Source organism: Tachyglossus aculeatus, chromosome Y4, assembly GCF_015852505.1.
Source record: "Tachyglossus aculeatus isolate mTacAcu1 chromosome Y4, mTacAcu1.pri, whole genome shotgun sequence".
In the NCBI taxonomy this organism is placed as follows: Eukaryota; Metazoa; Chordata; class Mammalia; order Monotremata; family Tachyglossidae; genus Tachyglossus; species Tachyglossus aculeatus.
Window position 1 is genome coordinate 2620207 of NC_052096.1, and position 118309 is coordinate 2738515.

General features: G+C 56.4%; 8 protein-coding genes across 11 annotated transcripts; 2 read left to right on the forward strand and 6 right to left on the reverse strand.

Moving 5' to 3' along the window:
• Nucleotides 1-3610: 3610 nt before the first annotated feature.
• On the reverse strand, nt 3611-35286 carry DLG4 (discs large MAGUK scaffold protein 4). Of its 4 annotated transcripts, none has more exons than XM_038768590.1 (21): nt 35200-35286; nt 21498-21563; nt 17294-17347; nt 17068-17118; nt 16751-16875; nt 16349-16518; nt 15487-15623; nt 12640-12784; nt 12234-12372; nt 11105-11261; nt 9797-9899; nt 9376-9490; nt 7965-8141; nt 7138-7174; nt 6890-6917; nt 6676-6723; nt 6478-6579; nt 5989-6161; nt 5556-5665; nt 4391-4482; nt 3611-4260 (listed from the first exon to the last, which is right to left on the reverse strand). In XM_038768590.1, the coding sequence occupies exons 1-21, from the start codon at nt 35227-35229 to the stop codon at nt 4154-4156; spliced, it is 2166 nt and encodes a 721-aa protein (XP_038624518.1). In that variant the 5' UTR covers nt 35230-35286; the 3' UTR covers nt 3611-4153. The 4 variants fall into 4 exon arrangements, with proteins under 4 accessions (XP_038624518.1, XP_038624517.1, XP_038624516.1 ...); XM_038768589.1 differs by having other exon boundaries at nt 6676-6714; nt 21399-21563; XM_038768588.1 differs by having other exon boundaries at nt 21399-21563.
• A 12339-nt stretch (nt 35287-47625) lies between these two features.
• On the forward strand, nt 47626-58493 carry ACADVL (acyl-CoA dehydrogenase very long chain). The gene is made up of 20 exons (XM_038768512.1): nt 47626-47714; nt 47830-47878; nt 48902-48970; nt 49092-49164; nt 49253-49317; nt 49392-49526; nt 50604-50748; nt 50871-51000; nt 52161-52286; nt 52548-52746; nt 54108-54212; nt 56662-56748; nt 56856-56918; nt 57156-57257; nt 57382-57479; nt 57565-57637; nt 57735-57807; nt 57902-57974; nt 58066-58141; nt 58240-58493. The coding sequence occupies exons 1-20, from the start codon at nt 47653-47655 to the stop codon at nt 58378-58380; spliced, it is 1944 nt and encodes a 647-aa protein (XP_038624440.1). The 5' UTR covers nt 47626-47652; the 3' UTR covers nt 58381-58493.
• A 663-nt stretch (nt 58494-59156) lies between these two features.
• On the reverse strand, nt 59157-70441 carry DVL2 (dishevelled segment polarity protein 2). Its single transcript, XM_038768574.1, has 15 exons — nt 70254-70441; nt 64495-64564; nt 63666-63820; nt 63435-63544; nt 63154-63289; nt 62156-62246; nt 61826-61895; nt 61557-61696; nt 61378-61454; nt 61112-61179; nt 60845-60973; nt 60558-60689; nt 60265-60444; nt 59872-60093; nt 59157-59667 (listed from the first exon to the last, which is right to left on the reverse strand). The coding sequence occupies exons 1-15, from the start codon at nt 70439-70441 to the stop codon at nt 59189-59191; spliced, it is 2247 nt and encodes a 748-aa protein (XP_038624502.1). The 3' UTR covers nt 59157-59188.
• Nucleotides 70442-73637: 3196 nt separating this feature from the next.
• PHF23 (PHD finger protein 23) lies at nt 73638-77665 on the reverse strand. Its single transcript, XM_038768771.1, has 7 exons — nt 77612-77665; nt 76698-76729; nt 76456-76548; nt 75038-75370; nt 74652-74986; nt 74430-74614; nt 73638-74173 (listed from the first exon to the last, which is right to left on the reverse strand). The coding sequence occupies exons 1-7, from the start codon at nt 77643-77645 to the stop codon at nt 73959-73961; spliced, it is 1227 nt and encodes a 408-aa protein (XP_038624699.1). The 5' UTR covers nt 77646-77665; the 3' UTR covers nt 73638-73958.
• Nucleotides 77666-79903: 2238 nt separating this feature from the next.
• Nucleotides 79904-82509, reverse strand: LOC119947133 (GABA type A receptor-associated protein). Its single transcript, XM_038768678.1, has 4 exons — nt 82303-82509; nt 80953-81031; nt 80759-80877; nt 79904-80387 (listed from the first exon to the last, which is right to left on the reverse strand). Exons 1-4 carry the CDS (start codon nt 82390-82392, stop codon nt 80322-80324), a joined length of 354 nt encoding a protein of 117 aa, XP_038624606.1. The 5' UTR covers nt 82393-82509; the 3' UTR covers nt 79904-80321.
• Nucleotides 82510-83803: 1294 nt separating this feature from the next.
• CTDNEP1 (CTD nuclear envelope phosphatase 1) lies at nt 83804-94992 on the reverse strand. Its single transcript, XM_038768730.1, is given in 9 exon segments — nt 83804-83952; nt 84374-84458; nt 84594-84705; nt 84802-84918; nt 85043-85114; nt 85243-85263; nt 85265-85362; nt 86894-86960; nt 94851-94992. Coding segments are annotated over 9 exon segments (735 nt in total). The 5' UTR covers nt 94953-94992; the 3' UTR covers nt 83804-83891.
• A 2477-nt stretch (nt 94993-97469) lies between these two features.
• ELP5 (elongator acetyltransferase complex subunit 5) lies at nt 97470-104692 on the forward strand. The gene is made up of 8 exons (XM_038768214.1): nt 97470-97556; nt 99550-99610; nt 100663-100743; nt 102518-102720; nt 103441-103610; nt 103701-103826; nt 103876-103976; nt 104577-104692. Exons 1-8 carry the CDS (start codon nt 97514-97516, stop codon nt 104677-104679), a joined length of 888 nt encoding a protein of 295 aa, XP_038624142.1. The 5' UTR covers nt 97470-97513; the 3' UTR covers nt 104680-104692.
• A 282-nt stretch (nt 104693-104974) lies between these two features.
• Nucleotides 104975-108196, reverse strand: CLDN7 (claudin 7). Its single transcript, XM_038768899.1, has 4 exons — nt 107778-108196; nt 106058-106222; nt 105451-105535; nt 104975-105310 (listed from the first exon to the last, which is right to left on the reverse strand). The coding sequence occupies exons 1-4, from the start codon at nt 107998-108000 to the stop codon at nt 105148-105150; spliced, it is 636 nt and encodes a 211-aa protein (XP_038624827.1). The 5' UTR covers nt 108001-108196; the 3' UTR covers nt 104975-105147.
• Between the last annotated feature and the right edge of the window lie 10113 nt (nt 108197-118309).

Genomic DNA, 118309 nt, shown 5'->3' on the forward strand with positions numbered 1-118309 from the left:
ATAGAATGTGTCCAGCCTGATTACTTTTTATCTATCCCAGAATTTAGAACAGTGCCTGGCACTTAGTAAGCACTTAACAAATGCCCAAAAAGAAAAAAAAAAAACCCCAAAACCCAAAACCCTTGTCTCATATGGGGCTCACAGTCTTAATCCCTGTTTTACAGATGAGGTAAACAAAGGCCCAGAGAAATGAAGTGACTTGCCCAAGGCCACACAGCAGGCAAGTGACAGACCTGGGTTTAGAACCCAGGTCCTTCTGAATACCAGGCCTGTGCTGTATCCACTAGGCCATGCAGCTTCTCTACTCCCTATTTCATTATTTCCCATTTTAGCTCAGTGCCTTGAACTCAGTAAGGGCTCAATAAAGATTTCTTTGACCCTGCTAGACTGTAAACCCACTGAGGACAGGGACTGTTATTATTACTGCTATTATTACTATTACTATTATGGTATTTGAGAAGCAGCATGGCTCAGTGGAAAGAGCACGGACTTTGGAGTCAGAGGTCATGGGTTTGAATCCTGGCTCTGCCACTTGTCAGCTGTGTGACTTTGGGCAAGTCACTTAATTTCTCTGGGCCTCAGTTACCTCATCTGTAAAATGGGGATGAAGACTGTGAGCCCCCTGTGGGATAACCTGATCACCTTGTATACCCCCAGCGCTTAGAACAGTGCCTTGCACATAGTAAGCGCTTAATAAGTGCCATTATTATTATTATTATTATTATTATTTGTTAAATGCTTACTATGTGCCAAGCACTGTTTTAAGCGCTAAGGAAGGTACAAGGTAATCAGGTTGTCCCAGGTGGGGCTCATAGTAGAAGGGGCACGGGTTTGGGAGTCGGAAGGCCCTGGGTTCTAATTCCAGCTCCGCCACTTGTCTGCTGTGTGATCTTGAACAAGTCTTTTTGCTTCTCTGTGCCTCGGTGACCTCATATGTAAAATGGGGATTAAGACTGTGAGCCCCAGGTAGGACATTGACTGTACCCAACCTGATTAGCTTCTATCTATCCCAGCGCTTAGTACAGTGCCTGGCACATAGCAAGCGCTTAACAAATACCATCAGAAAAAGCAAGCAGACTGATTGAAATATCTATTCTGGGCCCCCCATGGTGGGGCAGGGTAGGCTGGGGTCTGCTCCCCAACAGAGCCCCACCCATCTCATCAGTCCTCTAGACCTAAGCTCGCTGTGGGCAGGGAGTGTGTCTGTTATATTGTTCTCTCCCAAGCGCTTAGTACAGTCACTTCACTTCTCTGTGCCTCAGTTACCTCATCTGTAAAATGGGGATGAAGACTGTGAGCCCCACTTGGGACAACCTGATCATCTTGTAACCTCCCCAGCACTTAGAACAGTGCTTTGCACATAGTAAGCGCTTAATAAATGCCATCATTATTATTATTACAGTGCTCTGTACACAGTAAGTGCTCAATAAATACGACTATCTGCTGCTAACCTTTGACAGCTAACCTGTAGGGAAGCAGTATGGTGTAGTGGCTAGAGCCCGGGCCTGAGAGTCAGAAGGTCATGGGCTCTAATGCCAGCTCTGTAGCTTGCCTGCTGTGTGACCTTGGGCAAGTCACTTCACTTCTCAGGGTCTCAGTTCCTTCATCTGTAAAATGGGGATTGAGACTGTGAGCCCCATGTGGGACAGGGACTGTGTCCAACCTGATATGCCTGTATTCAACCTAGTGCTTAGTACAGTGCCTGGCACATAGTAAGTGCTTAACAAATGCCATTATTATTATTATATTACTATGAATAATAATAACACTGGAGGCATCCCCTTCCTTGAGGCCCCCCACCCCTGCCCTCTCTTCCCTGAACCCCCTAGATCCCTTCTGGGCCTCTGGACTGATCCCCGTTCCCCCTTTTCCTCTCCCAGCTGATTGTGTACCTGGTCAAGAGAGACTCTGTGGATCACTTGGATCAGGTAGATCCCGTTGTTGAGTCCAGTGGTGTGCACGTGCATCTGTGTGTGTGTGTGTGTGTGTGTGTGTGTGTGTGTGTGTGCGTGTGTGTTTTGGGTCTGATGTAGGGGCCGGGGCCCATGGCTCAGTCACACCCCAGCCTGGGCTGGCTTTCCTATTCCCCCTCCTGCTCCTGTTGCTTCCCAGCTCTCCCACCTTAGGGGGTGGAGCAGGGGGCTTCAGTACGACTTCTACATAGGCCTTTCATCCCCCTCAGCATGACAAATCTGCTCCTTCCCCTCCTACTTCACCTCGCTGATCTCCCACTCCAACCCAGCCCACACACCTCACTCCTCTAACACCAACCTACTCACTGTACCTCCATCTCATCTATCTCGTCGCCGACCCCCTCCCTTATATCCTCCCACTGGCCTGGATTGCTCCCTTCATCATAATGGACAGACCACCACTCTCTACTCATTGTGGACGTGAAATGTCAGTTTATTGTTGCATTGTACTTTCCCAAGGGCTTACTACAAGTGCTCTGCACACAGTAAGTGCTCAATAAATACTACTGAATGAATGAATACCATCTCTCCAAGAGGGCTTCCCCGACTAAGCTCTCATTTCCTTAATTCCCTCTCCCTTTTACTTTGTCTCTGCACTTGGATCTGTCCCTTTTAATCAGTTGATATTCAACCCACCCTCAGTCCCACAGCCTTTATATCCATAATCTGTAATTTCTTTTGATGTCTTTTTCTCCCTCTAGACCGTAAACCTGTTGTGGATAGGGACTGGGAGCCCCATGTGAGACAGGGGCTGTGGCCAACCTGATTAACTTGTGCGTAATCTCCGTGCGTAGAACAGAGTTTGACACATTGTAAGCACTTAAGAAACACCATTAATAATAACTAATTCTGATATACTGTAGTCTCCCAAGCCTAGTACTGTGCTCGATGTACTAGGACAGTGCTCTGCATACAGTAAGGGCTCAATGAACATCATTGATTGATCCTGAAGGGGAGGCTAGGGACAGGGCAGAAGGTGGGAGAAACAGTGGAGGGGCTCAATAGAGGGAGGAAAGTGTGTGTGTGGGGGGGTTACTGGGGGTTCCCTGGGCATTTGGGGGGTCTCAGGAGGAAAGGCAGGGGGAGCCTTAGGGAGGAGACAGTGGGGGGATCTTGGAGGAGGTAATGAGGAAGTCCCCTGGGAGAGAGGGAGTGGGGGGTCCTGGGGAAGGTAGGGGTGCCCTAAGTGGGGGCACTAGGGTACTGTGGTGGGGGGGGGGGGGCGGGTAGAAATGGGTACCACTGGTAGGTTCTTTCCTGAAACTGTTGGTCCTGGATCTGACACAAAACCATGAGGCTGAAGCCCAGGCTGAACCCACCCTCCTCTCCTCCGAGTCACACCCCTCCACCATTTCCTTTTCTCGAGGGGTTATCCCCGAGGCCCAAGTGTCACTGAGGCAGGAAAGGGTGGTATACAGGAGAGGAAGCAGGGTCGAGAGGAGCCCCCACCTCCCTCCCAAAATAACCACGCCACACGCACAACTTCAAGTCTCCGTCTCTTCATCTCACTCTCTCCAAAAAAAAATAAATCGCAGAAGGCGGCAGCGCTTTGAGATCTCTCCCCCCACCCGCTCCCCGCGTGTCCCCACTCCACCCCCCCACCCCCATGGCCGTCCCCCCCCGCCCCTCCCCCCCCCCCAACCCAAAACGTCCCAGAAAAAAAGCCACAGTTAAACCTTCGAGTCATGCAACTGGCAAGAAAAAACATGAGGGAGAACAAACCCGAAGAGAAATGAAACTGAGAAGGCAGTGGAGGGAGGGGGCGGGTGGGGGGTGGAAACAGAAAGAAAATGAGAGAATGGGGCAGAGGGAGAGATGGGGTCCCTCGCCCAGCCCCCCCCCACAATCCTCTGTCCAAAATTCTGGCCCTCTGACCTGGCGGAGCCCCGGTGGAGTTGGGGAGGGGGCTGCGCGGGCCCAGTCCGCGGTGGAGGGGGAGGGGGATAGGAGGAAGGTTAGGCTGGGGACCCGGGCTGGGGAGGCGGGGGGGCCAGGCGTCTCGCTCTCCGGTGCTCCCGGCTCCACTGTGCTCCTGGGACCCAGGCGTCCCGCCGAGCCGGCTGCTCCACTGCCAGGGGTCCCCTGGACCGGAGGGTGAGCCCGCTAGGCTCTCAGGTAGGGGAAGGGGAGGGGGAAATAAATAAGGGAGGGGGCAGGGGCGAGTCCAGGCTTCGGGGAAATCAGAGTCTCTCGCGGGCGGGAACCCAAATATAAGGGCCGGAGAGTTCCTCAATGATGCGCTTGACTTTGTGGTAGATTTCCTCGAAGCTCTCACCCTCCACGATGGCTGCCGGTGGTGGTGGCGGCGGCGGCGGAGGAGGAAACAGGAGGAGGAGGAGGGTGGTGAGGACCAGTTATCTGGGCCCCCCAGGTTCTCCCCCACTCCACCCCTTCATCCCACCGAGCGCCCGCCACACCTGAGAAACACTCTGTGAACTCTTGCTCCAGCTTGGTGGCTCTGTCGAAGGCTTTGCGGGCTTGTTCCTCTGTTACCCGCTTGTTAATTTCTCTGAGGCGGGGAAGGGAGAGGAGGGAGGTCAGGGAAACTGTGGCCGGCGAGGAGGGGTTTCACCACCACCTCCCCGGACCCTGCCTACATCCCCTGGAGACCAGCCAAGACTACGATTCCCAGTGGCCTCCAAGGCCTCTCTGCCTCCTCCGGCCGGGGCTCACCGCGTGGTCCCCCAGCTCCCCGAGGGGGTTGATCTTTTCAGTCAATCGGGGCTATTGATTAAGCACCGGCTGTGTGCAGAGCACCGTATTAAGCGCTCAGGAGAGGGCACTAGAATAAGCAGACACTATCCCTGCACTTGAGGAATTTATAATCTAGTGGAGGAGTCAGAAGATAAAATAAAAATAAAGGTAGGAGAAGTAACCGGGTATAAGGATCTGAATATTAAGTACTGCGGAGGTAGGGGGTAGGGTGATTACAAAATAATGATAGGGATAATAATGATGATGATGATCACAATAACAGTATTTGTTAAGTGCTCTTTCTGTGCCAAGCTCTGTACTAAGTGGTGGGGCAGGTACAAGATGATCAGGTCAGACACAGTCCCTGTCCCTCAACGAGCTCACAGTCTTCGTATGGGGAGAATGGGTACTTAATCCCCGTTTTACAGATGACGAAACTGAGGCACAGAGTAGTGAAGTGTCTTGCCCAGGGTCACAAAGCAGGCAAGTGGCTGCGCCGGGATTAGAACCCAGGTCCTCTGACTCTCAGGCCTGGGCTCTTTCCTGAGTGCTTGAAGGTGGGCACAAACTCAAGTGTATGGGTGTTAGTACTGGGGGAAATCAGGTGGGGAGATGAGAGGTTAGTCAGGGAAGACTTCCTGGAGGAGATGTGATTTTAATCGGGCTTTGAGGATAGGGAGATCTTCGGGATGCGGAGGGCGGGCGCACACCAAGAGTGGATGACGAGGTACCCCCCAAAGCCCCCAGTGAGACCCTGCCCTCTCCCGCCAGGACTACAACTCCCATCAGGCCCTGGGGCAGGCAACTCCCTATGGCGGGTGCCCGGCTGCCGCGGGGGCCGCTGGGAACTGGAGTCCCACGGGCGGCGGGCCGGGGCGGGGTACTCACAGAACATTCTCCAGGGACTTGGGCCGGATGAAGATGGCGATGGGGTGCAGGTGGGCCGCCTGCAGACGCCGCACGGCATTAGCGGAGACGTCCAGGATGCAGTGCTTCCCCTGCGTCAGGCGCCGGTGGCGGGGCCGGGGAAAGAGGCAGGGCAGGAGAGCGGGGACAGGAAAGGGCAGGACGGCCCATGGGGAGAGGAGGAGGAGGAGGAGGAGAAGGAGAAGGAGCAGGCCGGACAGGTGGAGGAGGAACAGGAAGAGGGCCGTCGATCGCAAGGAGGAGAGGGCGAGGACGGCAGCGGGGCAGAGATGGAGCCCCAGAGCCAGCCAGGGGCGAGACACAGACAGAGAAAGAGAGAGAAGGCGCGAGTTAGAGAGCGACGGCGGCGGCTGGGAGGGAGCGCCCTGGCATCCGGGTTGGGGCCGGCCCCTACCTGCTCGGCCACCTCGCGCACGGATTGGACGCTGGTCCCGTACAGGTGGCTGTTGTACTGGCCCGCCTCGATGAACTTGTGGGCCTGGATGTCCTTCTCCATCTTCTCCCGCGAGGCCACAAAGTGGTAGTCCCGCCCGTCCACCTCGTACTCCCGCTTGGGGCGCGTTGTGTCTGTTGGGGTCCCCCAAAACAAGCCCCCCCGACGCCGCTTGGGTCACGCCGCGGGGAGGGGATGCAAAAGGCCCACAACTCCCAGAAGCCCCCGGGAGCAGAAGTGGCTCTACACCTAGGAAGGCAGTGCCTGGGGGTTGATGGGAAATATAGTCCGAAGCCCTGGCCGCCCCTTCCCTGCCCTCACGCTGTCCCCATGGCAGCTGGGAGACTGACGACTCCCAGAATCCGTTGATCAAGCTGGGAGTCCAACCCTGGGGTTGAGGGGAGTTGTGGCATGGCCCTCGCCAGCCCCCACGGGCCCTCAGGGACTCACGGGGGACACAGGAGCCAAATTTGTCGGGGAACTCGGAGAGGAGGTCATCGTTGGCACGGTCCTTGGTGGGGCCCAGGATGATGATGGGGCGGGCGTAGTGCACTGGGGAGAGAAAGGGGGCCGATCAGGGATGGCTGGAGGGCAGGAGGGCTCGGGGAGGGTGGGACACGATGGAGGGGGCGGCGGGGAGGGTCTCACCTTCCATCTGCGTCACTGTTTCGTAGCTCAGCACTGAGTCTTCTCGCCCTAGGACGGGAGTGTAGTCAGGAAGGGCTCTGTGGCCACCCCACCCCAACCCTCAGAAGACCCCTGGTCCCTCCCTGTCTGTTCACCCCTTAGTACAGTGCTTTGCACACAGTAAGCGCACAATAAATAGGATTGAATGAATGAACCTCCAGGTGCACACACCCACCTTGAGATCCTGAACTTGAGCCCCAATCCTGAAAGGACAGAGAACAAGTGACATCACCCCAGGCTCCTCCCTACTCCCAGGCTCTGCCCCCCTGGATTCCCCTCTCCCATCACCTCCTTTCTCCCAGGCTCCATCCCTCACCCCCCACCCCGGGGTGCCCATTTCTCACAGGCCTGGATCCCTCAGTGCAGGAATCCCACCTCTCCCCGCTGACCTCACCCCCTGGACTCCACCCCCTCCCCACTCACCTTGGCCTTCAATCTTGACCATTCTCGTCGCTCCACCCTGCAGGGAGAGAAGGAAGGATGGGGAGGTTCAGAATCTTTTCTCAGCCCGGCCCTCCCCCATCCCGCACTCCCAAAACCTGCCCCTCCACATCTCACCCCACAGTCCCCCCCGGGTGGGAGGCTGAGCCCTGCGACTCGCAGGAGCCCCTGGGGTGCCAGCCTCTCCCTTCTTCTCTGGGACCAGCGATGACTCTCCCGTCTGCCGTACCCCAACCCCGGGATGATCCCTTCCTCCAGACCCAGGAAGCGGAGAAATTGCTAACTCCTAGATGGTTCTGTAACCTCTGTAGGAGCGAGGTGGGTCAGCCCAAGGGCTGAAAAAAGTAGTCATCCCTCTCGGTTGCTCCTCCACTCTCCCTTCTTTCTAGTCCCCGAGTACCCCCCAAGAAGAATTATGATTTCCAGAAGCCCCTGGGGAAACCCCTCCGCCTCCTGGAAAAGGATCTGGCCTAGAGGTTGCTGGGAGACTTGCTCTCCAGTTTCCTCTGGTGGTCTCAGGGCAAGCGGAATGAGAAAATCACTGACCGCCACAACCGCTTCTCCCAGTTCTGCTTCCCTCAGGGACGGGCCCTGAGAGACGCCAAGAACGACAACTGCCAGGAGTCCTTGGGGCAATTCACTTTCGGTCCAAAGGGACCGAATATCACCACCTCCCTGTGCCCTTTCCTGAAGCACCATCGGTGGGCTTGGGGCCAGGGAAGAGAAAGCCAACCTACCCACACTCGGTACCCAAGAACTACAATTCCCAGCCACCCCCGGGGGCATCCCGGGAGCCATCGTCCCCTCACCGCCGCTTGCTTGGGATGAAGCCGATGTCGTCGCTCTCGCTGTCGGGTTGGACCCGCCGCGCCTGCCACCACTCCTCGTCGCTGGCGTCGATCACGTGCAGGACGTCGCCAAAGCGGAAGCTCAGGGCCTGGCTTAGGAAGCCGCAGTCCTTGGTCTTGTCGTAGTCAAACAGAGCCCTGGGGGGTGGCGGGTGTCATGGGGGTGGGGGGAGGGTCTCAGCCCCTTCCTCTCCATCCATTTCTGGTCAGATCCACCCACTACCGGGGCTCCACTCCTCATGACCCACCCGCTCACCTCTCCCCCAACCCTTCAACTCTCACTCCCCTCAGAGACCCCGGAAACCCCCCGGCCCCCAGCCCTTGGCTCTCTGTCCCACCCCCAGCAGCTCTTGGCTGGATGGTCGGGGACTGGGGAGGCATTTATTCAATCATATTTATTGAGCGCTTACTGTGTGCAGAGCACTGTACGAAGCGCTTGGGAGAGTACCGTATAACAATAAACAGATGCATTCCCTGCTCACATTGAGAGCAGAGGAAGACCGGGGGAGTGAAAAAGAATGAGAACAGAGTGAGGCCCAAATCCAGAGAGGATGAGAGCAGAGGCAGCGTGGCTTAGTAGAGAAAGAACGGATCTGGGATCTATGGATCTATGTTGCCAATTTGTACTTCCCAAGAGCTTAGTACAGTGCTCTGCACACAGTAAGCGCTCAATAAATACGATTGATGATGATGATGATCTGCGAGTCAGAGGCAGGGCGGCCCAGTGGGAAGAGCAAGGGGCTGGGAGGGAGGGGACCTGGGTTCTAATCCTAGCTTGACCACTTGCCTGCTGTGTGGCCTTGGGCAAGTCACTTAACTTCTCTGGGCCTCAGTTTCCTCATCTGTAAAACGGGGATGAAATACCTGTTCTCCCTCCCCATTTCGCTGTGAGCCCTATGGGGGACAAGGACTGTGCCTGAGCTAATTATCTCGGACGTATCCTGGCAGCACGTAGCACAGTGCTCGGCCCATGACAGATGCTTAATAAATGCCATTATAGTTGCTATTATTACTATTATTATTACCGGGGACCCTGACCTGGGCCCTAGGGTTTTAGTGTGGTTGAGTGGGGAAGGCAGAGGCAGGGAGGGGGATGGGAGGGTGGGAGAACGTGCCCATAAGAGCAGGGGTGGGGGTTCTGCCGCGGGGAGGTGGTGCCATTCCAGGAGACTGAGGAAAAGCTGGCTGAGGGAGCTGGGGGAGAGACGGAAGGCGCTGGGGTGAAGCTGAGGGATCTGGGAGAGGCTGAAGGACTGTGGGAAAGGCTGAGGGGGTTGTGGGAGAGGCTGAAGGATTGGGGAGAGGCTGAGAGGCTGTGGGAGAGGCTGAGGGCTGTGGGAAAATAGGGGATGGGAATGTTGGGGGGACTGACCGAATGTAGAAGCCACGCTTGGGATTGCTGCGCAGCGAGGCTGTTCCCGAGCCCAGGCTGCTGTTCATCAGCTGCTCCCGCAGATCATGGATCTTGGCCTCGAAGCGACTGTACTCTGGGGAGGAGGCCGAGGGAGGGGGATGAGTCCCCTAGTGTCGTTTGCCCCCCGTCCCCGGCTCCGTCATTCCCAGCTCCCCAGACTCCCACAGCTCCCTGTCCCGCCCTGGCCCCTTCACGCCTTCTCTCTCCCTTTCTCTCTCATGGGCCAATTTCCTAGTGAGTGACCCCTTGGGCTTCTGGGCTGCTCTGACCCCCCAGATCCTCGGCTGACTTGCTTGGGCCCGCTGTCCCTCGCTTCCCTACCCTGGAATGGAGTTAAGGGCTCTTCCACAACCCCCACCTCCCCAGCGCCCCCCATTACCTTCTGGCTTGTACTGGGCGATGATGGTGACGGTTTGGCCGGCATTCTTCAGAGCGATGGCCGCCTGCTCGTGAGTGGCGTTTCGGAGGTCGACGCCATTCACCTGGGGAGGCCGGGAGTGTTGGTGGGGGTGGGGGGAGCAGGGACCAGCCAGCAGAGGACAGGGAATTCTGGGAAGCTGGTGGCTCCGGGCAATGGGACTAATGCCGCTAATTTCCTCACTGTGCCTCGTTCTCGCCTGTCCCGCCATCGACCCCCGGCCCACGTCATCCCCCGGGCCTAGAATGCCCTCCCTCTGCCCCTCCGCCAAGCTAACTCTCTTCCTCCCTTCAAGGCCCTACTGACCTCCTCCAGGAGGCCTTCCCAGACTGAGCCCCTTCCTTCCTCTCCCCCGCGTCCCCCTCTCCATCCCCCCATCTTACCTCCTTCCCTTCCCCACAGCACCTGTATATATGTATATATGTTTGTACATATTTATTACCCTATTTATTTCTTTATTTATTTTACTTGTACATATCTATTCTATTTATTTTATTTTGTTAGTATGTTTGGTTTTGTTCTCTGTCTCCCCCTTCTAGACTGTGAGCCCACTGTTGGGTAGGGACTGCCTCTATGTGTTGCCAACTTGTACTTCCCAAGCGCTTAGTACAGTGCTCTGCACACAGTAAGCGCTCAATAAATAGGATTGATTGATTGATTGATTGGGACAGTGGCAGCAGGGGGCCACTGCGCTTTATTAAGGTCACATTTCCTCAGTGAGGCCTTCCCCAATTGAGTCCTCATTTCCCGGCTCCCCCTCCCTTCTACGTCACCGTCTATGAACTTTGGGCCTCTGACATTCACCACTCCCTCAGCCCCTCAGCACTTATGCCCATACCTATAACTTCTTTATATTCATGTCTGTCTCCCTCTCTAGACTTTAAGGTAGTTGTGGGCAAAGAGTGTGTCTAATCAACTCTACTGGATTGTCTCTCCCAAGCTCAGTCCAGTGCTCTGCACCCAGAAAGCGCTTAATAAATACCATCGATTAATGGTCAGTCTCCCCCGCTGGACTATAAAGTTGTTATGGGCAGGGAACACGTTTACCAGCTCTGTCAAATCGTCCTCTCCCAAGCGCTCAGTCCATTACTCTGCATATTGTAAGTGCTCAATAAATCCCATTGATTAATATCTCTCTCCCCCTCTGCACTGTAAGCTCATTGTGGGCAGGGAATGTGTCGTCCCTCTTCACACAGAATGTGCTCAATAAATACCATTGCTGCTGCTGTGGCCCCCTGGTGCCCCCCCCCGCCGGGGTTTCCCCCTCACCGAGAGGATCTGGTCGCCCTTGCGCAGCTCTCCACTCAGGTCGGCGGGGCCCCCAGCCAGGATGAAGGAGATGAAGATGCCCTCGCCATCCTCGCCGCCCACGATGTTGAAGCCGAGGCCCGTGGAGCCCCGGTGGATCACGATGCGGCGTGGTTCCCTGCCGGGGGAGACCGAGTCACAGCCTGTGGCCGGAGCCGTCCCCGACACCTCCCTCCTTTGTCATTTAGCTGTTTCTTTTTTTTTGCAGTGTTCATTAAGAATCCACCTGAGCACTTAGTACAGTGCCTGGCACACAGGAAGTGCTTAACAAATACAACAATCATTATTATTATTATATGCCTGGCACTGTAAGCTCATTGTGGGCAAGGGTGTTTCTGTTTATTGTTATAGTGTACTATCCCAAGCACTTGGTACAGTGCTCTACACAAGTAAGCACTTAATAAATATAATCGACTGATTGAGTAAATACTAAGCGCTGGGGTAGATACAAGATAATCAGGTTGGACGCAGTCCCTGTCCCATGTGGGATTCCAAGGCTTAATCCCTGTTTTACAGATAAGGGAACGGAGGCACGGAGAAGTGAGGTGATTTGCCCAATGTCCCGTGGAAGACTAGTGGCAGAGCCGAGATTAGAACCCAGATCCTACTCCCTCCTGATCTATATTGCAGCTGATTTCTCGTCCATGTCCTGCCTCTGGCCTGGAACACCCTCTCTCCTCACATGCGACAGACGATTACTCTCCCCTCATTCAAAGCTTAATTGAAGGTCCATCTCCTCTAAGAAGCCTTCCCTGACTAAGCCCTCCGTTCCTCTTCTCCCACTCCCTTCTGCGTCCCCCCGACTGGCTCCCTTTATTCATCACTCTCTCCCAGCCCCACATCACTTATTTCCCTAACCGTCATTTATTTATTTCTACTCATGTCCGTCTCCCCCTCTAGTCTGTCAGCTCATCGTGGGCAGGGAACGTATCTGTTGTATTGTTACACTGTCCTCTCCCAAGCGCTTCATCCAGTGGTCCGCACACAGAAAGCGCTCAATAGATATGATTGACTGACTGACTCCCTAAAGGACCCGCCGTCGCCTCCCTCCTCCCTGCGGTATCCAGGCACCTCCATCCCCAGCGGGTACCTGGGGATGTCCTCTTCGCCCAGCAGCTCCTTGGAGATGGGGGAATAGTGTCGGGGCGAGGTGGGCGTCAGGGCCTGGGGGTAGTCCGGCCCTAGGTAGCTGCTGTGCCCCATCTCGTTGTCCAGATGCTGGGAGTACGCTGCAGGGGGGTGGGGGGAGACCGGGGCGGGGGAGGGGGTGCTGGTGGGTGGGGGGTGGGAGAGACCTGGACCCCAAGGCGGGGGTGTGGGGGCAGTTTGGGGGAGAATGTCCCACCTAGCAGGGGCAATGCGGGCACTAAGGCCGGGAGGACTTGGGGAGGGGGCCCCGGGCGTACTAGTGGGGTGAGATCTGCGGGCAGAGGAGACCCTGAAGGAGAAGGGGGCAGGGGAGGACTAGCGGGACAGGGTGGGGAAGGGGCTCTCACAGGTGGTGAGGTCCGGCGGGGCGTAGGCGTCACCCAGGTAGGCGTTGCTGGGCTTGGCCACCTTCAGGTAGACGACGTCATACGTGTTCTTCAGCGCAGCCACCGCATCCTCGTGCATCACGTCCTCCAGGCCCACGCTATTCACCTGCCCGATGGATGGAGGGACGGAGGGACGGTGGGCGGGGGCCGGGCTGCGACGTACCCTCGGGGACGGGGCCGTTGTCACGGCAGAGGGGCCGGCGTGGGTGGCCCACGGCACAGGAACCATGGTGGATGGAGCCGGGGTGGATGGGGTATGGCAGAGGGGTTACGGTGGCCTTCCCAGACTAAACCCCACTTTTCCTCATTTCCCTTCTGTGTCGCCCTGACTTGCACCCTCTGCTCTTCCCCCCTCCCAGCCCCACAGCACTTATGTCCATATCTGTCAGTTTATTTATTTGTATCGATGTCTGTCTTCCCCACTCTAGACTGTGAGCTTGTTGTGGGCTGGGAATGTCACTGTTTATTGTTGTATTGTACTTTCTGAAGTGCTTAGTCCAGTGCTCTGCACACAGTAAGGGCTTAATAAATACGATGGAATGAATGAATGCTTGCCACACAGTGAGTGCTTAATGGATACCACTATTATTCTTATTTTTGTGAGGTCAGAGACAAGGGAGAGGGGGACTGGAGAAACCCAGAAGACCCCAGCTCTCCCCAGTCAATCCATCAAACAATCAATGGTATTTATTGAGCGCTTACTGTGGGCAGAGTACTGAACTAATTAATAATGATGGTATTTGCTAAGCACTTATTACATGCCAAGCACTGTTCTAAGTACTTGGGAAGATATAAGGTAATCAGGTTGTCCCACATGGAGCTCACAGTCTTAATCCCCATTTTACAGATGAGGTAACTGAGGCAAAGAGAATAATAATAATAATAATAATAATGGCATTTGTTAAGCACGTACTTTGTGCCAAGCACTTTCTAAGTTCTGGGGGAGATACCAGGTAATCAGGTTGTCCCAGGTGGGGCTCGCAGCCTTAATCCCCATTTTACGGATGAGGTGACTGAGGCACAAAGAAGTTAAGTGACTTGCCCAAAGTCACACAACAGACATGTGGCGGAGTCAGGATTAGAACCCACGTCCTCTGACTCCCAAGCCCACGCTCTTTCCACTAAGCCACACTGCTTGCTTGGAAGAGGACAATAGAAGAGAGTTGGTAGATTTGTTCCCTCCCACAGTGAGCTTACAGTCTAGAGGGGGAGACAGACATTACTATAATAATAATAATGACGATGGCATTTATTAGGCACTTACTATGTGCAAAACACTGTTTTAAGCGCTGGGGAGGTTACAAGGTGATCAGGTTGTCCCATGGGGGGCTCACAGTGTTCATCCCCATTTTCCAGATAAGGTAACTGAGGCAAAGAGAAGTTAAGTGACTTGCCCAAAGTCACACAGCTGACAGTTGGTGGAGCCGGGATTTGAACCCATGACCCCTGACTCCAAAGCCCGTGCTCTTTCCATTGAGCCACACTGCTTCTCTGCATGAATGAACAGTTGATGGCTATGGACCTAAGTGCTGTGGGGTTGAGGAAGGGGGCGAATACAGGGAGTAAATCCAAGTGCAAGGGTGACGCAGAAGGGAGTGGGAGAAGAGGAAATGAGCGCTTGGTTGGGGAAAGCCTCTTGGAAAAGAAGTGCTTTTAATAAGGCTTTGAAGGTGGGGAGAGGATTGGTTTGGCAGATATGAAAAGGGAGGGCTTTCCAGGCCAGAGGGAGGGCATAGGCGAGGGGTCGGCGGCGTGATAGAGGAGATCGAGGTACAGTGAGTAGGTGGGCATTAGGGGAGCGATGTGTGAGGGCTGGGTTGAAGTAGGAGAGCAGGGAGGTGAGACAGGAGGGGAGGAGGGGATGGTAAGGAATTTCCGTTTGATGTTTCTCCCCATCTTCAAGGACCTTCTGAAATCACTCCTCCTCCAGGAGGTTTCCCCAATCCACCCCCAGTTCCCCGGCTGCCACCCCGTCAAACTGACTCCCAACACCTACAGCACCCATGTCCACATCCTGATAGATACCCTGTGCCTTTCCCCTACCTTTTAATGTCTGCCTCCCCCTCTAGGCTGTAAGCTCCTCCAGGGCGGGGACCGTGCCTGCCATCTTCATCATTGACATTTACTGAGCACTTCCTGCATGCGGAGCACTCTACTAAGTGCTTGGGAGAGGAAAATCCAACAGAGTTGGTAGACAGACAAGCGGTGTGGCCTCGTGGATAGCGCCTGGGCCTGGGAATCAGAAGGGCAGGGTTCTAATCCTGCTTCACCACTTGTCAGCTGTGTGACCTTGGGTAAGTCACATCACTTCTCTCTGCCTCAATTACCTCATCTGTAAAGTGGGAATTAAGACTGTGAGCTCCAATTGGGACAAGGATTGCATCTACCACCATTTGTTTGTATTCACCCCGGCACTTTGTGCTGTGCATGGAACATAGTAAGTGCTTAACAAATACCATGATTATTATTACTATTATTACGGGTTCCCTGCCTGCCAAAAGTTACCAATTCTGTTGAATTGGACTCTCCCAAGCGCTTAGGACAGTGTTCCACACGGACTAAGTACTCAATAAACACCACTGATGGATTGACTAATCCTTGCGGACAAGGACCATGTGTGTCACCTCCATCGTACTCTCCCAAGTGCTTCGTCTACTGCTTGGTCCACAGAAATCGTTAAATGGTGTGAACGGATGGGTTAACGTGATGCGGGATGGTAGTGAAGGTGGGACGGTAGTGAAGGTGGGACACCTCCCCGCCCCCCGCTCCTCCACCCCTATGGGCCCCCAGCCCCGCCACCACACTCACAGCCAGGATCTTGTCCCCGATCTGCAGCCGCCCGTCCTTGTGGGCGGCCCCGCCCTCAATGATCTTGGTGACGTAGATGCTGTTGTCCCCAGGGATGTGCTGGTTGCCCACGCCGCCCGCGATGCTGAACCCCAGGCCTAGGGGGGCATATAACAATGGTATTTATTAAGCGCTTACTCTGTGCCAGGCACTGTACTAAGAACTGGGGTGGGTACAAGCAAATTGGGTTGGATACAGTCCCTGTCTCACGTGGGGTTCACGGTCTCAATCCCCATTTGACGGATGAGGGAACTGAGGCCAAGAGGAGTGAAGTGAGGAGTGAAGTGACTTGTCCAAGGTCACCCAGCAGACAAGTGGCAGAGCTAGGACTAGAATCCATTAGAAGCTCTGACCCATGACCCCATGATCTTGTGACTCTATGCCTGACTCTAGCCGCTATGCCATGCTGGAAGGAAGGGCAGGGGACGGGGACAAGGGGTAGAGCAGAAGCTGCTGGGATCAGGTGGGGGGGTGGCGGGAACGGGGGAGAGGACCGGGCTGGCAGGGCAGAGGCGGAGGAGGGAGGGGTGAGGGCCTGGATCTGCAGGGGGTGGGACCAGAGGGGAGAGACAGGGCTGAGGGAGAGGTGAGGGCCGATGGAGGAGTGGGGGCGGTGGAAGGATGTGGCCAAAGGAGGGGCAGGATGGAGGAAGAGGTAGATGGGGGGAGAGGGGCCCATGCGGGGAGGCATGGCCAGAGAGAGGCAGGGCAGGTGCCAGGGGGCAGTGCTGATGGAGGGATGTGGCTGTGGGAGAGTTAGGGACAGGTGGAGGGGCATGGCCTAGGGAGAGGCTAGTGGAGCGGCAGAGCCGGGGCCGACTACCTTTAGGCCCCTTGATGAGCTTGATCTCCATGAGCTTCTCTGCCGGTGGTTTCCGGCGCATGACGTAGAGACGGACGATGGAGCCGGCTTCCTTCAGGGCCTCCACTGCCGCCGAGTGGGTCACCTCCCGCACGTCCACCTCGTTCACGAACAGGATGCTGTCGTTCACCCTGGGTTGGGGGGAGGCGCGGGGAAGGACGGCGGTGGAGCCGGAGAGTCCCAGGTCTGTCCTCTCGGCTCTCCCCCTGCCCCATACCCCCCACGCCGGGCCCAAACTCCTTCATCAAACTGCCCTTGTGGAGCCCCACCAAGTGAAGGGCAGAGCGCCAAGGGCTCGGAAGGGTGTCTGCCACCCCTGTCTGCCTTCCCCACGCCAGGCCTTGGGCCCCCGGGGTCCCTCACCTAAGCCGGCCATCCTGGGCGGCAGCCCCTCCGGGGATGATCTTGGTGATGAAGATGGAGGGGTCGTCGCCGATATGGGGGTTGTCGGTGCCCCCTGCGATGCTGAAGCCCAGGCCGGAATTCCCCTGGTGGGGGAGAGATGTCGTCGGGCACCTCATCTCTTCTAGGCCTTCCCCCCCAGACTGAGCCCCAGGACCGGAGGAAGGTGACCCCCACCAAAAAAGAGGGGTGGGGGGAGGGTACCTCCTCCAACGGGGAGGCGGGGCAGGGAACCGTGGGGAGGGGCATAGGGGTACGTACGGTGATCTCTCACTCACCCGTTCCAGGGTGATCTCTTCATACTCCATCTCTCCCTCCGTCCCGTTCACCTGCGCTCACACCACCGAAACCAGAGACCCTCAGTGAGACTCCCGGGGGGGGTGGGGCCGCCTCCTGCAGTTCCCCTCCCAAAACCCAATACCTCCTGCCAACCTCCCGTCCCCCTCGCTGTCAGCCCCTAGCAGACCCCGGGGAGGGGAACCCCCCGCCCCTTCAGTCACTCACATATCCCGGGGCTTCGAGGGTGTCCGTGTTGACAATCACGGGGGGAGAGTTGGCCTGAGGAGGAGAGAAGGAGGAGTCCGCTGGAGCCACAGAGGGAGCCAGCCCTGTCCCTCCTCAGGGTCTGCCCCTCTCCTATCCCCAAATCCCTCCCCTCCTCTCCCAACCCAGGTGTCCTGCCCCCTTTCCGACCCCTCCCCGCACCCTCCCGGCTCTCCACCCTGCTCACCCCCGAACCTCCAATCCCCTCAGGAACTCGGGTGGCCTAATTTGCCGTCAGTTTGGGACGATGGGATCTTGGGGGAAATGGAGGGGAAGCAGAATAGGCCCAATTCCCCGAGGAGGGGGGCTTCTCAGAGAGAGAGCTAATATCCTGTCTCCCCTGGCCCAGGGAGGTGGATTGAGATCGGTGGGGGCGGGGGTACGAGAAGGACAGCCCAGTGTGTGTTTGAAATCTAGGGAGGGAGAAAGCCAGACACAGAGGGGATGAGCAGATGGTGTACGGGGAGGGGGGGGGGGGAGGGGAAAGGAGGAGGGACTCTAAAGGGAGGGAGCCTTATCACCGGATGTAACGCGGTGAGTGTTACACGCCTCACACGCGCTGAGTACACACGGGGCCCTGTGTCCATCCCCCGACCCCCCTCCGCCCTCCCACCTGCTCCTCCCCCTCCCCAGACCCGAGCCCCCCCCCGCCCCCACCCCACTACCCCGGTTCCCTGCGGGGCCCCGGGCACCCCACTCCCCGATCCTCTGCCTCCTCCCTGAGTCCCCTCACGGTCCCAGGAGTCAGGGTTTCCTCCCAACCCCCGCCCCTCCATCCCGCCCCCTGGTCCATCGCCCTTGCTGCTTAGCAACGGTAACCAGGGCCACGCCAGGGGAGGCCCGGTCGCCACAGCAACCGCAGATGGGGGGGTGGGTGGGTGGAAGGAGATCCTCGTCTCCCCGGAGGCCACGCGGGGACCCCGAACGGCCCCGCCCCCTCCGTCAATCATCCCGGGAGCGCATCTCTCCCCGTCCCCCTCCCGGACTGGTGAGGCGCGGGGAGGGAACGGAGCAGCATCCGGGGCCTCTTTCCGTCCCGCTCCCCGCCCCCGGCACCTGGCCCCTCCCGTGGAAAAAAAGGATAAAGGGGGCGGAGGCCGGGGCCGTGACGTCACGCCCCGGGAATTGGGGGCGGGGCGGGGGAGCGGAGGGGCGGGGCTCGGTTGCCATGGCACCGGTTCCTTGCGTTCGGCCGGGGCCAAGCCTCCCCCCGGTTGCCGGGGAACGGAAGCCGGGTCGCCCCGGCAACGTATCGAGGGAAGCCGTTGGCGGAGGGACCGGAAGTGATCCTCCTCCTCTCCCTGGGGTCCTTCCCACTGGCCCCCCCCAACCTCCCGCCCTCTGCAGCCCCCCGCTTCCCCGCCCCCTCAATCCGCATATCCTCCATCCGCCTTCATTCCTGAAGCCCTAGTCCCGGTCCTTTACCTGTCTCCCCCACCTCCCGCCCCCCTCCACACAGTTTCCCCCCTCAGGACCCCATCTCCTGACACCACATCCTGCAACTATCTCCTGTTCCCCGGAACCCCTAACCATCTTCCGACCCCACCCTCATCTCCCTATCCCCATCTCCTATTCCCCACAGTCTCCCATCTCATCCCCAGACTTCCAACTCCGACCTTCTTTCCCCCAAACCCTGACCTACGAACCCCCTCCATTCTCTGAACCCAAACCCCACTCCCGGCCTGTCCCACAATTTCCCTCCTTGCCTCCCTAAACGCTCCCTACCTTCTCCCCCGGCCCCAGCCGGGTCCTCCCCCACCAACCCAACTCTCTGTTCTCATCATCTCTCCTCTCCAACCTTTCCCTCCTCACCAATCCCTCCCATTTCTTCTCTTCCCCAGCTCCCTGTTTCCATCAGATCTTGTTCCCCCAATCTCTGCTCTCTCCCCAGTTCCCCACACGTGTCTCCCCAAATCCACCGAGTTGCACTGGGCCACTTATCACCACATCCTCTTGCCTCCCCATCTCTCTGAGCTCCCAATTCTTCCTCCCCATTCTCCATCTTTTCCCTTATATGATTGATTGATTGATTGATTATCCTCCCAGCCCCTCTGGCCTGTGCCCCCTGCCCACCTCTCACATTCAGGCCTCTGTTCCCTCTTCTTCTTCTACTTTTTTTTAAATCGTATTTGTTAAGCGCTTACTATGTGCCAGGCACTGCACTGGGTGCTGGGGTAGATCCGAGCTCATCAGGTTGGACGCCGTCCCTGTCCCACATGGGACTGACAGTCTTATCCCCCCTTTACAGTTGAGGGAACTGAGGCCCAGAGAAGTGAAGTGTGTGGCCCAAGGTCACACAGCAGATAAGTGGCTTAGAAGCCAGGTCCTTCTGATGTGCCGGCCCAGACTCTAGCCACTGGGCCATACTGCTACTCTTTCTGTCCCCTTCCCTCCAGTCCCCCCCGCCTCCATCTATAACCTAAACATCCTCATCTCCCAGCTAACCTCCCGAGCTCTTCAGGATCCCCCCACCCCCTGACTCTGGCCTTCTGTCTCTTCCTAACCCCCACTCCCAGGTGTCCCAATCCCCTCAATTCCTAGTGCTCCCTATCTGGATCCCCAGTACCCCTATAACCTCTTCTCTTCTGGCCCCCTCCCCCGATCCTGCTCCGGGTACCAGTTTTCCCGCTCTTTTCTTCCTCCTCAGTCCCATCTCCTGGCCCTTCCAGCCTTCCTGCCTGGGTCTCCCCATCCCTGAAATTGCTTCTCCCCCCTGCACCTTGACCCCCACCTAGGCCCTATAGCCTCCAGGACCTGCCTTCTGCCCTCTCCCCGGGCCCCCCTGCACCTCTCCCCCAGCCCCCAGGCACGAGCCTCGCTTCCCCATCCCCTCCCGCCCGGCCCCTGGTACCAGCCGCCTGCTCCGCGCCCGTCGCACGTTGCTCAAGAACCTTCTGCCCATCTTCTTGGCGTACCACACGGACACCAGCATCGTCCCTGGCCTGCCCGGACCCCCGGGCACACCCCCTCCCCCCCAGCTGCGGCCTGACCCGGCCCCCAGCCTCTCCCCCCACGGCGACCCCGACCCCCCTCCCACCCGAGGGGGAGAGAGGCCTGGAGGATGGGGGCGGGGGGCGAAGATGGGGAAGGGACCGTCAGCCAGGGGAGGGGGCTGAGGGCCAAGAAAAGGGAAACGGCTGCAGGGGAGCAATGGGGTGATGGAGATGGAAGAAGAGAGGAAGGGGAGGGAAAGAGGGGGAATGATGGGGAGAAGGGGGAGCCGAGGATGGGAAAAAGATGAGAGGGTGGAAAGGCCGGGGAAGAGGAGAGGGGCGGGGAGATGGGCGGGTTTCGAGCCCCCCGCCCCCGATGCCCCCCAGGGGCTGGGATCTGGGCGGGCAGATGGGAGCTGCGGTGGCTGAGAGTCCGGGAGCCGGCAGGGCTGGGCAGGGGGGAGCGAGGAGGAGGAGGAGGAGGAGGAGGAGGAGTGCGTGGGAGGGAGGGAGAGACAGTGAGAGGGAGAGAGACAGCAGCCAGAGCCGAAGCTGCGGAGGGACGGCGGGGGCCGGATGGTTGGGGGGACACAGAGAGAGAGAGAGAGAGAAAGCATGAATGAAGGAGAGCCCGGGAGGGCGAGGGGGAGGGGAGAGACGGTCGCCCACACCCAGAGACGGAGAGACACACGGGTCGGGAGAGAAGCGGAGCGAGCCGTTGGGGCAAGGGAAACGGCAGCGGGAAAAGCCGGGGAGCAAAGTTGGCCCCGGGCCCCGGGGCTCGGGCCGGCGGCACAGGGAGCCGCGGAGGGCGGTATTGGGGGGTGGGGGGGGATCCCCCTCCCCTCCGAGACCCTCCCCCCTCCACGGGTACCCCGCCCACAAACCTTGCACCTAATCCCCCCCATCCCCGACTCCCCCGCCCCGGGGGCCCCAGGCGTCCGGCAGGGCCCGGGGGGCCGTCGGTCTCCGGGGGTGGGGTGGGGGGGCTTTGGGGGAGGGGGTCCCCGGGGGGGTGGGGGGGTGGGCGTGTGTGTCCCCCTACCGGCCCTTGGGGGCGGCGCTGCAGGCGGCCTTGGGTCCTCCGGCGGGGGGCGGGGGGCGCGGGGGGGGCGGGGCCCGGGCCCTCCTACCTTGAGGGGGGAGACGTGGGCGTGGCCCACCACCCCGTGGACGGCCTCGAGGTGAGACAAGTTCTTCTCGGAGACGTGGACCAGCTCGGGGGCGTTTACCTGGTTGGGGAGGTGGGCGGGGCTGTGCTCCAGAGGCGGCGTGTCTTCATCTTGGTAGCGGTATTTCTGGGGAGGGGGCGGGGGGAGGGGCGGGGGACAGGTCAGGGGATCGGGGGGGGCCGGGCGGGACCCAGGAGTCCGACTCCCCCCCCCCCCCCCCCCCCCAATACCTTGCATCCGCAGCGCAGGGAGAGGGAGCGGCCGGACCACTTGGCCCGGCACCGGCCAATTTTGTCAGCATGTCTGGTTTTGTTCTCTGTCTCCCCCTTTTAGACTGTGAGCCCACTGTTGGGGAGGGACTGTCTCTAGATGTTGCCAATTTGTACTTCCCAAGCGCTTAGTCCAGTGCTCTGCACATAGTAAGCGCTCAATAAATACGATTGATGATGATAACAGAGCAGAGGGGGCGGCCCCATCCCCTCCGCCCCCCGCCCGGGGGGCCGGGGGACCCAGGCGTCCGGCTGCCTGCGGAGCCGGTCCCGGGATGCTGGCCCCTTTCCCCATTATTAATTAAGTAATTAATGATGGCATTTATTAAGCGCTTACTATGTGCAAAGCACTGTTCTAAGCGCTGGGAAGGTTACAAGGTGATCAGGTTGTCCCACGGGGGGCTCACAGTCTTAATCCCCAATTTACAGATGAGGTAGCTGAGGCACAGAGAAGTTAAGCGACTTGCCCAAAGTCACACAGCTGACAATTGGCGGAGCCAGGATTTGAACCCATGACCTCTGACTCCAAAGCCCGGGCTCTTTTCCACTGAGCCACACTGCTTCTCAGTGCTTCTCACTGCTTCTCACACTGCTTCCCATCCTCCCCGCCCCCCGCCCCCCGGGATGGCTAAGCGGAGGATTTCCGCTTTTAGACCGTGAGCCCACTGTTGGGTAGGGACTGTCTCTATATGTGGCCAATTTGTACTTCCCAAGCGCTTAGTCCAGTGCTCTGCACATAGTAAGCGCTCAATAAATACGATTGATGATGATGATGATTTCCGGGAGAGGACTGGGGACAGGTTGGGGCGGGGGGGGGGGGGACGCCTAGGTCCAATCGAGGAGCCGAGGGGTGGGCAGGGGATCCGGGCCCCGGTGGGGGCCGGGATGGGGAGGGGGGTCTCCGGGATGGAGACAGTCCCCCGCTGCCCACCGGGGCTCTCCGAACCCTGCTCCAGGCCCGGGCTTCGGACCAAATGACAATAACGATGGCATCTGTTAAGCGCTTACTATGTGCCAAGCACTGTTCTGAGCGCTGGGGGGAATACAAGGTCATCAGGTTGTCCCACGTGGGGCTAACAGTCTTAATCCCCTCATCAGGTTGTCCCACGTGGGGCTAACAGTCTTAATCCCCATTATACGGATGAGGGAACTGAGGCCCAGAGAAGTTAAGCGACTTGCCCGAAGTCACACGGCAGACAAGCGGCGGAGCCGGGGTTAGAACCCATGACCTCTGACTCCTAAACCCGTACTCTTTCCACTAAGCCACACTGCTTCTCCAAATGCTCCTTAGGCCCCCCCCGACCCCTACTCCCTCCCCTGTCCAGGGGCCAGATGGCGACGGAAAATAGGATTATCTGGGTCGGGGGGAGGAAGGAAGAACGGGGGATTAGAGGGCCGGGGGGAGCGCGGGGAGGGGTCCCGCTGGCTGCTCCAGATAACAATAATAATGTTGCTATTTGTTAAGCGCTTGCTATAATAATAACGGCATTTATTAAGCGCTTACTATGTGCCAAGCACTGTTCTAAGCGCTGGGGTACATACAAGGTAACCAGGTTGTCCCACGTGGGGCTCACAGTCTTCATGCCTATTTTCCAGATGAGGTAACTGGGGCACGGAGAAGTGAAGTGACTTGCCCGAGGTCACACGGCTGACAAGTGGCCGAGCCGGGATTAGAACCCACGACCTCTGACTCCCAAGCCCGGGCTCTTTCCACTGAGCCACGCTGCTCCTCTGATGGGCAGCTCGGTCCAGAGGCCTGCGCCCCCCTGCAGGCCCCCACCCCCGACCCCCACCTTGGGGTAGGGTCGTGTACCCCGGATCTCCCCCCTTCCCCGCTCCTCTCCCCCTACTCCGAGCCCCGCTCCCTCCTACCCACCCCCACTCCCCTCCCGGGGTCTCCAGGACGTTTTCCTGTCCCCCCATCTGCTCCCCCAAAACCCAGGAACCCCCCCAGGCCACTCCCCACCGAAAGCATTCCTTCATCATAAATCCTCTCCCCCGGGGCTTCCCTCTGGGACAGGGGGGACTCAGGGGTTAAAAAAGAGAGGCGGGTCGGGGGCTGGGGGAGAGGGAATGGGGGGGACACACGAAGACGATCCCGTAGTAATTTGAGGGTGCGGAGCAGAAAGTGTTTTGGGAAGGAGGGAGGAGCCGGGGGAGGGGCTTCAATTTCACACCACCCCCTCTCCCCCACCGACAGACCTGCCGGCTGTTGATGTCGAGGGGCTGAAGTCAAGTGCGAACCCCCAAAATGGGGGCCGCCACGGGGAGGAAAAAGAGGGGGTGGGGAGCCCCCCCTCCCTTCCCCCAGGCCTTCACCCATTGGGAAGCATCCAGGCCCGGTGATGCTGAGCCCCCCTCCCCTCAGGGGGGTCCAGGATGGCGGCCTTCGCCCCCTCCCCCCTAATTGCCAGGGGTCCATGGTAGGGGGGGGCAAGGGAGAGACCCGGACCACGAACCCCACAGGCTCCTCTGACCCCCTCATCTCTCCCAGGCCTGACACCGGCTGCTGTTTCCTTAGCCTTGCAACAGACGTGGGCCACCCCCAAAAGTTGTGCGCCTGGATGGAAAAGAGGGGCAGGGGGCCAGACAGTCTCTTCTGCTCTCCCGGACTGGGGTGGAGGCCAGGCCCGGGGGCTGCACCCCGGAAATGTGGGGGTGCCAAGGAGGAAAGGTGGGGGTGAAGCCGTGAGAACATTGCCCCCCACCCCGCCTCTGTGGACTCAGGGGCTCCCCTAACCCCCAGCCCGGGGGCCGGACTCCCCAGAAAGTTTCTCGGGGAGGAGGAGGGGGTGTGCCCCGAAAGTGTTGAGGTGCGGTGGAGGAAAGGCCCAAGGGGGAGACAGGCATTCTCCAGGGGATCCCCCTCCCCTGAAGCCGTGGCCTGGAGTCCCCTAGGCCTTCCCGCTGACCCCCTCCCCCTCTCCAATTATTGGGGGCTCGGAGTAAGGAAAACGAGGGGAGAAGGAGGAGGATGCACTCGGGGGGAGGGGGCTCCCCGATGTCCTCTGGACCCCCCCCCCAGCCGCGAGGGAAGAGGGAGGGAGTCGCAGTTTGGGTGCTTTGGGTGGGGGTGGGCGGGAAAGCCGGGGAGGAGGAGGGGGGAGTCTGGGGGGGGTCTGGGGGGAGTCTGGGGGGGTCAGGGGGTTGGGGTCGGGGGGAGGCGGAGTCGTTGCACCTACCACACAGAGACACATGGAGGCGAATCTGCTCCGGGCCGCCGCCGTCATGGGGGGGAGGGGGCGGGAATGGGGGGGCCGTTATATCGGGGGGCCCCGGGGTTGGGGGGAGGGGGAGGGGCGGGGGCTGCGGCGGCGGCGACAGGAGGCTGCGGCCGAAGGGGGGGCGGGGGGGGGGGAGCCGAGGCTGCGCAGTGCGGGCGAGCGTCATGGGGGGGAGGTAGGAGGGGGGGACATGGGGAGCCCCCTATTTCCCTCGACCGTGGCCCCCCAATACTCTCCCGTGCTCCCCCAATCTCCCAACCCCCGAAAAAGACTCCAAGTGATTTCCTCAGAACCCCCCCAATCCAGTCCTACCTCTACCCCTCCTGCCCCCCAAGAAAAAACCCGAAGCCCCCCAACCACGCGAAGCCTTCCCTCCCCTCGCCCAGGCCCCCCTCGAATACCGCCCCAACCCCGCGGCCCAAATCCAGCCCGGCCCGGGAGCTCCAAACCCATCAGAACCAGGGGCCCCCCACGATTCGTCCCCCCTTCCGCCCCTCCAGAACCCCATTCCTTCACCCCTTCCCTTTACTGAGCATCTTCTCAAAGCGCAGCCTCTGGCCCCACACCGGCCCCCTCAAAACCCACCCGATCCCCCCTCCAAAAATTCAGCCCTGCCCTCCAGATCTCCCTGAAACCAATCCTTCCCTCCAGACCCCCCTGTATCCAGGCTCGCTCCCCCATCCCCGCAAACGGATCTCCAAATTCAGCCTCCAGACCCACTAAATCCTGGCTGGCATCTGCTCCCCCACCTCTCCACCCCCCTCCCCACCTCATCGTTTCAGGTACCCTTCCCCGGGCCTCGCTCTCCAACTCTCCCATGAGCTGCCCCCTCCTCAGCTCCCCCAGTTCCACACTCTAACTGCTCTAACTCCTTCAACCCTATCTGCTTCCAGGACAGCTTCTGCCCCCCTCCTCATATCTGCTCACCTCCCCAAATAGCAGTGCCTTCACCCACCCCATGGAGCCTTCCCTTCCCCTCAAAATTCAAAGCCCCCTTAAACCTGCCACCTACTCCCCCAACTCTAAACGAACAACCCATTGCCCACCGCACCCCAAAATTCCAAGTCCTCCGCTCATGTACTGCTCCCCAAGTAACAGACTGCCTAAAGAAATCTCTGGTCCCCCTTCTTCTCCCATCTTGCCCCAATCCCAACGTTAAGCGACACCCCTTAACTCTGTTCCCACACATCCACCCCTTGTGGTCCCTTCCCAACTAGTAACCATCCCCTAAACTCTAGGTTTGCCTCAGAGTTCCCCATGACTGGCCAGAGACGTGGAGCCCCCGCTTCCAATCTAGAGGTGCCCCCCAAAACTATGAGATTCCAACTCATCCACCCAGGCTGAGTCTTCTTCTTGACTTTCTCCTCCCGTCCCCCACCCCTCAGGCTCCCTGGCTCTCTGACTTTGTCATTTCCAGTTGTTCAACCCTCTTTCCCCCTACTTTTCCCAAGCTTTCAAGGCAAAGTCTCCAGGTCCCCCGACATTCCAGGATGGCCCCCCACAAAAAAACGATGGGGCCCAAGTTCCCAGTCATTCCCTGAGCTGCCTGAAGTACACTGACTGAATCAGAGACCATCCGGTTAAGCACACAACCCCAAATTCCTTGCACCACTCCATCTCTGCTCCCCACAATCAATCAATCAGTCAATCAGTGCTATTTATTGAGTGCTTACTACATACAGAGACGTTTAATAGCCAAATGCTAAGACCTGTCTTGCGTGGAGCACCCCAATCTCCCAGCCCCTTAAAGGTCATTCATTTATTCATTCAATTGTACTTACTGAACGCTTGCTGGGTGCAGAGCATTGTACTAAGCTCTTGGAAGAGTCCAGTGTAACAACATAAGACACATTCCCTGCCCACAACAAGTTTACAGCCTAGAGGTCAAAGTCCTGGAGGTTTGGTCCCAGGAAAGCAACCGGTGTCCACTAAGCCAGAGGGTGGGATGGGTTAGTGGGGGGCAGCTACTGTTTGGTTTTAAGGGGATGGCTAGGGTCGGGGAGCACTGTTGGGGCATCGCTACTGGTACTCCACGTGTGGCAGGTCTCAGCATTTGGGTACTAAGCACTTACTACAGTGCTCTGCACACAGTAGGTGCTCAATAAATAGCACTGATTGATTGGGGGGAGCAGAAAGGGGATGATGCGGGGAATTCGGGGTCATGTGCAGCCCTTGACTTGGTCAGGGTACTGCAGAATGGTAACACCTGGGAGGCTGGAGATAATGGGGAGTAAATCATGGGGACCTGTAGAATACTGGGGTCTGGAGGAATTGGGGAGTTATATTGAGGGTATGGAGGGTGCTAGGAAGTTACGATTGATAATCTGTGTGGGAGCAACATGGCTTAATGGGAAGAGCATTGGCCTGGGAAACAGAGGACCTGGGTTCTAATCCCGGCTCTGCTACTTGTCTGCTGTATGACCTTGGGCAAATCACTTAGTGGTCTGTAGTCCCTACCACTTGGTGCCTCGGTTACCTCATCTGTAAAAGGGGAATAAAGACTGTGAGCCCCATGAGGGACATGGATTGTGTCCCACCTGGTTAGCTTGGCTCTACCCCAGTGCTTAGTAGAGTGTCCGGCACATAGTAAGTGCTTAACAAATACCATTACAATAGTGGGGACCTGGAGGGTGTTAGGAAGATAATATGGGGGACCTGGAGACATTGGGGACTTAGTGCTGGAGACAGTGGGGAGCCTGGAACTCCCTCCCTCTTCACATATACCAGATCCCCACTCTCCCCTGCTTCAAAGTTTTATTAACTCTGCCACTTGTCAGGTGTGTGACCCTGGGCAAATCACTTCACTTCTCTGTGTCTCAGTTACCTCATCTGTAAAATGGGGATTGAGACTGTGAGCCCCACATGGGACAGGGACTGTGTCCAACTTGATTTGCTTATATCCAACTCAGTGCTTAGTACAGAGTTATTATTATTGTCACATCTCCTGCAAGAGGCCTTCCCCGACTAAGCACTCTTTCCCCGGCTCGCTATCCCTTCTGTGTTGCTGCCTATGCACTTGAATTTGTGAACTTTGGGTATTTGATATTCACCCCACACATACCTATAAATTGTATATTATAAATTATTTATTTATACTAACGTCTGTCTCCCCCTCTAGACTGTAAACTCATCGTGGGCAGGGAACGCATCTACCAACTTTGTTGTATGGACTTTCCCAAGCGCTTAGTGCAGTGCTCTGCACACAGTAAGCACTCAATAACCACCACTGATGATGATGATTGCGGAGTAAATATTGGGGATGTGGAGGGCACTAGGAAGTTAATACTGGAAGGTGTTGGGGAGTTCTCTAGGCTGTAAGCTCACTGTAGGCAGGGACTGTGTCTGCTATATTGTTTTGCTGTACTTTCCCAAGCGCTTAGTACAATGCTCTGCATGCAGTAAGCACTCAGTAAGTATGATTGATTGATTAATACTGGGGACCTGGAAATTATGGGGGAGTTAATACTGCAGCATGGAAGATTTAGGGGAGTAATATTGAGGACCTAGAGGACTCTGGGGAATCTAAGGATATTTGGGAGTTAATACTGCTGGCTGGAGAATATTATGGAGTAATATTGTGGCCTAGAGGACGTTGAAGGGTTAATATTGGGGGCCTAGAGAATCTAGGGGTATGTGGGGATGTTGGGGAGTTAAACCTGGAGGCAGTTGGATCCTAGGATATTAATGCCAGGGAGACGGGAGATAAAACAACAACAACAATAACGATAAGAATAATAACAGTAAAAACAATAATAGCTATTCCTCTTCTCGGAGAAGCAGCATGGCTCAGTGGAAAGAGCGCGAGCTTTGGAGTCAGAGGTCAGGGGTTCAAATCCCGGCTCTGCCAATTGTCGGCTGTGTGACTTTGGGCAAGTCACTTCTCTGGGCCTCAGTTACCTCATCTGTAAAATGGGGATTAAGACTGTGAGCCCCCCGTGGGACAACCTTATCACCTTGTAACCTCCCCAGCGCATAGAACAGTGCTTTGCACATAGTAAGCGCTTAATAAATGCCATTATTATTATTATTATTATTATTACAGGCAACAGTACGTATCGGGGATGGCTAGATAGGGCTGTATTAAGGGGTTGTTCGTACCAGAGTGATTCAGCCGTAGTAGACTTCAAATCTCCAAAGGACCTCGCCCCAACCAGCCCCCTCTCACCAACTCTCCCACGCTGGCTCTCCGCCTCACCCCTTGCACGGGTCAGCTAAGGTCCTCCCAACCCTCTGGCCCAAATCCCACAAAAGGGAAATCCCCAAACAATCTCCCAAGGCCCAACGAAACGGTCCCAGGGGCATCCCAAGCAACGCGGCAGTCCCGGGGGGCACCTGATACTACGCTCCCCGATATCCAGATGGCTCAGGAGGCACCGCTTGGGGATGTGTTGGTGGGGGGGGGGGGGGCTGTGTGCATCCCTAGAGACGCCACCAGGGGGCACTAGCACTCCCGGTACTTCCCCCACCTCCATTTTCAGTTTGTCCGTCACCTAGCAACGCAGCCTCGCGGCCTTTGGAGTTGCCAGGGCAACCGTCTCCCATGGACACGGGGGCTGCCAGGGACCAGGACGGACCCTCCATCTTGGGGAACCCAGGCGTCCTGCCCCGTAGCCGCCCCCCTGCCTCACCGCGGGGACCCCGAGGCCCAGGTCCGGCCCCTTCCCCTTTGGGCCCCGGCCATCGGGCCCCACCTAGTGGCGGCGCGAGCCCCGGAGTGCGCGTGCGCGAGCTCCCTCAGGCCCCGCCCACCTCCCCGGAGGCCCCGCCCACTGCCCCTGTTGCCCTTCGCCACCGCGCCTCAGCCAATGAACGCCTCCCGTTTCCCTGGAGGCCCCGCCCCCAGCGTGTGGCGTCGCCCAATCAGGGCCGGGGCAGGGTTAACCCTTTTACCCCCGGCGGGCCCGAAGTCTCCCTCCCCCCCCCCCGGACCACCTCACCGGCCCCGCCCCCGGGCTTCACCACGCAGCCTGAGTCGTCGCCGGTTGCCATGGCAACGGAGGGAGCGCGGGGCGAGACTGAGAGGCCCAGAGCGTGGATGGGGTGGGGGCGGTGAGGGAAACTGAGGGACCCGGCCAGAGATAACGAGACACGAGCACCCCGAAAGAGGCAGAGATGGGGAGGCGCTCAGAGAGAGGCAGGGATGAAGCGACACGAGGACCCCGAAGGAGAAAGGGGGACCAGGGCAGAGAGAGGGAGGCACTCAGAGAGAGGCAGAGACAGGGAGACACGAGGACCCCGAAAGAGAAAGGGGGACCCAGGCAGAGAGAGGGAGACATGGAGGCCCGGAAAGAAAAATGGATGGGGACCCAGGCAGAGATAGGGAGGCACTCAGAGGCAGAGATAAAGAGACACGAGGACCCCGAAAGAGAAAGGGGGACCCAGGCAGAGATGGGGAGGCACTCAGAGAGAGGTGGAGATAAAGAGACACGAGGACCCCGAAAGAGAAAGGGGGACCCAGGCAGAGATAGGGAGGCACTCTGAGGCAGAGACAGAGAGACATGGAGACCCGGAAAGAAAAATGGATGGGGACCCAGGCAGAGATAGGGAGACACTCAGAGGCAGAGATAAAGAGACACGAGGACCCCGAAAGAGAAAGGGGGACCCAGGCAGAGAGAGGGAGGCACTCAGAGAGAGGCAGAGGCAGAGAGACATGGAGACACGGAAAGAAAAATGGATGGGGACCCAGGCAGAGATAGGGAGGCACTCAGAGAGAGGCGGAGATAAAGAGACACGAGGACCCCGAAAGAGAAAGGGGGACCCAGGCAGAGATAGGGAGGCACTCTGAGGCAGAGACAGAGAGACATGGAGACCCGGAAAGAGAAATGGGGACCCTGGCAGAGATAGGGAGACACGACGAGGACCCCGAAAGAGAAATGGGGACCCAGGCAGAGCTAGGGAGGCACTCAGAGGTAGGCAGAGACAGAGAGACTTGGAGACCCGGAAAGAAAAATGGATGGGGACCCAGGCAGAGATAGGGAGGCACTCAGAGGCAGAGATAAAGAGACACGAGGACCCCGAAAGAGAAAGGGGGACCCAGGCAGAGATGGAGGCACTCAGAGAGAGGCGGAGATAAAGGGACACGAGGACCCCGAAAGAGAAAGGGGGACCCAGTCAGAGATAGGGAGGCACTCAGAGGCAGAGACAGAGAGACGTGGAGACCCGGAAAGAGAAATGGGGACCCAGGCGGAGATATGGAGACACACGGAGTGAGGCGGAGACAGAGACAGACCCAGGGAGAAACGGCTATAAGAGAAATGGAGACCCACAGAGAGAAATGGAGGCCCAGGCAGAGATACGAAGGCACACAGAGAGAGACAGGGACAGCGAGACTCGGGGACTCAGAGATGTGGTGGCACTCAGGATGAGACAGAGACATGAGGACTCAGAAAGAGAAATGGGAACCCGGCAGAGATATGGAGACACACAGAGTGAGGCAGAGGAAGAGACATGGAGACCCGGAACGAGAAATGGGGACCCAGGCAGAGATATGGAGGCACAGAGAGACATAGAGTCAGAGGCCGAGAGACAGAGACAGACCCAGAGAGAAGGAAACAGCTATAAAGAGTAGGAGACCCAAGATCACAGGGAGACAGAGATGCAAAGACATTGACACCCACGGGCAGAGACAGAGACCAGAGAGAGAGAGATCAAGAGACCCCCGAGACGCAGAAAGACCCACAGAGACATTGCGGGACTCGGATGCAAAGCCGTATAGACATGGGACGAGGACCACAGAGACAGCAAGTCCCAAATGCGAGACACAGAAGCACAAAAGCAGAGGGCATAGAGAGGAAGAGAAAAATAGAAGCGGCCTTGGAAAGAAAGAGAGAGAGATAGCACCGGGGAGAGTGGGAGGCAGTGAGAAAGGAGCTGGAGGCTGGAGTCACTCTAGGGGAGCCTAGGGCTGAGGACAGGAGGTGGCATCCCTCTCCTTCCACACTCTGTGGTCCCACAGAGGGAGAAGAGATGCCCTCTTCCCCTTTCACCTCCCCCCCCCCCCTCCACAATCCTGGCTGTCGTGCCTTGGCAGCTCCCAAGAGCTTAGTACAGTGCTCTGCACACAGTAAGCGCTCAATAAACACGATTGACTGGCTTTGCAGCTGACCCAGGGGAAATCGACTACAACGCCCAACAGCCTCCCGGGGGTCCCAGGATCTCCTGGGAACAAAAAGGTCACTGTTCCCCCCCCCCCCCACCCCCGCCCCACAGAGCTGAGCCTAGACCCTCATCTCTCCTTGCCCTCCATCTTCCAGCTGCCTCAGACCCTGTTCCCACCTCCCAATCAATCAATCAATCAATCAACGGTATTTATTGAGTGCTTACTCTGTAGGGAGGACTGCCAGACTCAAGGCCCTTCCTCCCCTCAGCCTCCCTCCTCTTTTGAGGAATCCCCTGATCCACAAGAGTCCTCTCCAGCACTTAACTTTTCCCCTACCCCTCGACCCCTGCTCAGCTCCTGGGACTCAGTCTCCCCCTTGGCTCTTTTGGCTCAGAAGCAAGGGGTCCTTAGTTGCTGCAACCTCAGCAGAGACAGGAGGGGTGTGTGGGTATGGGTGTGCACGTGTGTGTGTTCCTCTAGACTGTAAGCTCGTTGTGGGCCGGGAGTGTGTCTACCATCTTGGCTGTATTGTACTCTCCCAAGTGCTTAGTACGGTGCTCTATACCCAGTAAGCGCTTAATAAATATGATTGACTGATTGAGTGGGAAGGGGGGGTTGCCCCGACCAGCCGAGGGGAATTGGGGATTGAGTAATCACAGGCAATTTGGCAAATCAGCACACTGATCTCTAGACTGTAAGCTCCTTGTGGGCAGGGAATGTGCTTGTTTATTCTCATATTGTACTCTCCCAACCGCTTAGTATTCATTCAATCATATTTATTGAGCGCTTACTGTGTGCAGAACACTGTACTAAGCGCTTAGTACAGTGTTTTGCCCACAGTGAACACTCAATACATATGATGGAATGAATGAACATCTCTTCAGGTCCCTGTCCATCCGCCCTGCTTCTACACACACACACACACACACACACACACACACACACACACACACACACACACACGCACATGCACCCTTCTCTGCTGATGCTAGGTTGTTCTGAGCAGAACCAAGGGGGAAACTGAGTCCCGGGAGCAGGGCAGGGTATGGGCATATTCACGGGAATGGGCTTGCCATCCACAGCCTTGCCGGTAGCCTTGCCCACGGTCTCCTGCACACCTGGCGGACTCTTCCGCAGGTCTGTCTTCCCCTCTAGACCATAATCTTATTACGGGCAGGGAATGTGTCTAATTCTGTTGCATTGGATACTCCCAAGCACTTACTACAGTGCTCTGCACATAGTAAGTGCTTAATACATACCAGCGATTGATTTATTGATTGATTGGGGGCTGTGGTGGAGCTAGCGTGGTGGCTTCATGTGTGATTGGTTGCAGACGTCAATCAGTCAATGGTATTTACCGAGTGCTTACTGTGTGCAGAGGACTGTACTAAGCGCTTGGGAGTGTCCAATACAACAATATAAGATGTTTGTCTGCATCTTGGATTGCCTTCTCCACTTTCCACCCCCAGCCCTGCAGTTCGCCACCCTCCCCACCCCCAGCCCCTTCCTCTCTCTCCAAAACAGGTCACGGGACGGCCCCGAAGACTGCCGGGGGTCACCGAGGGGCCGTGGAGCCCGGACAGGGCGAACAGAGATGTGGCCCAGAGACAGGAAGAGAGAAACAGAAAGAGATGGAGACTGAGAGACACACACACACAGAGGCAGAGGCAGGGCCTGAGGGAAAGGTGGGATTCTGGGCCTCAGGAACCGATACCATCAAGTGGGAATCAGAAGCCACATCCACACACACACACACACACACACACACACACACACACACACACACACACGTCCACACCACACATGTACGTGTGTCATCTGTGACATGGAATTCGCACAGCCTTGCCTTGCTGCACCCCCTCACCCCAGCTCCCACTAAATATAACCCCTTCCCCACCTCATCCTGTGACTCACTCTGACCCCGCCTCCCTCAGCCCCCCACTTCCTGTCCCATTCCCCAGAGCCATCGCCCCCCTCCCCAGCTGCTAGTGCGGACCCCCCACCCCGCACCTTCCTCACCCAGGTGCCCTTTCCCACCCCCTTACCTGATCCCCCACCCTACTGACTGTTCCTTTTGGGGGGACCCAGAGCCCGGGCGCCCCACACCAGAGACTTGGGCCGGCCCCCTGCCCCCCAGCCTTGACCCCGACATCCCTTCGACCAACCCTCGCTGTCCCCATCTCCTCCTCCGCCACCCGCCACCTGGCCACATCCTCTTCTCCTCCCCTCCATCCTGGATCCCGAATCCTGACCCAGAGTCCTCCCTCCCCAGTCTGGGGGGACCCCCCCCCCCCACTTCAGAGCAGGCAGCCCCCTGAAATTCATTGAGCAGGGTGGGAGGGCAGGCCCGGGGTGAGGAAGAGCCGGGAGTTCCATCTTGCATCTGGAGTTCTCCCATCCATCCAACCATCCAACCATCCATCCATCCATCCATCCATCCATCCATCCATCCATCCATCCAACCATCCATCCATCCATCCCTCCCTCCGCCTGGGGCAGGGGCAGCGGGGGCGGCAGGAGGCAGGGGAACGGGGAAGGGGGGGCTCTGAAGATGGGGACCCTGTCTCAGCCAGCCACCCACCCCTTCCACCTACCCTTTCCGGCTTCCGCCAACCCCCTCCTCCCACCTTCCTCGCCCCCCACCCAGGCCAGCTGACCCTCCCCTTCCCCCCAAAGGTTTCCCCCCCCCGCATCTTCACACCCACATCCCCTCTGTCTGTCTCCCTTCCCCTTCTCCCCCAGTCTCTGGGTGAATCCCCCCCCCCCCCCCCAATAACCGTGTGCCTCCAAAATGGAACCGGGCCCTCTGGAGGCAACAGGCCTAAGCAAGAAGCAGCTGGATGCCCCCCCAAAACCGGCTCCAGAGTCACCACCTGCCACATCAGCTCTGAACCCCTCAAATCCACGTCCGCCCCCCCCCCAGGAGCAGGCCCACTCCAACCCGCACCCCCAAACCCGGTGTTGCCCCCCAAATGCCCAAGGCGCCCCTAGGACCGGGCCCTGACAGGGGGTCTCTAGGAGGGCCTGCTCCCCCGGTCCCTCCAAACCGGCTCTGGGCCTCAAAATCGGAGGCGGGGGGGCCCCCCGAAACGGTACCCGACTCCCCCAGTTCCCAATCGACCCCCCACCCCCGTGTTTGGGTCCCCCCTCCCCCCAGCTCGCCCCCCTACCTTCGTGGTCACGATACAGAGACAGTCCATCGTGCGGCGGCGGATGGGGGGGGGGCCGGCTTCATCGGGGTCTCTCCCCCCCTCCCCCCTCCGCACCCCACTTCTGGAGGGGGGGCCGGGCGGGGGGAGGGGCGAGGGATGGGTGGGGGGGGCTGGGGGAGGGGACCGTGGGGGGGGAGGGGGAGGGGTAGGTGTCTTGGGGAGGGGGTCGGGGGTCTCAGGAGGGCGGGGGGCGCCGGCGGGGCCGAGCCCCGGGGGTGGGGGGCTGGGGCATGAGATGGATGGGGGGGGGCAAGGTAGGGGAGGAGGGGGAGATGGGGAGGAGGCTGCCCCGACCAGCCGAGGGGAATTGGGGAGGGGGTCGCAGGCGGCAGAGGGAGAGGCGCCGGCCGAGAGAGCGAGAGGCAGAGACGGAGGGATGGGAAAAGAGGGGAGGGGGAGGAGGAGGGGGAGGAGGAGGAGGAGGAGGAGGAGGGAGAGAAGAGACAAGGGAGGGAGGGAGGAGAGAGAAATGGGGGGGGCTTAACTCCTTCCCTGCCGGGGGTTGGGGGGGAGCCTGGATAAGAGAGAGAGCCGGACCCCAAGCCACGGCCTCGGGCAGAGGCCAGAGGGGTCGGTCCTGAGACCCACCCCCCCCACCAGAGACAGAGACAACCAGGGAGACACCAACCCAGAAACCGACAGAGATGGAGCTGGACAGAGACAGAGATGGAGAGAGGAGTAGAGTGGCAGCGCTGGATAGTCCGCGCCCCCCCCCCCCCGAAAAAAACATCACCACCGCAGCTAAGGGGGGAGAGGAAGAAGAGCGGAGGGGGGTGTTGCTAGACATCTTGGAGGGGAAGCTCTCAGGAGGGTCGCTGAGGCCTGGGGGGAGCAGGACACCTGGGTCCCCGGGGAGAGCAGTAGGAAGTGTAGTTAAGTCTCATCCCCATCCCTGCCGGGGCTGAAGAACCAGGTCATAATCACGCAAGGAGAGGGAGGGAGGGATGGAGGGCGGGTGACGGGAGGGGACGGCAAGTCGGAGGAGGAAACTGAGGCAGGGACAGGCCCAAGAAAGGCTTTCTTTGTCCCCGTCAGACCTCGGGGGTCCTCAGCCCCAGCCCCAGTTACCAGTGTCCCTGGTAAGTGGGAGAGAGGAAGCCAGGTCTGGACACCCGCTCCCATAATAATAATAATTAATAATAACAATTCTGGTACTCATTAAGTGCTTACCGCGTGCCGAGCACTGTACTAAGCGATACAGGATCATCAGGTCCCACAGTCTCAGTTGGAGGAAGAACTGGGGTTGAATCTCCATTTTGCAGAGGGAACTGAGGCCCAGAGAAATGAGGGATTTGCCCAGTGTACGAAAAGCAGCGTGGCCTAGTGGATAGAACTCGGGCCTGGGAGTTAGAAGGACCTGGGTTCTAATTCCAACTCTGCCACTTGTCTGCTGTTTGACTTTGGGCAAGTCAAGGGCCTCAGTTGCCTCATCTGTAAAATGGAGATTGAGACAAGGAGCCCATCGTGGGACAGGGACTGTGTTCAACCCGATTTGCTCAGATCCAACCGGGGAGCTCGGAACGGCGCTTGGCACGTAGTAAACGCTTAAGAAATATCACAAATTTTATTATTATTCGGCCACACTGCTTCAACCCCAAATTCTACCTGTTTCCCAGCTGTAGGGGTAGGTGGACCATCTGAAAGTGCTGCTTCATAATACTCCTGGATGTCTGGAAATAAGTAAATGCCCACCTGTCACCCTCTCAGCTTCCCTCTCACGTCCCTCCACTTTTCACCCGCATCTTGCCTCTGGCCTGGAAAACCCTTCCTCTTCATATCTGACCGACAATTACATCTATTAATGCCTTTCTCCCCCTCTAGACTGTTAACCTGTTGTGGGCAGGGGATATGTCTGTTTATTGCTCTATTGTCCTCTCCCAAGAGCTTAGTACAGTGCTCTGCACTCAATAAGCGCTCAGTAAATATGAATGACTGACTCCCAGACAATGACTCTCCCCACCTTCAAGACCTTACTGAAGGCCCATCTCCTCCAAGAGGCCTTCCATGACTAAGCCCTCCTTTCCTCTTCTCCCACCTCCTTCTGCTTTGCACTGGCTTGCTCCCTTTATTCATCCCCGCCTCCCAGCCCCACAGGACTTATGTCCATCTCCATCATTTATGTATTTATATTCATGTCTGCCTCCCCCTCTGGACTGTAAGCTCACTGTGGGCAGGGAATGTTTCTGTTCCATTGGTATACTGTACTCTCTTAGGTGCTTAGTCCAGTGACACAGTAAGCACTCAATAAATACGATTGACTAAATGACTCCCGGGAGTCCCTGTCCCCCACCTTCCCACCTTCCCCCAACCCAAGCCTACAGCCCTCTGGGTTCTCAAGCACCTTCAATCAATCAATCTACCGTATTTATTGAGCACTTACTGTGTGCAGAGCACTGGACTAAGTGCTTGGGAAAGTATAATACAACAGAGTTTATAGGCATGTTCCCTGCCCACAAAGAGGTTACAGTCTAGAGGGAGAGGCAGATGTAGATATAAATAAATAGCAAAATAATGGATGTGGATGTGGGGCTGAGGGAATGGGGTGAATAAAGGGAGCAAATCCAAATGCAAGGGTGACACAGAAGGGAGTGGAAGAAAAAGGAAATAAGTGTTCAGTCAGGGAAGGCCTCTTGGAAGAGACGTGCTTTTAACAAGGCTTTGAAGGTAGGGAGAGTGATAGTCGGATACAAAGAGGGAGGAGAGTAATTAATTTATTTAGATGAACGTCTGTCTCCCCCTCTAGACTGTAAGCTTGTTGTGGGCAGGGAATGTGTTATATTGCATTCTCCCAAGAGCTAATACAGTGATCTGTACCCAGTAAGCACTCAATAAATACGATTGATTGATTGACCGAGGGCATTCCAGGCCAGAGGCAGGATACGGGAGAGAGACTGGTGGCAAGAGAGACGAGATGGAGGTACAGTGCCTCCGCGGCCCCCGAGAAATCCATACTACCTGGCTGAGACAGGATATCATATTCTCCCAAGTGCTTAGTGCAGTGCTCTGCACGCGATAAGAGCTCAATAAATACGGTTGAATGAATGAAAGAAATATTCACCCCACTCACCCAGCAGGGCCTGGAAGAGGTCACTGTTTAGCACGGCGAGGAGGCGGGAGGCAGAGGTCACGAACGAGGGGTCCAGAAGGGGTGAAGCCCCCAGGAGGCTCAGGGCCATCTGGGCATCTGGGGGGCAATGGGGACATGCAGATGGAGGGTCTGGACCAGATGGACTCAAAGTCGGGGGCCCCCAGGGATGGAAGGGAGGGACAGGAGAGAGGTGAAGAGGAGGAGCGTGAGTCCGGAGAGAGGAGGGGAGAGCTACAGACGGATAGAGTGAGGGGGGTGAGGGAGCCGGGTGGACACAGAGCCACAAACGGGAACAGAAACCTTCCCCCAAACCATCTTCCCCAACCCCACACCCCCTCAGCTCCCCGAAATCCTCTCCCTCAAGTCCGCTCAAACTTCCGGACATAATGGCCCCCTCCCTCGGCCCCAGCCCTCTCACTTCCCTCTGTTCGCCAGTCCTCCGCTACTGCCCATCTCTTGCTCCTCAGTTCCTTCACCCCCAAATTCCTAGAACTCAAGCCCAGGCCCCCCACCAACCCCAGACTCTCACCTCTCCTTCTCCCTGGCATAGCTGGCGTCTCTGGAGCGTTAATCTCTAATCTCTCCCTGACCAGCCGGGTCTTTAGCTGCCTTCCCAGCTTCCCCCACCTGTTCCCACCCCCACCCCATCTTTGCTGGCCGGAGCTGAAAGGGGGGTTTAATCTGGGTGACCCCAGCCCCACCCCTGTCCCTAGATTAGGTCTCAGGGCAGGGGGTAGGGAGAGACGAAAGCCGGGTGTGGGTGGGCTGGGGGGGTTTCATCATCTCTGTATCCCCCTGAGATCAGACAGAGAAAAGGCAGGCAGAGAAGTGGCAGTAAGAGGGATTAAGGTTAGAGGTCGGGAGGAACGGGGAAGGCCTGGGCATCTCAGACAGGAGGCAGAGGGCAGAATTCCCAAGAGATGTGTTGGGGGGAGGATCTTGTTTAGGGGGGCCGACAGGCAGGGTGGGCAGTGGGTTGGGTAGGGGGGATGCCGCTTGAGGATTGGCTGGATCCTGTTGCCAGACACAGGTTGGGCTAGGATGGAGAAAGTAATAACAGTAATTATGGTATTCGTTAAGTGATTACTCTGTGCCAGGCACTGTACTGAGCGCTGGGATGGATACAAGCCAGTCGGATTGGACACAGTCCCTCCCACGTGGGGCTCACAGTCTCAATCCCTATTTTCCACATGAGGGAACTGAGGCCCAGAGGAGTGCAGTGAGTTGCCCAAGGTCACACAGCAGACAGGTGGTGGAGCCGGAATTAGAACCCATGGCCAGGCCCAGGCTCTTCTCACTAGGCCTTGCTGCTTCTTGAGATTTGATGAGCCTCCTCGAGACTGTAAGCTCGTTATGGATAGGGAACACATCTACTAATTCTGCTGTATTGTACTCTCCCAACCACTTAGTACAGTGCTCTGCACATAGTACGTGCTCAGTAAATACGATTGATTGATTGATTGATTGATTGACCGTCCGACTCCCCAGGCCGGGACTCTAACCATTATGCCGGGTACCGGTAGGGAGGGAAAATGTTGGGGGCCTTGAACCAGCTACTGCAGTGGGAAGGATGCAGGTGAGACTTTGGCGGGGGTGGGGGGGGGGGGTGCTCGGGGCCTCCAGGCATTGAGTCACCAGGGGGGAAGCAGGTGGGGGAATCTCTCCACATTCATTCAGTCGTATTTATTGAGCGCTTACTGTCTGCAGACCACTGTACTAAGCACATCTTGGGAAGTGCCTATTGAACTTCCTCCCGTCCTCCTTCCTTATTTTACTTGTACATATCTATTCTATTTTATTTTGTTAGTATGTTTGGTTTTGTTCTCTGTCTCCCCCTTTTAGACTGTGAGCCCACTGTTGGGTAGGGACTGTCTCTGTATGTTGCCAACTTGTACTTCCCAAGCGCTTAGTACAGTGCTCTGCACACAGTAAGCGCTTAATAAATACGATTGATTGATTGATTGATTGCTGCAACTCTTCACTGTTTGGCCTCCTCCAACCCCAAGTGGACCAGCAAGGGCAGAGGGGCCTTCTGAGGTGGTGGGGGTGGGGAGTCTTACCAGAGGAGCCCTTTCACCGTGTCCCACCCCAGAGGCCCGAATGTCCTTCTATCAGTCTAAGCTCCCCTATCTCACCCCTGACCTCTCGCCCATGTCCTGCCTCTGGAATGCCCTCCCTCCTCATATCTGCCAGACCACCAGTTCATACCCTTATTGAAAGCCCACCTCCTCCAAGAGGTCTTCACCGACTAACCCCCCCTTTCCTCTTCTCCCACTCCCTTCTACGTCGCCCGGACTCGTTCCCTTTATTCACGCTCCCCCTCTCAGCCCCACAGCACTTATGTCCCTGTCTATCATTATTTCTATTCAGGTTCATCTTCCCATCTAGCCTGTAAGCTTGTAGTGGGCCGGGAATGTATCTATTATACCGTTATATTAGACTCTCCCAAGCGCTCAGTACAGTGCTCTGCACACAGTAAGTGCTCAATAAATATGACTGACTTACTCGCGGCCGCATGATTCCACGCTCTGCCAGAGGCGACCAGAGGGGCCACAGGGAAAGGATGAGGGGAAACGAGGAGCTTGGGGGGTGGGAGGGATGGGGGGAAGGGGGTGGGCCGAGAAAACTGCCATTTTCTCCATTCATTCAATTCAATCGTATTTATTGAGTGCTTACTGTGTGCAGAGCACTGTACTAAGAGGTTGGGAGAGGACAACAACAAACAGACGCATTCCCTGTCCACGGCGAGCTTACTCTAGTGAAGGTTGGTCGGCGATGAGAGTGTAGGCATCTGAAAGAGGGTAAAAACTCAAGCAAAAACGTCTCACTGTTGGTTTCAAAGCCCTCCATCATCTTGCCCCCTCTTACCTCCCCTCCCTTTTCTCCTTCTCCATCCCAGCCCGCACACTCCGCTCCTCTGGTGCTGCTCACCTTCTCACTGTGTTTTGTTCTCGTCTGTCCGGTCGTTGACCCCCGGCCCACTTTCTACCTCTGGCCTGGAACGCCCTCCCTCCTCAAATCCGCCAAACGATCACTCTTCCCCCCTTCAAAGCCCTTCTGAAGGGTCACCTCCTCCAAGAGGCCTTCCCCTCCCTTTTCCTCAGCTCCCCCTCCCCTCCCTGTCGCCCTGAATTGCTCTCTTCGCTCTACCCTCTCTCCCCCCCCGCAGCACTTGTGTATATATGTACAAATCTATAATTCTATTTATTTCTGTTATTACCTGTTTACTGGTTTTGATGTGTATTTATCTATAATTCTATTTATTTATATTGATGCCTGTTTATTTGTTTTGATGTCTGTCTCTCCCTTTCTACACTGTAAGTCCGGTGTGGGCAAGGATTGTCTCTATTGCTGAATTGTACATTCCAAGCACTTAGTACAGTGCTCTGCACACAGTAAGAGCTTGGTGAATATGATCGAATGAATGAGAGTAATGTCAGCATGGGCCTGAGAGACAGAGGACCTGGCTTCTAATTCCAGCTCCGTCACCTCTCTGCTGGGTGACCTTGGGCAAGTCACTTCACTTCTCTGGGCCTCAGTTCCCTTTTCTGTAAAATAATAATAATAATAATAATGGCATTTATTAAGTGCTTACTATGTGCAGAGCACATACAATGGGGGTACAATGCCTGTTCTTCCTCCGACTTGGACTGCGAGTCTCATGTGGGACCTCATGATCTTGTATCTACCCCAGAGCTTAGTACAGTGCATGGCACATAGTACGCGGTTAACAAATACCACAGTTATTATTATTCTCTGTGACTCAATTCCCTCCTCTGCAACATGGGGATTCAACATGTATTTTTCCTCCTACCTAGACTGTGGGACCTGATGAGGTTGTATCTACCCCACACTCAGTACAGTGCTTGGCACATAGTAAGCTTATGGTAGGAAGAGAGGCACTGAGGTCCAGTGGATAATAATAATCATGGCATTTGTTAAGCCCTTACTATGTGCAAAGCACTGTTCTAAGCGCTGGGGAGGATATAAGGTGCTCAGGTTGTCCCACGTGGCACAGTCTCAATCCCCATTTTACAGATGAGGTAACTGAGGCCCATAGAAGTGAAGTGACTTGCCCAAAGTCACACAGCTGACAATTGGCAGAGCCGGGATTTGAACCCCTGACCTCTGCCTCCCAAGCCCGGACTCTTTCAACTGAGCCACGCTGCTTCTCTAGAAGATAGAAGATAGAGCACAGGCCTCGAAGTCAGAATGACCTGGGCTTTAATCCCGGCTCTGCCACTTTGCTGTATGACCTTGGGCAAGCTACTTCACTTCTCTATGCCTCAGTTCCCTCATCTGTAAAATGGGGATTAAGACTGTGAGCCCCATGTGGGACAAGGACTGTATCCAATCTGATTAGCTCGTATCTACCCCAGCGCTTCTTGCAGTGCCTGGTGCATAGTAAGCACTTAAATAGAAGCAGCGTGGCTTAATAATAATAATAATGATGGCATTTATTAAGCGCTTACTATGTGCAAGGCACTGTTCTAAGCGCTGGGGAGGTTACAAGGTGATCAGGTTATCCCACGGGGCGGGGGGGGGGGGCTCACAGTCTTAACCCCTATTTTACAGATGAAGGAACTGAGGCACAGAGAAGTTAAGTGACTTGCCCAAGGTCACACAGCAGGCAATTGGCAGAGCCAGGATTTGAACCCGTGACCTCCGACTCCAAAGCCCGGGCTCTTTCCACTGAGCCACGCTGCTTCTCTTAGCAGAAAGGCCCCAGGCCTGGGAGTCTGAGGACCAGGGGTTCTAATTCTGTCTCTGCCACTTGCCCACTGTGTGACCTTGGGTAAATTACTTCACTGATCTGGGCCTCATTTACCTCATCTGTAAAATGGGGCTTCAAAAATTTTACTTAGACTATGAGCCTAAGTGGGATGGGAACTGTGTCCATGTGTATCTACCCCAGCACTTAGAATAGTGCTTGACACATAGCAGCAGTGTGGCCTAGTGGATGCGAGTCAGAAGGACCTGGGTTCTAACTCTGGCTCCGCCGCATATCTACTGTGTGACCTTGGGTGAGTCCCTTACCTTCTCTGTGCCACTGTTCCCTCATCTGCAAAATGCGGATTAAGACTGTGAGCCCCATGTGGGACAGGGACTGCGTCCAACCTGATTTGCTTGTATCCACCCCAGTGCTTAGTACAGTACCTGGCACATAAGAAGTGCTTAACAAATACTATTAACAAGAACAACGAATATCACAGTTGTTACAGTTATAGTAAGTGCTTAACCAATGCCATAATAATAATAATAATAATAATGACAGTAATATCAAAACATCAACAATGATGATAATATTAAGAACAACAATAATAATAATGATAATAGCAATAACAACGGTATATCAGCAATGACTTTCATTCATTCATTCCATCGTATTTATTGAGCACTGAGCACTTACTGTATGCAAAGCACTGTACTAAGCACTTGGGCGAGTACAGCACAACACAAACACATTTCCTGCCCACAACGAACTCACAGTCCAGAGGGGGAGACAGTCATTGGTAGGCATAAATGAATAAATAAATTACAGATATTTATACACATGTACTTTGACAATGATAATAATATCAACAACAACCAATAATACTAATAATAATGATAGTAATAACAACAGTAATAAAATTTCAACAAAAACGATGATAACATCAGTAACAAGTATTAATAATTATAGTAATAATAACAGTAACAAGATAATAACATCAATAATAACGAGCCGTCAATAAATACGATTGAATGAATGAATGAATGAACTGATAAAAATGATAATAATAATGACAACCGTAACAACTAAATTGGCTCACTATTGGCTTCAAAGCTCTCCGTCACCTTGTCCCTTCATACCTCACCTCCCTTCTCTCTTTCTCCATCCCAAACTGCATGGTCCACTCCCCTGGTACTAACCTTCTCACTGGGCCTCCATCTCATCTGTCCCGTCGTCGACCCCCAGCCCACGTCCTACCTCTTGCCTGGAACTCCCTCCCTCTTCAAATCTGCCAAACAATCACACTTCGCCCCTTCAAAGCCCTACTGCAGGGTCACGTCCTCCAAGAGGCCTTTGCAGACTAAGCCCCCTTTTCCTCAGCTCCCCCTCCCCTCCCCCTATATATCTGTAATTCTATTTATTTATACTGATGCCTGTTTACTTGTTTTGTTGTCTGTCTCTCCCCTTCTAGACTGTAAAACCAGTGTGGGCCGCTGCCTCGAATTCCTCAATGTCAGCTCTCTCCTCGACCCCCTCCAATCTGGCTTCCGTCCCCTACAATCCATCAAAACTGCCCTCTCAAAGGTCACCAGTGACCTCCTGCTTGCCAAAACCAACGACTCCTACTCTATCCTAATCCTCCTCGACCTCTCAGCTGCCTTCAACACTGTCGACCACCCCCTTCTCCTCAACACGCTATCCAACCTCGGCTTCACAGACTCTGTCCTTTCCTGGTTCTCCTCAGCTCTCCAGCCATTCATTCTCAGTCTCTTTTGCAGGCTCCTTCTCCCCCTCCCATCCCCTTACTGTAGGGATTCCTCAAGGGTCAGTTCTTGGTCCCCTTCAGTTCTCTATCTACACTCCCTCCCTCGGTGAACTCATTCACTCCCACGGCTTCAACTATCATCTCTATGCTGATGACACCCAAATCTACATCTCTGCCCCTGCTCTCTCTCCCTCCCTTCAGGCTCGTGCCTCCTCCTGCCTTCAAGACATCTCCATCTGAATGTCTGCCCGCCATCTAAAACTCAATATGTCCAAGGCTGAACTCCTTATCTTCCCTCCCAAACCCTGCTCTCTCCCTAACTTTCCCGTCACTGTTGACGGCACTACCATCCTTCCCGTCTCACAAGCCCGCAACCTTGGTGTCATCCTCGACTCTGCTCTCTAGTTCACCCCTCACATCCAATCCATCACCAAAATCTGTCGCTCTCACCTCCGCAACATCTCCAAGATCCGCCCATTCCTCTCCATCCAAACCGCTACCCTGCTCGTTCAAGCTCTCATCTTATCCCGTCTGGATTACTGTATTAGCCTCCTCTCCAACCTCCCATCCTCATGTCTCTCCCCACTTCACGCCGCTGCCCAGATTGTCTTTGTCCAGAAACACTCTGGGCATGTTACTCCTCTCCTCAAAAATCTCCAGTGGCTACCAATCAACCTACGCATCAGGCAGAAACTCCTTACCCTCGGCTTCAAGGCTGTCCATCACCTCACCCCCTCCTACCTCACCTCCCTTCTCTCCTTCTCCAGCCCAGCCCACACCCTCCGCTCCTCTGCCACTGATCTCCTCACCGGGCCTCATTCTCGCCTGTCCCGCCGTCGACCCCCGGCCCACATCCTCCCCCTGGCCTGGAATGCCCTCCCTCTGCCCATCCGCCAAGCTAGCTCTCTTCCTCCCTTCAAAGCCCTACTGAGAGCTCACCTCCTCCAGGAGGCCTTCCCACACTGAGCCCCCTCCTTCCTCTCCCCATCTTCCCCCTCCCCATCCCCCCGCCTTACCTCCTTCCCCTCTCCACAGCACCTGTATATATATATATATATGTTTGTACGTATTTATTACTCTATTAATTTTACTTGTACATATGTATTCTATTTATTTTATTTGGTTTATAAGTTTTGTTTTGTTGTGTTGTCTGTCTCCCCCTTCTAGACTGTGAGCCCACTGTTGGGTAGGGACTGTCTCTATATGTTGCCGACTTGGACTTCCCAAGAGCTTAGTACAGTGCTCTGCATGCAGTAAGCCTTCTAGACTGTGAGCCCGCTATTGGGTAGGGACCGTCTCTATATGTTGCCGACTTGGACTTCCCAAGCGCTTAGTCCAGTGTTCTGCACACAGTAAACGCTCAATAAATACGATTGAATGAATGAATGAATGAATAAGCGCTCAATATATACGATTGAATGAATGAATGACTATTTATTTTACTTGTACATATTTATTCTATTTATTTTATTCTGTTAATATGTTTTGTTTTGTTTTGTTCTCTGTCTCTGTTTCCCCCTTCTAGACTGTGAGCCCACTGTTGGGTAGGGACCGTCTTTATATCAATCAATCAATCAATCGTATTTATTGAACGCTTACTGTGTCCAGGGCACTGTACTAAGCGCTTGGGAAGTCCAAGTTGGCAACATATAGAGACGGTCCCTACCCAACAGTGGGCTCACAGACATGTTGCCAACTTGGACTTCCCAAGCGCTTCGTACAGTGCTCTGCACACAGTAAGCGCTCAATAAATACGATTGATTGATTGATTTGTTCTCTGCCTCCCCCTTCTAGACTGTGAGCCCGCAGTTGGGTAGGGGCCGTCTCTACATGTTGCCAACTTGGACTTCCCAAGCGCTTAGTCCAGCGCTCTGCATACAGTAAGTGCTCAATAAATACGATTGATTGATTGATTGATTTGTTCTCTGTCTCCCCCTTCTAGACTGTGAGCCCACTGTTGGGTAGGGACTGTCTCTATATGTTGCCAGCTTGGACTTCCCAAGCGCCTAGTACAGTGCTCTGCACACAGCAAGCGCTCAATAAATATGACTGATTGATTTGTTCTCTGTCTCCCCCTTCTAGACTGTGAGCCCGCTGTTGGGTAGGGGCCGTCTCTATACGTTGCCAACTTGGACTTCCCAAGCGCTTAGTCCAGTGCTCAGCACACAGTAAGCGCTCAATAAATACGATTGATTGATTGATTTGTTCTCCGCCTCCCCCTTCTAGACTGTGGGCCCGCTGTTGGGTAGGGGCCGTCCCTCTATGTTGCCAACTTGGACTTCCCAAGCGCTTAGTCCAGTGCTCTGAACACAGTAAGCGCTCAGTGAATACGATGGAATGAATGACTACAATTCCCAGCGTGCCCTTCGGCGGCGCGTCGCCCCCGCACTCCGGCCCGGTGCATTGTGGGGGCGGGCCGGAGGGGGCGGGGGCGTGGCCAGGCAAACGTAAGGGGGCGTGGCCGGAGGGCGTGGGGCGTGTCCGGAGGACGTAAGGGGCGTGTCCGGAGGACGTAAGGGGCGTGACACGATGGCGTAAGGGGGCGTGACCGGACGACGTGGGGGCGTGTCCGGAGGACGTAAGGGGCGTGACACGATAGCGTAAGGGGCGTGGTCCAAACGGCGTAAGGGGGCGTGTCCGGAGGACGTAAGGGGCGTGACACGATAGCGTAAGGGGCGTGGTCCAAACGGCGTAAGGGGGCGTGTCCGGAGGACGTAAGGGGCGTGACACGATAGCGTAAGGGGCGTGGTCCAAACGGCGTAAGGGGGCGTGGCCGGATGACGTGGGGGGCGTGTCCCACGTCGAGGGGTTTGGCAGTCGGCTGGTGGTCGTCGGGGCAGCGGGATGCAGGCGGTCAGGGTGACCCCGACATGGGGGAGGCAGCTGCTGAAGTTGGGGGCCCCCGGGTAGGTTTCGGGGACGAGGACAATTGTGGGGATGGGCGGGGGGCTGCCGCTGGAGGGGACCCGTGTCCCCGTGTCCCCCCCCACGGTGACCCCCCCCCCCACGTGTCTCCCGCAGCCCCCGGGGGCGTCCCGAACTCCGCCTCTTCGCCAACGCCGCCACCGAGGTGAGAGGGGGGGCGGGGGGGACGGTCATGTCACCTGCCGCGGCCACTGGGGGAAAGGGCGGGCGGGGGAGGGGACCCCGGCGGGGAACTGGGGGAAAGGTCAAGGCCGGTGTGCGGCCCGCCCCCTCCCTCCCCTCCCCGTCTCTTTCGCTTGGCTTCCTGCAGTCCGGCCCCCCGGACACCCCAGGGCTGCCCCCTCCCCAATCAATCAATCAATCAGTCGTATTTATTGAGCGCTTACTGTGTGCAGAGCACTGGACTAAGCGCTTGGGAAGCTCAAGTTGGCAACACACAATCAATCGTGTTTATTGAGCGCTTACTGTGTGCAGAGCACTTCACTAAGCGCTTGGGAAGGACAAGTTGACAACACAATCAATCAATCGTATTTATTGAGCGCTTACTGTGTGCAGGACACTGCGCTAAGCGCTTGGGAAGGACAAGTTGGCAACATAGAGAGACAGTCCCTACCCAACAGTGGGGACCCCCCCCCCCCCGGCCCACCTTCAAGGACTCCCCTTTCCCCAGCCCCCCACCCCAGGATCTCCCTTTTATAGGCCTCCCCTTCATGGGCGCGCCCCTCCCCTGCACTATCTCCCTTTTAAGGGCTTCCCCCTCCCCGGACCCCTCATTGACTACCCCCTCCCCAGGCCCCACCTCCCGGACTCCCCTCCCCCCAGTCCCCTCCTTCATGGGCCCCCCCCAGGATCTCAGTTTTATGGACTTTCCTTTTCTCCAGGCCCCACTACGTGAACTCCCCACTTCATGGACCCTCCCCTCAATCAATCAATCAATCAGTCATATTTATTGAGCGCTTACTGTGTGCAGAGCACTGTACTAAGCGCTTGGGAAGTACAAGTTGGCAACATAACTTGAGCCCTCCCCAGGACTCCCCGCTTCCCCAAGCTTCATGGACTCCCCCCTCCCGAAGCCCCCCCCACCTTTATGGTCTCCTCCCTCCCCAGGCCCCTCTTTCCCCCCTGGACTTCCCCTGGGCCTCCCCTTCACAGGCTCTCCCCTCCCCAGGCCGTCGTGGAGAAGTCCGGCTCGGTCTCTTCCACCTCCGTCAGCGACAAGCAGGCGCAGGCCAAGGTGGTAGGTGTCCCCCAACCCCCCTCCGCCTTCACCCCTCCTCCGTCCCACCGCCTCCGATCCCCCCCACTTGTCACCCGACTCTGACCCCCCCGCTCTTCCCCTCCTGATCTGCATCTCCCAGGAGTCGAAATCCTTCGCGGTGGGCATGTTCAAAGGGCAGCTGACCACAGACCAGGTCTTCCCGTACCCCTCAGGTATATTGTAAGGGGGAGAGGACGGGGAGGGCAGCCGTGTGGGTGGGGGTGGTCTTGGGGGGGTGACCCTGCATTTTGTCTCCCCCAGTTCTGAACGAGGAGCAAGTAGGCTTTCTGAAGGAGCTGGTGGGGCCGGTCTCCCGGTTCTTTGAGGTGAGTCAGGTTTGGGGTTGGCGAGGGGCCAAGACGCCAGACTCTGATCCTTCCTCATCCTCCTCCTCCTCCAGGAAGTGAATGACCCAGCCAAGAATGATTCGCTGGAGCAGGTGGAGGAGGGCACCATGCAGGGGCTGAAGGACTTGGGGGCGTTTGGCCTCCAGGTGCCCTCGGATTTGGGAGGCGTGGGCCTGTGCAACACCCAGGTGAGAGACCGCCCACTCGCCACCCTGGCCGGACGCAATAATAATAATGTTGGTATTTGCTAAGCGCTTACTATGTGCAAAGCACTGTTCTAATACCCTGTGTGAATCAATCAATCAATCAATCGTATTTATTGAGCGCTTACTATGTGCAGAGCACTGTACTAAGCGCTTGGGAAGTACAAATTGGCATCACATAGAGACAGTCCCTACCCAACAGTGGGCTCACAGTCTAAAAGGGGGAGACAGAGAACAGAACCAAACATACCAACAAAATAAAATAAGTAGGATAGAAATGTACAAGTAAAATAAATAAATAAATATTTATTTAGTGTGAAGTGTGTGAAGCGCTTTGGAGAGGGCCCTAGCGTTAGTACAGGGCCCGGGATGCAGGGGACCTGAGTTCTGTTCCCGTCTTTGCCACTCGCCTGCCGTGGGACCTTGGGGAAGTCACCTCACTTCTCCGGACCTCATTTTCCTCCTTCGTAAAATGGGGAGTCAATCCCCATTCCCTCCCCCTTAGACTGGGAGTCCTGTGTGGGACAGGGATTGATTTGCATCTCCCCCAGCGCTTACCACACAATAAGCACTTAACACTATTATTATTATTACTACCACCCCTGCTCACAAGGACCTTGCAATCTAGTGGGGGAGGTGGGGACAGTAATCCAGCAACAGGAGAGCGAGAGATGCGCTCAGATAGTGCGTGCCCCATTGCTACGTATCGATGTCGTGAGAGCAGAAGTGCTGAGGTGATGCCTAGGGAGGTCAAGATCTAGACGGGGGGAACAGTGGATGGTAGGAGGGGCGGGGTGGGGGACGAGACCCCTGGGAACTTGAAACAGAGAGTGAGGTCTGCGCCACCCCCCCCGCCCCCCAGCCATGTGCCCCACAAAGTATTAAGAGGCTCAGTCTCATCTCCAGTCTGTGACCTCCTCCCCCTTCCCCCCCCATCCTCCCAAAGGGAGAACAGAGGCCTCGGGGGTCCTGGTTGCTAGGGGGGTGAGGGTGCTTTCCCTGGCAACGGGGCGTAGCGGACCCCAAGTAAGGCCTGTCTTCCCCCGGCCCTCCTGCCCGCAGTACGCCCGGCTGGTGGAGATCGTGGGGATGCATGACCTGGGCGTGGGCATCACCCTGGGTGCCCACCAGTCCATCGGCTTCAAGGGGATCCTGCTCTTTGGCACAGACGCCCAGAAGAAGAAATACCTGCCCAAGCTCGCGTCCGGTGAGGAGCCGGGGGGCGGCGGGTAGGGGAAGGGGCCGGGGCAGAGGGCGCGGGGCGGGGGATGTTCTGTGGCCGTGCCAACCCAACCGTCCCCTGCCCCCTGCTCCCCCTCCAACCCTCAGGGGAGACTCTGGCGGCCTTCTGCCTGACGGAGCCCGCCAGCGGTTCGGACGCCGCCTCCATCCGCACTGCGGCCGTGCCCAGCGCCTGTGGCAAATTTTACACCCTCAACGGCAGCAAGATCTGGATCAGGTCCGGGGCTCCTCCCCAACACTGTTCCCCCAACACTCTCTCTCCTCTTCTCCCTCTCCTTCTTTCTCACCTCCCTCCTCCTTTCCTTCCCTTGTACTACCTTGTATTTACCCCCGCACGCAATACTGTGCTTGGCAGAGAGTAAGTGTTTAATTAATACGATTATTATTATTTTAATGGTATTTGTTAAGCACTTACTGGGTGAAATTCTAATACTCTTATTTTCCCCCCACCTCCTGCCCTGACCCTCCCCAACACTGTTCCCCCAACACACTCTCTCCTCTTCTCCCTCTCCTTCTTTCTCACCTCCCTCCTCCTTTCCTTCCCTTGTACTACCTTGTATTTACCCCAGCACGCAGTACTGTGCTTGGCAGAGAGTAAGTGTTTAATTAATACTATTATTATTATTTTAATGGTATTAGTTAAGCACTTACTGGGTGAAATTCTAACACTCTTATTTATAGTATTAAGCACTTACTATGTGAAGTACTATCATTATTATGATCACTTGTGGTATCTGTTTAGCACTTACTATGTAAGTTTAACGCTTACTATGTAAGCACTTACTATATAAATGTCTTATTATTTATATCAGTTATTAAGCACTTCCCGTGTGTCAAACACTGTTCTAAGCATTGGGGTAGGCACAAGTTAATGAGTTCAGACATCATCCCTGTCCCACGTGGGGCTCACAATCTAAAGGAGGAGAGAGAACCCGTATTTCACCCCCATTTTGCCGTTGAGAAAACCGAGGCACCGCGAAGTGAAGTGACTTGCCCAAGATCACACAGCAAGCAGTTGGCAGAGCCAGGGGGAGAACCCAGGTCCTCTGACTCTTCCTCCTAGGCCAAGCTGCTTTGTCACTTGTTGGCGTTTTACATTCCTAAGCAAATAGGACAGTGCACTGAACCCAGTGGTGCCCTATAAATCAATCAATCGTATTTATTGAGCGCTTACTGTGCACTGAGCACTGTGCTAAGCGCTTGGGAAGTACAAGTTGGCAACATATAGAGACAGTCCCTACCCAACAGCGGGCTCAGAGTCTATAAATACCATCACTATTGTGCCAACTCCCTTAACACCCCCACCGTCCAAACCTCCTAACCGCCCCCCGTCCTCCCTGCCCTAACCCCTCCTCTGCCCGCCTTCTCCCCTGGCAGTAATGGAGGCCTGGCCGAGATCTTCACCGTGTTCGCCAAGACGCCAGTGAAGGACCCCAGCAGCGGGGTGGTCAAGGACAAGATCACGGCCTTTGTGGTGGAGCGCAGCTTCGGGGGTGTCACTCAGTGAGTGGTGGCGGGAAGGGGAGGGGTCCCGAGGACCAAAGCTCTCCTGAATCTGAAGCTGGGGGAGAAAACGGGGGTGCTGGGGAGGGGCACGTGTAGGGTGGCCTGGGAAGCGGTTGGGATCCAGGGCGCGTCGGGAAGGGGTGTTCTCGCCCTCCCCGCCAAGGCCGAAGGTGTTTTAAGTGCGCGCTGGGAGACGTAGTCCGGCCCCGGGGACTAGGGGGGTCACCCATCCATAAGCCGCCTGCCCCCTCCCCGCAGCGGGCCCCCGGAGAAGAAGATGGGCATCAAGGCCTCCAACACGGCGGAGGTTTACTTCGACGGGGTGCGGGTGCCCGCCGAGAACGTGCTGGGCGAGGTGGGCGGCGGCTTCAAGGTGGCCATGCACATCCTGAACAACGGGCGGTTCGGCATGGCCGCCGCTCTGGCCGGCACCATGAAGGGCATCATCGCCAAGGCCGTGAGTCGCCCGCCCAGACCGGGGGATCCCCCATTTCCCCCGCCCAGCTTCGGCCTCTCCAGCCCAGCGCCGCACGTCCATCCCTCAGAGGGATTCCTTGAGCACCTGCTGTGTGCAGAACGCTGTGCTTAGCACCGGGGAGATCCCAACCGTTTGTAACCTCAGTCCCATGTGCCCATGTATTGTTGCATTGTACTCTGCCAGGCGCTTAGTACAGTGCTCTGCACACCGTAAGCGCTCAATAAATACGATTGATTGATAAGCAAATCGGGTTGGACACAGTCCCTGTCCTACATGGGGCTCACAGTCTAAATCAATCAATCAATCAATCAATCGTATTGAGCGCTTACTGTGTGCAGAGCACTGTTCTAAGCGCTTGGGAAGTACAAGTCGGCAACACTAGTTGAGGTAACTGAGGCTCAGAGAAGTGAACTGACTTGCCCGAGGTCACACTGCAGACAAATGGCGGAGCCAGGATTAGAACCCACCGCAGCGTGGCTCAGTGGGAAGAGCCCGGGCTTTGGAGTCAGAGGTCACGGGTTCAAATCCTGGCTCCGCCAACTGTCAGCTGTGTGACTTTGGGTAAGTCACTTAACTATTATGTGCCTCAGTTACCTCATCTGTAAAATGGGGATTAAGACTGTGAGCCCCCCCCCCGAGGGACAACCTGATTACCTTGTAACCGTCCCAGCACTTAGAACAGTGCTTTGCACATAGTAAGCGCTTAATCAATGCCATCGTTATTATTATAAACGTGATCGAATGAATCCCTGCGCTCGAGGAGCTCATGGTCGCAGGCAGTCAGCCGATCGTATTTATCGAACTCGTGGGTTGTTGTTTAGCACAGGGCTTAGCGCGTAAAGATGCAGCGTGGCCCGGTGGAAAGAGCCCGGGCTTTGGAGTCAGAGGTCACGGGTTCAAATCCCGGCTCCGCCACTTGTCAGCTGGGCAAGTCGCTTCACTTCTCTGGGCCTCAGTTACCTCATCTGTAAAATGGGTAATGACTGTGAGCCCTCCTTGGGACAACCTGATCACCTTGCATCCCCCAGTGCTTAGAACAGTGCTTTGCACATAGTAAGCGCTTAATAAATGCCATCATTATTATTATTATTATTATTACCGTGTGCAGGGCACTGTACTAAGCACTTGGGAGGGTACAGTATAATGATATGACAAGACTCTTGCCTTGGCCACAACGAACTTATAATCTCCGGCTAGAGCTGAGCTGCGGGGCTTCATTTGTACGGTCCCTCCTGACTGGCCCGGGGGTCCCCGATGGTTATTTTAGGTCTCGCCCCATTCACCCAAAAAAGGGTCCTCCACCTCCCCCCTCGTGCCCTTTCCCCCCTCACGCCCCGCAGGTGGAACACGCGGCCAATCGCACCCAGTTCGGCGACAAGATTCACAAGTACGGGCTGATTCAGGAGAAGCTGGCCCACATGGCCGTGCTGCAGTACGTGACCGAGGTGAGCCGGGCGCCCGCCACTCCCACCCCCCTCCGTCCATCAGTCGGCTGTATTTATTGGGTGCCGACTGTGTACGGAGCACTGTACTGAGTACCCGGGACAGGACAACGCAACAATATATTGGGCGCATTCCCTGCCCAAGGCGAGCTCCCAAAGCCCGGAGCCCCAGGGCCTGCTGGAACACTGTCCTAAGCCCTTGGGAGAGTACGCTACAACAGAGTCGGTAGACATGTTCCCTGTCCACCAGGAGTTTACAGTCTAGAGGGGGAGACGGACATTAAAATCAATTAAGGGTAAAGTCCAAAGTGCGTAAGTGACACCGAAGGGAGAGGGAGGGGGGAGAGAAGATGAAGGCTTAATTGGGTAGCACCTCCTGGTTGAGGATGTGATTTTAAAAAGGCTTTGGAAGTAGGAAGAGTGGTGGTTTGTGTGGATGTACTAATAAGCATATTAATAATTGTGGTATCCGTTAAACGCTTCCCCACAGCACCTGTATATATGTATATGTGTTTGTACATATTTATTACTCTATTTTACTTGTACATATCTATTTATTTTATTTTGTTAGTATGTTTGGTTTTGTTCTCTGTCTCCCCCTTTTAGACTGTGAGCCCACTGTTGGGTAGGGACTGTCTCTGTATGTTGCCAACTTGTACTTCCCAAGCGCTTAGTACAGTGCTCTGCACACAGTAAGTGCTCAATAAGTACGATTGATTGATTGATTGATTGATTGATTGATTGGAAGGCGGCCCAGGCCTGGCATTGGGAGACCAGACTGGTTGCGGGGGCCCTGACCACGGGGTCACATGGAGCACTATTAAATTATTATAATAATAATAATTTTAGTCAATCAATTGATGGTATTTTTGGAGCACTTACTATGTGCAGAGCACTGTTCTAAGTGCTTGGGAGAGGACAAAACAAAAGAATAAGCAGACACATTCCCCCGGGCCTGGAATGCCCTCCCTCCCTCTGCCCATCCGCCAAGCTCGCTCTCTCGCTCTCTTCCTCCCTTCAAGGCCCTACTGAGAGCTCACCTCCTCCAGGAGGCCTTCCCAGACTGAGCCCCTTCCTTCCTCTCCCCCTCGTCCCCCTCTCCATCCCCCTCATCTTACCTCCTTCCCTTCCCCACAGCACCTGTATATATGGATATATGTCTGTACATATTTATTACTCTATTTAACTTGTACATATCTATTCTATTTTATTTTGTTAGTATGTTTGGTTTTGTTCTCTGTCTCCCCCTTTTAGACCGTGAGCCCACTGTTGGGTAGGGACTGTCTCTATATGTTGCCAACTTGGACTTCCCAAGCGCTTAGTACAGTTCTCTGCACACAGTAAGCGCTCAATAAATACGATTGATTGATTGATTCCCTGACTATACTGAGCTTACGGTCTAGAGGAGGCGGCACACAGTAATATGAATAAAATAAGTAGTTTAGATAATTTAAAAATACATGCAGAAGGGCTGTTGGTTTGGGGTGGGGTGGATAGCCAGCGTCCAAAGGTCACAGATCCAATTGTTACTGTGTGTCAAGCACTGTACTAAACACTGGAATAGATACAAGATCATCAGGTCTTGGGGAAGCAGTGTGGGCTAGTGAATAGTGTCTGGGCCTAGGAGTCAGAGGATCTGGGTTCTAATCTCAGCTCTTTGTGACCTTGGCCAAGTCATTTCTCTTCCACTGGCTCTGTTATCTGCCAAAGGGGCAATTATGAGAAGCAGTGGTGGCTCAGTGGAAAAAGCACGGACTTTGGAGTCAGAGGCCATGGGTTCAAATGCCGGCTCCGCCAGTTGTCAGCTGTGTGACTTTGGGCAAGTCACTTCACTTCTCTGGGCCTCAGTTCCCTCATCTGTAGAATGGGGATTAAGACTGTGAGCCCCCCCGGACAACCTGATCACCTTGTAACCTCCCCAGCACTTGGAACAGTGCTTTGCAAATAGTAAGCGCTTAATAAATACCATCATTATTGTTATTATTATTATGTGGGACGTGGATTGTGTCCAAAGCTGGTATCCACACCAGTACCTTGTACAGCACTTGGCACAGGTACCCCACACATATCAGGTCCCACATGGAGGCTTACTGTGAAGTAGGAGGAAGGACAAGTATCGAAACTCCCATTTTGCAGATGAGGGAATGGATGCACAGATAAGTGAAAGTGACTTGGCCAAGGTCCCACGGTAGACAAGCAGAGCCAGGATTAGAACCTGGGTCCTCAAACTCAACAGGCCCACGGACTTGGCTTGAGTCCACGGGGCTCCCCTTCTCCTCAAACACACTTTGAGAGACCTCCCCAAGGAATGGGTCAGTCAGGGGCTTGGAGTGAGTGTTTAATATGTGCAGATTTTGGGAGAGGACAGTCGACCCGTTTCCCCAGCTGTGGAGGAGCTTTGGTCTAAGGGCAGCCTAATGGGCGGCGCCTCCCCTTTCCTCTCCTCCCTCAGTCGATGGCGTACATGGTGAGTGCCAACATGGACCAGGGCTCCAAGGACTTCCAGATCGAGGCCGCCATCAGCAAGATCTTTGGTTCGGTGAGGAGTCCGGCGGGATGGGGGGCCGGGGCCGGGGGGTGGTCTCCCCTCCTACTCCCCCGCCCGCCCACGCTGACCGTCCCCGTCGGGCCCACTCTGTCTGACAGGAAGCAGCCTGGCTGGTGACGGACGAGTGTATCCAGATCATGGGGGGGATGGGCTTCATGAAGGTGAGGGGAAGGGAAAGGATGGGGGCGGGAGATCCCTGGCGTAGGGGGCTTCTCCCTGGGCCCCGGGCCGAGGCGACTCCTGAGCCGTTGGCCCTCCTGGGTGAAGTGAGATGACCCGGGGTTGGGATGCGTGTGTCTGGGGCGGGAGGTTGGTACCTCATCTGGGGTTAGGCGGACGTGGGGGTGGTGGGGATGCTCTGCACAGGGGCCCCGACCCCCTCCCCCTTTGACCGGCAGGAGACAGGGGTGGAGCGCGTGCTGCGGGACCTGCGCATCTTCCGCATCTTCGAGGGGACGAACGACATCCTGCGACTCTTTGTGGCCTTGCAGGGCTGCCTGGTGAGGGGCCGGCGGAGGGCGGCCCGGGAGGCCACCCGGAGACCGGCATGGCACCATGAGGGGCAGGGGTCCGTCATCCCAACCGCCCCTCCTTTAGACCCCCCCGTTTCTCCCCTGCTCCCAGGACAAAGGCAAGGAGCTGACCGGGCTGGGCAAGGCCCTGAAGAACCCCTTGGGCAATGCCGGGCTGCTGCTGGGAGAGGCCGGGAAGCAGCTGAGGAGGTGAGGAGGGCCTGGGGGTGGAGGCCGGGACACCTGTTCCGGTGTCGTTCTTCACCTCGTCCTCCTTTCCTCCTCACCCCTCCAGGCGGGCCGGTCTGGGCAGTGGCCTGAGCCTGTCCGGGGTCGTCCATCCGGAGCTGAGCCGCAGCGGAGAACAGGTGAGAGGCCGGAGGGTGGGATGTTGGCGGGGGTCCCCCGACCCGCTTGACCTTCCCCATCTGACCATCCCCCCCTTCCACATCCCCCCCACCGCAGGCGGTGGCCGCCCTGGAGAGGTTTGCTGTGGTGGTCGAAGCCTTGCTGGTCAAACACAAGAAGGGGATCGTGGGTGAGCGCCCAGGAACCCCCTGCTCCCCCATCCCCTTCCCACCCCCTCCCCGTCCCCCGGTGCCTGACATGACGTATGTGTCCCCCGACCCCAGAGGAGCAGTTCCTGTTGAAGCGGCTGGCTGACAGTGCCATCGATCTCTACGCCATGGTCGTGGTGCTGTCTAGGTGAGTGGGAGTTGGGGAGGGGCTCCAGGTGGAGTGGGGTCCTGAGCAGCCGTGATGTGAGACCCGCTCCCGGCCTCTGCCCTTTTCACAGGGCTTCGCGCGCCCTGAGCGAAGGCCACGCCACGGCCCAGCACGAGAAGATGCTGTGCGACACTTGGTGCATTGAGGTGAGGGAGCAGGAGAGGAAGGGGGAGCAGGGGTCATCCCTCCTGGGCGCCGCCCCCCTACCACTGACCGGTCCAACCCCCCCCCCCCCCCAATCCAGGCGGCGGCCCGCGTGAGGGAGAACATGATGGCCCTGCAGTCCGATCCCCAACAACAGCAGCTGTTCCGCAACCTGCGCGGCATCTCCCAGGCGCTGGTGGAGAGGGGCGGCGTGGTCACCGACAACCCCCTGGGTTTCTGAGGGCTCTCACGGCCCCCCGACCCGACCCGTGCCTTCCCCTCCGCCGGCCGGCGGACCCGTGCCTTCACACCGGTGCTGGGGGAGCCCCGGTCCAATAAAGCTTTCCAAATGAACGCCCTCACCCCTCCCTCCTTTTTCTTTGGGGTATTTGTTAGGCGCTTACTGTGTCCCAGGCGCCGTACTAAGCGCCGGGATGGATACAAGCAAATCGGGTTGGACGCAGTCCCTGTCCCACGTAGGGCTGTCTTAACCCCCATTTTCCAGCTGAGGCAACTGAGGCACGGAGAAGCGACTCACCCCAGGTCACACAGTGGAGTGAGGATTAGAACCCACGACTTTCTCCTCCCCCACTTCCCGGCAGGGGGGCTCCTGCTCCCCCCACCCCAGGGGGGACAGCTAGCCACGGCACTCTCCTTCTATTGCTTTATTTAGTGTTTTATACTGACAGGGTACTAAAATAAATAGAGTAAATAAGGCAGCTCCTCACTGCGCAAGGCACCGGATGAGGGGGTCCCCCCCACCACCCCTGTCTGCTGTACCGTGACCGCCCCTCCCTCCCCCTGGGAAGGGTTGGGGGGGTCTGAGTTCAGGGGGTGGGGGTGGGGGTCACAGTCTGCGGGTGCAGTGGGGGAAGAGGAGGACTTCTTCATACAAAAGGGGAAAAAAAGTCTATAAAAAGTCTCAAAAGGTTTAAGGAAAAAAATGTGAACCCCCCCAAAACGTTTATAGAAAAAAAAAGATAAAAGACCCAAAAAGGGGGGGGGGGGTGACTGAGGCACTCGTGGGGGTGGGGGTTGGGGGGCAGGGCCTACATGACATCCACAAAAAACTCACTGGGGTTGCCCATGGCCATGTGGAAGCTCTGGCGGCTGGCGGTCAGCTCGGGTGGCACGGACCCCAGGTCCCGCAGCGGGGGCGCCCCGGGGGGCTGCAGGGGCGGCGGAGGAGGGGGCGGCGGGGGCGGCGGGATCATGACCACCATCATGGGGTTATAGGGCATCCCCACGCCCGGCGGGGGCGTGTAGGGGTGGAGGCCCGGGTGGGGCCGCGGGCCCCGGGGAGCTGCGGGCGCTCCTCCCCCGGCCCCGGCCCCGGCCCCGGCCCCGGGCCCGGGCTCAGTACCGCTCTCGCTGGGTGGGCCAGCGGCCCCCCGCCTCAGGCTGCCCCGGCTGGACGGCTCCGACTCGCTGCCGCTGCCCGACTTGGACTCGGGGCCTCCGCGCTCCTCGGGACGGCCCCCGCGCCCGGCCCCGCCGTCGCTGCGCGGTGACCCGCTGCTCCGGCTCCCTGCGGGGGAGGGAGGGCCGTCGGGAACCCCACCGTGGCCCTCGCCGACCACCCCGCCGGGCCCCCTCCCGTGCCATCCTCATCCCCTGCCCCGTCCTCCCTTGGCCTCCCTGTACCCGCCGAGCCCCCTCCCCCGCCGTCGTCCCCCGGGGTCACCCGGGAACCCCGCCGAGCCGCTGAGGGGGTTCCCCGGCCGCCCCTCACCCTCGCTGTGCTGGCTGCCGGTGCTGCCCCCGCCGTAGCTGTAGGAGGAGAGCTCGTGGTAGGGGGGCGGCTGGGGGCTGTAAGGGTGCGGAGCCGGGTACTGGTAGGAGAAGGCGGGCAGCAAGGGCCAGGGGGTGGCCCCGGGCAGCGGCAGAGGAGCCAGCGTGTCCTGGTCCGAGGCCCCGCTCGACCCGTCGTCGTTGAGGGAGAGGTTCACCAGGTCTGTGCGGGGAGAGAGCGGGGGCGGTCGGTGGGGACGGCGAAGGGGGCAGAGATGGAGACTGCCCCTTTCACCCCCGGGGCCCTGAGGGACGGGCAGCAGACCCTGCGTCCAGCCAGTCCGGGGGCCCAGCGGGCAGGGGGATCGCGCGCGGGGAAGGGACGGGCACTCACAGCTCTCGCAGCCGCCGCTGAGGTCGCCGAAGACGTAGTAACACTGCTCGGAGAAGGTGATCTTGTTGACGGTGTGGCGGATGAGGCCGGCCTTCAGCAGGCTGCTGGCGTACTTGCGGGCCTCGCGCCGCTCCGGGAAGCCTTCCACGTGGTGGTAGAGCCAGTCCACCACGTCCGACCCTGCGGGCGGGCCCGACCTGACCTCAGCCCCCCGGCCCCACCCGCCTCTTACCGACCCACCCGCGCTACCCGGCGGGCGCCTTCTGCGCCCAGCACTCGGGAGAGGACCGTACCCAGGAAGGCGTTGGGGATGGTGATCTTGAGCCACATCCGGTCCCGCACCTCCAGGCCGGACTCCGGGGCCGCCATGGCCTTGGTGACCGAAGCCATGTCCGTGTGCACCGACAGCCCGCGCCCCTCGCAGCCTGGGAGCCGGGGGAAGGGGAGGGGGCCTCAGGACGAGCCCTGTCCGCCCTCCCCCCACCGCGGCCCGGTCCGGGGGACGGCTGGGATCGAGAGCGGAGGCGGGGTACGGCCCACGCCAGGCTCGGCGGGGCGCGGGGTGCCGGGCACGGCTGACCTTCAGGCAGGGAGGATCCGGAGGGGATGGTGCTCATGGAAGAAGAGCCGGGATAGGCCGGGAAGCCCCCCGTCAGGGCCGCCGAGTGGGACACCCAGGCCGCCGGGTCGATGGGCTGGATCGGCTCGTCTGTGCGGCGCGCGGGAGGCGGGGAGAGACGGAGAGGTGCCCGAAGGGGCCTGGCTGGGGCCCGCCGCCCTGCTCCCCACCTCCCTCCTCACAGCCTCCCCACCCCGACCCCCCGATGCCGGGCCAGTGGCCACTCACTGCGGGGGAGAGTGAAGTAGGCCTGGGGGGGCGGGTCCCAGCACTTGGCCACGGTCAGCACGATGGGGCTATGGAGGTTTGGGGGTGGGGGGGACACCAGTCAGCGCAGGGAAGGAGCCAGAGAAACACAGCCCGGTCCGGACAGGGGTCAGCCCGAGGACCCTCTGACTTCCTGGGGGATGGGTAGGGATGGAGATAGCACGGGGGAGGCCAGGAATATGGTGAGGATGGATTTCGGGGATCCTCCCCCACGGCGCCCCTCTCACCCGGGCTTATGCACGATGTCCCTCAGCACTCGCACCGCGTCATCGTTGCTCATGTTCTCGAAGTTCATGTCGTTCACCTGTGAGGCCAAGGAGAAGGGGAGCGGCGGCGGGGTGAGGGGAGGACCACGAGCGGTGGAAGTGGGGAGGGGAGTCGGGGTCCCGGTGGCGCGCCCCCCCACCTGCAGGAGCATGTCCCCCGGCTCGATGCGCCCGTCGGCCGCCACGGCGCCACCCTTCATGATGGAGCCGATGTAGATGCCCCCGTCGCCGCGCTCGGTGCTCTGCCCCACGATGGAGATGCCCAGGAAGTTGTACTTCTCTGGGGACAGCGGGGGGGGGACAGCGGGGGGACGGGGTCAAGGCCAAACGCCCGGCCCCCACGGGGATCCGGCCTCTTGGCCCCGCTCCCCGGGTCTCCCCTGGCTCTCGCTCGCCCTCGGGCCCGTACCCATGTTGAGAGTGACCGTGATGATGTTCAGGGACATGGTGGAGTCCGTGACGCTGCTGAAAGATGAGGTCTGCGGGGGAGGGAAGAGGGAAGTTTGTGGGGGCCGCTCGCCCCGGGGGGAGGCCAGGACACCGCCCCCAGCCCACCCCCCGTCCAGTCCCAGCCCAGGCAGGGCCGACGGTTCCCAGCCCCACAGTGGTCCGCTCCTTCCCGGCTCTCGGGGGCGGAGGCCGCCCACCACCCCAGCATCCCCCAGGGCTCTTGCCCTCCCCGCTCTCGCTCCCAGGACCAGACCTCTGCCCCCACCAGGCTCCATCCAGCCCCCCTCACCCGCTCCAGACGCGGGGGCCGCTGCTTCCGCCGTCTGCGGTGTCTCTTGAGGAGGCGCGACGCGCTGCTCTGCTCCGTGGAGCTGCTGAACCTGCCCCGACGGATGGGGGAGGCGGAGATGGCTGGGTGGGGGGGGCCCGGGGACGGGGGAGGTGGGGAGCACGGGGGAGACAGTGGACAAGCGGAGAGAGAGAGAGAGATCACAGGGTGGGGGTGGACAAGGGGAGATGGGAAGCACGGGGGGCGTTGGACAAGGGGTTAAGGGGAGCACGAAGAGGGTGAAGAGATAAGAAGGTCCGCGAGATTGGAGGCAGAGCGGCCCTGACGAGGGCTAGGGAAGGGTCGTCTCCGGAGCAGTCGGAGTATCCCCGCCATCACTTCAGTATTCTGCATGGGGGGCGTTGGACAAGGGGTTAAGGGGAGCACGAAGAGGGTAGTGAGCAGGAAGAGATAAGAAGCTCCGCGAGATTGGAGGCAGAGAGGCCCTGACGAGGGCTAGGGAAGGGTCGTCTCCGGAGCAGTCGGAGTATCCCTGCCATCACTTCAGTATTCTGCATGGGGGGCGTTGGACAAGGGGTTAAGGGGAGCACGAAGAGGGTAGTGAGCAGGAAGAGATAAGAAGGTCCGCGAGATTGGAGGCAGAGCGGCCCTGACGAGGGCTAGGGAAGGGTCGTCTCCGGAGCAGTCGGAGTATCCCCGCCATCACTTCAGTATTCTGCATGGGGGGCGTTGGACAAGGGGTTAAGGGGAGCACGAAGAGGGTAGTGAGCAGGAAGAGATAAGAAGGTCCGCGAGATTGATGGCAGAGCGGCCCTGACGAGGGCTAGGGAAGGGTCGTCTCCGGGGACCCTGTGGGGTCTCCAAGCCAGGAGCAGTTGGAGTATCCCCACCATCACTTCAGTATTCGGGGGGGAGGGTCCCCCAACCCTCTCTACTGAGCAGGCCCGGCCCTTCCCCCATCCCACTGCTGGCGCCAGCTCTCTCCCGCCAACCCCCACCTGCTCATGGTGTCGTCCTCGTCCGAGTCCCCCAGGCTGGTGCTCTCCAGCTCGCTGGTCAGCAGGGTGGACGAGCTCTCGTAGCCGGCCAGGTGCCGCTCCAGCCGCGAAGGGCCGCTGGGCCGGTGCCCCCCGCCTGGTCACGGAGCGGGGCTCAGGGCCCAGGCCGCCCCGTCCCCTCCGCTGCCACTCCTGCCCGCGTCGCGGGACCCTGTGCCCTCGCCCCCGTGCTCGCCGCCCTCCCCCCTCCGCGCCCCCGCCACGGGACCCCGACCGCTCACCCCCGTGCTCGCCGCTCTCCCTCCTCCGCGGCCGCTCCCGCCGCAGCGGCACCACTGACTCCGTCTCCGTCTCGGGGTCCAGGTTCTCCTGGCTCCCGGACACGTTGGGGCTGGGTGAGGAGGGGGGAGACCCGGGCGGTTGTGGAACCAGCGAGGAGGCCCCGTCCCCAACGGCGGGTCTCACGCGCGTTCCCCCGGCCCCTGGGGTGCCCCCTCCCCGCGGAGGCTCACTGGAAGGACGGGGGCCGCGAGTCGCCGATGCCGCTGGTCCGCTCGGTGGGCAGGGGCGGCAGAGGCGGCGGGGGGAGGGCGGGCTCCGGCCGGGGCTCGGCCGCGGCGGCCGGAGGTGGTCCCGTCTCCGGGTGGGGGCTCTCGGACGACACCAGCTGTGGGAGGGGTGGAGATCATCATCATCATCATCATCGATCGTATTTATTGAGCGCTCACCGTGTGCAGAGCACTGGACTAAGCGCTTGGGAAGCCCAAGTTGGCGACATATAGAGGCGGTCCCTACCCAACAGTGGGCTCACAGTCTAAAAGGGGGAGACAGAGAACAAAACCAAACATACTAACAAAATAAAATGAGTAGAATAGATATGTACAAGTAAAATGGAGTCATAAATATGTAAAAGCAAAAGAGCCTGAGAATGAAACCAGCTCACTCCGCTATCCAGATTACTTTCTAAAACTTCCCACAGTGACCCATTCCTCTCTGCAGCAAGCAGACCACCTCCCCCCGTCTTTGTTCGCACTCCGAACCCTTCACAGCTCTATCAGGGACCTCGCCGGAGACTGACGGGTCCCGGCCCTGGTGAATTCCCTGGTGGGTTCCAGTGTCTGTGGGAGATGGGGGGTGGTGGGAGGGACCCCGGCCCGGGGACCCCCAGGGGGACAGGCCCCACGTCGTCGTTCCACCCGAGAGAGAGGGGGTGAGGGCATCGAGGAGAGATGCGCGAGAGGATGAGCGGGGCAGAACTGGCATGGATTGGGGGCTGGGGGCACGGGAGGAGGACGGAGGAGAGACGGCAGCCACGGAGGGGGTCCTGACCGGCCCACTCACCCAAGAAACGACCCTCCCGTTGAAGCAGGGCAGCTGGGCGTTGTCGTCCGAGATCTCTTCCTTCACCACCCTGCGGGGCGACGGGAGAGAGGGGTCCGGGCTGGTGCGGGTGGCCCTCGCCCTGCCCACCTCAGGTCCGGGGCGGCCCCCGATCCCGGTGGGACACCACGGGCTCTGGTCCGCGGGGGCCCGCCTCTCAGGGGTCCCGACTTCATTCATTCAACCGTACTTACTGAGCGCTTACCGTGTGCAGAGCACTGTACTAAGCACTTGGGAAGTCCAAGTTGGCAACACATAAAGACGATCCCTACCCAACAATGGGCTCATAGTCTTGATGATGACGGCGTTTATTAAGCCAAGCACTGGGGTAGACACAAGGGAATCGGACTGTCCCCGGGGGGCTCACCATCTTCATCCCCATTTGACAGATGAGGGGACTGAGGCCCAGAGAAGTGAAGCGGCTTGCCCAAAGTCCCCCAGTTGACAAGGGGCGGAGTCGGGATTAGAACCCACGACCTCTAGCTCCCAAGCCCGGGCTCTTTCCACTGAGCCACCCTGCACCCTCGACTCACTTCAACCCGGGGGAGTGGGCTCACAGTCTAGACGACTGTGAGCCCACTGTTGGGTAGGGACGGTCGCTATACGTTGCCACCGTGTACTTCCCAAGCACTCAGTACAGCGCTCTGCACACAGTAAGCGCTCACTAAATATGACTAAATGAACTTTTAGTGCAGCGCTCAGCAGACAGTAAGCGCTCACTAAATACGACAATGCACTTTTAGTGCAGCGCTCTGCACACAGTAAGCGCTCACTAAATGCGACTGAATGAACTTTTAGTGCGGCGCTCTGCACACAACAAGCACTCACTAAATATGACTGAATGAACTTGTACTTCCCAAGCGCTCAGTACAGCGCTCTGCACACAGTGAGCGCTCACTAAATACGATTGAATGAACATTTTGTACAGCGCTCTGCACACAGTAAGCGCTCACTAAATACGACTGAATGAACTTTTACTGCAACGCTCTGCACAGTGAGCACTCGCTAAATACGACTGAATGAACTTTTAGTACATTGCTCTGCACACCGTGAGCGCTCACTAAATACGACTGAATGAACTTTTTTAAGTGCGGCGCTCTGCACACAGTAAGCACTCAGTAAATACGATTGAATGAACTTGTACTTCCCAAGCGGTTAGTACAGCGCTCTGCACACAGTGAGCGCTCACTAAATACGACTGAATGAGCTTTTAGTGCGGCGCTCTGCACACAGTAAGCGCTCACTAAATACGACTGAATGAACTTTTAGTGCAATGCTCTGCACACAGTGAGCGCTCGCTAAATACGACTGAATGAACTTTTAGTGCGGCGCTCTGCACACAGTAAGCGCTCGCTAAATACGACTGAATGAACTTTTAGTACATTGCTCTGCACACAGTAAGCGCTCCCTAAATACGACTGAATGAACTTTCAGTACAGCGCTCTGCACACAGTGAGCGCTCACTAAATACGACTGAATGAACTTTTAGTGCAGCGCTCTGCACACAGTAAGCGCTCCATAAATACGATTTAATGAACTTTTAGTACATTGCTCTGCACACAGTAAGCGCTCACTAAACATGACTGAATGAACTTTCAGTACAGCGCTCTGCACACAGTAAGCGCTCGCTAAAAACGACTGAATGAACTTTTAGTGCAACGCTCTGCACACAGTAAGCGCTCACTAAATGCGACTGAATGAACGTTTAGTGCGGCGCTCTGCACACAGTAAGCGCTCACTAAATACGACTGAATGAACTTTTAGTACATTGCTCTGCACACAGTAAGCGTTCACTAAATACGACTGAATGAACTTTTAGTGCAGCGCTCTGCACACAGTAAGCGCTCAGTAAATACGATTGAATGAACCTGTACTTCCCAAGCGCTGAATGAACTTTCAGTGCAGCACTCTGCACACAGTAAGCGCTCACTAAATACGACTGAATGAACTTTTAGTGCGGCACTCTGCACACAGGAAGAGCTCAATAAATACGACTGAATGAAGTTGTACTTCCCAAGCGCTTGGTACAGCGCTCTGCACAGTGAGCACTCACTAAATATGACTGAATGAACTTTTAGTGCGGCGCTCTGCACACAGTAAGCGCTCACTACATACGACTGAAGGAACTTTTACTGCAACGCTCTGCACACAGTAAGCGCTCACTAAATACGACTAAATGAACTTTTAGTGCAGCGCTCTGCACACAGGAAGAGCTCACTAAATACGACTGAATGAAATTTTAGTGCAGCGCTCTGCACACAGTGAGCGCTCACTAAATACAACTGAATGAACTTTCGGTGCAATGCTCTGCACACAGTAAGCACTCACTAAATACGACTAAATGACCTTTTAGTGCAACGCTGTGCACACAGTGAGCGCTCCCTAAATACAACCGAATGAACTTTCAGTGCAACGCTCTGCACACAGTGAGCGCTCACTAAAAACGACTAAATGAACTTTTGGTGCAACGCTCTGCACACAGTAAGCGCTCACTAAATACGACTGAATGAACTTTTGGTGCAGCGCTCTGCACACAGTAAGCGCTCACTAAATGCGACTGAATGAACTTTTAGTGCGGCGCTCTGCACACAGTAAGCGCTCACTAAATACGACTGAATGAACTTTCAGTGCAACACTCTGCACACAGTAAGTGCTCACTAAATACGACTGAATGAACTTTTGGTGCAACGCTCTGCACACAGTAAGTGCTCCTTATACACGACTAAATGAACTTTCAGTGCAACGCTCTGCACACAGTGAGCGCTCCCTAAATACAACCGAATGAACTTTCAGTGCAACGCTCTGCACACAGTGAGCGCTCACTAAAAACGACTAAATGAACTTTTGGTGCAACGCTCTGCACACAGTAAGCGCTCACTAAATACGACTGAATGAACTTTTGGTGCAGCGCTCTGCACACAGTAAGCGCTCACTAAATGCGACTGAATGAACTTTTAGTGCGGCGCTCTGCACACAGTAAGCGCTCACTAAATACGACTGAATGAACTTTCAGTGCAACACTCTGCACACAGTAAGTGCTCACTAAATACGACTGAATGAACTTTTGGTGCAACGCTCTGCACACAGTAAGTGCTCCTTATACACGACTAAATGAACTTTCAGTGCAACGCTCTGCACACAGTGAGCGCTCCCAAAAAACGACTGAATGAACTTTCAGCGCAACGCTGTGCACACAGTAAGCGCTCCCAAAAAACGACTAAATGAACTTTTAGTGCAACGCTCTGCACACAGTAAGCGCTCCCAAAAAACGACTAAACGAACTTTCAGTGCAACGCTCTGCACACAGTGAGCGCTCCCAAAAACCGACTGAATGAACTTTTAGTACACTGCTCTGCACACAGTAAACGCTCATTACGGCTGAATGAACTTTCAGTGCAACGGCCTGCACACAGTAAGCGCTCCCAAAAAACGACTAAACGAACTTTCAGTGCAACGCTCTGCACACAGTGAGCGCTCCCAAAAAACGACTAAATGAACTTTTAGTACATTGCTCTGCACACAGTAAGCGCTCACTACGGCTGAATGAACTTTCAGTGCAACGCTCTGCACACAGTAAGCGCTCCCAAAAAACGACTAAATGAACTTTCAGTGCAACGCTCTGCACACAGTGAGCGCTCCCTAAATACGACCGAATGAACTTTCAGTGCAACGCTCTGCACACAGTAAACGCTCCCAAAAAACGACTAAATGAACTTTTAGTTCATTGCTCTGCACACAGTAAGCGCTCACTACGGCTGAATGAACTTTCAGTGCAACGCTGTGCACACAGTAAGCGCTCCCAAAAAGGACTGAACGAACTTTTAGTGCAACGCTCTGTACACAGTGAGCGCTCCCAAAAAACGACTAAATGAACTTTCAGTGCAACGCTCTGCACACAGTGAGCGCTCCCAAAAAACGACCGAGTGAACTTTCAGTGCAACGCTCTGCACACAGTGCGCGCTCCCAAAAAACGACTAAATGAACTTTCAGTGCAACGCTGTGCACACAGTGCGCGCTCCCAAAAACGACTAAATGAACTTTCAGTGCAACGGCCTGCACACAGTGAGCGCTCCCAAAAAACGACTGAATAAACTTTTAGTACATTGCTCTGCACACAGTGAGCGCTCCCAAAAAACGACCGAATGAACTTTCGGTGCAACGCTCTGCACACAGTGAGCACTCCCTAAATACGACCGAATGAACTTTCAGTGCAACGCTGTGCACACAGTGAGCGCTCCCTAAATACGACCGAATGAACTTTCAGTGCAACGCTGTGCACACAGTGAGCGCTCCCAAAAAACGACTAAATGAACTTTCAGTGCAACGCTCTGTACACAGTGAGCGCTCACTAAATACGACCGAATGAACTTTCAGTGCAACGCTCTGCACACAGTAAGCGCTCACTAAATACGACTGAATGAACTTTTAGTGCAACGCTGTGCACACAGTAAGCGCTCCCAAAAAACGACTAAATGAACTTTTAGTGCAACGCTGCGCACAGTGAGCGCTCCCAAAAAACGACTAAATGAACTTTCAGTGCAACGCTGCGCACACAGTGAGCGCTCCCAAAAAACGACTAAATGAACTTTCAGTGCAACGCCCTGCACACAGTAAGTGCTCCCAAAAAACGACTAAATGAACTTTCAGTGCAACGCTGTGCACACAGTGAGCGCTCCCTAAATACGACTGACTAAACTTTCGGTGCAACGCTGTGCACACAGTGAGCGCTCCCAAAAAAACGACTGAATAGACTTTTAGTACATTGCTCTGCACACAGTGAGCGCTCCCAAAAAACGACTGAATAAACTTTTAGTAAATTGCTCTGCACACAGTGAGCGCTCCCAAAAAACGACTGAATGAACTTTTAGTGCAACGCTGTGCACACAGTGAGCGCTCCCTAAATACGACTGAATGAACTTTCGGTGCAACGCTCTGCACACGGTAAGCACTCCCAAAAAAACGACTAAATGAACTTTTAGTGCAACGCTCTGCACACAGTGAGCGCTCCCAAAAAACGACTAAACGAACTTTCAGTGCAACGCTCTGCACACAGTGAGCGCTCCCAAAAAACGACTGAATGAACTTTCAGTGCAACGCTCTGCACACAGTGAGCGCTCCCAAAAAACGACTGAATGAACTTTTAATACATTGCTCTGCACACAGTGAGCGCTCCCCCAAAACGACTGAATGAACTTTTAGTGCAACGCTCTGCACACAGTAAGCGCTCCCCAAAAACGACCGACTAAACTTTCAGTGCAACGCTGTGCACACAGTGAGCGCTCCCAAAAAACGACTAAATGAACTTTCAGTGCAACGCTCTGCACACAGTAAGCACTCCCAAAAAACGACTGAATGAACTTTCGGTGCAACGCTCTGCACACAGTGAGCGCTCCCAAAAAACGACTAAATGAACTTTCGGTGCAACGCCGTGCACACAGTGAGCGCTCCCTAAAAACGACCGAATGAACTTTGGGTGCAACGCTGTGCACACCGTGAGCGGTCCCTAAATCCGATTGGACGAACGAGTGGCGGTGGTGGTGGTCGGCGGGGCCCCTCCCCCCGTGGCGGGGGCCATTATAACTAACGGATCCGCCTCAGCGCTCAGCGCAGGGTGCGGGGCCCGAGCAGGCCCGAGTAGGCCGCGGCAGGCCCGCGCCCCCTGGCTGGGGAGGGGGGGGGTCGGGGGTCAACGCGTCCACGCCCCTGCCTCCGGGCCTCACCCGAAGTCCTGGTCCATGGACTTGAAGAAGTACTTGGCGCCCGCGGGCCGCTGCAGGACGCTCTTGAAGTCGGCCAGAGTGATGCGCTCTGCGGGCACGGGGATCTTGACGAGGTACGGCGTCTCCTCCTCGTCCAGGTGGTAGATCACCTTGGTCTCGCCCGCGCCGGCGCCCCCCGCGCCCGCCATGGTCGCGCCCTGCCGCGCGAGCCCCGCCGCGCCTGCGCAGTCCGGCCCCTTCCCCCGCTCCGCAGGGGGCCGGAGGCCAGACGCGAGAGGGGGCCACGTGACCCGCGGGGCGGTGTCACGTGACGCGCCACGTGACCTCCCCCCCCAGCAACGGCCCCTCCTGTTGCCACCCCGCCGGGTGACCCACATAAAAACCCCCTTCCTTCAGGCGTATCTACTGAGCTCCTCCTGCGACTGATGTTTTTTTCTATATATTTTTATATATAGATTTATATTTGATTTTGTTAGTATGTTTGGTTTTCATTCCATCATATTTATTGAGCGCCTACTGTGTGCGGAGCACTGTAGTGAGCGCTTGGGAAGGCCAAGTTGGCAACCTAGGCGGTCCCCTACCCAACAGCGGGCTCGCATCATCATCATCAATCAATCAATCGTATTGATTGAGCGCTTACTGTGTGCAGAGCACTGTAGTAAGCACTTGGGAAGTCCAAGTTGGCAACCTAGGCAGTCCCCTACCCAACAGCGGGCTCGCATCATCATCATCAATCAATCAATCGTATTTATTGAGCGCTTACTGTGTGCAGAGCACTGGACTGAGCGCTTGGGAAGTCCAAGTTGGCAACCTAGGCGGTCCCCTACCCAACAGCGGGCTCGCATCATCATCATCAATCAATCAATCGTATTTATTGAGCACTTACTGTGTGCAGAGCACTGGACTGAGCGCTTGGGAAGTCCAAGTTGGCAACATAGAGAGACGGTCCCTACCCAACAGCGGGGTCACAGGCTAAAAGGGGGAGACGGAGAACAAAACCAAACATACTAACATCATCATCATCGTCAATCGTATTTATTGAGCGCTTACTGTGTGCAGAGCACTGGACTGAGCGCTTGGGAAGTACAAGTTGGCAACATAGAGACTTAGTACAGTGCTCTGCACACAGTAAGCGCTCAATAAATACGATTGATTATTGATTATTATTGATTATAGAGAGACAGTCCCTACCCAACAGTGGGCTCACAGGCTAAAAGGGGGAGACGGAGAACAAAACCAAACATACTAACAAAATAAAATAAATAGAATGATATGTACAAATAGTAAATAAATAGAGTAATAAATATGTACAAACATATATACATCTATACAGGTGCTGTGGGGAAGGGAAGGAGGTAAGATGGGGGGATGGAGAGGGGGACGAGGGGGAGAGGAAGGAAGGGGCCTCCTGCGACTGATATTTTTTTATATATATTTTTATATATATATTTATATTTGATTTGGTTAGTATGTTTGGTTTTCATTCCATCATATTGATGGAGCGCTTACTGTGTGCGGAGCACTGTAGTAAGCGCTTGGGAAGTCCAAGTTGGCAACATAGGCGGTCCCTACCCAACAGCGGGCTCACATCATCATCATCATCATCAATCGTATTTATTGAGCGCTTACTGTGTGCGGAGCACTGTAGTAAGCGCTTGGGAAGTCCAAGTTGGCAACATAGGCGGTCCCTACCCAACAGCAGGCTCACATCATCATCATCAATCGTATTTATTGAGCGCTTACTGTGTGCAGAGCACTGGACTAAGCGCTTGGGAAGTCCAAGTTGGCAACATAGAGAGAAGGCCCCTACCCAACAGCGGGCTCACAGGCTAGAAGGGGGAGACGGACGACAAAACAAAACGTATTAACAAGATAAAATAAATGGAATAAATATGTACAAATAAAATAGAGTGATAAATACGTACAAACATCTATACAGATATACAGGGGCTGTGGGGAGGGGAAGGAGGTAAGGGGGGGGATTTGTTCTCTGTCTCCCCCTTTTAGACTGTGAGCCCACTGTTGGGTAGGGACTGTCTCTAGATGTTACCAACTTGGACTTCCCAAGCGCTTAGTACAGTGCTCTGCACACGGTAAGCGCTCAATAAATACGATTAATAATAATAATGATAGCATTTATTAAGCGCTTACTATGTGCAAAGCACCGTTCTAAGCGCTGGGGAGGTGACAAGGTGATCAGGTTGTCCCCCCGGGGGGCTCATAGTCTTAATCTCTATTTTACAGATGAGGTCACTGAGGCGCAGAGAAGTGAAGTGACTTAATTAATGAATAATGGCATTTATTAAGCACTTACTCTGTGCAAAGCACCGTTCTAAGCGCTGGGGAGGTGACAAGGGGATCAGGTTGTCCCCCGGGGCTCACAGTCTTAATCTCCATTTTACAGATGAGGTCACTGAGGTGTAGAGAAGTGAAGTGACTTATTAATAATGGCATTTATTAAGCACTTACTCTGTGCAAAGCACCGTTCTCAGCGCTGGGGAGGCGACAAGCTGATCAGGTTGTCCATCGCGGGGCTCACAGTCTTAATCTCCATTTTACAGATGAGGGAACTGAGGCGCAGAGAAGTGAAATGACTTGCCCAAAGTCACACAGCTGACAAGTGGCGGAGCTGGGATTCAAATCCATGACCTCTGACTCCAAAGCCCGGGCTCTTTCCACTGAGCCACACTGCTTCTCCATATCTGTATGGATACCTCCATACCTGTATATATCAATCAATCATATTTATTGAGCACCTACTGTGTGCAGAGCACTGGACTAAGCGCGTGGGAAGTACAAGTTGGCAACATACAGAGACAGTCCCTACCCAACAGTGGGCTCACAGTCTAAAAGAGCGGGCTCAGTCTAAAAGTATATATGTTTGTACATATTTATTACTCTATTTTACTTGTACCTATTCATTTTATTTTGTTAGTATGTTTGGTTTTGTTCTCTGTCTCCCCCTTCTAGACTGTGAGCCCGCTGTTGGGTAGGGACTGTCTTTATATGTTGCCAGCTTGTACTTCCCAAGCGCTTCGTACAGTGCTCTGCACACAGTAAGTGCTCAATAAATACGATTGATGGATTGATTAAGCGCTCATCCGGAGGCGGGGCTCGGTGCCCAGCCTTTGTCCTTTGGGGGGGCACAAACACCACCCCCCTCCCCCCGCCAACCCATCCAAAAGCAGAGGCCAGGCACACGGGGTTAGAAACACAAAAGATCCCACTCAGTTTTATTTACATCCGCTGCTCTGTACAATCAGCCGTCCAATATTATTAAAACAAGGTGGGGAGGGGAGGCACTTCACACCCCTCCTCTTTGCAGATTCTCCCCCTACCCCCTTCCCTTTCCTCCCCCCCAGCCCACCTTCCCCCCACCCCCACCATGGCAAAATGGAGGTTCTGGAAAAGAAAGAGAACGGGAGAGGGGCGGGCGGTCTAGGGAGACTAAAACGGGATTTTGGGGGGGGGGGGTTATATACACTAGAGTTTTACGGAGGGCGGGACCGGGCCGGACCCTCCTAGCCTCCCTAGGGGTTCTTTTGGGGGGGGTGGGGAGCGGGGGAACCGGGAAACCTGGCGTCCCCCTGCCCCCTCACCCGCTCCGGCTTTCAGAGGACGCCTGGCGTGCGCGTCGAGGGGAGGGGAGCCGAGGTCCGAAGGGGGAGCGGCAGAGAGTCCGTTGGAGGGGCTGCCGGAGCCCACCTAGGGCTCCACGGGTTTCGGGGGGCCCCCCGCCCGGCGCGCCTCGGGCCGCAGCTCCTTGCACTTCTGGCAGTAGAAGATGTCGGGGACGTTGGTCTTCTTGATCTTGGCGCAGGAGAGGTGGATCCAAGTGCCGCACAGGCTGCACTCGATCATGGGCCGCCCCGCGAAGGGCTTCTGGCAGTAACACGTGATCAGGTCCCACGAGTCGTCCCCTGCGGAGGAAGAGGAGGAGGAGGGTGGTAACGGTCATCGCCGCGGGCCCGGGCCTTCTGGCCCCCTGCCCGCTCGCTCATTCATTCAATCGTATTTATTGAGCGCTTGCTGTGTGCACAGCGCTGGACTAAGCGCTTGGGAAGTCCAAGTCGGCAACATAGAGAGACGGTCCCTATCCAACAGTCTAGAAGGCCGTCGCGTCCCGGGGTGGAGACAGGAGTGGGGTGGGGAGAGAAGAGATGTGGGCTCCCTCACCTGACTCCACCATGATGTCCTCGTCCATGACCCGCATCTCACCCTCGCTGGAGCTGCCGTCTCCGTCCTGGCTGGTCTCCGTGCTCCTGCTCTCCTTGACCTCCCCGCCGTCCGCGGGGGCCGGGCCCTCGGAGGCGGGGGGCCGGGGGGCCTCGGGGACCGGGGGGGGGGGCGGGGGCGGGGGGGGGGGGGGCGGTGACCGCCTCCGCCGCCCCGGCAGGCCCGCCCCCGGCCGCGGCCGCCGCCGCCTCCTCCTCGTCCTCCTCCTCATCCTCCTCCTCGTCCTCCTCCTCCTCCTCCTCCTCCTCCGAGTCCGTGTCGCTGGCTGGGGCCCGGGGTGGGCCCGGGGGCGGGGGCCGCTCCCCCCGCTCGGCTTTTTTCAACTTCCGCTTCTTGCTCTTCTTGATCCGGGAGCGTTTCTCCCCGTCTCCGGCCGGCCGGGCCCGCCGGGGGACGCCGAAGGCGGCCCCCAGGCCCAGCTTGCGAGTCTTGCGGTCCTTCTTGCGCTGCTGCTGCTGCTGCTGCTGCTGCTGCGGGGGCGGCAGCGGCGGCTGCGGCTGCAGCTGCAGCTGGGGGTCGGCGGGGAGGCCGCCGGGGGGTGGGAGGGCGGGACGGGGCGGTGGCGGGGGCGCCGCCGCCGCCGCCGGGCCGCCCCCCGGGGCCGCGGGGACGGGCTTGGGCCGGTCGAGGTCAAACAGGGAATCCTTGAGTTTCATCTTCTCTAGGAGGGTGGCACTGTCCGGGGGGAGGCGGGGGAAAGGCGGCGGGCAGCTCCCGGTTATGGCGGCCGCGGCCGCCGCCCGCTTCTTGGAGGACTTGGCCTTCTTGACGAAGGTCTGGATGGTGCGCAGGTCCGAGGGGGCCGAGTCCCAGCCGTCGCTGTCGGCCGCGCTCTCCGCCCGCAGGGGCGAGCTGGGGCCCGAGGCCGGCCATTCGCTCTCCTGGGGGGGAAGGGGACCGGAGATCGGGGGGTCACCCCCTGACCCTGGGCCCCCTTGACCCGCCGTGTCCCCAACGGGCCGTTCAGACAGCCCCGCGAACCCTCCGGACACCCCTCGCCCGCGGCAACCCTCCGAAAGCCCCCTCTCTAAAAACCCCCATTCATTCAATCGTATTTATTGAGCGCTGCGTGCAGAGCACTGTACTAGGCGCTTGGGAAGTCCAAGTTGGCAACATAGAGAGACGGCCCCTACCCAGCAGTGGGCTCACAGTCTAGAAGATCCCCATCCGATCCAGTGCGATCAATCGAGGGCGTTCATCCTGTGCGCTTCTAGACCCCCTATCAAACCTCTCTCTCACACTTGACCAGGCGTTTAATCATCCTCAATTGTATTTATTGAGCGCTTACTATGTGCAGAGCACTGCACTAAGCGCTTGGGAAGTACAAACTGACAACATATACAGTCCCTTCCCAACAGTGGACTCACAGTCTAAAAGATCCCCATCTGATCCAGCGCGATCAATCGAGGGCGTTCATCCTGTGCGCTTCTAGACCCACTATCAAACCTCTCTCTCACACTTGACCAGGCGTTTAATCATCCTCGATTGTATTTATTGAGCGCTTACTGTGTGCAGAGCACTGCACTAAGCGCTTGGGAAGTACAAACTGGCAACATATAGAGACAGTCCCTACCCAACAGCGGGCTCACAGTCTAAAAATACGGTTTAATACAGCGCTACGCACACAGACGGGTGTCCGTGAATCCTCTCGATCTACCGAGATCCCAGGAGCCTCCCCACGGCTGGGTGACCGTCTACGAGCCCCCTTTTCCGCCAACGCTCCCAGATTCGCTCCCCCCGACCCCCGTGACCCCTCCGCCGTGCTAGATTGGAAGCTTTTCGAGGTCAGGGGTTGTGACCGCCACCTCCCTCGCTCTCTCCAGAGCATTCAGTCCAGTGCTCCGCACACTCCAAGCGCTCGGTAGATGCCACCGATCGTGCCAGCCCACCGTCACCCCCGTTCCTCCTCCGCCCGAGGGGACGGGGGGGGGGTCGATGCCAGCCCCTTCTGCCCCCCGGCACTGACCTCTTTGGTGGGGGGGATGTAGCCGGCGTAAGCCAGCACGAAGCTGCAGAACTTATTGAAATCCTCGATGGTGCGACGCCGCTTCTCGGGGGGCTGGGAAAGGGGGCGAGACAGAAAGAGACACGGGGTCAGGACGCTTAGCGCAGTGCTCTGCACAACACAGTAAGCGCTCAGTCGATACGATTGATTGATTGATTGATTGACGTTCGGGACCCCGCCGGGTCTGGGGTCTGCGCTCTCACCTGGGTCTCCGGCTTCAGGGTGGGAGGCGGATCTGCGGGACCGGAAAAACGGGCGCGTCAGGGGCGGGGGGAACCGGGCCCCGGGCCCCGCCCCGAGGGGCGGAGCCGGGTCTCCCCGCCCCCCTCCCCTCCCGGTCCCCGCTCCGCCCCGCCCCCTCCCCCCGCCCCGACCTCTCCGCTCCCCCCCCCCCCCCCCCCCCCCCCCCGCCGTCCCGCTCCCGGCAGCCGCGCAGCCCCAACCCCAAGGTGCAAACGCAGCGGGGGCCCCCGGACCCACCGGCCCGGATGCAGACGCCCCAGCCCGCGCGCCCCCGCCCCTTCCTCAGTTTCCCCCGGCGGACGGACGGACGGACGGACAGGCGGCCGGCCGTTCAGCCGCGTTGTCCGCGAGGCTCGTTAAAGCGCGCTCCGCCGCCTGCCGCCCCCCACCCCCATAGCCCCGGGGGGGGGCTGGCTCCGGGGGGTCCCGGTCACACACACACACACACACACACACCCCCACCCCCCAACCCCGCGGAAACTCCCCCCTGGCGGCCCCTCCCTGCCCCCCGCTCCGCTCCCTCCCCCGCCGGAGGCTGCTTCTCCCCCCCGGCAGCCCCCCCCCCGCGCACACACACGGACACACACAGAGCCGCCCCCGGTGTGTGTCCCCCCCCTCCCCCCCCCGCAGCGCCCCCGGGCCGCCCCGCTCCCCTCCCCTCCCCCTCTCCGGTCTCCGGTCCCCCAAGTCCCGGTGTCCCGGTGCCCGTGCCCGCTCCGCCACCTCTCCGGCGCCCAGGCCGGGGCTCCCCCGGTCCCCGGCCCGCCAAGTCCGGTCCCGGCCGCCCCCCGGGGCTCTTTTTTCTCGCCCTCCCCTCCCGCCGCCGCCGCCCCGCGCGCGCCTGCCCCCCGGTCCCCCGGTCCCCCGGTCTCACCTTCGGGGCTGGGCTCCGCCATGGCCTCCAGCATCGCCGCCGCCGCCCCCTCCCGGCCCCCCCGCCCCCCGCCCCCGGCCCGGGGGGGTCCCGGTCCCGGCCCCGGTGCCGGTGCCGGTGCGGCGGCTCCCCCGTTAGCGCGGGCTCCGAGCCCGGCCCGGTCCCAGCTCTGCCTCCTTTTTCCCTCCCTCTCTCCGCTCTCTCTCTCTCTCCGCTCTCTCTCTCTCTCTCCCTCCCGCTGCCTGCTCCGCCCGCACTCCCGGGCCGCCTCCCCCTCCTCCCCGCCGGCCGCCCGCTCCTCCCCCTCCCCCTCCTCCCCCCTCCGCCGCGCAAGGCACCACGGGGGGTGTAGTTCCGACCCCCCTGGTGGGAGCCCGGCGGCCGGGGACCGCCGAACTACAACTCCCGGCGGGCACCGCTCCCGCGCATGCGCACGGCCCAACGGCGGCCCCCCCCCACCCCAGACGGACACCTCCTACCGTCTCCCCGGGGACAGGGGGGAGGGCGCGCGAGGCTTGCCGGGAAATGTAGGCCGGGCGAGCCGGACCAGAGGGCGACTTCCGGCCGTCCCGATCCCGGCCCCGTCCATGGTGGGGGGACGGGACGGACGGACTGGGCCCTTCCGTTGGCCCGGAGCGGGGGCTCCTGGGAACTGTAGTTCTTCCGGCCGCCTCTCCGGGACTGCCCCGGGCCACGTGTCACTCCCCCGGCCGGTCGGGGGGTGGGCGGCGGCCCCTCGCCCTGCCCCCACCCGGCTCTCGACGTCCCCTCTCGGGGTACAGTCTCGGCTTCCCCCCCAGGGCCGGGGGAAATCCATCAATCATATTTATTGAATATTTAAGTTGGCAACGTCTGTCTGTCAATCATCAATCAATCGTATTTATTGAGCGCTTACTGTGTGCAGAGCACTGGACTAAGCGCTTGGGAAGTCCAAGTTGGCAACATCTGTCTATCAATCAATCAATCGTATTTATTGAGCGCTTACTCTGTGCAGAGCACTGTACTAAGCTTTTGGGAAGTACAAGTTGGCAACATCTGTCAATCAATCAATCATATTTATTGAGCGCTTACTGTGTGCAGAGCACTCTACTAAGCGCTTAATCCATAATAATAATAATGATGGCATTTACTAAGCACTTACTATGTGCAAAGCAACGTTCTCTCCCTTCTAGACTGTGAGCCCGCTGTTAAGTAGGGACCATCTCTGTATGTTGCCAACTTGGACTTCCCCAGTGCTTAGTACAGCGCTCTGCACACAGTAAGCGCTCAATAAATACAATTGATTGATTTACTAAGCACTATGTGCAAAGCACCATTCTCTCCCTTCTAGACTATGAGCCCACTGTTGAGTAGGGACCGTCTCCATATGTTGCCAACTTGGACTTCCCAAGCGCTTCGTGCAGTGCTCTGCACACAGTAAGCGCTCAATAAATACAATTGATTGATTGATTTACTAACCCAAGCGCTTAGTACAGCGCTCTGCACAGTAAGCACTCAATAAATACGATTGATTTATTTACTAAGCACTTACTACGTGCAAAGCACCGTTCTCTCCCTTCTAGACTGTGAGCCCGCTGTTGGGTAGGGACCGTCTCTCTATGTTGCCAACTTGGACTTCCCAAGCGCTTAGTGCAGTGCTCTGCACACAGTAAGCGCTCAATAAATACGATTGATTGATTAAGCTCCGGGGAGGTTACAAGGTGATCAGGTTGTCTCACCGTCTTAATCCCCATTTTACAGACGAGGGAACCGAGGCACGGAGAAGTTAAGTGACTTGCCCAAAGTCACACAGCTGACAACTGGCGGAGGTCACGGGTCTCCAAATCATTGGCCCAGAAACGTTGGAGGTCTAAAAGGAGGCAAGGAGAAAATGCCCGTCCCTTCTCACAGAGACCTAGAATACTCGGACGAGAGGGGAGACAGAGCCCGGTTCGCCCCAAAGGTAGCCTCCCTCATTTTCACTGGCTATCAATTAATTGCATTGAGCACTTACTGTGTGCACAGCAGCGGATTAAGTACTTGGGAACAGTACAACAGAGTTGGTCAAAATAATAGACTGATGAGGGGAGACGGTACCCGGTTCGCCTCCCTCTTTTTCGCTAGCAATCCATCGTATTTATTGAGCGCTTACCGGGTGCGGAGCACTGGACTAAGCACTTGGGAGAAGACGACAGAGTTGGTAAACACGACTGACCGGCTGACGGGGCGGGGGGTCGGGAAGCCCCCTCTTCCACAAGCACCACCCCCCTTCGCCTCTGCCACCCGACCACCCCTGCCAGAGAAGGAGGCCGGTTTAGAGCAGCTCAGCATTCTCCATTTTATTGGTGCCCCTTCCCCCTCCCACGGCCCTTCCATCGCCAGCGGCTGGGGAGGAGGATAGGGGAGGGAAGAGAGGGGAGGAGAGGGGAAGGAGGGGACGGACCCTTCGATGAACCAACAGGAAGGGGGGTCGCGGGGTGGGAGAGGACAGAAACCAAAACGACCACGGGGGAGACGGACAGAAGGAAACTCAAACAACCAAAAAGACAGAAGAGACGGAGCGGAGCGGCGGGAAGGAGAGAGAGGGGGCCGTGGCCCTCCGAGCCGGGGGCTTTTTTAAAACATAGCCAAGTGCGGGTCCCGGATTGGTCGGTGGTGCTTGTTTCCAGGTTTGGGGGGGCGGGGGGGATGGAGGGAGTGGGGGGGATTCGCGCTCTGGCGGAGGGCATCTTCACAGACCGTAGACGCTCTCGTCGCTGTAGGCGATGTATAGAAAGAAGTCTTCCTCGTGATGTTCCTGGAGCGGGAGGGGACGGGCAGGTGAGGGGCGGGGGTGCCCGGGTACCCCCCACCAGACACCCCCCGCCCCACCGGACCCGGCGTCCGACTCCACACAGGTTGAGGGTCGCAGCTCACGGTGCCGGCCGCCCCAAGCGTTGCGGGGAGCCATCATCATCATCATATTTATTGGACGCTTACTGTGTGCAGAGCACTGTACTAAGCGCTTGGGAAGTACAAGTTGGAAACATATAGAGACAGCAGCCGGGTGGTCCCTCCTCAGCCCGGACAACACACAGGCCCCTGCCGCCGCCCACCGTGGCCTACTACAGTTCCCGTCAAGCCCGTGGGGGCCGGGGAGGGGGTCAGCTGTCCTCGGACGGACTTTACCTGATAAAGCTGGCCCATGGTAGCGCTGGTCGGGGGGATGACGTTGTTGACAAAGAAGAAGAGGGCGTCTTCGGCCCGCAAGTGGATTCGCTTCCGGATCAAGAAGTAGAATTGGCCGACTGGGAGGGAGGGAGAGGTCAGAGGTCAGTGGGGTGGCCCGGGGTCCCTCCCCGTCCCCCGTCTAGGGGCAGTACCTGTGAGGTCCGAGGGCACCAGGTATTTCTTCTTGTCCAAATCTCCTATCCGGGCCTTGGGCGCCTTCTCTACGATCACCTGGAGAAAGGTGGGGTGGCACAGGGCAATTGGACGGCGGGTCCTCAACTCCCGCCATTCCCGCCAGTCCTGGCCCTCGTTCCTCTCCCGGGACCTCGTTGTCCTGGCCCCGGGGGACAACGACGGCTCCCGGGGTCAATCAATCAATCAATCGTATCTATTGAGCGCTTACTGTGCGCAGAGCCCTGTACTAAGCGCTTGGGAAGCCCAAGTTGGCAACATCTAGAGCCGGTCCCTCCCCAACAGTGGGCTCGCAGTCTAAAAGGGGGAGCCAGAGCACAACACCAAACACACTAACAAAATAAAATAAACAGAATAGGTATGTACAAGTAAAATATATAAATAGAATAATAAATATCCTATCCGGGCCTTGGGGACTCAGCGTGGCTCAGTGGAAAGAGCCCGGGCTTTGGAGTCAGAGGCCGTGGGTTCAAATCCCAGCTCCGCCACTTGTCAGCTGGGTGACTCTGGTCAAGTCACTTCACTGGGCCTCAGTTCCCTCATCTGTAAAACGGGGGTGAAGACCGTGAGCCCCTCGTGGGACAACCTGATCACCTTGTATCTCCCCCAGCGCTTGGAACGGTGCTTGGCCCATAGCAAGCGCTTAACAAATACCATCATCAATCGTATTTATGGAGCGCCTACTGTGTGCAGAGCCCTGGACGAAGCGCTTGGGAAGTACAAATTGGCAACATATAGAGACATATCACTCTATTTATTTTGCTTGTCCATATCTATTCTATTTATTTTATTTTGTTAGTATGTTTTGGTTTTGTTCTCTGTCCCCCTTTTAGACTGTGAGCCCGCTGTTGGGGAGGGACCGTCTCTAGATCATCATCAATCGTATTTATTGAGCGCTATGTGCAGAGCACTGTACTAAGCGCTTGGGATGTACAAATCGGCAACATGTAGAGACAGTCCCTACCCAACAGCGGGCTCACAGTCGAAAAGGGGGAGACAGAGAACGAAACCAAACGTACTAACAAAATAAAATAGACTGTCTCCAGATGTTGCCGATTTGGACTTCCCAAGCGATTAGTCCAGTGCTCTGCGCATAGTAAGCGATCAATAAATACGATTGACGATTGATGATGATGATGATGACAGTCCCTGCCCAACGGTGGGCTCCCAGTTTAAAAACTCCAACGTTATTAAATCTGTACAAATAGATATACAGGTGCTGCGGTTGCTAAACCCGGGTGACGCCTCGTAAATATGCGGGCCCTCCATCCTCAGCAGGCCTGGCCCCCCGGGGAGGCCCCCGCCCTCACCGGGACCCGATCCGGGTATTTCTTGCGGATCTTCTCGCCCTCGGAGCGGCGCTTCTCGAACGGGTGCTCCTCCTTGTAGACGAACTTCATCCTCCCGGGGACGGCGCGGAGGGACCGGGGGCGGACGGAGGGTGCGGAGCGATCTCCGGTGCCGCGGCTGCGCCACTCCCCCTACCACCTTCCCCCTTTCTTGCGCCGCCGGCGTACGGCGCTGACGTCACCGCCCGGGGGCGGAGAGGGGGGACGCCGACGCCAACGGCGATTCACGAAGCCGGCCGCTACGGCAGGGGCGGGTTGAAGACGTCACCGCGGAGGGACACGCTTGAGGTGGCGTCCCCGCCACAATCACGTGACGACGGCCCCCGTCACGTGAGGGGCGAAGTAGATCCGGCCTCCGGGCCGCGCATGCGCGGCGGCTGTGAGGGAAACCGCCGCCCACCTCCGCCGGGATGGCTTCCTGCCTGCCTGCCTGCCTCATCATTTATTTTACTTGTACATATCTATTCTATTTATTTTATTTTGTTAGTATGTTTGGTTTTGTTCTCTGTCTCCCCCTTTTAGACTGTGGGTAGGGACTGTCTCTATATGTTGCCAATTTGTACTTCCCAAGCGCTCAGTACACTGCTCTGCACATAGTAAGCGCTCAATAAATACGATTGATGATGATGAGACTGTGAGCCCACTGTTGGGTAGGGACTGTCTCTCTATGTTGCCAGTTTGTACTTCCCAAGCGCTCAGTACAGTGCTCTGCACATAGTAAGCGCTCAATAAATACAATTGATGATGATGAGACTGTGAGCCCGCCGTTGGGTAGGGACTGTCTCTAGATGTTGCCAATTTGCACTTCCCAAGCGCTTAGTCCAGTGCTCTGCACATAGTAAGCGCTCAATAAATACGATCGATGATGATGAGACTGTGAGCCCACTGTTGCGTAGGGACTGTCTCTATATGTTGCCAATTTGGACTTCCCAAGCGCTTAGTACAGTGCTCTGCACATAGTAAGCGCTCAATACGATTGATGATGATCATCATCATCAGTCGTATTTATTGAGCGCTTCCTGCGTGCAGGGCACTGTACTAAGCGCTTGGGAAGCACACACAGAGTCCGAGGGAAGGAGGGGCATGCCTAGTTAGCGGGGTCCTCACCTACCGCCCGAAAGGGAAACTGAGGCGCCAAGGACTGCTTTGTACAAGAGTTTTTTTTTTTTTAAAAAAAAGAACAACGAAAAGAAAAGAAAATTCAAACCACAATGGGCCCCGTTGGCTCCCCGTGACCACCGTTTCGCCCCCCCCCCCAGCCCCCCTCGCCGCCGCTCCCCGCCGTCTGTTCTCGGGGGGCCCCCACGGAGGCCCCCGGGGCTACCACCCCGAGATCCCCCCAGCCCCGCCGGGGAAGGCCGGGGCGCCAGTGTCCGCAGTCCGACGGCGGCGATGACGACGAGGGGGGACCGGCGGGCCCGCGACGCCTCCTTCTCTCCCGCTAAGAGTCCGAGCGGGAGAGGGTCGGGCCGGACTGCGCCGTCTCCCCCCGCTTCTCGTCAGTCGGAGCGGAGCCCGCCGAGGGCCGAGGGGGCGGGGGGGGGCGTCCGTCACCACAGTCGGTGCTGGTGTAGGTTCCGGCTCAGGACGGAGCGGACGTCGGCGGTGAACCTGGGGACGGGGAAGACGCAAGGAAATCAATCAATCAATCATATTTATTGAGCACTTACTAGGTGCAGAGCACTGTACTAAGCGCTTGGGAAGTACAAATTGGCAACATATAGGGACAGTCCCTACCCAACAGTGGGCTCACAGTCTAAAAGGGGGAGACAGAGAACAAAACCAAACATACTAACAAAATAGAATAGATATGCACAAGTAAAATAGAGTAATAAATATGTACAAGCATATATACAGGTGCTGTGGGGAAGGGAAGGAGGTAAGATGGGGGGATGGAGAGGGGGGATGAGGGGGAGAGGAAGGAAGGGGCTCAGTCTGGGAAGGCCTCCTGGAGGAGGTGAGCTCTCAGCAGGGAAGCGAGGTTGAGGGCTGGGTCTCGTCCGCCTCCGGGCCACCCGGGGCCCCGGCTCACCTGAGGGCGTCGAGCATGGGGAGCAGGTTCAGGAGCGCCGTGTCGCTGGGGTCGCTGAACCAGGACTTGATGGGGATGGCGTTGTCTGGTCGGGACGGGGCGGGGGGTCAGGCGGTGGAAGATCCCCGAGGACAGGGATGGCCCCCGCCGTCCATCGACGCCGTTTCCCACTCGCTCCCCCCCCCCCACCCCCCGCCCCGGGCTCCTCCTTCCGCCCTACCGGGGTGACTCCTGTAGGCCCCTGGGGAGTTGTCCAGGATGACGATACTGGAGAGGTCGCTGTGGACCACGGACAGGTCCTTGATGTAGCTGCCCAACTCCAAAGTGCAGTGCTGGGACGGGGCGGGGGCACAGACCAAGCCGGTTAGCGCCCGAGACCCCGGTCGTCGTCATTCCCCCGGGCCCGGCCGGGCCTCCCCGCCGCTCACCTGTCTGTAGTACCTCCTCTTGAGGATGCTGCGGCTGTTGTCCAGCCGGTCGGCCACCGCTGACCCATAGATCTCCATGCTGGCCGTAAACACCACCAGCTCGTACCACTGGCTCACCTGCGGCGGGGGGGGGGGGGGGAAGAGGAGGCACCTCGGGCTCTCCACAGCTCCCGAACCCCTACGACACCCCGACACGCACACCCCCGCCCGGCCCCCGCTGGTACCCTCCCTTCCGACTCACCACTTCTAAGAAGAAATCCACGTGGGGCCGCTTGTGTACAAAAAAACGGACGGGGTGTTTGTCTATCACCACCTGCGGGGGAACGGGGGAGCTCAGGGGACGGGGGCGCCCGCTGCCCGGTCCGGGGGGGGGGTTCGGGGGGCAGCTCACGGAGGACGGGGTGAACCCGGGAGGGGTGGGGACGGGGCGGGCCCTCGGACCTTGAGGATGAAGTCGGGGGGGCGTGCCGGGCCGCACCGTGGGCCTCAGGACCCCGTCGTGATGAGAGTGGATCAGGGTCTCGTCCAGGTCCAGCACGAGGATCTTCCTCTTCACCTGGCCTGGGAGCGAGCGGAAGACGCGTCTGGGCGCTGGGAACCCAGATGTCTTACGGCCGCTTCCCGGGCCTACGGGCACGGACGCCCCACCACCCCCGCAAGCCAGAGGGTCCTGGGGCTCTTGGGCCCCAATCTCCCTCACCTCCAACACCCCGGCCCCCCTCCCAATCGATCAGGTGTATTTATTACACGCTTGCTACGTGCGGCACACCGAACTAAACGCTTAGGAGAGGATAATAAAATAGAGCCGGTGGACACGATCCCTGCCCTAAAAAGACCTTACGATCTAGAGGGGGAGACGGCCGTTAAAATAAGTCACAGATAATGGAGATGGGCGAGGATAGGGATAGGTACCTAAGGGCTGCGGGGGGTGGCTGGGGTGAATATCAAGTGCTTAAAGGGTACAGGACATTAAAATAAGTCACAGATAATGGAGATGGGTGAGGATAGGGATAGGTACATAAGGGCTGCGGGGGGTGGCTGGGGTGAATATCAAGTGCTTAAAGGGTACAGGACGTTAAAATAAGTCACAGATAATGGAGATGGGCGAGGATAGGGATAGGTACATAAGGGCTGCGGGGGGTGGCTGGGGTGAATATCACGTGCTTAAAGGGTACAGGACGTTAAAATAAGTCACAGATAATGGAGATGGGCGAGGATAGGGATAGGTACCTAAGGGCTGCGGGGGGTGGCTGGGGTGAATATCAAGTGCTTAAAGGGTACAGGACGTTAAAATAAGTCACAGATAATGGAGATGGGCGAGGATAGGGATAGGTACCTAAGGGCTGCGGGGGGTGGCTGGGGTGAATATCACGTGCTTAAAGGGTGCATGCCCAAGTGCACAGGTGGCACAGAAGGAAGGGCGAACAGTGCGGGAGAAATGAGGGATTGGCCTGGGGAGGCTGCTTGTTGCCAACTTGTACTTCCCAAGCGCTTAGTACAGTGCTCTGCACACAGTAAGCGCTCAATAAATACGATCGATGATGATGATGATGACTTGAGGTGAGCTTTCTACGTGGGGAGAGCGGTGGTCTGGCGAAAATGAAAGGGGAGAAGAGTTCCAGGCCAGAGAGAGGATGAAGGGCAACAAGATAGATGAGATTGAGGTACAGTGAGTAGGCTGGAGTTAGAAGAGCCAAGTGTGCGGGCTGGGCTGGAGTAGGGAATCAGCGAGGCGATGGTGAGGAGTTGCTGTGTGACGCGGAGGTGGAGGAGCAACCACCGCAGGTTCTTGAGTGGAGAGACGTGGACTGAACGGTTTTTCGGAAAAATGAACCAGACGGCAGAGGGAGGTAAGGACTTGGAGCGGGGAGAGACGGGAGGCAGAGTGGTCAGCGAGGAGGCTGATGTGCCAGTCCGGGACGGATAGGAGAAGCGCCTGGATCGGCGTGGTGGTAGTTTGGATGGAGAGGAAGGGGTGGGTTCTAGAGCGGTTGCGAAGGTGGGACCGACACGATCGGGTGACAGGCTGAACCGTGACCCGAAGCCCGGCCGCTACCCCTCCAGTTGGGGTCCCCAGCTTCCGCGGCCTCACCGAGCCGGTTCCGGGAGACGAGAGACAGGGGGAGGACATCATAACGCACAGTCTGGTACTGGATCACCTGGGAGGAGAGGAAGAAGAGAGCGAGGGAATCAGCCGGCAAAGCCCACCTCCCCAGAGACGCGGTGACGCTGCCCGTGGGGAGATCCTCCTAGCACCGGCCGGACGGAGCCCCGGGGGCGATGGGGGCGACTGGCCGGGGTCAGGGGGAAACCACGGATGCCGGAGGGCACGGCGCCCGGTTCCAGAGTGGAGGTGGCGGGCCGGGGAGGGCCGACACCTGGGTCCCGGAGAGGTGGGCCGGGGTCAGATCGGTCAGCTGAGCTCCACTGGCTCGAGGCCCGGGGGCCTATTTTAACCAGCCACCTGTCCTCCTGTGTCTCTGTGAGCTGAGTCACAGGTTGCACGGGACCCTGCCACCCCCCCCGGGGCCCCCGCCATCAACGCAGCTGCTGGAGGACCCCCCCCCCACCAGAACGCCAGCCCCCCGGGCCCGGGCACGTCCCATCCGTGCCACCAGAAAGGCCAAAGCTGGGCCCGGCTTGGGCCTCCTGCCCTCTGGCTCCCACGGACATCTAGGCACTGGCCTCTCCTCTCCCCGCCCAGACCCGCGTACCCTGCCCCAGAGCCCCCAGCTCAGCTCCTCACCCCCAGGCATCCTACAGTCATCCCTGGCCCCCAAACCCAGGTCTCTCCCCCCCCAGCACATGCTGGACTTTGGGAGGGGAGGACCAGGGCTGTCCCCGTCCACCCAGAGGCCCCCAATCAATCAATCCATTCACCGTATTTTGCGCAGAGCACTGTACTGAGCACTTAGGAGAGAACAATAGAGTAGGTAGATATGTTCCCTACCCACAGGGAGCTTATGCTCCTGCCCAGCCATCCTCATTCATTCATTCAATTGTTTTTGAGCGCTGTGCGCTGTACTAAGCGCTTGGGAAGTACAAGTTGGCAACATCCTCCCATCCGGTTCCCTGCTCCCAATGGCATCTGCCCTCCCGCTGGTCTCCGTGTCACCTGACCGGGGCCCGGGCCGGGGAGGGAGGCCGCTCGGGTATCCCGCTCCTGCTATCTGGGGCTGCGAATGCCGGGCATGCGGAGAATGCCTGGAGCAGCTGCCCTTGGCAATGGGGAGGGGGATGGCCGGGGGGAGGACAGCGGGCAGGGAGCAGGTTGGCCCCTTCCCCGGCTCGTGCGGCCCTGGGCCGGGGAGCGGGAAGTTGGGCACCCCGGGGAGGGGCAGCCACCTTGAGGGCATCTGGGAGGTGGGTGCCGACAGACCCTGGGACCGGAGCCCTGCCCTTCACCCCTCCGGTCCTCCAGGGACTCAAGCATCCCGTCCCCCTCCCATGAGGGCACCGACCCTCGTGCGGTCCACCCCGTGGGAACCTCCAGGCCGGGATGCCCGCCAGACCCCGTCCCCTGCCCCTTCGACAGGAAGGGAGCGGGGGGAGAATGCCGCACCCCGGGTGGACGGGCCAGGGTGTCTCAGGTCAGGCCTTTGCCCCCAGGACTTCCCACGGCCGCCGCCGCCGCCTCCTCCCTCCCTCCCGGCCTGCTTTCGGTTTCCTGCTGGCACTTCCTGAAACCTCCGGTCCTGCCGGGCTGCCTCCCACCCACCCTCCCCGCCTGAGTGGTGGGGAGCCCCCCGACCCGTGCCCTCCCCTCTATGCTCCTGCAACTCAGCTGGTCTGAGACAACTGGTTGGGCCAGTTGAGGTCAGCTGGGGTGAGACCCCGACACCACCGGGACCCCTGGACATTCACAGGCTGCTCATTTTTAGGGCCTCGGGGCCGCCCCTCTCCGCTAGCCGACCCCCCCACCAAGTTCTCCCCAACACTGCAGCGAGGCTCCCGACAAGCGCTCAGTAAGCGCTCAATAAATACGATTGAATGAATGAACAATCGGCCTCAACCTTCGCTCCCCGACTCCAGTGCACCCCTCCGGCCCCCCCCATCCCCTTCCTCCTAGAAGACTTCTCCCCACCAGAACTTCCGTTCTCCCTGGGGAACGCTTTTTGAACGGCCCTCTCCAAATTCAATCCCAGTATCCTCAGGACCTCTCGGGCTCCTTCTCAACCCAATTCAGGGGTGTTCCCGGCCCGGTTCCTCCGGGGGGAGGAGACGGGGAATCCCTCTCCTCCCTCAGGACTTCCCCAAACTTCAGCATCCCCAAAACAGTTGGCCTCACTTCTCCCTGAAGACCGTCCCCACATTCTGACCCACAGCAACCTCACTTCCCGGACCCCCGGGCGTTCGGAGACCCAAGGAGGCTCCCGTGGGGATGGTGTTTTGCCAAGGGGGCAGGGAGGGGGGTCCTCCACAGGTCTCCTAGCTCTAAGGCCTCCCCCGTGCAGATTTTCCCACCTTTCCCGGTCTATTATACTCCGTCCAACGTCACAACCCCCTGCCACCCCACCTCCACAGGCAGTCCCCGATACCCCCATCCCCCCCAAACTCCTGCTCCGCATCACACCCCCCTTCCACCCCTTTGTAGACCCGCTGCCTCCCCCCAAGCTGGAGCCCTCTCCAGATGCAGAGAAGCAGCGCGGCTCGGTGGAAAGAGCCCGGGCTTTGGAGTCAGAGGTCATGGATTCAAATCCCGGCTCGGCCAACTGTCGGCTGTGTGACTTTGGGCAAGTCACTTCACTTCTCTGGGCCTCGGTTACCTCATCTGTAAAATGGGGATGAAGACGGAGCCCCACTTGGGACAACCTGATCACCTTATAACCTCCCCAGCGCTTAGAACAGTGCTTTGCACATAGTAAGCGCTTAATACCATCATTATGATTATGGGTTGAAATCCCGGCTCCGCCAACTGTCAGCCGTGTGACTTTGGGCGAGCCACTTCTCTGGGCCTCAGTTCCCTCATCTGTAAAATAGGGATGAAGACTGAGCCCAACTTGGGACAACCTGATCACCTTATAACCTCCCCAGCACTTAGAACAGTGCTTTGCCCATAGTAAGCGCTAAATAAATACCATCATTACGATTATGGGTTCAAATTCCGGCTCCGCCAACTGTCAGCCGTGTGACTTTGGGCGAGCCGCTTCTCTGGGCCTCAGTTCCCTCATCTGGAAAATGGGACAGACTTGGGACAACCTAATCACCTTGTAACCTCCCCAGCGCTTAGAGCAGTGCTTTGCACATAATAATAATAATAATAATAATAATGGCATTTATTAAGCGCTTACTATGTGCAAAGCACTGTTCTAAGCGCTGGGGAGGTTACAAGGCAATCAGGTTGTCCCACATGGTGCTCACAGTCTTAGTCCCCATTTTACAGATGAGGTAACTGAGGCCCAGAGAAGTGAAGTGACTTGCCCCAAGTCACACAGCTGACAATTGGCAGATCCGGGATTCAAACCCATGACCTCTGACTCCAAAGCCCGGGCTCTTTCCGCTGAGCCACATGGGTTCAAATCCCAGCTCCGCCAACTGTCAGCCGTGTGACTTGGGGCGAGCCGCTTCTCTGGGCCTCAGTTCCCTCATCTGCAAAATGGGTCAGACTTGGGACAACCTGATCACCTTGTAACCTCCCCAGAGCTTAGAGCGGCACTTCGCACGTAGTAAACGCTTACTAAATGCCGTCATTATTATTATTATTCTCCTCCAGCGACCATTTCCCGTCAAGCCAGTGGGGTCTAAGCCCCCCCATGAGGATTCCCCCGACTCTGGTTCCTCTGATAACGGCCTCTTCCAATCAATCAATCAATCAATCGTATTTGTTGAGCGCTTACTGTGTGCAGAGCACTGTACTAAGTGCTTGGGAAGTCCAAGTTGGCAACATATAGAGACAGTCCCTACCCAACAGTGGGCTCACAGTCTAAAAGGGGGTATTTATTGAGCGCTTACTGTGTGCAGAGCGCTGTACTAAGCGCTTGGGGAGTCCAAGTTGGCAACATATACAGTCCCTACCCAACAGTGGGCTCACAGTCTAAAAGGGGGTATTTATTGAGCGCTTCCTGTGTGCAGAGCGCTGTACTAAGCGCTTGGGAAGCCCAAGTTGGCGACACAGAGAGATGGTCCCGACCCAACAGCGGGCTCACAGCCTTCCACCCACGCCTGGACTACTTCCCTGCTGTACCTGACCACCTTGCCACCTCCCCAGCGCTTAGAACAGCGCTTCAATCAATCAATCGTATTTATTGAGCGCTTACTGTGTGCGAAGCACCGTACTAGGCGCTTGGGAAGTCCAAGTTGGCAACCTATAGAGACAGTCCCTACCCAACAGCGGGCTCACAGTCTAAAAGGGGGAGACAGAGAACGAAAACCAAACATACTAACAAAGTAAAATAAATAGGGTATGTGCAAGGAAAATAAATAAATAAATAGAGTAATAAATATGTACAAACACATACACATATTTCGCACATAGTAAGCGCTTAATAAATGCCACCGGTATTATTATGATTATTACAATCAATCGGCTCCCGCCCAGAGTAATAAATACGTGCAAACATAGTTACATACATACACACACTTCACACATAGTAAGCGCTTCATAAATGCCACCGTTCTTATGATGATGATTATTACAATCGGCTCCCGCCCAAATAGAGTAATAAATATGTACAAACATAGATACATATACACACACACATACTTCGCACATAGTAAGCGCTTCATAAATGCCACCGTTCTTATGATGATTATTACAATCAATCGCCCCCCGCCCAAATAGAGTAATAAATATGTACATAGAAACCTATACACACACACATACTTCGCACATGGTAAGTGCTTCACAAATGCCACCGTTATTATTATGATTATTACAATCAATCGGCTCCCACCCAGAGTAATAAATATGTACAAACTTAGATACGCATATACACACACATACTTCACACATAGTAAGCGCTTCATAAATGCCACCGTTATTATTATGATTATTACAATCAATCGGCTCCCGCCCAGAGTAATAAATATGTGCAAATACATATACACACACACACATACTTCACACATAGTAAGCGCTTCATAAATGCCACCGTTATTATTATTATTCTTGTTACAATCAATCGGCTCCCGCCCAGAGTAATAAATATGTGCAAACATAGATACATATACACACATACATACTTCACACAGAGTAAGCGCTTCATAAATGCCACCGTTCTTATGATGATGATTATTACAATCACTTGCTCCCTGTCCAAATAGAGTAATAAATATGTCCAAATATAGATACATATATCATCATCATCATCATGAATCGTATTTATTGAGTGCTTACTATGTGCAGAGCACTGTACTAAGCGCTTGGGAAGTACAAATTGGCAACATATAGAGACAGGCCCTACCCAACAGTGGGCTCACAGTCTAAAAGGGGGAGACAGAGAACAAAACCAAACATACTAACAAAATAAAATAAATAGAATAGATATGTACAAATAAAATAAATAAATAGAGTAATAGATATGTACAAACATACATACATATATACAGGTGCTGTGGGGAAGGGAAGGAAGTAAGATGGGGGGGATGGAGAGGGGATTATATATATATACACACACATACACACACACACTTCGCACATAGTAAGCGCTTCATAAATGCCACCGTTATTACTATGATTGTTACAATCAATCGGCTCCCGCCCAAATAGAGTAATAAATATGTGCAAACATAGATACATATACAGATACATATACACACACACACATACTTCGCACAGAGTAAGCGCTTCATAAATGCCACCGTTCTTATGATGATGATTATTACAATCAATCTCCCCCCGCCCAAATAGAGTAATAAATATGTGCAAACACAGACACATACACACACACACACTTCGCACATAGTAAGCGCTTCATAAATGCCACCGTTCTTATGATGATGATGATTACAATCACTCGCCCCCTGCCCAAATAGAGGAATAAATATGTCCAAATATAGATACACATATACACACACACACTTCGCACATAGTAAGCGCTTAATAAATGCCACCGTTATTATTATGATTGTTACAATCAATCGGCTCCCGCCCAGAGTAATAAATATGTGCAAACATAGATACATATACACACACACATACTTCGCACAGAGTAAGCGCTTCATAAATGCCACCGTTCTTATGATGATGATGATTACAATCACTCGCCCCCTGCCCAAATAGAGGAATAAATATGTCCAAATATAGATACACATATACACACACACACTTCGCACATAGTAAGCGCTTAATAAATGCCACCATTATTATTATTATTGCTACAATCAATCGGCTCCCGCCCAGAGTAATAAATATGTGCAAACATAGATACATACACACACACACATACTTCGCACAGAGTAAGCCCTTCATAAATGCCACCGTTCTTATGATGATGATGATTACGAGCCCCTTCCTTCCTCTCCCCCTCGTCCCCCTCTCCATCCCCCCATCTTACCTCCTTCCCTTCCCCACAGCACCTGTATATATGTATATATGGTTGTACATATTTATTACTCTATTTATTTTACTTGTACATATCTATCCTACTTATTTTATTTTGTTGGTATGTTTCGTTTTGTTCTCTGTCTCCCCCTTTTAGACTGTGAGCCCACTGTTGGGTAGGGACTGTCTCTATGTGTTGCCAATTTGTACTTCCCAAGCGCTTAGTACAGTGCTCTGCACATAGTAAGCGCTCAATAAGTACGATTGATGATGATGATGATTACAATCACTCTCCCCCTGCCCAAATAGAGGAATATGTCCAAATATAGATACACATATACACACACACACTTCGCACATAGTAAGCGCTTAATAAATGCCACCATTATTATTATTACAATCAATCGGCTCCCGCCCAGAGTAATAAATATGTGCAAACACAGATACATACACACACACATACTTCGCACAGAGTAAGCGCTTCATAAATGCCACCGTTCTTATGATGATGATGATTACAATCACTCGCCCCCCGCCCAAATAGAGGAATAAATATGTACACACATAGATACACATATACACACACATACTTCGCACAGAGTAAGCGCTTCCTAAATGCCACCGTTATTATGATGATTGTTACAATCAATCGGCTCCCGCCCAAATAGAGTAATAAATATGTGCAAACACAGATACATACACACACACACACTTCGCACATAGTAAGCGCTTCATAAATGCCACCGTTCTTATGATGATGATGATTACAATCACTCGCCCCCCGCCCAAATAGAGTAATAAATATGTCCAAATATAGATACACATATACACATACACACTTCGCACATAGTAAGCGCTTCATAAATGCCACCGTTCTTATGATGATGATTACAATCACTCGCCCCCCGCCCAAATAGAGTAATAAATATGTCCAAATATAGACACACATATACACATACACACTTCGCACATAGTAAGCGCTTCCTAAATGCCACCGTTATTATGATGATTGTTACAATCAATCGGCTCCCGCCCAAATAAGAGTAATAAATATGTGCAAACATAGATACATACATACACACACACATACTTCGCACAGAGTAAGCGCTTCATAAATGCCACCGTTCTTATGATGATGATGATTACAATCACTCGCCCCCCGCCCAAATAGAGTAATAAATATGTCCAAATATAGACACACATATACACATACACACTTCGCACATAGTAGGCGCTCCCTAAATGCCACCGTTATTATGATGCTTGTTACAATCAATCGGCTCCCGCCCAAATAAGAGTAATAAATACGTGCAAACATAGATACATACACTACTTATACAGTACTACTTATACTGCTTCATATACTACTAGACACACACATACTTCACACATAGTAAGCGCTTCCTAAATGCCACCGTTATTATTATTATTATTGCAATCAATCGGCTCCCGCCCAAATAGAGTAATAAATATGTGCAAACATAGATACATATACACACACACACTTCGCACGTAGTAAGCGCCTCATAAATGCCACCCTCATTATCATCATTAATGTGATTATTACCGTGCGGACCTGCCGCCTTAGCAGGTAGAGGCAGAAGCTCCAGAACTTGGCGGCGAAGGCCACGAAGGTGCGCAGCCCCAGGAGACACTGGGTCCGCATCATCCCGACGCCGCCGGTCCCCCGGGACCCCGCGGGCCGGTGGGGGGGGGGGGGCAGCCCCCCAACGGCGGGGAGGGGGGGAGGGGCGCACCGGAAAACACACACACACACACACACACACACTCACACACACACAGGGAGGAAGGGGCGGGACACCCCCCCCCCTACGGGAGGGATGCTCCGGCGCGCAGGCGCACTGGGAAGCGCGCGCTCTCGCGCACGCGCGACGGGGAGGGGGAGCCGCGTCCGGCCCCCCCCCCTCCCGGCCGAGGCGACCTTTCAACCCGCCCCTGCCGCCGCCGCAGCCGCCGCCACCGAATCCCCCCGTCCGCCAGGCGCCATTTTACCGCCCGGCGGCCCCGTCGTCCTCCTCCTCCCGCCCCCCTCTCTGTGACGCAACTTCCGGCGGAGCCGAGTCCCGCCCCTTCCGGTTGGGGGAGGCCTCACTTCCGGTCTGTGGGGCGCCCCCGCCCCTCCAGGGAGGGCGGGGGAAGGGAGGGGGCGGCACTGCGCAGGCCCGGAAGGCGGGGCGGCACTGCGCAGGCGCGGAAAGCGGGGCGGCACTGCGCAGGCGCGGAGAGCGGGGCGGGGCGGAGACCGCTCATTCATTCACAGGCTAGAACGGGGGGACGGAGAACGGAACGTATTAGCAAAATAAAATAAATAGAATAAATAGGTATAAATAAAATAGAGTCATTCATTCAGTCGTATTGATTGAGCGCTCACTGCGCGTGGAGCACCGGACTAAGCGCTTGCGCTTGGGAAGAATAGAAATCTATTCTATTTATTTTTATTTTATTTTGTTAGTATGTTCGGTTCTGCACATTGTAAGCACTTAATAAATGCCATCGTTATTATTATTCATTCGTTCATTCAATCGTATGTATTGAGCATATTTATTGAGAATAATAATAATTATTTATTTATTTATTTATTTTACTTGTACATTTCTATCCTATTTATTTTATTTTGTTGGTATGTTTGGTTCTGTTCTCTGTCTCCCCCTTCTAGACTGTGAGCCCACTGTTGGGTAGGGACTGTCTCTATATGTTGCCATCTTGTACTTCCCAAAGCGCTTAGTACAGTGCTCTGCACACAGTAAGTGCTCTATAAATACAATTGATTGATTGATTGATTGAAGTCCAAGTTGGCACCCTAGAGAGACGGTCCCTACCCAACAGAGGGCTCATAGTCTAGAAGGGGGAGACGGACAACAAAACAGAACATATTAACAGAATACTGTTGGCATTTAAGCGCTTACTATTTGTACATATTTATTCTATTTTGTTAATAGGCTTTGTTTTGTTCTCCGTCTCCCCCTTCTAGACTGTGAGCCCGCTGTTGGGTAAGGACCGTCTCTATAGGTTCCCAACTCGTACTTCCCAAGCGCTTTGTACGGTGCTCTGCACGCAGTAAGCGCTCAATCAATACGATTGAATGAATGACTCTATTTTATTTGTACATATTTATTCTACTTATTTTATTTTCTTAATATGCTTTGTTTTGTTCTCCGTCTCCCCCTTCTAGCCTGTGAGCCCGCTGTTGGGTAAGGACCGTCTCTATAGGTTCCCAACTTGTACTTCCCAAGCGCTTAGTACGGTGCTCTGCACGCAGTAAGCGCTCAATAAATACGATTGAATGAATGACTCTATTCTATTTATTTTGTTAATATGCTTTGTTTTGTTCTCTGTCTCCCCCTTCTAGCCTGTGAGCCCGCTGTTGGGTAAGGACCATCTCTATATGTTCCCAACTTGTACTTCCCAAGCGCTTAGTACAGTGCTCTGCACGCAGTAAGCTCTCAATAAATACGATTGAATGAATGACTCTATTTTATTTGTACATATTTATTCTATTTATTTTGTTAATATGCTTTGTTTTGTTCTCTGTCTCCCCTTTCTAGACTGTGAGCCCGCTGTTGGGTAAGGACCGTCTCCATATGTTGCCAACTTGTATGTTCCAAGCGCTTAGTATCGTGCTCTGCACGCAGTAAGCGCTCAATAAATACGATTGAATGAATTAATGAATAAATACGATTGAATGAATGAATGAACAAATCCCATCATTGTTATTGTTCTTACTATTATTATAAATACCACTGATTGACTAATTTCCCACATCGCCCCGTGCCCCAAGTCCAGTCAATCAATCAATCAATCAATCGTATTTATTGAGCGCTTACTGTGTGCAGAGCACTGTACTAAGCGCTTGGGGAGTACAAGCTGGCAACATATACAGTCCCTACCCAACAGTGGGCTCACAGTCTAGAAGGGGGAGACAGAGAACAAAACATATGAACCAAATAAAATAAATAGAATAGATATGTACAAGTAAAATAAATAAATCAATCGAGTCGGCAGCAAGTTCCAATCAGGCAGCGGCAGGGGCAGCCTGGAGGGGGCGGTGTTCCGGCCGTCCGGGGCGTGACGTCACAAAGCGGAGGCCGGGGCGGCGGGGGGTGTCGAGGGATCACGGGATTCCGAGGGGGCTCCGTGACGTCATCTCCGCGCGCCCCCGCTGGAGGGCCCGGCCGAAGCGCGAGCGGCCGCAGGAGGAGGAGAGGGAGGATGGAGACCCTGGCGGCCGGAGGCGGCCTCGTGCTGCTACGAGGTCAGGGGCGCCAGCGCGAGGGGCGGAGCCTGGCATGGCCTCACGTGACCCGGGGCGGGGCCCCAACGAGAGGGGCGGGGCTTGGAATGAGGGCGGGGCTTTGGAACGAGGGCGGGGCCTGAGAGTGAATGGGCGGGGCCTGAATGTCAGGGAGGTTTGGGAACGAGGGCGGGGCCTGAGAGTGACGAGTTGGGCCGAGGGGCGTGGTCTGGAGCGAGTGGGCGGGGCTTGGGGACATGGGCGTGGTCTGGGCGTGGGGCGGGGGCTTGAGAGTGAATGAGTGGGGCGGAGCCTGAATGTGAGGGGCGGGGCCTGAGAGCGATTGGGCGGGGCTTGGGAATGAGGGAGGGGCCTGGATGTGAGGGGCGGGGCTTGGGAACGAGGGCGGGGCCTGGGAATGATGGGGGTGGGGAGTGAAGGGGCTGGGAGTGAGAGGCGGGGCCTGTGAGCGAGGGGCGGGGCTTGGGAACGAGGGCGGGGCCCGAGCGATAAAGGGGCGGGGATTGAGAGTGAAGGGGCGGGGCTGGGAGCGAGGGGCGGGGCTTGGGAACGAGGTCGGGGCCTGAGGGTGAGTGGGCGGGGCCTGAGAATGAAGGGGCGTGGCTGCGAGCGAGGGGCGGGGCCTGAGAGGGGCGGTTCTTGTGAACGGGGGCGGGGACTGAGAGAATGGGTAGGGTCTGAGGGATAAGGGGCGGGGTCTGCGAGCGAGTGGGCGGGGTCTGAATGTGAGGGGCGGGGCTTGGGAATGAGGGCGGGGCCTGAGAGTGAATGGGCGGGTCCTGAGCGATAGGGGCGGGTCCTGAGAGAATGGGTGGGGCCTGGGGGATAAGGGGCAGGGCCCTGAGATCGAGTGGGCGTGGTCTGAATATGAGGGCGGGGCCTGGGGTGAATGGGCGGGGCTGTGAGCGAGGGGGCGGGGCCTGAATGTGAGGGGAGGGGCTTGGGAATGAGGGTGGGGCCTGAGGTCGAGGGGCGGGGCTTGTGAATGTGGGCGGGGCCTGAGAGAATGGGCGGGGTCTGAGGGATGAGGGGCGGGGGTCTGGGAGTGAGTGGGCGGGGCCTGAATTTGGTGGGCGGGGCCTCCGATCAAGGGGGCGGGGCCTTCCCTCCCCAGGCTTCAGCCCTGGACTGTTAGCTCGTTGTGGGCAGGGGATGTGTCTGCTTATTGTTGTAGAGCCCTCTCCAAGCGCTTAGTACAGTGCTCCGCACACGGTACCGGCTCGATGAATCAATTGAATCAGCTGCCAAGTGCACCGTCTGTGTCCCCCTCCTCCCTCCCCTGCCTCTAGACTGTAAGCTGGCTGTGGGCAGGGAATGGGTCTGTTGATTGAAAAGCAATAAACAATATTCTATCTATTTTATTTTGTTAATATGTTTGGTTTTGTTCTCTGTCACCCCCTTCTAGACTGTGAGCCCGCTGGTGGGTAGGGACCGTCTCTATATGTTGCCAACTTGGACTTCCCAAGCGCTTAGTCCAGTGCTCTGCACACAGTAAGCGCTCAATAAATACGATTGAATGAATGAATGAATGAATAATAAAATAATTGAGAGGCAGCGTGGCTTAGTGGCGAGAGCCCGGGCTTGGGAGACAGCGGAGTTCTCATCCTGACTCGGCCACTTGTCAGCTGTGTGACTTTGGGCAAGTCACTTCACTTCTCTGGGCCTCAGTTCCCTCATCTGTCAAATGGGGATTAAGACTGTGAGCCCCCCGTGGGACAACCTGATCACCTTGTAGCCTCCCCAGCGCTTAGAACAGTGCTTTGCACATAGTAAGCGCTTAATAAATGCCATTATTATTATTATTATTATAAACGTTCTGCCCTAGTCAGTGGAAGCAAGGAGGACCCCTTGGAGACGTGACAAGGGTGCAGCTGTTAACCGCAAAAGGAAGCAAGAGTGAACAAATGGGGCAAATTGCCCCGAGCGCAGGGCAGCTGACTGGCACTGACTGGACTGGCTCCTGACCTTTTCCCGCGGGTGTCTCTCCCTACAGATTCCTTGGAGTGGGAGGGACGCAGCCTGCTGAAGGCGCTGATCCAGGAGGCTTCCCACAAGTGAGAGTCTCCCGAATGACGGGACCCCCCCCCAAAAAAAACACACGCACACACCCCTCCCTAACCGGCCTCCCCACGCTTCCCACCCCGTTCCCCTTCCCCATCCTTTGCCCTGGATTCAAGCTGCGTTTCAGCGCTTAGTACAGTGCTTTGCACATAGTAAGCGCTTAATAAATGCCATCATCATTATTATTATTATTACTAGGCGTTCGGAAACGCACAAGACTTGTTAAGGTCTCATTCCCTGCCTGCCAAGAGCTGCTGATACACAAGGAAGCCAAGGGGATATGAATCACCTGCCTGTATCCTGGAAAGTCCTCCCTCTTCATATCTGACAGACAATGACTCTCCCCTCCTTCAAAGCCTTATTGAATCAATCAATCAATCGTATTTATTGAGCGCTTACTGTGTGCAGAGCACTGTACTAAGCCCTTGGGAAGTACAAGTCGGCAACACACAATCAATCAATCGTATTGAGCACTTACTGTGTGCAGAGCACTGTACTAAGCCCTTGGGAAGTACAAGTCGGCAACACACAATCAATCAATCGTATTTATTGAGCACTTACTGTGTGCAGAGCACTGTACTAAGCGCTTGGGAAGTACAAGTTGGCAACATATAGAGCCAGTCCCTACCCAACAGTGGGCTCACAGTCTAGAAGGCCCATCTCCTCCAGGAGGCCTTCCCTGACTAAACCCTCCTTTCCTCTTCCCCCACTCCCTTCTTGCTCCCTTTATTCACCTCCCCGCCCCTCAGCACTTCATTCATTCATTCAGTCGTATTTATTGAGCGCTTACTGTGTGCAGAGCACTGTACTAAGTGCTTGGGAAGGACAAGTCCACATCTGTCACTTATTTATGTATATTACTGTCTGCCTTCTCTAAATTGGAAGCTCGCTGCGGGCAGGGAATGTGTCTGTTATATTGTACTCTCCCAGGCTTTAAGTACAATGCCCAGCACACAGTAAGCGCTCAATAAATACGATTGATTGATTGATGTACAGTAGGGGATCCACCTTCCTGCTTCCAGAACACTTTGCATTTTGGCTATAGGGGGGAGCAGGTTCAAGTCTTGGGCTGCGAAGTGAGCGAGGAGGAATTCCGGGATGGATTTGACCCCGAGACTAACAGCCGGTGAGTGCTGGGGGAACCCAGGGGAATTTGGGGGCCTCCTTATATATTTTTCACTCGTCCCCGCTCCCCCTTCTTATGGTGGGAACAGCCACTTTGTCCGATCTGATTATCTGGTTATCTACTCCAGCACTTAGTAAGTACAATGTTAGTAAGTTAGCTCCTAGTAAGGGCTTAACAAATAAAATAGATCAGATCAATCAATGGCATTGATTGAGCGCTTAACAAATAAAATAGATCAGATCAATCAATGGCATTGATTACTGTGGCAGAGCACTGTACTAAACCTGCAGTACAATAGAGTTGGTAGACAGGAACCCTGCCCTCAAGGAGGGAATAATCTAGTGAAGGAAAACAAAAGGCTATAAGGATAGAGAAACAGTGTGGCTTAGTGGAAAGAGCCCGAGCCTGGGTGTCAGAGGCCCTGAGTTCTAATCCCGACTCTGTCAATTGCTTGCTGTGTGACCTTGGGCAAGTCGCTTTACTTCTCTGGGCCTCAGTTTATTTTACTTGTACATATCTATTCTATTTTGTAGTATGCTTGGTTTTGTCTCCCCCTTTTAGACTGTGAGCCCACTGTTGGGTAGGGACTGTCTCTATTTGTTGCCAATTTGTACTTCCCAAGCGCTTAGTACAGTGCTGTGCACACAGTAAGCGCTCAATAAATACGATTGATGATGATGATGATGATGATGATGAATAGGGATAAAAGGGATAAAAAACCTGTTCTCCCTCCTACTTAGACTGTGAGCCCCGTGTAGGAGAGGGACTGTGTCTGACCTAATTAACGAGTCCGTATCCCAGGGCTTAAAACAGTGTTTGACCCATAGTACGTGCTTAACAAATACCATAAAAAAAAGATATGGTTTTATGAGCTGTGGGGCTGGGGTGGGGCAAGTATCCAAGAGCGGACTAAAGTACAGACTAAAGTGCACAGATGACGGAGAAGTGAAAGTAAACGGGGTGGGGAAATGGACTAGTCAGGGAAGCCCTCTCGGAGGAGGTGTGATTTCATTTATTATCTTGGGGGTCTTACTGCCTCCTCCCAGGTCCTGGCCCCCCATCTTTCCTCCTCCTCCTCTTCATCATCATCAATTATAAGCTCCCCTTGGGTGCAGAGCCCTGCGGTGGGTAAGCACTTAGTACAGCCCTCAACACAGTTAATCAATGTGGTAGAGTCAGAAAGTCGTGGATTCCAATCCCAGCTCTACCATTTGCCTGCTGTGTGATCTTAAGCCAGTCGCTTCACTTCTCTGTGCCTCAGTTACCTCGTCTGTAAAACGGGGATGGAAGCTGTTAGCCCCATGTGGGACAGGGACTGTGTCAACCCAGTTTGCTTGGATCCACCCCAACATTCAGTACAGTGCCTGGCCCGCAGTAAGAGCTGAACTAAGAGCTGATATTTGTCCATATCTATTCTATTTATTTTATTTTGTTAGTATGTTTGGTTTTGTTCTCTGTCTCCCCCTTTTAGACTGTGAGCCCACTGTTGGGTAGGGACTGTCTCTATGTGATGCCAATTTGTACTTCCCAAGCGCTTAGTACAGTGCTCTGCACATAGTAAGCGCTCAATAAATACGATTGATTGATTGATTGACTGTCTCTATATGTTGCCAATTTGTACTTCCCAAGCGCTTAGTACAGTGCTCTGCACATAGTAAGCGCTCAATAAATACGATTGATGATGATAACTAATACCATAATTATTATTATTGTTATTAATCACTCAATAAACAGCATTGAGAGGGAGCCTGATGACTCCTCCCTCCCCACCCAGGCTGGTGTACCATGACGTCTTCAGGGACCCCTGGGCCTGGACGGGGCCCGGTCGCCCTTTGGAGGCCCTGGCACTGCTGCGCCCGACAGGGTCGGTGCCCCTCACCCTGGCCGTGGACTCGCTCAGCTGGTTGCTGCTCCGCGCCCCCTGCCCTGCCCTCTGCCAGGCCCTGAGAACCCTGACCCTCGGGGACCCCAGCACCGGTGAGCGCTCCCCTCCGATCCCATCCCCCCCGAGACCTTCCCTTCCAGGAATTTGCCAGGCAGCCCCCTCCCCGTCTCCGGAACGGCCCCGGGAGTTGCCGCAGTGCCTTCTGCGCCTTCACTGTGACCTCATGGAACAGGATGCTTTTCTTCCCACTCTTCCCACTCCTTCTCTTGTACCTCTGCTTCTCCCTTTCCCAGCTTCCAGCACCGCCTCCCCTCGCCCCTCCCCAGCGCCCCCGGCTCGTCTCCAGACGTGGATCTCAATCCCCCCCAAGCCTCCTGGGCCACCGTCCTCTCTCTTCTTCCCGCACCCCAGTCTCATCGTTCCCTCCAGACTGTAAGCCCTTTGTGGGCAGGGAATGCGTCCGTCCGTTGTTCTGCTGTCCTCTCCCAGGCGCTCAGTCCAGTGCTCTGCACTCAGTAAGCGCTCAATAAATACCATCGACTGACTGACTGTCCCTCAGCTATGTGGCCCAGAGGAAGGAGGGCCTAGAGGCACCGGGCCTGGCTTCGGAACCCACCTCTGCCGCTGAGCCTCAGTATGTCCCTCTGTAAAACGGGGATGGGATGGCGAAGCCCCGGGTGTCACTAGGTGATCGACGCAGGACTCTGCACGTAGTAGGCGCTTCTTCGGTAGTCCCCTGCTCCGGATCCCTTCCCTCTCCCGCCGTCGCCACAGCCCCGGGTTGATGGGTCTGTCCCCCTCTCCTTCGGCAGGTTCGCGACGCCCCCGGGTCTTGGGGCTGCTTCACCAGGAGCTGCATGCGGACGGGCCTCTGGGCTCCCTGGCCCACCTCGCCGTGGCCGAGGTGACGCTAGGGGGGACTGGCCCCCGGGCCACAGCCCAGATACGGCACCGCCGGCCTGGGGGCCGGGTGACCGAGCAGGTCAGGGGGCCGCCGGGCGGGAGGGGTGAGGCTGGTGGGGGGTGGCCCGGGCTTGGGGGGCACGACTCCACCCCTCTTCCCGGTCCCCAGACGCACTTGCTCTCCGTGCTCCCGGATCTCAGCCTACGGACGCAGGACCTGCCTTCCCAGGGACCCCCGGCCGCCCCCCCGCCCCCCGCCTTCCACGGTAGGTGGGGCCCAGGGGCTGGTGGGGCGGTGGGCCCCGGGTAGGGGACCGGAGACTCATCTCCCATCCTTTCGCCAGGTGGACCCCACGGCGGACTTGACCTTTAACCTTCACCTGTCCGAGGAGGAGAAAGAGGCCCGGGCAGCCCTTACCCTACCCTACCAGTTCAGCTCTGAGAAGTAAGACAGAGGAGGGGCGGGACCCCGGGGTCCCCAAGGGGCAGGTGTGGGGGTAGGAGGGGAGGGAGAGGCAGGAACTGAGTGGGGGGCGTGATATCGGGGCCCAGAGGGGGCGAAGACAGTATTACTAATTAATCTTCTGCTCAGGTTATAGGGCCCAAAGTCCTCTCTGGGGAGTGGCTGGTCCTCCCCTCCGCCCTGGAAATCAGGCAAAAGGACTCGTGGCTCAGGCTTAAACAAAAGCACTCCAGCATCCGTGATCTGGTCAGGGCTATAGAAAACCCCGGGATGGCCAGGAGGGAGGGGCAGGAGAGTGGCCAGAGATCTCTGGCCTGGAAGAGTTAGTCATTGTCACCGGCCTGGAGGAAGACAGAAGGCTTGGCCCCGATAGGGCTGGGCTCTCTCCGCTCTTATCTGAGCTGCTCCACAGAATTGGGGCGGGGGCGGACAGCCCATGGTGGAGGGGAGTGGGCAGAAATGGGCTTGTCCTGGTGGGTGGGTGACCAGGAAAGAGATGTTTAGGGGGAGCGGGGGGCGGGAAGGAAGGTCCACTGTCTCCTCTTGTCTCACCTCTGTTCTTTCTCCCCCACCCACCCCCAGGCAGCGCTCCCTGCTCCGTCCCTCCCCCGCCCGCATCTTCTACGAGTTGGACTCGGACGATGACCTGGACCAAGATGATCCGGACGATGACCTGGATGTGTAAAGGGGCCGGAAGGGCGGGGGGGGGGGGGGGGGGCGGTGCTGTCCCGTCTGGCCCGGGGCAAGAGACCGAATGGGGCCGGGGGGTGGTGGATTCTCTCAAATAAAACCTATTTTTGCAGAAAGGGATCGGGTCGTCGCGGGACGGGGAGACTGGGACGTTCCATGGTAGATTGTCCTTTCCAAAACAGCAAAAAAAAGGTTTTATTTCTGTACAAAAAGGCACGTGCTAGAACCCACCCCCCACCCCCGCTTTTCTCCACCTCCCCCAACCTTCCCGGCCCCCCCGGAGTCTGTCCATCCGGCTGAGGGGGGGTCTTAGCATTTTCTCTCCGCCCCTTCCCCCCCCCCGAACCCAGTGGCTCAGATGTGAAGGCATCTCTGTCCCCGCTCCCCGTACCGTCCCTGGGCACCTTGACGGCTCGCCGAGTAGGCCGAGCCGGGTGGGAGGGGGACGCGGCCCCTTCCCGCCTCAGACGTACTCCTTGCCCGAGTTAGTATTGGGGTAGGAGCGGGGAGCCCGGTAAGCCCCCTTCCCCTCGCTGCCGGGGCAGGAGCAGGACAGGAGCCCCCCGCCCAGCAGCACCAGGGCCGAACCGGCCCAGCCGATGAAAATGGCCGACCCGAATTCGAACCTGAGGGAAGAGAGAGGTGAGGGTCAGGGGGCTGCCCGGTTTCCCCCCGCGGCCCTCGCCGTCCGCCCGGGACTCGGGTAGCCCTTCTCTCCCCCGGCCCCCACCCGGGTACCCTGCCTCCCTCCGGACCCCACACTCACTTGGTGTTCATGGGGAGGAGCGGGTTATAAAAGTCAGTGATGATCTGGTGGCCGTACCAGGAGCAGGCCGTGAGCGCCGCAAGGCCTGGCGGGGGGTGGACGGAGCAAGAGTGAGGCTCAGACCGCCTCGGCGACCCTCCCGCCCAACGGATGAGAGGGCCGGGACTCCATTTCTGGGAAGGCCCTTCCCCGCACCCATCCACTGAGGGCCCTGGGCAGAACAACCTCTGGGCAGATTCATTCAGTCGTATTTATTGAGCGCTTACTGTGTGCAGAGCACCGTACTAAGCGCTTGGGAAGTACAAGGTGGCAACATATAGAGGCGGTCCCTACCCAACAGCGGGCTCACAGTCTAGAAAATTACTTCTCTGTGCCTCAGTTACCTCATCAGTAAAACGGGGATGAAGACTGTCAGCCCCCCGTGGGACAACCTGATCACCTTGTAAACTCCCCGGCGCTTAGAACAGTGCTTTGCACATAGTAAGCGCTTAATAAATGCCATTATTATTATTTGGTGAGGGAGGGCGGATGGTCCCGGACTCCACACCAGGCATCTGGAGCTGGGGGCCTGCGGGCTCTGACAGGGAGGGAGGGGGCGGAGACTGACCGGCCACCAGGAAGATGATGCCACCGGTCATGGCGATCCGGGCCTTCTTCACCTTGTCGTCTCCGCCGCAGCGGGTACACTTCATCCCCATGGTGGACACCATCATGGCCAGGAAGCCCAGTACCAGCGAAACGACCATCAGGGCCCTAGTGGCCTGCAGAGATGCTGGGGGAGCAGGAGGCTGGGGGTCAGGGGGCGACGAGGCCTGGGGGGGTGGGGGGCTCCCATCTAGGCCCCAGGGGGACAGTGGCCACACACACACACACACACACACCACTCGACGCCCGGCCCTCCCCGTGTAACCGGATCCCTCCCCCCTGGCCTTTCTCTTCCTCCTCTTCCTCCTCCCGTCCGGGCCCCTCCCCTGGGCCCGGGACAACGCCCCAGGCCAGGCCAGGCCCCGGTTTCGGTGAAACCGGCCCGGAGCGGGCAGTGTGGCCCCCCAACACCACATCACAAACACACGCCCCGTCCCCCTCTGTCAGACGTTTGCTTCGACCGCTAATCGGTGCGATGAAATGAAACTCCCCGGTGGCCGGGGGCCCGGGCAACCTGCCCTGCCTTCCAGTCCCAGCCCGCCCCCTCCCCAGGGATCCCGGCCTGACCCCCGGGCCGGGCCCCTCCCTTTGTCCGGCAGAAAAGGGCGGGAGGCGGGGGAAGGGCGAAGGAGGAAGGGAGGGAGAGTGGGGGTGGGGGTTCAAGGAGGGAGGGAGGGATGGATGGGGGATGGGGAAAAGGGGTGGGGGGCGAGGAAAAAGGGGGGGAGAGAGGAGGGGAGCTGGGAAAGGGGGTGGGGGGCGAGGAGGAAGGGAGGGACGGGGGAGTGGGAAAGGGTGGGGGGCGAGAAGAGGTGGGCTGGGAAAGGGGGTGGGGGGCGAGGAGGAAGGGAGGGATGGGGGAATGGGAAAGGATGGGGGGCGAGAAGAAAGGGGGGAGAGGAGGTGAGCTAGGAAAGGGGGTGGGGGCGAGGAGGAAGGGAGGGATGGGGGAATGGGAAAGGGTGGGGGGCGAGAAGAAAGGGGGGAGAGGAGGTGGGCTGGGAAAGAGTGGGGGCGAGGAGGAAGGGAGGGATGGGGGAGTGGGAAAGGGTGGGGGGCGAGAAGAAAGGGGGGAGAGGAGGTGGGCTGGGAAAGGGGGTGGGGGCGAGGAGGAAGGGAGGGATGGGGGAGTGGGAAAGGGTGGGGGGCGAGACGAAAGGGAGAGAGGTGAGCTGGGAAAGGGGGTGGGGGGCGAGGAGGAAGGGAGGGATGGGGAAGTGGGAAAGGGTGGGGGGTGAGAGGAAAGGGGGGAGAGGAGGAAGGGAGGGATGGGGGAGTGGGAAAGGGTGGGGGGCCAGAAGAAAGGAGGGGGAGGTGGTGAGCCTGGAAAGGGGGTGGGGGGCGAGGAGGAAGGGAGGGATGGGGGAGTGGGAAAGGGAGGGGGGCCAGAAGAAAGGGGGGAGAGGCCTAGGTCTAAGGCGAGGAGAGGAGAAGGCGGAAGTCCTCGTCCGTCCACCGTCCGTCCACCGTCCGTCCGATGCATTCTCCCGCTCCCATTTGGTGTCCCCCTCTCCCCGCCCCGGCCCCGGGGGTCTCCGGCGCCCTCTCCCCGCCATTTCCCGCCCACCTGCGGTGACTCGGGCGCCCGGCCCGGGTCACCGGAGCCACCAAGGCTACTTCCTGAGCGCAGGGCACTGGACTAAGCGCTCGGGGGGCCGGGGGGCCCAGGGGCCCGGGCTCACCTGGTTGGGCCAGGATGGAGTCGTAGGTTTTGCAGTTGGTGACCCCCGTGCTCTGGGCAGCGCACTCCATCCACAGCCCCTTGTAGAGGGCCTGGGCCGTGATGATGTTGTCCCCCGCGTAAGAGCTCACCTGCCACTGCGGGGTCACCGTGCAGGCGAACAGGCCCACCCACCCCACCAGGGCCAGGGCGAACCCCAGCAGCTGCAGCCCCGAATTCGCCATCCGCCCCCCCAACGCCCCTCGCCGAACCTGGCCCGCAGGTTCGGACCACCCCGGACCCCCAAATTAGCCCGGGGAGCGGCCTCCGAGGAGGCTCTGGAGGGAGCCGGGACCCCCCCAAAAAACAAAAAAAAAGTCGAAGGGGAGTCGAGAGACCCTGCCGACACCAGGACGCTCACCTGAGGCCGGGCACAGGTGCGACGCACCTGTATATATGGCCTCGGGAGCGCGCCTGGGAGGGGCCAGAGGGGACCAAGGCCCGGGGGAGGGACAGTCAGTCAATCAGTCAATCAATCCATCCATCCATCAATCGTATTTATTGAGCGCCTACTGTGTGCAGAGCACTGGACTAAGCGCTTGGGAAGTCCAAGTTGGCAACATAAACAAAAGCACAAAAGACATGACGTCACCGAGAGGGACCGGAACTCCCCCGGCCCCTCCCGCACAGGGGAGCGGGGCTGGGCCTTCTAGACTGTTGGCCCGTTGTTGGGTAATAATAATAATGATGATGATGGCAGTGATTAAGCGCTTACCCTGTGCAGAGCACTGTTCTAAGCGCTGGGGAGGTTACAAGGTGACCAGGTTGTCCCACGGGGGCTCACAGTCTTCATCCCCATTTTACAGAGGAGGTAACTGAGGCACGGAGAAGGAAGTGACTTGCCCAAAGTCACACAGCCGACAGTTGGGGGAGCCGGGGTTTGACTCCAAAGCCCGGGCTCTTTCCGCTGAGCCACGACTTATTAAGCGCTTACTCTGTGCAAAGCACTGTTCTAAGCGCTGGGGAGGTTACAAGGTGACCAGGTTGTCCCACGGGGGGCTCACGGTCTTAATCCCCATTTTACAGAGGAGGTAACTGAGGCACAGAGAAGTGAAGTGACTTACCCAAAGTCACACAGCTGACGGCGGAGCGGGGTAGGGACTGTCTCTATATGTTCATTCATTCAATCGTATTTATTGAGCGCTTACCGTGTGCAGAGCACTGTACTAAGCGCTTGGGAATCAATCGATCGTATTTATTGAGTGCTTACTGTGTGCAGAGCACTGTACTAAGCGCTTGGGAAGTCCAAGTTGGCAACATATAGAGACGGTCCCTACCCACCAGCGGGCTCACAGTCTAGAAGGGAGAGACAGGCAACAAAACAAAACATATTAACAAAATAAAAGAAATAGAATAAATATGTACAAATAAAATAGAGTAATAAGTACGTACGAACATATATACATATATACAGGTGCTGTGGGGAGGGGAAGGAGGTAAGGCGGGGGAGGATGGAGAGGGGGAGGAAGGAGGGGGCTCAGTGTGGGAAGGCCTCCTGGAGGAGGTGAGCTTTCAGTAGGGCTTCGAAGGGAGGAAGAGAGATAACTTGGCGTATCGGCGGAGGGAGGGAGGGCATTCCGGGCCGGGGGGAGGACGGGGGCCGGGGGTCGACGGCGGGACAAACGAGAACGAAGCCCGGTGAGGAGATTTGCGGCAGAGGAGAGGAAGGTGCGGGCTGGGCTGGAGAAGGAGAGAAGGGAGGTGAGGTAGGAGGTATGTTGCCAACTTGTCCTTCCCAAGCGCTTAGTCCAGTGCTCTGCACACAGTAAGCGCTCAATAAATACGATTGAAGGAATGAATGGGTCAGACGCCCCCGTCCCCTGAACGGCGGGGGCCGCGGGCGAGCGGGGGCGGGGGGAGTGGGGAGGGGGAGGAGGAGAAGGGGGGCAGGGGGGAGGGGGCCCCATTATTTCAGGCTCTGAATCACCATTCATTCATTCATTCAATCGTATTTATTGAGCGCTTACTGTGTGCAGAGCACTGGACTAAGCGCTTGGGAAGTACAAGTTGGTAACGTATAGAGATGGTCCCTACCCAACAACGAGCTAACAGTCTAGAAGGGGGAGACAGACAACAAAACAAAACATGAAGTCCAGCCCTCCCCTCTGCCCTCTGCCCCTTCCTTCAGGCCCCTGTCCTCTGCCCCCCCATGCCCCTTTCCCTCTGCCCGCCCCCTCCTCTCCCCTGCCCCCTGCCCCCTCCCTCTCCTCTCTGCCCCTTTCCCACTGCCCTCTCCCTCTCCTCTCTGCTCCTACCCCTCTCCTCTGGGCCCTCTGCCCCCTCCATCTACTGTATACCCCTTTCCCACTGCCCCCTCCCTCTCCTCTCAATCAATCAATCAATCAATCGTATTTATTGAGCGCTTACTGTGTGCAGAGCACTGTACTAAGCGCCTGGGAAGTACACTGCTCCTACCCCTCTCCCCCACCGCCTTCTCCTCCCTTCTGCCCTCTCCCCTCCTCTGTGCCCTTCCCGTCTGCCCCAACCCGTCTCCCGGAACGGTCTGGACCGGGGGCAAGGCGGGTCCGGGATCCCAAGGGTGGGAGGAGTGGGGGAGATGCCCATGTGGATTGGGATCCGGTCGTGCCCAGGGCCGGGGAAGCCCGCTCCCGTCCCTCCGTGCTACCACCATCGTCACCATCATCATCATATTGGTGGTCTTTGTTAAGCACTTACTAGTATGCCAAGCACTGGGGTAGATACAATAATAATAATAATAATGGCATTTGTTAAGCGCTTACTATGTGCAAAGCACTGTTCTAAGCGCTGGGGGGGGGGATACAAGGTGATCAGGTTGTCCCGTGTGGGGTTCACAGTCATCATCCCCATTTTCCAGATGAGGTCACTGAGGCTTCGAGAAGTGGAAGCGACTTGCCCAAGGTCAAACAGCAGACATGTGGCCGGAGTCGGGATTCGAACCCACTCCACGCTGGTCAGGTTGTCCCACGTGGGGCTCACCATCTTCATCCCCGTTGTACAGATGAGGTCAGTGAAGCCCAGAGAAGTGACTTGCCCACGGTCACACAGCAGACAAGTGGCGGAGCCGGAATTAGAACCCACATCCTCTGACTCTCAAGGCCGGGCTCTTTCCACTGAGCCACGCTGCTTCATCATCCTCCGGTGCAGTCCCGTGCTATCACCATCATCATCATCATCACCATCATCATCATAATGATAGTATTTGTTAAGCACTTACTCTGTGCCAAGCACTGTTCTAAGCGCTGGGGGAGATACAAGGTCATCAGGTGTCCCACGTGGGGCTCACAGTCTTCATCCCCATAGCGTGGCTCAGTGGAAAGAGCCCGGGCTTGGGAGTCAGAGGTCCTGGGTTCGAATCCCCACTCCAAGCTGTGTGACTTTGGGCAAGTCACTTCACTTCTCTGGGCCTCAGTTCCCTCATCCGTCAAATGGGGATGAAGACTGCGAGCCCCACGTGGGACAACCTGATCACCTTGTATCCCCCCCAGCGCTTAGAACAGTGCTTGGCACATAGTAAGTGCTTAACAAATACCATCATTATTATTATTATTGTGTATCTACGTACATATCTATAATTCTATTTATTTATATTGATGCCTGTTTACTTGCTTTGATGCCTGTCTCCCCCTTCTAGACTCTAAGCCCAGTGTGGGTAGGGATTGCCTCTCTTCATTGCTGAATTGTACTTTCCAAGCGCTTAGTAAGTGCTCTGCGCACAGTAAGCGCTCAGTAAATACGATTGAATGAATGAATCCCGGCCCTAGCCCTTGCCTGCTCTGAGACCTTGGCCAAGTCACTTCACTTCTCCGGGCCTCAGTTTCCTCCTCTGTAAAATGAGATTTCGATACCTGTCACAGTCCCCTCTAGACTGTAAATTCGTTGTGGGCAGGGACTGTTTCTACCCGCTCTGTTATCCTCTACTCTGCCAAGCGCTTAGTACTGAGCAAAGTAAGTGCTCAATAAATACCGTTGATTGACTGATTGTTCCCTCCTCCACCCCCTTAGATGGCGAGCCTCACGTGGGACGAGGACTGTACCCAAGCTGACTATCCTGTACCTACCGTAGCGCTCAGCACAGTGCTTGGCACATAGTAGGCGCTTAGCAAAGACGATCATTTTTCTTATCACCCCTCCGCAACCTCCGACTCACACACTCGAGAATAGAGAGGACAGGACAGCCTCTCCCACTCTGTCTCACTGTTTCGACCTTTGTCACCGCCTTTGTCTACTAGACAGTCTCCGTTTCGATTTCTCTCTCTCTCTTTTATGATATTTGTTAAGCACTTACTAGGAGCCAGGCACTGGACTAACCACTGGGGTAGATACATTCATTCATTCATTCATTCATTCAATCGTATTTATTGAGCGCTTACCGTGTGCGGAGCACTGTACTAAGCGCTTGGGAAGTGCAAGTAGGCAACATATAGAGACTGTCCCTTCCCAACAACAGGCTCACAGTCTCGAATGTCCCCCTCTCCATCCCCCTCATCTTACCTCCTTCCCTTCCCCACAGCACCTGTATATATGTATATATGTTTGTACATATTTGTTACTCTGTTTTTATTTATTTATTTATTTTACTTGTACATATCTATTCTGTTTATTTTATTTTGTTAGTACGTTTGGTTTTGTTCTCTGTCTCCCCCTTTTAGACTGTGAGCCCACTGTGGGGTAGGGACTGTCTCTATATGTTGCCAACTTGGACTTCCCAAGCGCTTAGTCCAGCGCTCTGCACACAGTAAGCGCTCAATAAATACGATTGAGGCCTGTCATGGCTCAGAGGGAAAGTAACAGCCTTGAAAGGTTGGAGGCCTGGGTTCTAATCCCCCCTCTGGTATGAGAGTTGAAAAAAGATTGTAAATACCTAGGAGGGTTTAGAATAGATCACCTAAGAGTGCTGAGATAAAATTTCCCCCTTTTAGACTGTGAGCCCACTGTTGGGTAGGGACTGTCTCTATATGTTGCCAATTTGTACTTCCCAAGCACTTAGTACAGTGCTCTGCACATAGTAAGCGCTCAATAAATACGATTGATGATGATGATGATGATGATTGATTGATTGTGACAGACAACAAAACAAAACACGTGGACAGGTGTCAAGTCGTCAGAACAAATAAAATTAAAGCTAGTTGCACATCATTAGCAAAATAAATAGAATAGTAAATATCATCATCAATCGTATTTATTGAGCGCTTACTATGTGCAGAGCACTGTACTAATATGTACAAGTAAAATATGTACAAGTAAAATAAGTAGAGTAATAAGTCTGTACAAACATATATGCAGGTGCTGTGGGGAGGGGAAGGAGGTAGGGTAGGGGGTGGGGAGGAGGAGAGGAAAAAGGGGGCTCAGTCTGGTACATGGCTTGGGCACCATCCCTTGTCCCACCAAGGGCTCACAGCCTTAACCCCCATTTTACAGATGAGGAAACAGAGGTCCAGAGAAGTGAAATGACTTGCCCAAGGTCACCCAGCAGGCGAGCGGCAAAGCAGAATAGTAAATATCATCATCAATCGTATTTATTGAGCGCTTACTATGTGCAGAGCACTGTACTAATATGTACAAGTAAAATATGTACAAGTAAAATAAGTAGAGTGATAAGTCTGTATAAACATATATACAGGTGCTGTGGGGAGGGGAAGGAGGTAGGGTGGTGTGGTGGGGAGGAGGAGAGGAAAAAGGGGGCTCAGTCTGGTACATGGCTTGGGCACCATCCCTTGTCCCACCAAGGGTTCACAGTCTTAACCCCCATTTTACAGATGAGGAAACAGAGGTCCAGAGAAGTGAAATGACTTGCCCAAGGTCACCCAGCAGGCGAGCGGCAAAGCAGAATAGTAAATATCATCATCAATCGTATTTGTTGAGCACTTACTATGTGCAGAGCACTGTACTAATATGTACAAGTAAAATATGTACAAGTAAAATAAGTAGAGTAATAAGTCTGTATAAACATATATACAGGTGCTGTGGGGAGGGGAAGGAGGTAGGGTGGTGGGGTGGGGAGGAGTAGAGGAAAAAAGGGGCTCAGTCTGCTACATGGCTTGGGCACCCTCCCTTGTCCCACCAAGGGTTCACAGTCTTAACCCCTATTTTACAGATGAGGAAACAGAGGTCCAGAGAAGTGAAATGACTTGCCCAAGGTCACCCAGCAGGCGAGCGGCAAAGCAGAATAGTAAATATCATCATCAATCGTATTTATTGAGTGCTTACTATGCAGAGCACTGTACTAATATGTACAAGTAAAATATGTACAAGTAAAATAAGTAGAGTGATAAGTCTGTATAAACATATATACAGGTGCTGTGGGGAGGAGAAGGAGGTAGGGTGGTGGGGTGGGGAGGAGGAGAGGAAAAAGGGGGCTCAGTCTGGTACATGGCTTGGGCACCCTCCCTTGTCCCACCAAGGGTTCACAGTCTTAACCCCCATGTCTCTATATGTTGCCAATTTGTACTTCCCAAGCGCTTAGTACAGTGCTCTGCACATAGTAAGCGCTCAATAAATACGATTGATGATGATGATGATTTTACAGATGGGGAAACAGAGGTCCAGAGAAGTGAAATGACTTGCCCAAGGTCCCCCAGCAGGCGAGCGGCAAAGCCAGGATTAGACCCCAGGTCCCTCTGACTCACTAGGCCCCGCTGCTTCTCGACCTCGCTTCGACCCCTCAAGTCTCCCTCAAGTCTGGCCCCCCACCTCCGTCCCGTGGGCGTGAGTGACCCGTGAGTGCGGGGAGGGGGGTGAAACACGCGCGTGGCGGCTCCGATGTCCTCCCTCGAGGCTGGGCGAGCTCCGCCAGCGTTGGCGGCCACCTGTCTGCCCTCCTGCCCACCCCCTGCCCACCGCAGCCCCCTGGCACCGGTAGGCCGGACACCGAGACCGGGACGCGGAGTCGGAGGAGACCCGGAGAGGGAGACGGCCGCGGCCTGCCCCCTTCCCAGCCGGTGCCCTCCGCCTCGGCCCCTTCCCGTGGGAAGCGGGCGGACGACCCACCTTCCAACCTCGTGGCAGGCGGAGACTTTCCCCCCCACCCCAGCCTGCCCAGGACCTGACATTTGACGGCTCTTGTTGAGCACCTAAAAATAGCCCCCGCGGTGGGTCAACTCGGGGCGCCTCGTCCCACTCCCCCGTCCCCACCTCCTCCTTTTTTTTTTTTGATGACATTTATTAAGCGCTTACTGCGTGCAAAGCACTGTTCTAAGCGCTGGGGAGGCTACAAGGGGATCAAGTTGTCCCACGTGGGGCTCACAGACTTAATCCCCATTTTCCAGATGAGGGAACTGCCTTGTCCGTGCCCGGGTCCCAGGCGTCCCAGCCTCCCCCGCCTCCTTTACCGTATCTCGATGTGCCCGGCACTGTAATAGTCAGTCATTCCATCGTATTTATTAATAATGTTGGTATTTGTTAAGCGCTTACTATGTGCAAAGCACTGTTCTGAGCGCTGGGGTAGGTACAAGGTAATCAGGTTGTCCCACGGGGGGCTCACAGTCTTCATCCCCATTTTGGTATTTGTTAAGCGCTTACTATGTGCAAAGCACTGTTCTGAGCGCTGGGGTAGGTACAAGGTAATCAGGCTGTCCCACGGGGGACTCACAGTCTTCATCCCCATTTTACAGATGAAGGAACTGAGGCCCAGAGAAGTGACTTGCCCAACGTCACCCAGCTGACAAGTGGCGGAGCTGGGATTTGAACCCACGACCTCTGACTCCAAAGCCCGGGCTCTTTCCACTGAACCACGCTGTGTCCCCTAATTCCCCTTATTGAGCGCTTACAGTGTGCAGAGCACTGTACTAAGCGCTTGGGAAGGAAAAGTTGGCAACGTATAGAGGGCGAGGGCGAAAGGGGGCCAGACGCAGCCGATGACGGCGGCACGTGGCTCAGTGGAAAGAGCCCGGGCTTTGGAGTCAGAGGTCATGGGTTCGAATCCCAGCTCCGCCACATGTCTGCTGTGTGACCTTGGGCAAGTCACTTCACTTCTCTGAGCCTCAGTTCCCTCATCATCATCATCATCAATCGTATTTATTGAGCGCTTACTATGTGCAGAGCACTGTACTAAGCGCTTGGGAAGTACAAATTGGCAACATATAGAGACAGTCCCTACCCAACAGTGGGCTCACAGTCTCATCTGTAAAATGGGGATGAAGACTGTGAGCCCCACGTGGGACAACCTGATCACTTTGTATCCCCCAGTGCTTAGAACAGTGCTTTGCACATAGTAAGCGCTTAACAAATGCCATCATCATTTGTGAAGCCCTTCCTCCGTGCCAGGCACTGTTCGTTCATTCATTCGTTCCGTCGTATTTACTGAGCGCTTACTGTGTGCAGAGCACTGGACTAAGCGCTTGGGAAGCCCAAGTTGGCAACATACAGAGACGCGGCCCCTACCCCACAGCAGGCTCACTGTTCTAAGCGCTGAGGCAGATCCGAGTTAATCAGGTTGGACACAGCCCCGGTCCCACGGGTCTCACCCCCATTTTACAGATAAGGGAACTGAGGCCCAGAGAAGGGAAGGGACTGGCCCCAGACCCCGCAGCAGAGATGGGATTAGAACCCAGATCCTTTCGAGCCGCTGAGCCAGGCTGCGGGGTCTGGTCACCGTGGGATGGGGAACCTCCCCAGCGCTTAGAACAGTGCTTTGCACATAGTAAGCGCTTAATAAATGCCATTATTATTATTATTATTATTATAAGGGGAGGGGGTTTCGAGAGAGGGGTGGGGTAGGGGGTCTCTCACTACTACTACTACTACTGTAATACTACTACTAATAATAATGATGGCATTTGTTAAGCGCTTACTATGTATCAAGCACTGGTCTAAGTGCTGGGGGAGATTCGAGCTAAATCAGGTTGGGCACAGTCCCCGTCCCGCATGGGGCTCACAGTCTCAATCCCCTTTTCAATCAATCAATCAATCAATCAATCATATTTATTGAGCGCTTACTGTGTGCAGAGCACTGTACTAAGCGCTTGGGAAGTCCAAGTTGGCAACATATAGAGACAGTCCCTACCCAACAGTGGGCTCACAGTCTAAAAGGGGGAGACAGAGAACAAAACCAAACATACTAACAAAATAGAATAAATAGAGATTTCACAGATAAAGGAGCTGAGACATGAAGCGACTTGCCCAGGGTCACGCAGCAGACGAGTGGCAGAGGCAGGATTAGAACCCATGGCTTTCTGACTCCCAGGACAGTGCTCTATCCACCGCGGTGGGGTAGATTACACCTTGTATCCCCCCAGCGCTTAGAACAGCGCTTTGCACATAGAGGTCATGGGTTCAAATCCCAGCTCCGCCAATTGTCAGCTGTGTGACTTTGGGCAAGTCACTTCACTTCTTTGTGCCTCAGTTCCCTCATCTGGAAAGTGGGGATTAAGACTGTGAGCCCCCCCGTGGGACAACCTGATCACCTTGTATCCCCCCCAGCGCTTAGAACAGTGCTTGGCACATAGTAAGCGCTTAATAAATGCCATCATTATTATCAGTAGTAGTAGTAGTAGTAAGCGTGAGAAGCAGCGTGGCTCAGTGGAAAGAGCACAGGCTTTGGAGTGAGAGGTCATGGGTTCAAATCCTAGCTCCGCCACTTGTCAGCTGTGTGACTTTGGGCAAGTCACTTAACTTCTCTGTGCCTCAGCTACCTCATCTGTAAAATGGGGATTAAGACTGTGAGCCCTCTGTGGGACAACCTGATCACCTTGTATCCTCCTCAGTGCTTAGAACAGTGCTTTGCACATAGTAAGCACTTAACAAATGCCATCATCATCATTCTCTGTGCCTCAGTTACCTCATCTGTAAAATGGGGATTAAGGCTGTGAGCCCCCCGTGGGACAACCTGATCACCTTGTAACCCCCCCAACGCTTAGAAACAGTGCTTTGCACATAGTAAGCACTTAACAAATGCCATCATCATCATTCTCTGTGCCTCAGTTACCTCATCTGTAAAATGGGGATTAAGACTGTGAGCCCCCCGTGGGACAACCTGATCACCTTGTAATCCCCCCAGTGCTTAGAAACAGTGCTTTGCACATAGTAAGCGCTTAATAAATGCCACCATTATTATTATTATTAGTAGTAGTAGTAGTAAGCGCTTAACAAATACCATTATTATTAACAAATATCATCATCATCATTATTATTATTATTACAAACTAATCAGGTTGGACCCAATCTGTGTCCCACATGGGGCTCCCAGCCTTTATCCCCATTTTCCAGATGAGGTACCCTTCCAAGCGCTCAGTACAGTGCTCTGCACTCAAGTAAGCCCTTAATAAATACGACTGAATGAATAAGGTCACTGAGGCCCGGAAGAGGGAAGTGACTTGTCCAAGGTCACGCGGCGGACCAGGATTAGAACCCAGGTACCTCTGACTCCCAGGACCGGACTCTAACCACTGGGCCGGACTGCTTCTCATGACCCCCACAACGCCCCACTCCCCTGGCCGGGGTGGAGGGGTGCGAATCCTGGCTGCCTCGGCCAATGAGAGCCGGCCGGGGGTTGTGCCCTCCCCTCCCAGGACCCTT

Bases quoted from the DNA above. Each gene is read 5' to 3' on its own strand.
- DLG4 (XM_038768588.1), bottom strand. From the start codon at position 35,229: ATGGACTGTCTCTGTATCGTGACCACGAAG. The intron at 17,119-17,293 runs GTGAGTGACTGA...GTGTGAGCGCAG, and splicing joins CCCTCGAAGCCCCGGGATAT to GTGAACGGGACGGAGGGAGA. The intron at 12,373-12,639 runs GTGAGAGCCCCT...ACCCCCCTGCAG, and splicing joins CCCGCCGGACCTCACCACCT to CGTACTCCCAGCATCTGGAC.
- ACADVL (XM_038768512.1), top strand. From the start codon at position 47,653: ATGCAGGCGGTCAGGGTGACCCCGACATGGGGGAGGCAGCTGCTGAAG. The intron at 57,480-57,564 runs GTGAGGAGGGCC...TCACCCCTCCAG, and splicing joins GCCGGGAAGCAGCTGAGGAG to GCGGGCCGGTCTGGGCAGTG. The intron at 57,975-58,065 runs GTGAGTGGGAGT...CCCTTTTCACAG, and splicing joins ATGGTCGTGGTGCTGTCTAG to GGCTTCGCGCGCCCTGAGCG.
- DVL2 (XM_038768574.1), bottom strand. From the start codon at position 70,441: ATGGCGGGCGCGGGGGGCGCCGGCGCGGGCGAGACCAAGGTGATCTAC. The intron at 63,821-64,494 runs GTGAGTGGGCCG...CCCCTCCCACAG, and splicing joins ACGGGAGGGTCGTTTCTTGG to CTGGTGTCGTCCGAGAGCCC. The intron at 63,545-63,665 runs GTGAGCCTCCGC...CTCCTCACCCAG, and splicing joins TCGCGGCCCCCGTCCTTCCA to CCCCAACGTGTCCGGGAGCC.
- PHF23 (XM_038768771.1), bottom strand. From the start codon at position 77,645: ATGCTGGAGGCCATGGCGGAGCCCAGCCCCGAAG. The intron at 76,549-76,697 runs GTGAGAGCGCAG...CCCCTTTCCCAG, and splicing joins CCCTGAAGCCGGAGACCCAG to CCCCCCGAGAAGCGGCGTCG. The intron at 74,615-74,651 runs GCCTGCCGGGGC...ACCGCCCCCCCC, and splicing joins GCGGCCGCGGCCGGGGGCGG to CCCCCCGCCCCCGCCCCCCC.
- LOC119947133 (XM_038768678.1), bottom strand. From the start codon at position 82,392: ATGAAGTTCGTCTACAAGGAGGAGCACCCGTTCGAGAAGCGCCGCTCC. The intron at 81,032-82,302 runs GTGAGGGCGGGG...ACCTTTCTCCAG, and splicing joins AATACCCGGATCGGGTCCCG to GTGATCGTAGAGAAGGCGCC. The intron at 80,388-80,758 runs GTAAAGTCCGTC...CTCCCGCTCCAG, and splicing joins CCATGGGCCAGCTTTATCAG to GAACATCACGAGGAAGACTT.
- ELP5 (XM_038768214.1), top strand. From the start codon at position 97,514: ATGGAGACCCTGGCGGCCGGAGGCGGCCTCGTGCTGCTACGAG. The intron at 99,611-100,662 runs GTGAGAGTCTCC...TTTTGGCTATAG, and splicing joins ATCCAGGAGGCTTCCCACAA to GGGGGAGCAGGTTCAAGTCT. The intron at 103,977-104,576 runs GTAAGACAGAGG...ACCCACCCCCAG, and splicing joins TACCAGTTCAGCTCTGAGAA to GCAGCGCTCCCTGCTCCGTC.
- CLDN7 (XM_038768899.1), bottom strand. From the start codon at position 108,000: ATGGCGAATTCGGGGCTGCAGCTGCTGGGGTTCGCCCTGGCCCTGGTG. The intron at 105,536-106,057 runs GTCAGTCTCCGC...ACCCCCCGCCAG, and splicing joins CATCATCTTCCTGGTGGCCG to GCCTTGCGGCGCTCACGGCC. The intron at 105,311-105,450 runs GTGAGTGTGGGG...CTCTTCCCTCAG, and splicing joins CTCCTCCCCATGAACACCAA to GTTCGAATTCGGGTCGGCCA.